Genomic DNA, 144,179 nt, shown 5'->3' on the forward strand with positions numbered 1-144,179 from the left:
CAACCCTGTACATACACATATGAACACACGAAAACCATTTTGTGCATGGAAATTAAAATACCATTGCTTGTATTAGTGAAATGCAGAAAACCTAAATTTTCAACAAAATTGAAATGGTTGAAGAAACTATAGTATATCAAACTTGATGGACTATGGGGCAACTGCTTAATTATTATTTTTGAAGAATTTGTAAGGGTGCCTGGGTGGCATAGTCGGTTAAGCGTCCGACTTCGGCTCAGGTCATGATCTCACGGTTCATGGGTTAGAGCCCTGCATCGGGCTCTGTGCTGACAGCCAGCTCAGAGCCTGGAGCCTGCTTCAGATTCTGTATCTCCCTCTCTCTCTGATCCTCCCCTGCTCACGCTGTCTCTCTCTCTCTCTCTCAGAAATAAATAAAACATTAACAAAATTTAAAAAAATTGTAACCATATGCATTGACTTTTTTTGCCACAAGAAGGAAAAAAACATTATGTCTACACTCTGATTATAACTATAAAAAATGGTATTTTGCATGTCGACAAAGACTTCAAAGGAACATAGAAAAGTTAAAGTTTTTTTTTCCATCTTGTGTATCAGTTAACAGTATTTGTGTAATTAAAAACAAAAATTAGAGATGCCTGAATGGCTCAGTTGGTTAAGCGTCCAAGTTCGGCTCAGGTCATGATCTCATGGTCTGTGAGTTCAAGCCCCATGATGGGCTCCGTGCTGACTGCTCAGAGCCTGGAGCCGGCTTCAGATTCTGTGTCTCTCTTTCTCTCTCTGCCTCCCCCCCACTTGTACTTACAGGCACTCTCTCTCTCTCAAAAATAAAAATAAACTTAAAAAAATAAGAAACTAACAAAAAATAAAATGGGTGCGCTGTGGATGTATAGTAAAACCAGGACCGTGTGGTGTCATACATGAGCTCTGATTTTGCACAGATAAAGTTCAGAAGAATGAGTCAGTGATATTCCAATTCCCTGTGGGTCAAAATCCATTCTTACATCACCTCAAAACAATACACACATGCTTTACACTCCATGTATCTATCAGGACATGAAGTCTCCAGACATCATATCTTTAAATCATTGGATCCCTAAGAGATACTAAAATTGCATAAAAGGGGAAAATATCACACAGTGGGAAAAATGACCATTTTTGTAAGTCTTTATTTTTTTAGTTGCTCCTCCCATAGTAATGCACTGAAAGGCATAACAGTTTATATTGTACAAAGCATTTGAAGAAAGTACCTCAACTTGCCGATTATTTCAAAATGAGATTACAAACAAACAAACAAACAAAAAAACCCCAAATCTGGTTCTTCAATAAAGGGCAAAATAACTGAATACAGTCTGTTATTTACTTCTCTCTTTTTAACATAAGGTCTGGAACACTTCATTTTACAAATAGGATTAACATGAACATAACATCGCACAAGCTTGCAGACGACCAGCATAAAATATGGGGTACAGTTTTTAATCAGAAGAATCATGCTTTCATGAAAGAAATTATAATCATTTATACAATTGAATCGATTTCAGTATTACAAAAACTAAGTTGCCTCTATTCGTATTTAGCTCATTAAGAAGGAAAACAAAACAACAACAAAAAAGGAATGTTAAGAAAAGCCAAACACCATTTGGCACTCCCATACACAGGTAGAGTCACCTTGGTCCTTGAAATTCAGAAAGGGGTGTGCCTCAGACATCAGAAAGTAGTGGCTGACCAGAACAGTGCTCTTGTAATCAACAAACAATAGTTTGCCAACAAATAAATACAGGATACACACAACACACAAAAAATTAAACATTAAAAAACAGTGACATGATTGTCTAAAATTAAGATGTTATTACAAGGATTTGGCAAACATTTTATTAGTATAGTGGTACAGCGGTACTGGTGATGAACAGGTTACTTCACTGACTTAACCTCTTTGAGTGCTGAACATCCATAGTTTACAATATACACATACCCTTTTTCCCTAGTTTTAAACAATGTACTTAAGAAGGCAAAAGTTAATGGGGAACAAGGACTCCCTGTTATCAGTTTCTATAATAATCAAGTGTGCATTTTATCCAACTACTTCTGTCTTCGAAGGGTTAAATTACATAAAACTTTAACAAAGAAAAAAGAATTAAATCTGTAATTAAAAGCAACTGTTCTCAATCATGTGTCAGGTGATCTTGTACAAAAAAGAATTCCGTTTCTATGGAGTGTTCATTCGTGTCAATGCCGCCATCCCCACGGCCCTCGCGCCCACCCACAGCCCGGGGCAGGGCAGACGGAGATGCCTTCTGCCCAGCCAGTTGCTCATTCTCACTGTATCACGTTAAGTCGCATTGACCTTCCAGAAGTCAGCAGCTGCCTTTGCTGTGCAAAACAAAATATCGAGAATAAATAGTTTCTTTTTTTTTCTTTCTTTCTTTTCCTTTCTTTCTTTTTCTTTCTTTCTTTTTTTAAGCATTCAGTTTAAGGTCACCAGACTTTAAATGAGTGACCCTTCAGGTTTCTAAGGCATTCTGCTCAGCAGTCTTTTTAATAGTCCTAGTTGAAAGAGCCATGCTACTGTTGGACTTGGTCCCACTCTGGTCGACCTTGGTAATGTCATACGTGGCTTATGGACTGGATGGCACTGGATTCCGCCGCAGCCCTTGCCATACTGTGCCACACGGTGGAAGAACTATGGGATGTAGAATGGAGGGACTCCTTGTCGGACAATGACAACATCATGGCATACGCCTGGGGTGAAAAGGAGAGACTCAGTAAGTGGCATTGGAAAACATTGCTTTTAGTTTGAAGGATATTGCTGGTGAGTGTTAGCGGAAGAAGGGACCCGGAGTAGGAGCGCCCCTCATGGTGTGTTTGGAAAAGTGTGGGGCATTTTGTTTTTGTGATGACGTGGTGTTACTGCTGGCCTTCAGTGCCCAAGGGCCACAGAAATACCTGCTCTCTAGGACAAAAAAAGTGAATCATCCTACCGAACATGTCAACAACGCCTCCACTGAGAAACATGAGTCATCCCCCTGGCCAACCATAACTACGGTATCATCCACTGTTCAATGCACCAAAAATGTCACTGTCTGCTTATGACTGAAACCGCAAATATGAGCAGGATATAGACCTGCCTTGACAGCACTGGGGTCTAGCAGAGGACACAGTCCCACCAGCTCTTGTACTTTATAACTGAGAGCACTGAAGGTGACATGACTTTCCCAGAGTCACTCAACTGGACAGTGGAGGAGGTATAAGTACAATGGATTTCTGCCTAAATTTTAATCCAGTCCTTCATCCAGCTTCCCTCCGTGTTTGAAATATTCGAAGTTGACACCCAAAGACCTTGAGAGCTCAGGGGGGTCAAGTCAGCCCTACCCACTAAAACGGACACGAGACCCAACAGCATTCTAACCAACTTGTAATCCAGGGTCTATCAAGCCGAAGGTGAGTGGCGGTGCTCTGGGAAGAAGTGCTCTTTCTTCCCCATTATCATGTCAGTTCTAAATAACTGTTCAGAGAATCCCCCATTTGCTGCCAAGTAAAATATTCAAATGAAATGTTTGGTCTTGACTTGTGAGTGAACTTTTCACTGTTGATTTGCTATTGTTGGTCTCATCCATTGCTAAACTTGCTTGTCAAAATGCTGCTGAAGTGGAATCATTAAAGTCCTGCCAAAGACATTCCACTGTCTGTAAACAAAGACAAAATGCCTCTGTTGTTAAGCAGAATTTCATCTCTGAGAGTCATGCTGAGACATGAGGCCAGTCTGCGGTTTCTTCCGTAATCATGGCATTCAGTTAGAAAATCTGCCCTTGTAGGCCAACTCTCATTTGCTGGGTCATTGCTCTAAATGTACACATTTGACTTTTATGTATGCAATTTGCCTTCTGGACCCCTACAAAATCCCAACAGGCATATAACAAACATTTCTTAAGCATCTTCTCTATGCCAGGCACTGTGCTAGGTCCTGGGGAATAAATGATAAATCAATCAAGGATACAGTCCTTGTCCTTTGAAGTATTTCAAATATGAGTGAAGCGAGCATTGACCTTTATTTTTATTATGTACCCACTCGCAGAGATCAACACAAAGATTCTGAAATGGCTTTAACAAAACCATGGGGGAAATGAAGGGGAACATAGAGAAAATTTTGGACTTCTGGCTTCTAACCCGCTTCTCTTCAAACAGCTGTGTGACCTTGGGTAAGTTGCTTAGCCTTTCAAGGTCACTTTCCTCATATCAAATGGGAATAATAATAACAAAAACTTGCCTCCAGGGGCTGCGAGGAAATTACAAGCACTAAGGAACAAAGAGTGCCTGACATAAATAGTACCTATTATTGTGAAATTAATTTTGAGGATAGGGTTTTTCAAAGAGGATTCTATGCAGAATGCAGCCACTGTTGAATCGATCAACTCTCTTGGATTCAATCACTATAAAAATCACATAGTAAATATATGAGTGTGTTGAGTAAGTCGACTGTCTCTATTCAGATTCTAGAAAATAATAAATATAGAATACTGCCTTTCACATAGCATATAGATTAAATATTGCCTTTTGGTAATCAAAGGAAATAAACATTTTCGTGCACAAAAATCAGTGCCCTGCACATAATTGTTAGTTAATAACAACAGAAATAATGTCAGTTTGCAAAAGGGCCTGACCAGTTTTAAACTGATATATATGACATGATCAAGTAATACAAAAAATATGAGTTAGGATTGCAAACGCTAGTATTTCTTGTGATGGTAATTGTTAGTCCAGCTGGGCAGGGACTTTATGTCAAAATGCTGGTACCGAAATATATCACCTTTTTTATCTCTAGATTCTCTGACCCTTCTGCCTTCAATCACTTCTGACCGTTTCAGGAATTTGTAGGTATTGTGTCTTATAATTATACGTATTTTTGGTGAAATAATTAAAATAAATTAACAAAAAAAAAGAAAGCATGGATCCCCCAGTATCCCTCTGATCAATTAGGAAGGAAGAATGGGATATCAAGTGTAAAAAAAAAATACTAGCTACCTCTAATGGTTATCTCTAGGTAAACATTAGATGTCTACTATGGCTAGTTTACTTTTAATGTTATAAATTTAAAAAATAGTTCAATCTCCATTTAATCATACAGCAGGAAGAGATCTTAGATACCTCCTCTGTTCATCCACTTTACAATAAGGAAGTGGTTGGTACCTAGGGTCATGAAGTGATGTTCTCAAGTTCACATAGCCAGCACCTCCAGTGCTGAGGTGGGGTGCCTTTACTTCAATTCAAAAGGAACATTGATCTTAGATTTTTACTAAATTGACTATTATTTAAAAATGTATATCATCCCCCAGCACAACGTTTTTCCCAACCTTAGTTGAGATATGACCACATTTGCTGCTCAAACATCTGAGCCAAATACGAAATCATTTCCAAATGTACAAGCCAATACAGTCATATGGTTTGATATGTCAGGCCACCTCCAAAATGGGCTCAAGATCAAACAACTGGGCCAAGGTAACCAACAAATATGGTAGGAACAGGAAGTTTCTTTTCTTTCGTCTTTCTTTTTTAGTTAGCCTAAATGAAATGAACAAAATGGTTGAGTGTGGATGTCGGGCAGAAAATACGAACTTCCTTTGTTTTGTGATAAATAATGAAGGCTATTTTAATTGGTATTTATGGATCTTTAAGTGGATTTATTTTAGGTAAGACAGGACTGAGAGAATGCTGTAGAGCTCAATGAACTGGGGCACCATTCATTCATTCATGCAATAAAAATCAATAGATTTTATTTCCAGATCTGCCCGTAAGTTGCGGCAGACTTTTGGCAACTCATTTCATCTCTGATCTTACTCCTAAATGCTAGAATTAGATGACTTGTTAATCAACTACACATAGTCAGGGACCAAAAAAAAAGAAAAAAAAAGAAGGCAGGATTCACTTTCCAGAAGTCTGAATTTATAATTAGGTTGACAAAAATTACAGATTCAAGTCAATTAGAAAACAATTCTGAGGAAACATTTAAACAGGTGCAAACATTACGGCCTCCCTATACGGAAGTAAGGGAATTGCAAAGTAAAGGAAAAATCACTGTAGGATAAGATCTGTCACAGAAGTTTCTGTGTAGAGTGTAGCCATGTTAATTGGTTAACCATTTTGGATTTGGTCATTGAGTAAAGATGTGAACATTTTGAGTAAAGCATCTGAACCTGTTCAGATTCTAGAATATGGCAAAGAGAGAGGCTTGCTGCCTTTTCGCATCAAAGGCCCAATGTCACCATGATGCTTTACTGCAGGAAAATATGTACCTGTGATTTGGACTTTCTGTGTAACGGCTGTTTAAGTTCCTCCGGCACATGGGAAGCACTAAAAGAAGACAGCTCAGCTTCAGTATATTGATTATCTTCCATTTTCCTCATTTTGAGGCTATCTGTGAAGTGCCTTATATGATCTAGAGCAGAAAGTCCAGTTTTATATTCTTCCTCTTTATACCTAAAATGAACCAATGGGAAAGCACAGAGCGTTTTTTTTTTTCTTTTTCACTTTGTTATCCAACCAAATCACTTTTCATCTGAATCTATACAGCTGTCAAACTTTCATATTATATTTGCGGTATAAAGAAGCATGCATCCATTATCAGGTTCTTCAAAGTGTTGACAAATATTGTATCTTAAAAACATAGTTGTTTAAAGTTTTTTCATAACTAAAGCAAGTGTGTATAAGAGGTAAAGAGTTAAAGTCAGTGATGTGGAATCAGCAGGGCAGTGGAGACACAATTTATAGGCTTATAATTTCCACTTAAAATAAAGCCAGTTATGATAATATTTAGTCAGCACTCACTAGCCACACGAAAATATAATATTCCTATAAATTGAACTCTTTGCTTATTTTTTCCCTTTAAAAACCTATTTGTATAGATCACATATATATCAAATTAAGTGAAATTTATCTCAATAATATTTGACTCATGACACACCGGGTTTTTGAATGAATTAGATTATGTTGACATTTCTATTTTACTGTGAGTTTTACAGGTAGGGTCTAAAAAAATGACTGGGTACTCATCTAATTTTCACTTATACTTCTATGTCAGGTTACTCAGAATCCCCCAAACACCAATGTATCTGTAGTCTTGTGGATTATGTTGATGGCTACCTTATTTTCATCTATTCAAAATGAATCCACCAAACATGCCTTGCTAACTGAGCTTTCTTCTTATGAGTCATGACTCATAGACTGCGAGCACCTGAAATGTTGTCCTGATGGAAAAACAAAGCAGAAGGAATGCAACCATCTATGCATCTGCTCTTGCTTCTTTACTAACATCAGCCCATGCGCTCACCTCACTGGGGACGTTTTGCAACTCATCTCCAGGGCACTGGCTTCTTCATACTCATCCTCAGGGTTTCCTTCATGTAAATTGCTTGTCACAGGTTCTTTTCCTGTTTTTCCAGTAATATCGTTGTCTTCATCGTCCTCATCTAACAACACCTCATCTTCTACTTCTTCGTCATCCAGTAAATCTGAATTCTGACTGGTCACCAAAGCTTTCTCGTCCTTAAAATGACTGCCGTTCATTCTTTCAAAAGCATAAAATAAGTAACAGTTTCAATCATTGGTTTCATTTTTAAATGCACAGTTAGTTTTCTTATCATGTCTTCCTAACAGTTTAGATTCCCAACACTTCTACAGGAAACTTTTATTGTTTCGGCTTCATGGCAACCATGGAAAAATAATGTAGTTCACAAATGAGAAAATGAAGAAAAAAAAATAATTGGGTGATTATTCAGGGGATAAAGGAGCTTCTGGCAGAGCTGGAAAAATAATTTCAGATTCCTAGTCCTTATCAGACTGTTTTTGATAAATGATATTGTTATATATAATATAAAAAGCATACCAATGTTTTTTCTACATAATGTTACCTAATTAACATAGAAGTACCCACCAATGAAAATAATAGGTTTCTGGAAAATTCAGGTCTCTGAACAATAATGACCAAAGCTTCAGCACGCATGCCTAAAGTGGATCTAAGTGTTCAAAGAAAATGCTAAGATAGCTTCCAGGGACCAACTGGTATTTGTTATTTCTAAGTGACATTTGTGGTATATGCCACTCGGACATCCTGCTCAAACTTGGAAATGATTGAAAGCTCACTTATTTGTACTGTTTTCAAATTATCCTTGACGGTCTGAATGGAAAAAGTTCCTTGTTTCCCAGAAGAACATTGGGGTGGGAAACTATCTTAAAAAGTAATTATGCAAATATCTTTTGAAGCTTACTTAGTATGCATGTCTAATATGATACGAAAGAATAATTTATCTTTTAAAAGTCATTTGTAGTACTTTGTGATTGCAAGGATGGTATTCTATGATTCAAAAGTTGAATTATAAAAAGGAGTTTAATTACATAGAAGTCCCGATTTACATTTGAGAGAATTTATAAAACAAAGACAAACTTCTTGGGCTTTAAAATAAACATAAAAATATATAAATTGAATTTAAGTTTTACTTAAACATATTATTTAAACGTCAAAATTAAGGGCACCTGGGTGGCTCAGTCAGTTAAGCAACCAACTTCGGATAGGGTCATGATCTCACGGTTTTTGAGTTTGAGCCTCACGTTGGGTGCTGTGCTGATGGCTCAGAGCCTGGAGCCTGCTTCAGATTCTGTGCCTCCCTTCACTGCTCCCTTCTCTGCCCCTTCACAACTCATGTTCTGTCTCCCTCTCTCTCTCTCAAAAATAAACATTAAAAAAATAAAAATAAAAGTCAAAATTAACTTAGTTTCAAGTTGATTACAAATGATTTAAACTAGAGAATTTCTCTTCCTAACCTCCTCTTTTTGAAGATATATGACGAGAGAAGTTAAAGCACTTCCCCAAATTCAGAAAGTTTGTTGAAATTTAAGTTATTGCTACAGAAATGTACGATTTTTACAACTTAATGGAACAATTTTTCAGATCATGGGAGATTAAGTATCAGCAATGTACCCCCTCACATTCTCATATAACAAATAGGAGTATAATTTAATATTCAGATTTTCCAGAGTAAATAAATAAACAAAACAATGTTGGGTGTGGCAGATGTACATAGTGAAAATCTTAAAAACAGTCATATTACCATTGTTAACCTTTTTATACAGCCAATCTCTTAACCTCTTTTATCAAAGAATGATGAAAACATGGTTTGCACAGACATAAATTATTAGTTTCCAGACACACTGCCAACTCGCTAGCTTGAATGGATTGAAACTGTTATTTTTTAAAAATGAAAGAAAAAGTAAAAGAACCAAAGAATGTATGGATGAAAACCAAAAGTAACAAAGCCAACATGATTAAAAAAAACCTATTTGTTAATTATGCTTTCAAATGTGGCAATTTATGGGGGATAAATGATTCATCAAAAGTAGCCCTGAAACGAGTTGAGGGGGGTTAAATGACTCAATCTTCTTACTTTTGTGCTGTTTGGACATGTTGAAACCAGATGTCGCTTCTCTATGCAGGCTCACAAATTTCTAAGTAAGGGCTAGAAAGTCTGAAAGGGCATCTCAGAACCCAAATGGTGGTTTTTGTTCAACATTTCTTATCTGTATCATGTAAAGTTCATTATCAAAATGTAATTTGGAGACTCTCTTACCTACTTGTTCTTACTACTTTGTGTTTCTGATCATCTGCCTCCTCTCCCTCCTTCCCTTCTCTCTTTCTCACACTGTCTCCGTTTCTCTTTTACACACTCACACACACACACACACACACACATACACACACACGGGCAAGCAGAGGGAAAGATACATCCAACTGCACAGTCATAGCTCTTATCAGACTTCTTAGAAGCTGGGAAGAGTCATGTAACAGCAGATCTTCTCTCCTTTGTCCATTAAATATGCTTTAAATAAGGTGAAGAATACAATTGGCCACATAATTTTGTTATCATGGGAAATGATGTTTCTCTGAAGCCTGCCTTAATGTAAAAACTATCTGAAATAATTATTTGACTTTTAACTGAATCAAAAAATAGAGGGCACTAACAATGATACTTGTATGATGAAAAGTAGGAGAGCTTTCATTAACTAATATCATGTGACATTAAAATTGACTATGCAACATCCTAATCTAATAGGCTACTGGATAGTTATGCTTAGAAAAATCTAGTTCTTAATATCAGATATTTAATTTTAACTTACAGATAAGAAATCTGTAACTAAAGTTAACTAAATCCTGTAGTTTCGGTAAAATAATGTCTCATTAACATCACATAAAATGTAAACATTAGATAAATATTAATTATAATTATCAGCATTAAAAGATTTTCTTTTTGAATTAGGCCATACACGCTTGATATTGATGATAACAAGAGGTAGCCAGGGAGCCAGATCACTGAAAACAAGGGTGATCATACCCAGTGAAACAAACATGCTGAAATTAAATGAATATTCACCTGAGATATAGGCAGTGAGAGAGTCTTATCAAGAAGTCTCAACTTCTTTTTTGTAAAAGCTCTTTCTATTATATTCAACGGGTGTCTTATATATAGATATGTACCTATATATACACACAAATGTATATATATACAGCTACGTATATATGTACACATACAGATAGATATACTCACGTTATCTATAATATACATATGATAGATAATAGTAGCCACTACTGAATCAACTGAATCCCTGTGGCAGCCTTCCCTTCTGCTTGGCAAGTTTTGATAATACATTCTAATTAGTTATCAAGAGAAGCAGGGCAGAATAGTGGTAAAAGCATGGGCTCTGGAACCAGACAGCCCAGGCTGAATCCCATTTATTAATTACGTACGTGGCAAGTGATCTAACCTTCACCATCTCCATTCCTTCACTGGTAAAATTACATAGTAATAGTTGCTACCTCATCGGGTTATTATGATAATTAAATTCATACATGTAAAGTGCTTAAAGGAACATTTAGTTTTTAGTCTACACCAAATAAATGCCAGCCATCGGTGGTGCTCACAAAAGTGAGCACAGCAAATCTATTTGGAACATACTGATTTCAGAAACTATAGAGTTTAAAAAGGAAAAGCCCCACTTTACCTCTCCTCTGTGTTCCTGGGAGACTGGCTGCTGTGGTTGCTATTCCCAATGAAATTGCGAATTTCTGTGAAGTAAGCATCTTCTTTGTCATCGAGAATCGCGCCTGTACTTTCCAGTTCAGAATGAGGCGATGATGTGGCCGTACCTGAGGGGAGAGAGCCTTTGGTCAAAAAGACTACTGTCAACATGGCAACTTATTTTGAACCTTGTTCCTTCTTCATTTGATCAGTGTTTCCTAAAATAGGTACTTTTGAATATTAATAATGGTAACATTAGGAGGCCAAAGTCTTCCCCAATTACCACATACATGGCCATGAAAGCCCCTTGGGGAATATTTTGAACCACTGAAACCATGAGGTATAGTCTCCCAAAGATGCTTCTCCCACAGTTTCTTCTCCCCCCCTCACCTCCCCCCCACCCGTGACATGAGAACATTGACGTTCAATTAGTGAGGAAACAGGGTGAGGCAAGTTATAAAGAGGACTTAAAAGGATTCTGCCCAAAGAAACCATATACTCAGTCCTGGTTGCAATCAATATGTATTTCTTGCTCCTGTGTTAAAGTGTGTTACCAAATAAAGACTGAAAACATACTAAAAACTCTATATTCTGATTTAATGGATGAAGTAGTGAGTTGACTCGACACAGCAGCCCAGAGACTGAGATGATAGAGCATTAAGGGGCCAATATGGGATCTGCTGATTGTAGGATGACCTTCAGTTTCCTTATCTGTAAAATTAGAATCAGAATACCTTATCAAAGGATGAGCGTAAGGTTTTTATAAACTCACATATTTATAAACTCCTTATATGTGGTCAAATTTATACCAACATTTGCTTCATGCTGTTTATCTTTCCAAGATATCTATAATCTAATAGTTCATCATAATAGTCTACACGTTCACAATAAGAGGTGAGACTGTCTCTCAGCTGAATAAAGTTACAATCTGGGCCAACAAATAAATATTGAACTTGGACCTGTTACACTGTTAACTCATTTAGTTATTTTCTAAAATACTTTTGATTAGAAAATTATGGGAGTATGCTGGAAAGGTGCACGTGGTTGGAAAGTGTAACCGGTTTTCTACACTGAATTAGACTTTTGTCTCTAAAATCGGGTATCTTTAGACCACAGTCATTTGACTTTTGGCTTAGAGGGAAGCAAACACTATATAGTTCTATGGAGTAGCCACCAAAGATTGTAAGCAATGTGCTTGTACAGGGAAGGAAGGATTAATCATAAAACCATTTTCTTAAGTAAGGATTACTACTTTGAACAACTTCAATTTTTTTTCTGTTTTTAAAATCTCTTTTCCTGAGCCCCATGCCTGCTCCTTCCCTTGCCCCCAAGTCATTTTCTTGATTCTCTAGAAACACATTTTGGCTCCAAACACATACGCCAGTTAGCAAATATTAATTGATGACTTATTATGTAACTTTAGAAGCCAAAGAAAGGCAAGAACAACTATCATTTCCTCTGCTAACTATGTGCTGGCAAGTCTGAGGTAAGGGAAGGCTAATTCTTTGATACTTTTAACTTAATTCTACCTCAGAATTTGTAACTCCGAACACACACCACTATCATATGCTATGGGTTACTCTGATCATGTTAACAATCTTTTATCATTAATCTCTAAAAAGTGACTCTAGGGATGTTTTCTGAACTGTAGACCTTCTGCAAAAGCAAGTACCGTTCCTAAATTAAGATTCAGAGCATGGTATTCTGGGCTGCCACTTTGGAAATCCTGCCATGCCTCGAGGCCACAATCTATACAACAGGTGGAAAATTTTGCTCCCTGCAATTTAGGAAATCTCAATTCATCCATTTCCTATGACATTGGGCAATTGTCCCCTTTGTTTGCGATTACCAACTAAGATGAATCCAGAATAAAAAACCAAACAAGGTCCCGAGTTGCAGATTATTCAACAATCACATCATTCACATTATTCTATAATCTCAAGGGAAACCATGTTGCAAATTTTAGGATCTGGTTCTGGTGTCACAGTGGAAGGAGAGAAGAAAGATCACGATTATCTCTCTTTTTTTGAAGTTCAGTGGGCATACAATATTGTTCACAAATATCTTTTAAAATGAGGAAAGGAAGCCATCCTCTCCTCATAACACAATTGATTACCTACCCGACATGTTACCATTCTCATGTTTCTTCAGGTGTCTGTCTAAATTGGTTTGTTGACCAAAACACCTATCACATAAGTGACACTTAAAGGGCTTCTCCTTATTGTGGATGTTACGAACATGCCTTTGCAAGTTGGAAGAGATGCTAAATGATCTGTCACAGTATTTGCATCTGAAAAATAAACACAAAAAGATATTTGCAAGTAAATCGAAAGATTTTTCTCAAGGCTAGAAAGCCAGATATCCAGAGTTATCACCCATAAAACATTTTAGAGAAAAGGCACAGGCAAGAATTCTATTCACGCAGTCGAGATTTCAACTCCCATAGATGTTGATTCCTTTAAAGATTTTCACGGCTTTATAAAAAACCATAAACATCATAATAAAATATTGGTTATTTGGTTGCTCCAAAATTGCTTAGGGTCATCAGCTTTCATATTTTAGGTAAACCTCAGAAAATTAAGGACATTAAGAAACAGTAGCATTGTTTTATCTTCTGCTTACAACAATACAAATAAATCCTTTCTAAATAAACATAAAACAAATTCACATATTCTTCAAATAAAGTTAAAAAAGCCTTCTTAAATTCAAAGTTGCAGGATCTAATTAAATAGTTTCCTAGCAAATTCACTTCTTAAATGGATAATCCTCAAGGAATTTCCATTGTCTTCTCAAAAAGAGCAGTGACCATTCCAAAGTTTTAAAACTGAGGCAATGTGAATAGTTTGTTTTGAGACTAAAGATAACTAATTTTCATAATCTGCAGCAATTATAAACCCACAGAGCCTTTACTCTAATAGACTTCAATTTGTTAAAAAAAGAAAAAAAGAAAGAAAAGAAAAGAAAAGTGGCACTAAATTCTCCTTTTGGAATAAAACAAAGATCTTCATTAATCTCCGTTCTTCCTATTGCCCCCAATTTTCCATTTCTAGTTGTCTGAAAGAGTTCGTGGCATTTACGAACCAGGTCAGTTTTCCAAGAAAGCACTTATTATTGGTTGGCTAATTGTTTCTGCCTTCCACGTGATTAAAAAAGAATCATAAATTATTTTGAAGTTCTCCTTTAATCTAAATAAAAATGTAATGCCTCCCGCTCCCCACCCCCAGCTCCCTAGCTCTTATGGATAAAAGAAGAAAAGCACCAATTTATGGGGTAGTCTTTTTTTGGCATTTTAAAGTAAATATTGCAGGATTTGTTTGTGTGGGGTTTTTGTACGTGTGTTGCTTGGGGGGACAAATTAGCTTTCTCCAGATGATTTTTAAGTGAAAATGTCTAACTCAGCAGCCAGAAAATCTTTAACTTATTCTTCCATATGCGAAGGGGCCTTGTCTTCCCACTACTGAATGTAGACTCGGTGGTTAGAGTGTGCTACATCAGAAATCACCCCATTCGACTCGAAGTGTTTGGGTTTCCTCGGCTGTGTCTATGGGATGCCAGAAGTCTAGTTAGTTCAGTGGGGAAAATAAATCTGTTAAACTAGTTACTTTGGCATAGTATCAATAAACCAACTCAAGGACTGATTTAATTTTTCCCCCTTAAACGCCCTGGCATGATGAGGCTCCCCAACTTTCTTCACTTATAATATTAATTTAAAAGTGTGTGAAACCCCACATTCAGTGTAGTTGTAGTATTTTAGTCTCTGCTTTTGAAAAAAAAAATATATATGAGTCATGGGCTTTTCTGTAATAATTCTGTTAACTCCCAAAGCCCACTACAATGAGAATAATGATACAATAAGCACAATTGTATTGTACCAAGCAGAAAGCATCACTGGTGAAAACTTATATTCCCATCAAACGCTCTAAATTTTTTTCACTCAAAACATTTTCTACATACATCATGAGTTGGAGAGATTTTTGTCTTTGACATGCTTCCAACTTTCTGCTCGTATGCAAAGGGGCTTTTCCAAATCTAATACACATCACCCACTCTATTATAAATAAAATCGACCAATAAGAAAATTGTACACAGTGATCATCTGTTCCTTTGTATCTTTCCTCTGTGAATGTCCTAGCCAAAAGTTTGAGTGCTCCTGAATAAAAAAAATCACTCCATTCTGTTCCAATAAATTCATAGGTGGTTAAGAGTCTAAGTTTCAAAAACTCCTAAAATGAATACGGAACACAATCACAGATGATATACGACTAAGGATTTGGATGTAAACACGGGTATCATGGGAGCCTTTGAGATCATGGTGTAAGATAAAAACTCTGACACGGGAGCTCCAAGACCGGGTTTTAATTCTGGATCTTTTGCCACCAGACTTTACAGAAGCCAATTAACATCTGTGCATCTGAATTTCTTCCCTTGCGGAACAGAGGAGCTAGACGAATTATTGTTTATGATCTCCAGCTATGCCAAAATTCTTGCTTGTGTGTGTTTTTTTAATATGCATACAATAATAGCACCATTTATGGAGTAGAATAAAAGCACCAATTCAGGTACAAAGAAAGTAAAATGAGCATGATATAGTTGTATACCAGATCGTTGGCCCTAACAAAATGTAAGTGTTGAAATCTTTCTTCCACTTAAGCAGAATTCCTGGAGTCTGAAAAATGTTCTCAAAAAGAGAGATCATCTGACACCTGCAATTTTTCCATCTCTCTGAGACTTATTATATTAAGTCATTCTACCACATATAAAATAGAAATATCATATAAATCCATTCTATCACATATAAAGTAGAAATATCATTTGCCATTAGTAATTTACAAAACATGTAGGAAAGCAAAGAATTTAAGAAAACACGTTGTTATTTTCTGAATTTAAGTCTCTCTAGTTTTCTCTTAAAATTTCAATTCTCTTCAAATTAGCATTCACTGGTCTGATCTTTGCTTATTCTTATATGTAAAAAAGTCTTTAGGGGCACCTGGGTGGCTCAGTCGGTTAAGCATCCAACTCCAGCTCAGGTCATGACCTCACAGTTCATGTGTCTGAGCCCCTCATCAGGCTCTATGCTGACAGCTTGGAGCCTGAAGCCTGCTTCAGATCCTATGTCTTCCATTCTCTCTGCCCCTCCCCAGCTCATGCGCGCTCTCTCTCTCTCTCTCTCTCAAAAATGAATAAACACTTAAAAATCTTTTAAAAAGCCTTTGAAACCTGAGAAATTATTTATTTTAATGTGAAAAGTGAGCATGCAGACAAAAATAATTTCACACATATGCAATGCATAGAATTTCAAAGCAGAGTGAAATTACAATAGGATTTAAATAACATTTATTCTTAAAAAAAATATTTATGAGCACCTAACACTATGTGCATTGCACATACAACAATGTAGACTATATTGTAAAACTGAAGACAATGTTGACGATTTCCATTCTTTGGTAAATAATAATATTATTCCCTTGTGTCACATGTCTGATCTTGACATTCAGCAGAATAAGCTAAGAGGTAGTTTAGAAGTTGTTGGTAGAATTGCCCCTCTTCCTACGATATATTCTATTTGATCTTTTCTGCTCCTAGTTCCACATCTTATTCTTCCTTTCCAGGTTTAAAGTTTATTCCTTAAACCTCCTAATGGGACCTGGGGACACTGACTTAACTGTACTGGGGAAACAAAGTTATACATGGCTTGTCAACTCAGAGCAGAGACTTAAGGCTTAAGAAAGGAAAGCTGCAATGTTATGATTATTGTCAGTTAATATAGCACTAATTGTTGAGCAGAGAGAGCACTAAAATGAATTTTTAAATAATTTTTAAAATGGCTAACATTTCTAAAATGCTTATTCTGTCCAAGTTACTGCTAGATCTTTTCATGTTTTTTTATTTTTGAGACAGAGAGAGAGAAAGAGAGAGACAGCCTGAGTAGGGAAGGGTCAGAGGGAGAGGGAAATACAGAATGCGAAGCAGGCTCCAGGCTCTGAGCTAGCCGTCAGCACAGAGCCCGACACGGGCCTCAAACCCACGAACCATGAGATCATGACCTGGGCCAAAGTTGGACGCTTAGCCAACCAACTGAGCCACCCAGCGCCCCTAGATCTTGTAAACTGAGATGTCAGAAGCCTTGATTTAAAACATTAGGATTCTGCCAATTTTTATCCTAGCCACTAGTCAATTCTTCTTTGACTCAAAATTAAAAGGGCATACATTCAGACATGCAAAAAAAATAGCTTCCTTTAAAAGCTGTGGCAATGAATCCACTGTAAGCGCTATAATATGTACCAAGATATTTAGTTAAAATCATTGTCAAACCTGTAAGGCTGCTCTCCTGTGTGGGTTCTCAGGTGCCGTGTTAAGTTCGCAGACCTTGGAAAAATCTTGCCACAGTATCTGTTATGAAACATGTTTATAAGAGAAAGTCAGCACAATCGACTTTATTTCACTCAAGCTGCATAGAAGCCAGATGTGTATTCCTGATTTAATTAATCTTGCATGGGAATCACATGTCTTTGGTATTTAAAATTTGCAACAAAGCCATTCTACAGATATAAATAACTCCACAAATAACGGCTGCGTTATGAGATCTGGTTGAATTTGCTCATGCATAAGCAAGCAGTTTATGAAAATAGACCTTAGTTTTGATGACCCCCATACGCCTCTTTTATTAACTCTGTATCTTTATAGTCACAAAACTGAACCAGACAAGGGGATAAAAAAAAATGACAAGAGTCTGTGATTCTGGGTTGATGTAAACAGATTTCAAATGTTTCAACTCATTTTACATGTTAGCCACAGTGACAACTCTGTACATTGAGTGGTATCAGATCAGACAAGATTCTAAGACCTCATCCATCAAGGTATGTTCCTATAAAAGCTTTTCTGGAAAGAAAGTGACACATTTCCCAAAGAGCAGATACATTGATATGCCTGAGTCAGATGGCACAAATTTCTGAAGACAATTCAGAAATTATATGCACAATTTATTAAAGAAAAAACAAGCTTTACTGTAATACTGATGGGTAACAAGAAACTTATTAACTAGCTTTCTTCACTTATCGACCTTATTCGTCCTTTGTTAATGGCCTTATTCTTCAATGCCAGAACAATTAATAAATGTATGCTTGAAGACAGTAGTATTATACCTTTGGATGAAAATAATTAACTGTGAAAGAAAATTCATAAACATCAAAGTGAAACAAGTATTTGGACTGTTTCCAACCTCATTTATCACAACCAAATGGCCTGTGTTAAAATTCTCATTTAATAATAATTTTTTAAAACTACTAGTTTTATATCTCCCTAACTAAAGAGTACTTTGAAGTGCTTGAGATCTATCATGGTCACTCTTAATCATCCAATCACGAATAATTCACCAACCGAATGGCCAGGTCTTTCGTAATCAGAGAGGAGTGGAAAGCCAGCCACAGCTGTCTTAACAGTTACCTGCATGTATAGCGTTCTTTTCCTTTCCGCAGGAGGTTCTCCGGCAGGGCATTGGGAGGCGCTCTGAAATTGAACATGGAGGGAACTGACTGCAGAAGTTCACTGGCCTCCGGTTTCAGGGCACTGAAGCTCTCGAGCTTCTCTGCCATGTTTTCAATAGCTGACATCTGCAAGGCAAGAGCACAGGACCATGAAGGACTAGTCTGACATCTTTTCTTCTGTAATCATCTCTAGCAAACCAAGAAATCATTAATAAAAGGGAAGCATCAAATCTGCTGAAGGCAGTAGACTGTAGAAAAAGGTTGTAGTGGCCCAATATTAGACAAGCAACAAGACGACTCGTGGATTTAGGAAGTAACAAAGGTAGAATCATGCTTATACAATGCTCGATGAACTTTCTCGTAAGACCCTGGTTGGGTCATTTTATACCCATTTGATATGCAACTGAGCAACAAAATACGTGAGCTATAATAAAGCCAACTTAGATGTTTATTAAGTTAAGAGACAGCATTGGAATTATGTTGTGGACATCAACAGTAAGCTGGAAATTATAGGGAAAGGCCCTGCACATCTTGCCTAGGTAATAAAAACCATAGGAAGTATGGCATCCCATGAAGAGAATGCACAGCATGAAAAACATCAAGCGTTCCAAAGTTACAGTTTAAGCCAAATGGATGTACTGCAGAAAGAAAGAAAGAAATGTGTAAGAGGTGTTTTGCCTAAACCATTAACTTAATATCTGGATACACTAGATTTTTAAGTGTGATCATATACAAAGAATTTTGACGAAATATTAATTTGTTCCAGATTAAGACTGAGTGGAAATGACAGTTCATGATATATCATCATAACTTCATGTCATATAACTAGGCCTGGGTTATCAGGGCATATTATTTCTCACTCCTAGAGAAATAATCTGGGAGAACTACGCTGCCTAATTCTTCCCTTCAAGCAACTTAACTTATTTGGCTTATGATCTTCAAGTTTTTGTCCACTTGCCTACATATTTGACAGTCACAATCAGAGGGCGGCATTTACTTTGAAAGGTAGCTTGATCCTTACGATCCTCAGTTAGAAGGCCTCGCCCCTTTCCTTCAACTCTCCCAAAATGTTAAGTTTCCTTAGGGCTCATATTTTATTTGGAAGCTGCTTACTACTGAATTTTTAAGTAGAAAAGCAAACTCTCAGACCATCCTGTTAAATCAACTCACCCATTATTTATTTGGTTCTCAGGCACTATGCCACCGGAGAGCTCAGAAAGCTGTTAAAAAGGTGTTTGCACTCTATATGCACTCTGTGTGTTTCTCAAAGAGCTGGGGTGTTAGACCAGGAGACTCCACACAAGGATAAAAATGGCAACAACTGCACATTCCAACAACCGTTCAACCCAAGAGGATGATTCTTTTCCTGATGAAATGGCAGGACAGAATTGAAGGCCTAATTTACAAGCTCAGGTGACAAAGAAAAGGTAACACTTCCTACTCAAAAGGAAAATCAGCAGAATATAGGTTCCATGGTTGAAATACCATGGACTCCTTACAGAGAAGCAACATCTTAACAGAATGGCCTGACCATGATTCTCTTCTTACGAAGAATATAGTGCACACTTGATTCTTCAAATGACTATTCATGTTGTAGTTAGCTCTCTTTTTTCTTTTATCCTGGAGTCTGCCCTCTCATTTCATGCCCAGACTCCTAATGCTAGCTACAAATTGCAACGTACAGGGCACCACTGCCAATTTGCCAAATGTCTTTCATCAAACATAGTACAAAAAAAATCTCAGAGGAAAGTCAAGATACATTTACTTGTCAGACGACAAATGTGAACGCATTGGGAGGCGGTAGGGGCTATAAGCTCAGGGGTTTGATTCATAATCACTCAGCTGCTAAAACATTCTCCACAGATGCAAGTGGACAGCACATTTGTCACTATGAAGGATTTTGACACATACTGATCACAGGGCAGAGATATGGAATTGATGCCGTTGCTCAGAGAGGTTGGCAGCAGCCCTGTCCCTACAGAATACGGTCATTATCCTCCTCCAGCCAGGGCGTTAGCATTTTCATCTCGCTCCGGGTTTTACTTCTTAAAAGTCAATCTAGAAATATTTTATGATACTAATTTATTTGCATTTATTCCTTCTAATTGTTTCATGCAGAAAATCATTTTGATATTCCACCCTCCGTGCAATAAATTGTTTGAGCGAAGAATGACCTCTGGCCTTTAAGCTGATTAGCAGAAACAAGCAAGGGTAAGGGGTCCTGATCACATATATTTATTGGGAAGAATAGTAAGTGTCTGGGTGATGGTTATTAATGTCTTAGTTATGTACACTTAATATCGGAGTAAAGTTTCATTATCTAGTGGTTTGAAATCATTGGAGTGTCTGCCCTGCTGACACACTCAGATTCCTGTGGCGATATATCTTATAGAAACAGTTTTCCTTTTATATGGAAAATAGCTTACTCATGACGATTATTCTCGGCTTTCGTCTCTAGCACATATAAACTGCAAGTCCTTCAAGTTATTTAAGAGCAATTGGCTCTTGAGAAATGTGTCTTGCTTTAGTAGCAGCAAATATCTCTTTTTGAAGAAAGAGATACACTCTGATTACATTACTTCAAATTATTTTGATTTGGGGGAAACTATCAAGAAACAAGAAAATACACTATGGGCTTGATGACTAAACACTGACATTCTTAGAGATAATAAGAGAAAGAGTAGGGGTGACCCGAACGCTTCTCTTAAAAGCCACCCCCACCTTTGGCTTCTGGTGTAAAATGAAAAGAAGATTAAACAGGAACGGGGAAAAGGGAGACAAGGAAGTTGGGAAGTCAACTGAGGGTACTTATTAACACCACACACACACACACACACACACCGCTTTCTGTCCAGCTAACAACCACTCCAACTAAAAGCCACCACTGAATCCTCCCTTTCGTCTTCATAAGATTTGTTCTCATGGCACTTGACATCAGTTGAAAAGAAGTTTCCCCATTAGGACAAACAGAAGTGACTTAGAAATCTGCCAGTTGGGTAGTTTAGCAATTCTGTGACCAACATCATGCTATCTATATTTTGGATTAAGGTGTTGGATTAAGATGAGCTTCATCTAGAATACAGGTCACAACTCTAACTTCCTCACTCTGTGAGCTGACTCATACTATGCTCCTTCTGAAATAACATGCATTTTACAGAAGAAGTAGTATGTTTTGACATTTATTTGAAAGTCTGGTTTGGTATTTTAGAAGTGAAGATGAATTGGGATAAATACAACAGAATCTAGCTACATTTATATTTCAGTTATGAACAATCCAATGAATAAGGCAACGTGTATTACTATAAAAGAGAAATTTGCTGAGAATGGGGAAAATAAAGGAGGAAAAGTTAGATCATATATTTTAGAAATGCATTGCCCTGTGTCCTATTAATGTCATAGGCTAATCTCTGATCAGTAAATGACAGGGCTTTTTTTTCCTATGGAACAGTAATTTGTATTTATATATATAATAGTTGTTGATGGTATCTGCAGCCAGATGTCTGGAAGAGGAAGTCACTGTACCCCCTTTCAGTCCCCAAGAGGCTATTAACTTTATACTGACGCAAACTAATATTTAGACACAATTCCCTAGATCCTACCAAAAAATGTAGCTATCTCTCTAGTCAAATAAAGTTAGTATTTTTAAAAACATTTCAGCAGGCAAGATATCATCAGCTGGGTCCTAAGCACTTAGCCTAACATTATCTGGCAGCCAATAATTGATGACATAAAGAAGTTTCTCATTAAAACCATTAAAGTGACAACCTGATTATAGGAAATGATATGTCCAATGGCACCATGAATTATGTGACTTAATGTTTTACAAATTAGATTACACATGCCTTTATCATAAAACAACTAACTTTTCATAAATAACTTATGATGGGAATGTTTGTAGATTTGGGAGTTTTCTATATTTATTCACTTGATAATCTTCAGAAATCTCAAAATCGTGGCCATTTGGGGGAGACCTAAGTATTCATATTTTACAGTTATCTCATTCTATGTATCACAGTCAGCAGTCATGATTATGAAACCCCTTAGAATTTGTTTACCACTAAAAATGATATACTTTAATATTTTAGTAGTTCCTACTAATATCTATGTTTTAAAATATGAGTATAAATCGTAACTCTGAAAACCCTATAATTCAGGGAGTGGATGTGTTTCCAAGGCACGGCATTAAAACAGGAAAGGGGTCTAACTTAAAATCTGGATTGGCTTTCTATGGTTAGTAGAACCATTGGGTATTTATGTAGGAGACAGCACCTTATGACTGAAGCAGCCAACAACATAGGTACTGTCAAGTAATATGCCACCTTAGAAAGGATGAGGACCCTGGAGCGCCTGGGTGGCTCCGCCCATTAAGCGTCTGACTTAGGCTCAGATCATAATCCTGTGGTTTGTGAGTTCAAGCCTCACCGTGCATCGGGCTCTGTGCTGACAGCTCAGAGCCTGGAGCTTACTTCAGATTCTGTGTCTCCCTCTCTCTCTGCCCTTCCCCACTTGCACTCTGTCTCATTCTCTCTCTCTCTCTCTCTCGCTCTCAAAAATAAATAAACATTAAAAAATTAAACAGGCAAACAAAGAAGGAAGGAAGGAAGGAAGGAAGGAAGGAAGGAAGAAGAAGAAGAAGAAGAAGAAGAAGAAGAAGAAGAAGAAGAAGAAGAAGGAGAGAAAGAAAGAAAGAAAGAAAGAAAGAAAGAAAGAAAGAAAGAGAAAGAAAGAAAGAAAGGATGAGGACCCTGAGGCATGATACTCAGGATGGACCTCTGCTAGGAAAAGCAGAAGGGGAACACTGGAAATATAAGCCATGGTAATCAAAGGCCAAGCCCACCAACTGCACAACTTTGTCTAAGAAAGTCTCAGTCTCTCTCTCTGTCCCACTGCTTCCCTCCCCGTCCTTCTTTCTCTCTTCTTTTATGCTTTTGAAATAAATGAACTTAATCCTTAAACATCTATCAAAATGAGAAAAATCACAATTCATCACATATTGCACAGAAGAAATAAAATGGAGGAATTTCTGGTAAAGAGAATCTAAAGTCAGGCAGAGAAAATAGGTAAGTGCTAAAGTGCCCTTGAAATAATTGATATATAACAACTATATGGTGACCGAAAAAACTGACCTGTATTCCAAGATTTTACCCATGTCTCAGAATCAGAATAACTTTGAGTAAAGGAGAGAATGAAGACAAAGAAGTCTATATAACTAGAGGAAATTTTGTAATATATGTTATTTATATGTATTTCCATTGACCCAAGGTTTATTTTTTTTTTTTTTTTTTACGAGTGAAAAGTAAATAAGCAGTATTCTTTGTATCTTGAACAAAAAAGAAAGCTATTACCTAGCATCACTACCTGACAACTGACTGTATCTGGAAATAAGAACAAATTTGAGGAAGGGAGACCCAAGGCTAAAAGATCATTTCCTAGTTAGATATGGATTTCTAAACATATAGTCTTATTACTCCAAATTGCCAGAACCAAGTTCTGCCCTGGGATATATGAATGTGAATTCCAATGTCAGCCTGCGTCTACATGTAAGTCCAGGCTTTAACCTTTTGAAGGCTTTATCAAAAGCATCTTTAACATGCTGATACAGGCTCCCCAAAATAATGGTTGTTTCCACTTAGTGACCCATTTCGAAGGCTCTTTTAACAACATGCTCCCAAGTGCCGAGAAAGAGTTCTACATCAAGGTATAATTACATGGAATGGGTCATATTTATAAAATAAACTTCTTTCTGTAAACAATTTATAGCACACTAAATGCCCAATTAAAACAGAAAGTATTCTGCAGCTTGTCGAAGCTGGAAAACTATCTGCCGAAGCCGTATCATTTAATGGAAAGTGGCTCAGAATTCTTTATCGTCTCTACAGCATTTTATAATATAAGTTGTTTTCCTTTTAACGCTACATTATTTGAGTCAAAAACATAAGTAGGAAACTTACCCAAGTTCTCTGATCAGGCAGTTGGAACTGGGAGCAAAATTGAAACAAAAACAAAAAATTACTTCTGTATCAGTATCTTTATTGCAATCTATCCTTTGAGAAATTAACATTTATTCGGACTTTGTAATTTTTGCTTATCATGTAACTGTACCTTCAGTAAAGGCTTTGGAAATGAAACTTAAATGTTTTTATAACACTGCTGGATTTCCTCTGTTTACCTAAATTAAATTTTAGAATCAAGGTTATAAAGCAGAATGTTCTTTTTTCCAAGAAAACTAAACACTACCTACTACCAAATCTTAAATACCAAAGTAGATACTTCCTTCCTACTTGTTTTTACCCACTGTAAAGCCAGATTCTTAAACTTTAATAAATAAAACTTAAGCAATTTCCTGCAAAACTCTAGTCTCTTGCATTTTAATAATGTTAATAACAAAGAAAATAAGATATTTACTCAAATGTGAATCATTGAGTAACAACAAGGTAATGTGCTGGGAAAGGCACTGCTTGACTTTCATAAGCTTGGGACTCAGACCATTAGCAGTCACAACACATAAGGATATTAATTAAAAGAACTAGAAAGGTATAGTTAGCTATGTCAACTTATGACAAGAATCACTTGGGAAAACTTCAGTGAGCTGGGGGCTCTTCCAGGAAACACAGGTGTTATATCCTTAAAGTCATCATTTTGCTTGGTTAAAGGGGCTATACCTTGCTTATATTATAAGTTATAGCATCTTTAATAAGGAAGATACGTCGCTTTTTAAGGATAAAAGACTTATTGCAGAGCAACTCTAACAACAAGAAACACTTTGTCAAAAGCAAATAGAAGATGAAGGGCAAAAGACTTAAGTAATTTTCACATCAATGTATAAAAGATAACTTGGAAAAAGATTAACTTTTTCCCAGTTGTATGGGATACAGTAACAGGATAGTCAGACACTTTAAAAAGAAGAGAATAAAAATGAATGAATAAAGGACAGAAACAGAAGTAAAACAGAGTCTCTGTTGCAGATGTATAAAAAACCAAACATCTGGAAATAAAATGTATTAATAATCAAATATATCTTTAAAGTACAAGCAAATCAAGGAATAATAGCCAGTTTTACAATAACACAATTACCAAATGATTTCTATGGCAGTTCGAAAAAGCTAGCAATGTAAACGCAAAGTACCTAAAACGCAAAGTACCCAATGAAATGGACTTTCCAGGTATCACGCAATAATCCCATTCCCTCCATTTCACCTACTTGTGGCTTCATCTTTTTCAAAATTATAACCTAGACTAAGAGTGCACAATTTTCAACCACACTTCTAGGAAGAACGTCTATAGTAAGTATTTCTACCTTACATTTAACTAACGTATTTATAAGAGAAAGATAGAAATCTAAATAGTCCTCTAGTGGCCTGACACAGCAACCATACTTCCTAGAAACTGTAATGAGTGAGGAATTTAGACCCTGAAAATGAAAAGAAAAAACCCAGCAATTATCTTTTAATTTTGGTGTATGTTTTCTTATATATTACAGACATTTTTGACAAGATTTTTAAAAATACACATTATTATTCCAAGGCAGTGAGATGACCTAATAATCTTTTAATAGAATTCAACAAAATATCAATATCAAATCAATATACCTATTGAAGTGTTCTCCTTTCACTGATTAGAATTGTGCCCTGAAGAGGGGCATGCTGGGTAGAATACAAAGACATAAAAAAATTATAAAATCAGGCTTTCCCAGAGAATACCACTACCAAGAATTTATGTATCTATTTCTATGTTTTCCCTAAAGCATTAAGAGTCTGTGTTCCCCTGAGGCACCTAGGTGGGTCAGATGGTTCAACGTCTGACTTTGGCTCAGGTCATGATCTCATGGCGCATGACTTCAAGCCCACATCGGGCTCTGCTTACAGTGTGGAGCCTGCTCGGAATTCTCTCTCTCTCCCTCTCTTTCTGCTCCTCCCTTACTCATGCTTTCTTTCTCAAAATAAATAACTAAATTTAAAGAAGAAGAATACGTGGTTCCCTTTATTATATTATGATTACTATTATTATAACGTTGACAAATACATAAGCCAACCATTATTCTCACTTGGAAGACAAACATACAGAAGCCCCAGAGGGACCACGGGATTTTCTCCAGTGTACTTTAAATGGAAAATGAAGTAATGAATGGTCTTACCCGAGCATTTATTTAGCTATAAAATCAGGGCAAACCCTGGGAGCAGAGACAAGGCCTTCCATTTTGGTCTCCTGCTGTGTGCCACCCTTACTGCCGCCCAATGAGGCAGCACCAAGAACACAGTGAGCGTCTTTCCAAGCACTTGTAGATACATCCGTAGCCCCCTTCCCCCCAAGAGAGTGGGCTCAGGGGATGGCAGGAGGTCATTTTACCAGCATTCCTTTACATCCGAAGTGGAATACCTGTGCATTCACTAACAGTGAGGGCTCTTCCTCATTTCAGTCTTTCCGCTTAGCAGGCACAACGCGTACCATGCTATGTCCGTGAACACTGACCCGTCCAGCCACCCGGGAAAAGCTGGTAAGGTGTGCCCATGACTCTTGAGCGAGAGGCTCAGAGAGATGAACTGCACTGGTCCAAACCTGAGCGTTTCGGCGAACAAGCGGTCACAGAGCAGTCATTTTTGGCCCCAGATCCCGGCAGGTTGTCTTTGTTCTGTTTGTTTATGGGAAAGGAGAACTTGAGGCTAGGAGGGAATTGATAGAGTACTCGAAAGAACAGAAGAATTCTGCTGACACCTCAGGACATTTGAGGCAGATTTTCGGAAAGAGCAGACTATTTGGTCTGAAGGCTTGATGGAAATAGGGCGACCCAAGCTTCTCCCAGGTGACAGTCTTTATCCCACCTGCATCCCAGTGATAATACAGCCATTACACATGAAAACAGCTACGATGGTTATAAAAATAACAAAATATTTCTGCAGTAGTTGGCAAGTAGTGTCTGCTCCAAGAACGCTGACTTGTCACCCTACCGTCCTGGCCTCATCTCAAAAGCCCCTGCAGACAATCCGCCAGCCAACAACTATGGCATTAACATTGGTGCAGCAAGGACTTCCAAGATCCTGCTCTAGAATGCAGGAGTCCATTCCGATTGGCCAGTACTCATGACATACGAGGTGTTAAATATGTTGATTATCACTCTTGGGTCCTGTTCTAACAGCAGCGATAGGCAGCCGCTTCCACCAAGACTTGACATTCTGGAAACACACACGGCTAACGTGCTCCTACAGGCATGTTCGTGAGGCTCTGAGGGAATGACTGCTGTTCTCCAAGCACTGCACATACACCTCATCTTTTGTGATCCCTCATTCGCTTTGGAAATAATCAAAGATAGCACATTTTCTTATGTGATTAAAAATATGTACATACTGCAACACTTGTATGCACATGTGGAATTATTGGTAGGCGAAACTGCCCATCTTCTGAACTAGTAAGTTTACTTTGGCTAGCTAAAAATCTGAATTTCAGAGAGAATAGGGACTTTACACGCAACTCCCTCATCTTACAGATAAGGAACTAAGAGCCAGATAGACTGAGTCACTCAAGGACCCTGAATCCCATCTTTTTTCCCTCCATTTTACCATGTACCCATAGCACTTAATTTTAAAGTGACTGGTTACTAAATTTTAAATGTAATTAGAATATGAAAACAATTGGATTCTTATAACTAAATGTATATAATTATATCCCTATGAGCATTTAGTTATAATCAGAAAGCTATCAAAAAGATACACTTTTTGTACAATATTTGACACAAAATGCATGTGATGTTCAGCTTTCTTAGACCATGAGGCCCAAAAGTGTAATTTAAAGCAACTTAAATGTAAACTATAAGTACCTAATAAACATTTACTATTTTATAACTCTTTTCTTTCCCATAAAATAATTAAAAAATAATATCATTCCTTAGCCTTTCTATATAAAATGAAAAGTGACTGGAATATTTCTAACCCTTTTAATACTAAATCGTGCATTTGCTAACTTTGAAATAAAATTTTTGAACAATGATAGATTTCTCCAGCTAACGAGAAGATGGTACTTCAGCTCTCATACTCTGTTGTTCAGGACACTGAGAATGTACTTGAAAAATTGAGGAAGAGGTAGCAGAAGGGGGAATAGATAGAGGGGGCAGGGAGAGTCACATTTCAAGATAATTTAATTACCTCATAACTTTCTATAAGACAGTGGCATAAAATTCGACCAGTTTTAATAGAGGAACACAATTTTTAGTTTGACTATGTTGAAACCCAATAAATTAGTTCACTGATTTTAAGCATTTTCATAAATTTTGTTTACCATCTACAAAGACCAGAGCATATAACCTTTAAAATTAGAATTAAGGAAAACAGGGGCACCTGGGTGGCTCAGTCAGTTAAGTGTCCGACTTTGGCTCAGGTCGTGATCTCATAGTTTGTGGGTTCGAACCCCGCGTTGGGCTCTGTGCTGACAGCTAGCTCAGAGCCTGGCGCCTGCTTCAGATTCTGTATCTCCCTCTCTCTCTCTGACCCTCCCCTGCTCATGCTGTCTCTCTCTCTCTCTCAGAAATAAATAAAAAACATTAAAAAAAAAAAAAAAGAAATAAGGAAAACAAAATATCAGGTAAAAAAAACCCATACATTTAAGAAGTTTGTATATTTGTTCTTTCAATACAATTCTCCACATTTTGATTGATATGTAAACCAGTTTTAAAAAATAACCACATACGTAAGGACATGAACCAATTAGATGGCACGACTGTGTAGTCTCCTTGTTATGAGAAACTATATATTTTGATAAATGGACACAGCTCCATTCAGCAAATAGCTCTGTGTATTGTGGTAAATTCTTGTGCAATTACAGAACTTCGCTGGAATGCCCAGTGGTCTCTAGATAAATTCCTTCACCCTCTATGGTAACAACTTGTCAGGTAGACTCATTTCCTGTTTTTTATCTAAGCACTAAAGGAACTTCAAGGACCTTCATGAGTTTGGGACGAGTCACAGTCTGACCCATCTCTCATTATCAGTGATTTTTAACACAAAAAACCACTTCCATATTTATTTTCCTAACTGAATTTAGTTCACTCCAAAATACACTTTGGATCAATAAGTAGTTAGCAGGAGATGATAATTTAACACCCCAAAACATGTTATTTTTCCACATATATTAATTTCTTTTTCTTTAAAGAGTTTGGGTTTTCATTCTGCTAGAATTTCCTGTGTTCTTCCACACCAGCGTCATAGGAAATCCTAATGTTCTCAAGATTTCTTTCATTTCATTGCACCTGCTTTTCAGGATCAACAAGTTAGTTTACAAGCCTGAAGTCTCAAATTCAAAATACTTACTTGTGGGTGAAATAAGAATCCTGGAGAAGGTCTCAAGTATTTCTCTTTTAAAGCTTCAAGTGGGTCAGTTAGTTTTCTTTTCTCTACTCTGAAAGGTTAAAATTAGTTTTTGGAGATGAATCAGTCTCAAATATCAATCGCTACATAATTACTGGCATTTAAAACAGCTAACGATAAAACAAATGGAAGGTTTCTGGGAAGCACACTAATAAAAATATAAAGACATCTATTCAGTTCTTGAAGAATACTCACGGCACTGCTAGGCGCTCATAGAAAGAAGGTCCTATTCATAATGGTAAAATCCTATTGGGTCACTAGTAATAATAATAATGAGGAAATATAAAAACTTTAGAGTCATGAAACCAGAGGCTTGGTTACAGATTTGTACATTTCCACTTCAAACGTAGACAAGAAGGCTTGGTGAATTTGAAATCACGAGGACAGAGCTCATTCTGAAAATTGACGTCATTTTCTGCCAAGAAAGTGTTCCCTTATATATTCATTATATTTCCCCCGTACTTGCCAATGAGAGCAGGAGAGTTTCTAAGCATCCTATGCACCCTGCTCCCCCTTCTGTGAGGTCCCTCTTCTGGATGCCACTGCTGATAAACAGGGCAGGCAAAAGGGGGTAATGGGAAAAAGGAGGACCTTTCTGAAGATAGAGACATATAAACTTATCTGCATATACCTTCTGCCTTCAAAATGTTTGTTATTCTATTTTCTATTAAGTGTACAGGAAACGACATCATGGATTAAATTAATTTCTTTTACCAACTGTTGATAAATTTCTTTTAAGAACCGTTGAATAAGTACGCTTCTATAATAGAATCAAAATTAATAAAAACAGCTACCACTTCTCAAAAAGTTCATATATGCTATGTTTTACATACATTGTTTCACTTATTGAAGCAAGTCCTCTTACACCCATTTTATGAATTAAAAAAAAAAAACAAGTTTGAGACACGGGAAAACTGAGATTTCAATTCAGGTCTTCCACTAAAACTGGTGTTTTGGTATTTCATGACTTCAGTAAAATGACAGGCCTAGGCCCTTTATTCAGATTGAAACACCAGAGAGAAGACTGAGTTCCATAAGCAAGGGGTAGAGGGGAAGGTTAGGATGTGATGGAGAAGAGCGTGATGGGTATGTGGAGGAATCAGAAACCCATTGCCACTGGGAGGGTCTGAGGAAAAAAAAAAAAAAGTCCGAGGGATTATCTTCACAAAGGGCTGAGATGTATCACTGATTTGGAAATACAACCTCGCTGGCAATGTGTAACACACAATCTACACACCAAATATGGAAATTCTGTTTTCCCTTCTTTTACCTCTCTTATTGAGACTGCCGTAGGAATTAAGATACAATAATTGGGAAGAAGTGCACAGGCATGGTATTGATGGCTCAGAGATATCTTTGCATGGTCCTTTCTAATCCCCTTCAAGTGGGAGGTAGCCCTCAAACACACAGCAGTGTTTCTTGGTTAATGTATTAGAGATAACACAAGTAGAAAAGGAGTTTGTGGTGAAAAGAGTTTGTGGCTCTAATACCTATTAAGTAATAGGAACTCAATGAGTATTGTTGAATGAAAGAGTAGCATAAACTTGTTCATAAAAGACAGTCAAGCAAAAATATGAAAATAGTCTAGTCTTAAACAAGTCCAATGAGCAATTATCCATGCCTTCCATTAATTCTTGACAATGTTCAAGACTTGAGTTAGAAAGTAAATGTGAAAATGCTTGGTAATATTTAAAATACACAATAAGCATAATTACTATTATTCATACTTTTAAAGAAAGCTGGTATTTAGAAAATAAATCATTCTGAATGTCAAATGAGCATTACAGAATACTGCCTATGAGGCTTTTTATTAAGCATATATGTTTCCCCCCCACCCAAGAATTTTTGGAGGCACCAAAGAAACCTGGATAATGAAGGTATTAAACAGTGACCTGTTTTCAAAACCAACCATTCACATTATATACAAAACGTTTTTGTGATTAATATTTCATTTACTTTGGCTTCCTAGGAGATTTATTTAGAAACGGAATATGTGCAGTGCTTATTAAGGATGTGTTGGTAGGTTAACAAAGAGAAAACTCATGCTGTTCTGTGTCCTGACCCACTTGAGTACCCACACATATTTGCGTTAATCCTTCAGGAGCCTCATTCTTCTGCCACTTGACAACTTGCTTTAAATATGGCTTTCCCATATTTTCCGCTTAAAAATGTGTTTAAAAATACATTTATTGTCAGGGGAAAGAACTCTGTGGGCCTAATCCAAAACCCCAAATTCAGAGACATCCAAAAATAAGCCCAAACATAATGAGTTGACCGTCTGAATAAAAAATGAACTCACTAGATCAAACAACTTTACTCTCTGCCTTATAATAATAACAAAACTGGTTTGGTAAAAGCCAAGGCTTTCGACTGTAAACCCTGCCCTTCGTACACACGTCGTCTGCATTTAATCGTCTCCTATCCACCCTTACCTGTAAATAGGGTCCATAAAGAAAGGAGTGGGTCTAGCGTGCTGCAAGGAACCGTCTGATGCTGGTCTTGGTTCAATGTTGCTTCCTTTCTTTTCCCCAAACACGTGGTTTTTACGAGGCTCGGTCAGTTTTGTCCCACTGGCTCTACTCCTACTGCCCATACTTAGATCCAGGGGCTGGTCTTGGCTTGTGGCGGGTGTTGCTGGAGGCTTGGAGGGGACTGGAGTCAAGGGCTTCTCGTCCTTTCGCTTCGTGGTGAGATCAAAGGGAGACTCAGAGCTTCCCTTCTGCAGTTTCTTTACTTCACTTGGTGATTGGGGTTCCATTTTCAAAGGTAACGATCTCAAGTCTCTATCAGGAAATGGGTACATTGATTGAGAGAATGCTGGAAAAAACGGGAGGGGAAACACGGAAGGGTAAGGTAAAGCTCCAACTTTTTTGTCTTGCAGCCCCACCAGTCCTGTTGAACCAAAGTATTTTTCAGCAATAGAAGCAATAGCCTTTATAGAATCATTCACAGCTCCTGACACCGCAGTTTGCTCCTCTAAAGATGGTGAGAAAATGGAATGATTGCTGTATTCTTTCTTATTATGTATTGAAGCCAGATTCTGAAGAGGGCTTACTTTGTCTTTGAACATTTTACCATTTTCTTTAAATTTCTCTTTATCACTTTCAATGTCACTTTCCAGATCAGAGCCCGAGGTTGTTTCCAGGTCACTGCCACTTGGCGTACTGACATCATCAAGGTCACTACTCTCTGACTGGTCACTGATTTTCTCAAGGGGCCTCTCTCCAGAGGACCTCTCGGGCTGGAGCTCCACTGGCTTATTGTCCCCTACAGGTGGGTGTTTAGATAGTGCCTTCAAAATATCCTGTGTAGCTGGCAGTATCTGAGGATGTGTCATGAGGGGACTTTGACTTTTGTTTGTCTGTTCAGTACTTGATAGTCCTTTAACAGGAGAACTAGCAGGTATCAAAGGAGGCCTATGGTACAAGCCGGAAGGAAACAGACCAGGGAAGCTAAAAGAAAATCCAGGAGCTGTTGGAAAGGTAAGACCAGCGGGATGCCTATTGGCACCAAAATAGTCAGCAAGGCCCGGGTTGGCATGACTCATATTAACCATGGACGTTTTATCCATAGCTGGGGTTCCAGGAAGTGAAATGCCTTGGCCAAAAAATCCACCTGCCGCAAAATGGTTCTTGCCCTCACAAAACCTCCTGTGTTTATTTAAGGAAGACGTAGTGCTGAACATTTGTCCACAGTCTTTGCACTTGATTTGGGTTCTGCAATCAGCATGCATGCGCTTATGACGACAAAGGTTTGAAAACTGAGTATAGGATTTATGGCAGACCTCACCTGTGTGCAAACAACAAAAGAGAATCTCAGGCTTTATGGCAATTGCTTCTGAATTTAGCAAGTATCACAACTGGTTTACCCGAAATGTCAATTAGGAAGCCAGGAAAAGTTGTTGGAGGTACCAATCTGAGTATTCCCAACACAGAAAACCCCATTTCACTAGATTCCAAAGCAAGGCATCCAACCTGACAAATGTCTTGAAGCAGCACAAATATTTCATATATAAATATATATAAATATTTTGTCATCCCCATTGCATGGTATTTTTTCCATCATATTTGTGTATTTAAATGTTTATAGCAAAGTCCAATTCCAGCATGCATTGACTTCCCGCCCATTGCTACCCTCACAGAATCTTACAAATGAAAATCCTAAGACGTACTAAACATTGAACATAACAGGTACCCCTTTAGAGTTTTAGACCGCTTAAAGAGTTCTAAGTCATAGGCACCGAGACAACATAAAACAGCCTTTCTCTTGACCAGAAACTTTACCTTCATCCCCTCTCCCCCTGGGGAAAAAGCCTGTGACTGCCCTACCATTATTTAATTTGTATTATATCATACGCTCTCATCATTCACACATCAAAGCCACACAACAATGCACATTGTGTATTCTGAGACATTTTTAACAATCATTTTCATGATTTGAGAAAGACTGACATAATTTACAATGGCTCTATTTTAAGCCTGCAAAGGAAGCTAAATTGAATGTGGTCCATCCTGCATTGCTGGTTCCCATGAACTATGATCACGTCCTCTGACTTCCCCTCACACCAGTGGTTGTGCTAACCTTCCTGCATTTATGAAACCCCCGTCCTTGGGAAATACGTCCACTTGTTGTCGTATCTTCGCCGGTTATCTCAGGGCTTGACTTCTATGTGAGTTAGCCAACTATGGTAAGCAGGGAGAGCTTTCTGAGGCTCTCATCCAGAAAGGACACGGCAGGGTGCGGCTGCGAAACAAACCTCTTCGTGGAGAATTTGCCAGAAAAGTAGAACATCTTCCTCCTCACAGATGAGAGAACATATCTAAGTGTATTTTAAGACCAAACTTCGTGTAACCTTTAAAACCTCCTTTGCTGGGTAAGAATTCCCCTCACTTGCCAGTCCAGCAGCATGACAGTATTCATTTCCTAAGCACCACATTTTTTTATCTGACTTTAGTAGAGGTGAAAGCACTTTACGTGTAAACTTACTTTAACCATCCCGTGCACGTTTAATACACGCAGAAACATGATATGCCTTGTTGGCAATTACCGAAACAGATTTATATAAGAAATTAAATTGAAGACAAAATGCGACATTTATGGCTTTCATGCAATGGCTGCCTTTAAGCGCAGAGTGGTTGAGCTCCTAAGTTAAAGCAGTAATATTTGAGAGAAAAAAGAAACTCAAAGGAGATTTTATAGGTGTTCAATCATGCAAAACTCACCCAAAAGTTGGATTATCCCACACACTACCAAACAGGAAGTACCAAGTGATTCCATAATATTTCTTTTACTACTAATGATTAAAATGCATTGCTACATATATCATTGCGCTTAATAACAGCAAAGAAGCTTTCAACTGTGGGATGATTCATGACATTATAGAAGCTGTAACATGCATTTTAATGGGAAGAGAAGATGTGAGTGATTTCAAATTATTCTCCTGGAATATATTGACCAGAGTCTGCTTTAAAAGTATATCCTAGTTAACCATATACAATAAATACACATGCTATTTAAATTCTTTGATACCCTAATTAAAACCACATGATGTAGAGGGTAGGAACACGAGGCTTTCGTGGGTCATACTAATTCAGCTATGAGCAATAACAAGAAATAGTAAATAAAATGTCGTTGGAATCATAAAAGTGCACTCATCAAGAAAGTAACACCTCTCCTCGTGGGCATTAAGAGGCATTGAGAAAACGTCTTGATGGGTATTCAACCAGGGCATAAACTTTTGAAAGGCTTGCAAATTTTTGGCAAAGAAATGTTGCTCTCTACGTTTCTGTCTTATGGCTGGATGGATCTAAGAAAATCAAGAGCTTCTCTATATCGGAGTAACAGAAGGCGCATTCGACTTCCCTGGTTGCACCCTCTGTCACACAGATGAGCGATGTCTGTGTCAGGTCTCAAGAACAGGGAATCTGGGATGTTTCCTTAGGCAGAGGCTTTGTTTTTCTCACTTGAATGTCTGGCCTGGCCCACCACTACCCACCAGGCCTCCAGGTAAACGGCTCAATTGATGTTGAAGTCTATACTCTACTGTAATTTTCTCAGTAATAAGGAATTAGCCAGCAGTTAACAATGCATTTTTCTACTTATTAAACAAATTAAGAGGTATTTTGAATATGTTCAGCCTATTAGAGCATGTGGTTTCTATTTGGGAAGGCTGGAGGTTTCTGCAAAGGCAGTGAGTAATTACCTTAGCACTGGTGACTTTGGGCTCAAGCTTGGCGGTACACTGTAATAAGAGACAGTTGCCATAAACACACCAGTGGGGGTAAATCGTGGTGTGTGGCCTACTGGTGAGAAACAGATATCAACTCTAGGTGAACCCCCTCCACTCCCAATCTCCACACCAACTCTCCTCTTTTGTTCTGAAATTACATGGCTATTATTCATAATTACCCCACGGTTCTCTGTCAGATTTTACATTTGAAGAATTCCATCTGCTATTTAAATTTACCAATAATTACCGAAAATCCATTTGTGGCAAATAGTTGTGCAAGCTGATTGGAAAGGGACACCCTATAGTGCTTTAAAATGAAACACTTGACTTCAACACAATTAAAATTCCAGATCCCAGAACCTTCGATAATAGGAATCTATATTTTTCTGACTTTCAGCTTAAATAATAGAGACAGCATTAAATGGGTGATCAGAATTTGTTCGATCTATTTTTCCCCCACCAAAATACAATAAGTGTATCAAAATTTGTTTCTGAGGAATCAGAAATACACAAATTATTTATGCCTGTAACATTTCAAAGTACATTTTTAAGGGCATCACAACCTAGAGTCCGAAAGGCCTTTATGAGACAAGAAGTCTAAAATTTCTATTGTATACTTTATTTCCTGTGATGTCTAACAGAGCCCCTCGAAGGGAGGCTAGATCACCCTTTTGTTTATCAGCTGGTCATCTTCACTCCACCCAGGGTACAGAAGAACACAGGAGCAAAACAAGACTCTAGTTTAAGCTGGAAAGGGAAAGAAAAGCTCTCATGTTGCTTGGAAGCACAAAAGAGGGCTGTGTCGAGGTAAAAAGGAGGAGAGTCAGTCTCTGGCATCTACATGTTGGCACTAAATTTTTTTTTCCCCAATCAGGTCCCGTAGTAGTGCCTCAATAACCTACTACAAACTATTGAGTATTTCTCAGAAAAAAAATATTTTGTAAGTCTTCCCAAGTCAGAGGTTTTGCCAACTACTGAGTGTGCCTCAATCAGTTCTATGCTCATCTGGATCCAAATCAGTCTTAAAGTTTGTAGTGCAACTCAGTGAGTCCCTATGTTTATATGCCCAGCTGAGCAATGGATTCATTTGAAGTCTAGAGTTGTTTCTCAGATGGGCTGAAAACAACTGATTTTCCTTATGAAATATTTCAGCACAATACAGGGAGCAGGAGTGGGTGGACAGAAGCAGCAGCAAATGAGCACTGAGGTTTACTTTATGTGGAGTGTGTTACTAAAGTGCTCTGTACAAGTACCTTCTAGGTAGGTGGTCAGATTGGATGTCTTCTGAACACACACTGCCAGTAAATTTGCTTTAGTGCAGTGGGTTGTAGAAGCAGCATGTCCACCATCAAAGTGAAAACGTTCTGCTTTCCAAGTAACTGAGAACTACCAACCCACAGTGGGCAATTGGTAACAATGTATAGATTAAGGGGAGTCCTATTTCACCTTCCCACTCCTCACACGTGCGTGCGCACGTGCACACACACACACACACACACACACACACACAGTCATAGCCTATTTGCCAAGTGGGGCTTTTCCAGCCTTTCTCATCCAGAACAGGTTTGTATCACTTCATCTTATTTAGTGGCATCTGCCATTTGCTGCTTTATGAATCCATGACCATTTTCAGTGTGACAAATCTGGTTGTCTCTATTAAACCCTACAACCTGGGGAGGCTTCCCTCTCATTATTTAATGATTTCTCTTTCCTCTAGTTGTTATTGATTTCATCTAAAAGAAAACACCCCAGGAATTATAGACAAAATACCATGGATCTGGGTGTAAAAGACGTCCTTGTAACAGAAAAATTGCCCAACTGGATTGGACCATAAATAGCTAATGCAGAGACCCTTCTATGGCCACGCGGCCACTCTCCTGATCACAGTGCCTTTCAGGTGAGAGACAGATGCAGGAAGGAGGGCTGGAGTGTTAAAAACTTACAGATAAAGGGCTTCACACTGCTGTGGATGTGCTTGTGTTGTTTGAGGCCCGACGAAGTGGCAAACGTTTTGCCACACTCCGGGCATGCATGTGCCCGGGCACCAACATGCTGAGAGCGAATGTGCCGCTGGAGGTTGCTAGGGTCCGTGAAAACCTGCTAGGAAATGAGTACTGATTAATCAAGAAACTTAATTCAAGGACACAATAAAGAAGACCAGGAATGACTCAAGAAGGAATGTTGTTTATTTTGGTTTTGTTTATTTGTTTTCCCCATAGACCAAAGAAAGTCATATTTCTGCAGTCAAATGCTCTACCACTGAGCTATACCCCCACGCAGAAAGTCATATTTCTTAAGCATGAGCTCCTCTAGGATAGAGACTGTAGATTATTCAGCTCTACATCCTTAGCAGGAAATGTCCATCGGTATCAGTTGAATGAAATAATTGATGGCATGATAGACCACATTCAAGATTCTTTTGATCCCATTTAGAGTGATCAGAGTTGAATAATAAAGTGCCAGCCAAGACATTATTAAAAATGGTGTGCTATTTCCATCCTTTAAACCAAGACACACTATGTATAAAATTGGGGGAATTTTTCTAAAGTGTCTCAAATCCATTCAAGGAGTTCGCCCAGGGATTCATGCTAACACTGCTGCAGCAAGTTACCATTAAGCTAAAACCATTCTTTTAAACATTGTACTAAAAAAAGAAAAGAAGAAAGAAAAGAGAAGGAAAGAAAAGAAAAGAAGAAAGGGAAGAGAAGGAAAGAAAAGAAGAAAGAAAAGAGAAGAAAAAAGAAGAGGAGAAAAGAAAAACAGTCACCCACACTTCTGGGACCAAAACATCTCTAAAGATAATTTCAAATATCACAGTTTCCACTGGCATGAAGAAAGATATTCAAATGCTATAAAAAGGTTTTGGAAATAGAAATCAACTTCAATGACATCAGGACATCTTTTAGTTAACTGAGAGCCCTGGAAATTAAATGATGTGAACTACTCTTTTCATGTTTCAGAGTCATGGTCAAGGTGGAGTGCTTTCATTGCACCCTTATGCTGCTCGGCAGTGGCCACTAAGGCCCTATGCTCTTAATTAGAACCAAGTCATGATTTATGGTGGGGACTTGGGTGGAAAAATCTGCAAATGTAGGAGTCTCCTATTCTTTCTGAATAGGCATTCAGAAATTTTATGTGACTTCCTCACAAATTGCTATTAAAAGAAATCAGTAATGTGCATTGGATACAATTTTCATTCTCCATAAGGCTATAAAACAACCCCACACTGGCAAGCCAGTAGCGGAACCAGGAATTTACCAAGGATGTCTGACACCTAGTTCTGGAACTCACCATTAAGCCTCACTTCCTCTCTTACAAAAATAAAAGGGTACCCACTAAGTGTTTTTATACACTGTACTAATGCCTTTTAGCATACAACACTCAGTCTACTTTTCTCAAGATATTTATAGTTTCCCCTCTCAAGGCTTGTTTTTATATATCATAGCAAGTGATGGATTAAGAGAGAGCAGGATGACAGAGAGAGGCCAAGTAGTCTACAAATTCACTGTACCTTGGCACAGTTTTCACATTCATAGTGCTTTCCACTGTCATGTGACATCTGGTGGCGAATTAAATTGGACTTCCAGTTAAATGCCTTGGGACACTGATCACACTTGTATTCCCTCTCTTCAGTATGTGACAACATGTGTTTCTCCAGGCTGTTAAGAGAACAATTGATTCAATAAGACATGGTGACAAAGAACACACTCATAAACAGAATGTCATTTTATTACTAATCCAACTGCCAATTAAAGAAATGAGAAGGAAAGGGAGTTGAGGTGAGAAGGACCAAAGAGAAAAAACAGGCTTGCGACAAATGAAAAAAAAAAAAAAAACACTTATTCTTCCTAGACTGTGTCTCTCACTAACACAGAGAAGTACCCTTATTGTTTGAAAATAAATCTGATACAGCTATGAGAGATTAGTTGCCAAGTTAGAGGCATGATAAACGACTAGCTAATTGCCCAGTTCTGGATTCACCCCACCATCCTAAGGGCAACACATAGTGCTAACACCCACTTAATTCGAACACAAGCACTGAAATTGAAGGTCTTCAAAAACGGTTACAAACATGCAGGCAGGTGTCCTTTCTAATGTATATAACCTCTAGATTCAGAAAGGTAATTTTTTTTCTATCCATATCGCCATATGGAAAAGTGAGCTGTAACCTAACTATTCAACAAGCAACTTCCCAATATAACACTGGGGTGGATGGATGAATGGATGGTCCTGCAGATAAGCTGATGAATGGATATTAGAGGGGAAAGAAAAGTGTGTAATAGTGTAAGTGGATGCACTATCAGAGCCCTTCAAAAGTAAAACAGAAGTTTCTCACATGGATAATTTCTCTGTTTTAAAGCTTAGAATACTTTTACTTCTCAAATAGTTCCCTCTCTTTTCTAAAACTTGTATATGAAATCTGTATGAATTTAGTGAAAAGCAAATATTATAGATAATGGATTGCTGTGATATTCAGATATTTAAATATATTTGTTAATTAAATATGCACAGATAACACACGAGGATACTACCCCTAAATACAGTAACCAGAGCTCCTTGGAGAAATAGCCTGTTTCAAATTTGAAGCCCACAAGATGGGCCTTGAACGTCATTATGGCAAAAAGCAAGAAAGTTCTAGAGCATGTCAAAAGAATTAAGGTACCAAACTAAAAAAACACCTACTGACCAAAGATGAGGAAATTTAAGCATCAATAAAAATAACAATCTCATCTTTTAACAAAAACTATATTCAAAATCACACAAACAAAAGCCTACTGGTCACCCTTGGAAGATTCTGAGAAGCCAAATCATTACTCTGAAAATGAGTAAGTAAAGAGAAAAACTCACCCACATTCCTGCCCTTCCTATATGAACTGTACTTCAGGGTGAGCAAATAAACAATGAGGGCAAGTTTCTCTGCGTAGAATTGACAGAGATAATAAATAATGAAAGAATGGTAAAAGTATAAAACATTCATTTTACAGCAAATAAACACTTAATAAATGTAGGCAATCCTGAAATAAATCTTGTGCCTTCTAAAGGAAGTAAACCATAGCATCAGTGAGGTATTATTCTTAAAACAATGAACCTAAATTTGATCAAGGCTTGGGATGTAACTGAGTTTACAGGAAGTAGAGAAGACGGAGAAAGATGTTAACACCAAGGGGACATGATCAGTAGACTCCAGACTGGAGGAAATGCTACAGGAAAAAGCACTTAGCTTCTTCTATAAATACATTTTAATGAGGGAAGGAGGGAGGAAGGGAGGGAGAGAAAGAAAAAGACAGACTTTGACTGGAGGAAGTTATAAATTAAAAGAGACACAAGAGAGGTGGCTGAGTGGCTCAGTCAGTTAAGCATCTGACTTTGGCTAGGACATGATCTCACGGTTCTTGAGTTCAAGCCCTGCACTGGGCTCTCAACTGACAGCTCAGAGCCTGGAGCCTGCTTCAGATTCTGGGTCTCCCTCCCTCCCTCTCTGCCCCTTCTCAACTCACACTCTGTCTCTCTTTCTCTCAAAAATAATAAATAAACATTAAAAGTTTTTTAATGAAAAAATTTAAAAGAGACAGAAGAGACATGCCAACCAATTGGCAGATCTTATTATGATCGTAATTCAAACAAAAAACTAAAAATAACGAGATAATGGAGGGGGGAACTGAGCACTGACTTTATATTTGGTAGTATTTAGGAATCATTATTTTTAAAGTGTGGTGTAGAAACTTGTGTTTTAAAGAGTCCTTTTTTTCTACAGATACATACTGAGGTATTTATGAATAAAATGACATAATGTCCAGGATTTGTTTCAATACTCCAAACAAGTATAGCTGAGACAAGACTGGCCTTGTATGATAATTACTGAAACTGAGCATGTGGGGGTTTATTACACCATCCTCCCTAGTTCTGTATATTTTGAAACTTTACATAGTAAAAAGATATTTTTAAAAATAAAAAATCCTACCAAGCACGCAAGCACTCTTTCTTTGCCATGTTTTATTTTTCTGTGAGATAAATACTCTAAAGTTGAGTATCAGTAAGACCCCTGTGCACCTAGAATATACCCCGTAGTTGGTTAGACTGTGTGCATGGCACGGTGCGTGACAAAAAGAAGTGTCCTTTCTCATATCTTGATAAATTAGAAATGTCTTTCCCATTTGTTTTCTCTTCTGCAGCTTCCTCTCTACAGCTCTATTCGTATTGGCACATGAACTTATTTTTCCTTCCCCATGAGTCAGTCAACTTTGTAATGCTATTCTGTTTGAGCACAAATGGTGATATCTCTGTGAACAAAAGGTGCCAGTAGAGTACAGGTGTGTGAGTCACAAGAACAGCCCTACCTTTATCCACGATATGTAATCCTCTGTTTGTTACACAAGTTGAAATGTTATTAAGAGAGTTAAGAGGGAGATATCATCAGCTGCACTTATTATTAACCTGAGTCAGGGACATCTTCCAAAATCATGGCACAAATTCATATACTTGCTGTCAGCCTCAGCAACCCCAGAAGGCATGCCATTTGATGACATGTATTCCAATATGTATGTCAAATCATAAACTCTGAAATCTAATGGGAGAGATAGGCCAGTACATTGAGTCTTATTCGTGTGCCCTTACTCCAAGGATATGATCGGGCTTCCAGAGAACAGTACATGGCATATGAGGAGAGAAAGATCTAGCAGCACAAGGAGAACTCTTCTTTCTTTCTTTCTTTCTTTCTTTCTTTCTTTCTTTCTTTCTTTCTTTCTTTCTTTCTTTCTTTCTTTCTTTCTTTCTTTCTTTCTGTCTCTTTCTCTCTCTCTCTCTCTCTCTCTCTCTCTTTCTCCCTCCCTCCCTCCCTTCCTTCCTTCTAATCTAGAATAAAATCCATATTGTTCCATGGAATTATCAGCTATCAGCTAATCAATGATAAAGAATCAAAAGGCAACTGGTTCTTATAAAACCAAATGTGTGTTTCTTTCACTGGATGCCAAACACAGGAGGCATCCAGTCAGCCATTAATGAGGCTTCACTCTTCATAGAACTTCATCCTATTTTGTAGAGCCTTGCCTAGCTTTCCAGGGTCTTTTCAATTTTTGCATATTCACCTTTGTTCCTTGCTCTTTGTTGTTTGTTCTTTTTTGGGAGGCAGGGGGTATTTTTCTCAACATTTGATAGAAAAGATACAGAACAATTATCATGTCAAAAAAGGATTTCTCATTTGTTTAAAGTGTAAAGCAACAACATAGGATCCAATAAAGGGGAAAATATTCAGGGAATGTAAGTTCTGCACATGACTAAATTATATAACCAAAAACACCACTCACATGGTTGACCTCAGGCTGCATGGTGACATTCTATATTCATCTGGCTGAGTTACCAAAAAGTAAGTTCTTAGGGTTCATCCAATACCAGATAAATAGGTTTCCTTATTGTTTCCCACCGAATGCTTGACTGAAGGAACCAAACTGACAGTTGGGTTTGGCATGAAGTAGAGTTGACTCAGCCTCAATCCCAGAGCCAGTAAGAATAAGAGTCTCTCTCTACCTAGGTGTCACCATACACTTCTAGTGGGAGGTAGGAATTACATTTTAGTGTCTAATCCGCCGTTTTTTGTTTTATAATGCTGTCCATTATTTTGATAGCAAAATTGAAAGAAATAATACAGAATCTCTGGCATCAGAGATACTGCTTTACAGTAATAAATACTTTCCTTACCCACAGGTATTTATTAGTCTCATTCTATTTTTTAATTTGGGCACAATTACATTTATGAGACATGCTCTGACTTTTTTTTATTACAAATTTAGGTTTTAGCAAACATTTATAACAAATTGATTCTCTATGTGGATTTATATTAAATGGTAAAGATGAGTTTGAAGGGTACTGGGCAAGCCCTTCTTTTCCCACAATGTTTTCTCTCTAAAAGCTAAATCAGGCCGGAATTTTCAAGCCTAGACGTTTATTCTTTTGACTCAGTCTCCTCAAGGAATGGGTTATCCTTGATGCTGACTGAAGTTATTTATCCATTAAAATCAATGACTACAATATGAAATCTTTTCCTGTAAGAAGTCTAGACAGAGAAGAGGATGCAGGACCATCAATGGAGGTGAAAAGGAGAGAGAAGAAGGGGAGACACTGAGGAAAGAAAGGGAACAACATGATAAAGTGAAATAGATGAAGTATCCAAGGTCAACCATGAGTAGTAATTCACACTCTTAAGGCCAGTTGATACACTACCATAGCCATTTAAATACACGGTTATGTTCATTTGAGGTTCTGATTATAAATTCCAAGGATCATTTCTGGACTTAAAAGCAAAGAAATAAATACAATTGTTAAAACTGTTTGTGGGCCAAGGCAAAAATCGTTAGGTAGAAGCAAACAGAAAACGTATTAGCTGCTTCTGTATCTCTGATCAGAAAAACTATTTTGAAACATAATAATCAATGTAGTTCTCAAAGGGTAGGCTCCAGGTTTGCTGTTTTCTTTAATAGAAGTAAAAAAAAAGTTCTTGAATGAAGTTCAAAAGCCTATAAAAAGTTATTATATTGCTGATACATGATTTTCACTTTGTTAAAAATAAGTATTAAAGAATAATTTCATTTAGATTATGTTTATTTTTTGCCTTTTGGGAAATAAAGCATTTGCTTCATTGGGCATGATTTTGTTATTCTTTTATATATGTGCAGCTTAGATAGTTGAAATTAAATCCATGGGTTACAGTGATCTATCAAAAGGTCATCGATCTTTCAGTAAGTGTATACCAGAACCAATCTTTTTTTTTTTTTTTAATCAACTAGGTGTTTCTGGAACCAGCTTTACTCTTTGACAAATGATTAGTTTAAATGGCATCAGTGTCATTCTAGCGTTCTTGATCCTTCCTCTAAGTCATAGTTTGTGCTGTAACATTACGCTTTCTTTCAGTTGCCGATAATACTGCTTAAATATAAACATACTATTTTCCATCTAGCATCAAAATAACTAATTCCAACTTGCTTGTGAACATTTTACAGATAAGAGTTTCCAGGGAAAACTGATTTATGAGCATGTCACTGACACACTTGTCAGGTTCATCACAGTTCCAAATTTCCCATCTGAATACATTCTGAAAACTCAGCAGAACTGCATTTTATTGGCAGAGGAAATAAACATGTCTCATAGTGCAACATGCCATTTCTAACCTTTGCAAATCAGGGAACACTTGGTCACATTCCTTACACTCCTGGATTGAGTGTATCTCTCGGAGATCGTTCTCACTTTCGAGCTTTTGTTGGAAGTCCTCTTCCACCATTGAAAATGCTGAGTGAGGGGTGCTGCAGGGGAACTTCTGGTGATCTGCTAGTTCCGCCTTGGACTCAAAGAGCTGGTCACAGTCTTCACAGCGATACTGCCGCTCTTCTGCGAAAATAATTCAGATGTTACCAGGACTGGGCGATCAGAAGTGTCACCACAAACCGGCAGTTTTAATTGAGTTATGAAAGACGTAATAGAAATCATTTAGTTGTTATTTCCACCACTTCAATTTTAATATGAATTAAAAGGAATACATATACAGGACAGAGCCTGGCACAATAGCATGCTGGCTGCGGCTACAGTACAGCCTTCTTACCAGATAAAACCTTATGGCTTAAACCCTTCTGGGGTTTGATATTCACATGACATTAAAAGTAATAATGACTCCTTACTGCGCACAATCTAGTCCCTCAACCCTGTTCACAGATTATTGATATTTCTCAAAACCCGATCATGAGAAATTATATGACACATTTTTAATTCCAACTTCAGATGAAGCTATTCAAGCTAAGAGAAGTTCAGAAACCAGTCAGGGACTAGAGAGCCAAGTGGTTGTGCCAGGATTTGAACCCATCTCTGTCTCATACACTTCTCACTGTGCCATGTTACCTGGAGGGCACGTGGGACACAGAGTCCCTCTCTGAGTCATGCTTACACCTGATTAGTATCAGTAAACTTGGATGTTTCATTACATTCATCATTACCACATAATGGGACATGGGATGTTTTTAGTACCCTTCTAGGCTAATTTATGTTACCTTAGGGTCAGCACTAATTGGCAGGGCCTTGTTAAACAGCCAACATATCATGAATTTGCCCTTTGAATCGGTAAGATAAATAAATGGTAACAGTGGCGACTAGAGATAAAAAGGTTATAAGGTGTCAGGCAGTGATGGTATTACACCTATTCTCTCCATCTGAAGAGCTTTTTGCCTGCTCATGAGGCCATACTATGCACAGATCACACACACACACAAACACACACACATACACACAATCACAGAAGGCTTGAAAACAACTCAGAATGCTGAAAAGACACCCCGAGCAGCATGATACACAATCCCTGTTTTATAGACCTACAGCCAGGACCCAGCTTTTCATTGACTGAATGTTTTTGAGGGAATATTTTAGTCACCAACAAATGTTAGGCATTTTGCTAGGGAAAGACTATATAAGAAACTCAAGGGGATACACATGTGAACAAATAGAAGGTGATATACTTTATGGCAGATACATGCGTAAGGCCTAAAGGAGCTCAGAGGAACATGTCTAATCCATCTAATCTGAAGGAGAAAGGCTCAGAAAAGGCTTTGTAATGAGCAAGCATCAGGCAGGGATGAGGGAGGATGTTCCAGGCAGTGGGAACAGCGTGGACCAATGATAAAGGCCAGGAAGAGCATGGCAGCTTGTGGAAAAGCAAAACTGTAGTAAAATAGGGCAGGTTGATAGGGTGCACATAGGGGACCAAAAGGAAGTGAAGTCGGAGAAGGTAGCATGTCCCTCAGGGATTTGGGGGATCCATGCTGAGAAAGGAACTGAAAGCCACTGAAAGTCACAAACCCTAAACATGGTGTGAGAGGCGAAAGAGAGGTCAAAACAGACACCACTCCTCTAATCCACTTAACAAAACTGGTTTCACTTCAACGAGACCAGTAACAGGGGGGCCAGAACAGTAAAGAAAGCAGCATGTTGATGTAATAGACTGTGTCAACTTTGGACCATAGAGGGTTAAGGAAGAAGGGGGCATTCTAAAATAAATCACCTCAGCTCTAAAAACAGATTTCTCGATGACATTAATCAGGTAATGGGGCCTTTTCCTAGAATCTGTTATACTATTCACAATATTTAAGATCTACATTTAGGATCTCACCAGCAGCCTGAACACAAACAGAATCTCCAAGCCACAGAATGGATGGGAAGGCCTAGGTTTTACAGACAGTAAGACCTCGGTTTGAAAGCCGACTCTCCCTCTTTCTAGTCATGTGGTCTTGGCCAACTTACCTAGCCTTAGGTAGCCTCAGTTTCTCTATCTGTATAACACAAATGACTCCTCTCTTACAGGATTGATCTATGTATATGACTAAATGAGGTAATAAATGGAGAGCATATAATATCTGGTATATAGTGTGTGTGTGTGTGTGTGTGTGTGTGTGTGTATGACACAATGAAAACAAAAAGCATCTGACGAGTTCAAGGGTGTTGTAAAGGAAGATAATCTATGAATGGTAGCCCTAAAAGAATAGTCATTTTTACTTAGGCTTTTTAGAATAGTAAGCTAATCACTCATACTTCTACAAATAATTGTTGGAAAACCTTTTTAGGTCTAACATTCCCCAGGGAAGGTTGCTTTGCACTAGAGAAAGTTCAGATTACGTTTCATATCCTATGCCTTCATGCCTCAGCTGTCCCAGACCCCATTGGGTAAGACTCCCTATTCAGGCGTAAGCTCTACCAGGTTGGTTGAGAACACCGGGTTTCTATGAAGAAAACAATTTCCAGAAGGTTCTCAAAAATATAACTGGTATAATCTACAAAGAGACAGAATGCAGCTCAGCCAAAGGAAAAAAATGTTCAAGTAAAGAGCTAGCCAAAACCGGTAGCTTCCTTCGCAAGAGCTACAGAGCGCAGAGGCTGAAGTTTTCCCGTCTGGAAGGCCAAAGGGATGGGAGGTGGCTCTGTCTCCACCTGTCAGCTAAGCTGGAGTGAGTAACCCTTCCCAGTGGCCCTTCCAACTCTAAAACATTCTAAAGACACCACTAGATTATGTTGAACTAAATCATGTTATATTAGGAGAAAGAAATAGGAAAGAGAAAGAAAAAAGTACTAAATTCTCATCCCAATGGTAGCACTTCAATACGGGTAGAATTTTCACTTGATCTGTCCTGTACACACATAACTAATAATTCTAATTCATTTGATTTAGAATAGGCCTCTGGCAAATACAAATTTCTCTGGCTGTAAAATTCCCTCATGTGTATTTTTCTCCCAAACCCCTTCCCCCAGCCCTCTCCCGTATTGACACACCAGCGAGGATTTTACTCAAATAGACATACTTTTCCCAGGAATAGAACATTAGACGGGAAGAAACATCCACTACACTTACGAAAGCCCAAACTGAGCTCCCTGAAATGACTTTTGTATAGGGAAAGGATTCTCACCATAGGCTAAGGTATCGACAAAAACGTTTAACAGTATGATATCTCAGTTGAAACACTCAGAATTCTTTTGGTCTCCACTTGAGGCAAGACCTCTACTTACTTGAACTTCACAGTAATATTAGCCAGACGTCGAGCCCAGGAAAGAACCACTCACAAGAGAAGGAGTTTTGTGAAAAGTGACATTGAAGAGCCAGGAAAACTGACAAATACCAAGTGTGATGGACCCATGGGGGATGGTCCATCACAGCAGCTGAATGAGGGCAAGGAGGATGGGGTGTGAACAGTACTAACCATGGATATCCGGAGCCATAGTTTCATGGGGATAGTCTTCACTCTTCATGAACAGCAGGAGCTCCTCTCCTGGTGCAATGTCTGTGACTACTCTATAAAATATCTTCAAGACACCAGAAAGGGTGGGGCGGGAAGAGAGAAAGAAGTGAATATTAAGAAAGGGCAAGCTATGCACTAATATCTGTACATTTTCTCAGAGCATAACAAAAATATTTCTTATTATTTTTGTCTAAAGAAGTGTGACTTCCTGTTTTAGGTCCTGGAAGTTAGCCTTCTGATGACCAATGGAAAGCTGCGATTCTCATGCCAGGTCACAAATGTTTCCCAAATCCTACCTCACCTATCAAGTTGTCTTAAGGCAAGGCTTAACATGTCGCATACACCTTTGTGTCATGGTTAGCAAAGAACTTTCCCTTCTCTGAACCACACACGTCCTCCCTCAGCATGTTCTCCAAAGCAGCACCTTCCCAACAAGGTGTTTTTAAGGGAATAAGTTGGAAGGACATGACATAAAGAACTGGTCTGTAGAGCACATCGTCAAAGGAGATTATTTTGTTTTTAAAAAACTTGATCCCTCTCTCACCAATCATCAGTACTCCCAGGTCCAGGCCTTGACCTCATGCCTCAGCTCCTGATTCCCACTCTCTGACTCATTCACCAGGGTGGTAGGGGGTGGTGCTTATTCCCCTGCTTTCTAGCAAAATTCTGAGGAGGAAAAAAGTCAAATAAATCTGTTAATGACTGCCTAAACTGCTGGAGGGCAAGTGTGGACCTATAATCTCCTAGAACTGCCTACTTTCCCCCCAACACCTTGGCCAGCTACACTGTGTGAACTTAGGCAAGCCATCGTCCAACTTACTTGTCCGGGCTCCAGGGTTTTTTCATTTAAATGCATTTAATTCACAAAAAAATACAAATATCTAATTCGTTACCTTATGCACCTGAAACTAAAGCAATGTTATATGACAATTACATCTCAATAAAAAAAAAATCACTTAATCATGAAACTGTTTAAGGTGCTTATTCATTTTATCACAAAAATGTTCTTAGTTTTTAAATTTTATTCTAAGATTATATGTTACATAACAATTCCATGACCAGGTAGAGGTTGTGGAAGAAAGAATGCGGTTACACAATTAACTGGTGAAAGTGAGACCAGTAACAGACACACACACACACACACACACACACACACACACACTACCAAAAGCAGCAACAAAGACAGTAAATAAACGATGGATTTGATTCTGCTCAGTCTCAATCCAATGGGGAGAAAACTCACATCACACAAATTACTAAGAACTATGAGAATATATTTTTAGAGGGCATTGCTTTAACTCTGCTGGTTTCTTACAGGATATTTGATATTTCAAACTGAGAAAAATTGAGTAGGTTAATATCTTATAAGATCAACAGAAATGTGCATAACTTTAATTGTATTTATCTATTTGTTTATCTTCTGAAAAGCAGAGGATATCAAATGTAAGCATGTGCCTCTTTATTCCAGTAGGTGGCTCTAAAGTCCAATTGTTTACTTTTTTCTATAAAAACATCACAGTAGAAAATTGTGCTAACTTCAAAAAATAACTCAATGAGCAGTGTTTTCTGTTTAGTTTCTTTCCTGTCAAAATAAAAGCATTCTTTTTCATTCAACAGTAATTTAACCAGGTGAAGTGGGTTTACGGAAAATAATTCCAAACATAAAATGTTCTAGAATATGACCTAAGATTCTTTATATCCACCCACAGATAGACTCGAGGCTATCTTAAGAAAATTATTCCATGCTATGTGCTATTTCTACAAAAACGAGTGAATTTTCAGTTTGTATCTTATTAACCCTAACCCTCACACTTCCCTGTTTCTGGCAGTACATTGAGAGGAACAGCCCTATTCAAAAAGTTATCAGATTGAAAAAAAAGTGATTGTGCATTTGCTTTGTTCCCCCTCAACCTTCCAGTTAAATGCTTATAAGTACCCTATTTCATTCTGGAGTTCTATTTCCCCTTAGAAAACAATGGACTTCTCTCAACAGTTTGAATCACCTCTTTTTTTGGCATCTCTCAAAGGTTTAACTTATTAGCTTCCTTTCCAACAACATGTTGACATTTGAATTGTGACATATTAGAACTTTTCGGTGGCTTCTCGGAAATAGTGAGGTTAAAGAGACAAAACCCTGCAAGACCGTAAAGCAGTGCAATTGTCTCTGTTGGGGATCGCTGCTTCGTTAGACATACATGGCAGGTCATTTTAAGAAAGTATCGTGATATCACCATTTCTTTGCAGTCCACTATTAATCATGTCTCGTTTAATTCCATTTTAGACTTACTCAATCCAATGTGAGCAGTCCAAGAAACAAAAGAAAATGATAGGTACATTGTAACTATATTTTATAGAGACAATTCTCTTCGCAGCGACATAGATCACTACTGTAATTTCCCTTTAAGTGTCCAGATTGTCATGTGAAGAATATTGAGTGCATAAAAAATAAAAGACACAGAAGAGTGTTGATGTTGGCTTTATTTACTGGAGGTAAAAGGTGACATTCCAGGCCATGAAAGGCAAGGCAAAGCAGAGTGGGTTTTAACTTCAGGGTGTTCTTTTCGATTTTAAGTGAATTTTTATGGTGCTCATGAAACTGAGGTTTGAAAAGAACTGGCAAGCGCCAGACGTAATGAGGGCAGATTCTGGGCACGCTTCCTCACATAGCAGTAAGAATGTGCCTCAAAGTCCCATCTACCACACCCTTACAATTCTAGTGCTTTCTTTCAAGGTGCTGCTACCACTTGCGATCCTCTTTATATCTCATCTCTCCGGATCTTAGATTGGGCAAAATTCTGTTTTTCCACCTATGATTACAATGGCCCCCATATCTAAGTTGAATACTCAAATCCAGAGCTGTCGACATCTAAAGTTAATTTATGTTCTAGCAATAATAATACACAGGCAGGCCTTTGAGAGAGGAGAGGAGTGGTTTAAACAAAAACATAGTGACAATTTGTTGCCTCCAAACAATTGTGTTGAGGAATGATGGAACGGAATCTTGGAGGAATCAAGCGTTTCGGAAATAAGATATCACATCTACACTTTTATGTTATAAAACAGGTCTTTCAGCAAATAAGATACAATAAATAACAGAAGTGACTTATGTAGCTTTTTTCCCACAGGTTTGTATATTAAGTATTCTTGGCCATGCTCCTAAAAAATAGAACCGTAACGTCTTTAAACCCAGTATATTCTCAAAATCTCGGCTCTATGGCAGTCCTATGAATTATACGTTATCTGAGTTACGTACCAGAAGCAGAGATCCTACCAATATAACCTCTCTGGTTTTTGTGTTGGAGAAAAATGGAAGGGAATCAATTACTCTGTTAAATTCCATAAAAGAAAAGATCTCTTCTCCCATCAGGGGGTTCTATGGAAAAAGTTATCTGGATCCAAAATAAAAATGTTCTGATCTGGGATTTTGTGATGAATTCAACTCAAGTACATAAAGAGGGACCCCAAAGACTCAAACACTTGAGAAAGTTCAAATTGATACAAAAGGGTTGTTGATTTATTATTTTGTTGTGTTCTCAAAATGGTTTATTACAGGGAAAAAAAACTCAGTTCTTCACAATATAAGTTGAAAGATAAGAGGAACAGGACCTTAGAGTATATGAAAATAGGAATATATAAAAATTCCATTCTTTTAAAAGTCATGATAAATATTTTTAAAATGTGTTAACTCCTCCAGAATTTTCTGTTTGGTAGCTAATACCAAATTCCAGAAACACAACATGTTATGACCATGACCTAAGTGTCCATACATTTGACACGTTTTAAAGTTAAGGTGTTTTTTCCATTTTATCATATAAAAACTTTAAGTTTCTCAATATCTTTGTGGGCTCTCTTTATATTTCCAAAGCTATATTTCCATCTTTTTAAGTCTGGATAAATATCTAGATCTCTGGATGCCTGAATTTATAAGAAGGAATATTTATAGTTAATATTTAGTAGATCATTTTGTACATTTTTTATTTTTTAAATTCGCTTAAATAGCATAGTAGTGAAATTTCTGAACATGTTTTTTTAATGCTAAGTCTTTCAAGTATTTGAAAATAAAACTTGAAATGCCCCAAATTGTTCACTTTTACTAGTGGTAAAATTCACAATTTAAGGCATACATGTAATACTACACATATATATAGGAATTACTCTAAACATAACTATTATACTTGATGTATTTTAATCAAACCTTGAAACAAATTCCAAATGCCAAAAGAATATCCATTTACTTAATGTTCAGAAGGCTAAGCTAGAGACAAAAGGCCATGATGATTGGATTTGATTTAACAAATTTTAGATTTCCAAAAGTATATTTTCATACAATGTTATATGTAAGTATATATGTGCCCAAGCACATATATTTTATATGTGATGTGTAAATGTGGCACAGTATACACCTTGGGGAAATTTTTAATTTGCATAAAATACAAATAATCTCATATTTTATGTATTAATATAAATAAATGTTTAACAGAATATGCTTAATTCGAATTATATATCATATAAGTGATATGTAATTATGTAGTATATTTTATATAGTACATTTTTTACAATGTACTACTCTACATACATACATAACACACGTACATACTCTACATACATACATAACATACGTTATGTAGAGTTATATATTATTTATAGTTGGAATTGGAATTCATCATATTTTGTTAAACATTTATCTTGTTATGTTATTTCAGTCCAAAAGCACAAGCACTAAAAGAGTATGGACGCTTATAGGCATTCCATTAGAAAAGTTAATAGACTATAAAAGACTTTAGACGAATTCTGTTTTATACTGTCAAGGCCTGTGTTCAACCTAATCCTCCATCAAATAGACAATGCTACTATTTGTATTTATAAATGGTAATAATATGGGTCCTTGTTTATTATCCTATAAAATAGAAAAATCTAGAATCTGTCAGACCAGACTTACAGTCTAGTTTGCTATGCTTGGATCAATTTAAAGTATTGTGCTTGTACTATTGAGACAGAAGAGAAATTCAGTGCATAGCGGGGGAAACAAAAAAAAAAAAAAAGAAAACACATCATTTACTTTTAAAAAGATGAACAAGGCCTCATTGTTATGAATCCCCGTTTATTTTTCCTGGTCAAGCACTGAAGTTTTATTTATGCTTAATAGACTGCATTTGGCATGTCTAAAAATGACACAAGTGTGAATTATGAATGACCTTCAACCTATTCAGGAAGTTGTAATAATTGAAATAATAGAGAAATATACTCCCTGCAGAATCTGTACTGAGAGACAACTTTTTCAGACTATTGCTGTCCTTCTTGCTTTGAAGTTGACAGTTGATTTCTTCCTCTTTCAGCTACCCAAATTCACCCTGACTGCTTTATTTTCTATAGCTTCATGCAATTCAGCAGTCAGAAGACTAGGAAAGGCTGAATAGAACTTTAACATTTGGAAGGTAGGTGGGAGGGGAGGAGGTGACAGTTTGCATATCTGAACAAAGTCAACATTAGATATGAACACATCTGTCAGCCTTGGTGCTGCAGAGAGTTCACATCAGGTCCACAAAGACAATGTGTGCATATGAGCTGGCTTTTGAAAACATAGTCTGGACGCCTGATCAACCCACAGCAGTGTGGGAAACTTTAATGTTCAAGAGGACAGGAGTAATGTCAAGTTTTTAGCCTCTAGAAGAAGGACTCTTATCATACTTTCTCGGCCATATTGGTAAGAGATACAAGAAGTGTCTTCAGGAGACCTAGAGATTGATGACAGAATGGAAAGATATTTGTCCAACAGAACAGATGCTTTATCATGGCCAAGTTCTACCAAAGCAAACCACCCATAGTTTCCTTCATTTCTCCAAAGAGGTGGCATATTTGTCTTTAGGATGCCAGTCTAAAGACTAAAAAGTATTTTGAGAAATAAAAGGTACTTTTATTGTACTTCATTGTTAACAACATGAAGAGAAAGCCAGGTATAACTTATCGGAATGACACATAACAGAGAACTGACCGTTGCTTTTAGTTTGTATACATAGATCAAATGATAAAGATCCACCTGCTATTATACCTGAAGCCCACAGTGTTCCCAGCCTGGAAGTCTTATAAATTTCAATTAAATGGCCTCTAAGGATCACTCTACAGACTCCACAAGAAATAGCCACTAGCCACGTGTCTTTAATGTGGCCATTTCATCTGATTCTATGAAAACTGGTCATTCTGCATGGTTTCAGAATGCCTGGGAAGAGTTCCATCATTACATGATGAGGAAGCTAAAGATCATCTTTGGGTTTTTTACCAGGCTGGAGGCTTTTCTCGTGTTCTTGACCAACATGTTTTCCTCCTTGATGGATTGTAATGCATTCTGATGACTATCTTTTTGGCACCGTTCCAGAAAGAGCGGAGTCTCCTATGGATGTGATGCTTTGAGATCCTCCTGAATGAAAGGTTTCCTATGCATGCAAACACTAATTACTCAAAATGTGTGCAGAATACTTCAGGTCATCCACTTACTGAACTTCTGTGATTTGTTAATCTTCATAAAATTCCTAGTCTGCGTGGCGTTATGGCTGTCTTGTGTCCTGAGTATCATTACACAAGGGAAACTTTTTCTGGGTGGAGGGAGGGCAGTGCTGTTTGTTTTATCATGTGAATATCAAATGGCAAACTATGTCTGAGACAGTTTCATCTTCGGATGAAGGAAGTAACTTATCAGCCAGACAACATCCCCCCGCCCAGAGTCAGCTTAGGCACCGTTCACAAGGCCAGTCTCTGGGTATTGCCAGCTGGCATTCATCTTAAAACAGCAGAGCATAACTTTGGTATAAAAGTGGAACTTGACTTAAAAGGAAAGTGAAGAAAATGCCCAAAGCCAATAATAATTTTAACATCAAAAGAAGTCATAGAAAATGTGGACAGAAATCCTTGTAAAGGAAGAGCAAATTAACAAATTACCTGACAGTTGACGCAAACAGTTTTAAAAAGTGGGAAGAGGTGAACAAATTACATTTTGCTTTTTACATAGCTGGTCTTCCCTGCTTTTTTGGTACAAATTACATTAATTGAATAATTCAGGAAAACGTTTTTTTCTCAGTAAAAAGCCAAAGAAAATAACTTGATAATTGAGCCCATAATAAGCTTGCAGTAATAGTACTGGTCTAGTGTCACAGCCATCTGATAGAAGCATTGACGTGGACCTAAGGAGAGAGGGAAAGTGGGTGTGCCAATCCAGCCATGATCGTCCTGGAAGCAGTTAAAACTTTATAAGGTAAAGCACAAACGAGAACAATGCCTGTTCCAACTGAAAACACTGTAGAATCTTGCTGCCGTTCATTAACCACAAGAGAGCTGGCAGAATCCCCTAAGTGAATGCTGACCTTGATTTCTCTGAGGGGCCCTCATTCTTCTATATCTTATTTCTTCAAAATATACATCAGGCATTGGATAATCTCTTATTGACACATTTCTTTTTATTCAAAGTGAACAGCAGACTTCTCTTATTCTACTTACTAAATACCAGCTGTCAAGGGCCTGTTTAAAAATGAAAGGACTTATCACCTTGTGTAAATGACAAGATTAATAATGTCCTGGGTTTCTGAGAACTTTATTCCAGTTATAGACCATGTTAAGGGCAGGCCAGGAGTTTGAATGAAACCCGTGTTCCTTTCTATGATCAGAATACACACATACATATAAAATGTTACCCCAAAGCACACACCCAGCTCATTCTAATTATCATGAGTGGAAAGCCAAGTCTTGAGTCTAAAAAGTCAGCTTACATGACTTGTGCCTTCATGACCTGTCTGATTACAACTAATATAGTTTCACCATAAAGGAGTAGAGGAAAACCTGTGTCCAAAGAGCTACTGCATAAGTGCCTCAAATTTATGAACATATCATAGATGAGAACTGGCCTTGTTTGAGGTGGATAGGGGTCTATGAGTCATCTTGTCTTTGATCAAGGTAAAGGTATAGAAATGTGGAGGTTTGAGGAAACTTATCAAAGGATGGAGGGAAAGGCAGAAGTGGGCTGAGACCAAATCTAAAGCAGTGTGCTAGCTCCACCCAGCAGAATGGTCTGTAAAGATATCTACAAGACATCAAAGGAAAGGACATCAAAATATCCAGAATAAAAAAGAAAGAAAACCTTAGCAAACCAACTAGATGTTTGCCTCCTTAACATTAGACACATGGGTGATTCTAGATGTAAAAGAAACTCAAAGTAATTAACTGTGTTCATGCTTCCTCTACGTATTTGGCCCTCCTGAGGATCTATTCTGGAAATAGCTGTCATTATCCAACTCTCTGCTTCTGATCCTACCCTGCTCTACCTCACAGTGCCAGCTCTTGCTCCTGAAAACAACCAGGGACAATTTCAGACTGGCAAAATGTAAAAATATTGAAGCATTGTCTGTCTCAATAAAAGCATCTAGCTAAATGTGGTCCCACAGCAGTGTGGCTATGTAACATTGTACACAAACTTTAAGGACTATAGGGAAAATAATTAGGACTTCAAGGATAAAAAACCTTGGATATTATAATAGATTTTCTATTTTATGACCTGAATGTGTTTGGAGCTTAACTGACTAGTGTCTTTAGTGTGGCCTTCTTCTATAAAGATAAATTACTATAGTTAATGTAATATTTTCAGGGAGCTGGTAAAGGATATCAGCCAGAAGCTGTAGCTACTTAGCAATTATGATTTAAGCACTCATACCAGTATTTTCATAACTCCTATCTCCAAAAACAGCACTGCAATAATTTTGAAAACATGAAGAGACATCTAAAAACAATAAGCTCGAGTCTTTCTAGGAAGCATTAAGAAAGAAAACTGTCACAAAGCTGACTCTGGCCTGGAAAAAAAAAAACAAACAACAACCCTGAAATAAAATAATTCACAGAAATCTACTCGAAAATTTAAATTCAGGAAAATCCCCTCAAATAAAATGCTTGTATACAGGTATTAGAAAAATGTTAATTGAATGGCCTTTGTTTTTATGAGATGAACCAGATTACACCCCTTTCCAACTTTGCTTGAAAATCAAAACCCATGCTGTTTCTAAGTACTTCTTCACCACCAAACAAATCAAATATGGGTTTTATCCAGTACACACGTTCTACCATCTCACTATCATCAACTGTATTATCATCTTAGCAAGAACATTCACTTTTATATCACTCCTCCACATCATTATAAAACTGATCCAAATTGACTAAGCTTGATCTTTAATGTCAGAATTTCTAAAAATATCTACCTTTGCAAAAATAAACTATAACTCATACACCTTTGTTTTGTCCTGGGCCATCTTTTCCCTTCCTTATTAGATACCATAATTATTCCCATGACTAGGCTATAGTGGAAAGATCCATCTGACATTCTTCCTATTTAGACTCCTGAACTTATACCTGTCATGGTATTAAAATTCATTTAAAAAATTTGAGTTCTATCTCAGAATTGGAGCGAAGAGAAATATTTTTTTTTATAATTTCTTGAGAGTGTTTCATTTACTTTTGCGTCGTGCAGGTGAGTTGATGTTGCTTGTGTTTAATAATTACCCCTGATCCAGTGTCTCTCTTTATGGACCTTAAATATATCTCACACAATGGGAGTGTTCCTTATGTGATGAGTTGACTTGCTTACCACTTGGCAGCTCTTACTCCTCATGGAAAAGAGAGCGAAAAAATAGACCTACAGAATCTCTTTAGTCAGCTCTTTTTTTCACTGTACCTAGTCCAGCATTCACATTTCAAAGCTGTCCGAAATCGCAGTCTTAATTAACTTTTAGAACTATGCATACAAGCTTATAAGATGAATACGTTTATAACTTATGCATACATTATTTGAGTATCTATTCTCTTTTGTCTTGTCAACTGGGCTAAGCAGGATTGTATGCCTATACTGCCTATCACACAAATCTGACTTTTACCTCTGGCTTTCCTGTCTCCTTGTTTATGGGTGAACTTACTTGACCATGTAATGTCAATTTCACAATGATGTTATTTGATATGCAGTCTGTTACCATCTTAGATTTCTGCCAGCATAACACACATATTTAAAATGAATGCTTACAGAAATAATAGGTATGTGTCTAATATTGACCTTTTATGTTTTTCCTGATTAACTATTTTCCTTGATTCTTCCATTAAAATAAGTAAACATGCTATTCATTATGGTATGAAACCAGCATATTTTCTTTGGAAAGCAATCTATTTTACAACATGTACCTCAAAGGTAACTGTGTTAAAATATAAATGCCTACCCTAATCAGCAAGCTAATTCACAGTCAGCAATAGGAAAACAGTTTCGCTTTTTTAATGTAATTAAGATTCCCAATGATGAGTGCATTTACTATAAAATAGTAGACACATAAATGTTAAATGAAAAAAATGTAGTGGCCACGAGTCCCATTCTTACACCATTCTTTCACTGATCCTACAACAGTTTGATCTGCCCAGGGAGATAGCTCCTATTGTCAGGAAATATGGATAGCAAATAATTATTATGATATAATTACATTATTTCATCTTACAGCTCCCTTTTGAGGTCCATCAGCTCCTTTCTTTTAAGAAACATAGCCTGAAAAAAGCATTCATTTATAGAACATCTATGTGTTTCCCACATCTACAAATAGCATGTGCTCAAAAAGTGCTGTTGTTGATGTGACAGTGACTCATATGACAAACTTGGGATATTTTCTGCCCCCAATCAATAGCTAATTTAATGATGTTTTCCTTTGTCAATAATGCTTCTTGTTTTCTTACAGCAAAAACAAAAAAAAAAAGCCCAATTGACTGGTTTATTATTTTTGAAATCTGTTGAAGATTTTTAAATGATTCCCATTTAAACCTAATTTTACAATTTACTACCTAATAGAGTTTAGTCAGTAAAAATTATCTGGTAGCTGGTAAAATGCCAAAGCATAATCTCATAATGATGATTGAAACAGAGTCTTAGACCATATGATGCTAGCATTACTTAACAGCTTTCAACTGGAAACATCTAATTTAAACTTTTCCTTTTCTTGGTGGTGATTTTCACAATAAATTTGCCAAACAACTATTTTAATATGGTCTTTGAAACATATATAATTTAGGCAACCATTGGGTTAAAAGAAATAAATGATGGGTGACATAATTAAAATCCTAAACCAGCAGTTTTTATAAAACAAAAAATTAACAGGCTAAACCTCTTGTTGTTTTAGGTATTGTCATACTAAGTTACAAGATTCATAACCTAACTTTATTGAGTGCAAAATATGCTTCATGATATTTCCATGATCTTATTTCATAGCTATTGTTATTACAGTTCACCTCACTACATGGGCCTCCATAAAGCAATTTCCAGCAGTGATATTTTTCTAGTTTTCACATATACAAAAAACTATTTTGATTAATCTAAAAGTGTTACTCCTTTATAATCAGGCAAGTCAATATAAAATGCATAGTGAGATGAGTCCACATATAGGTCATCCATATATATCTACCTACTACTTCAAGTAAGATATATATGATATTTCAAGTGTATCACTTCCAATTTCTGCACAAATTCATAAAGTGTTCTTGAGTATCGCAATACTTTCTATGAATGTTTCCTTATTATGGTGGTAAAGAAACAAAGGTAAAGAATATCTAGCAATAAATAGTGCTCAGTGTTTAAATCATCCAATCACACTCGGAAAACTAAAACATTTATGAAGTTTACTGTTACAAAGTGAGTAAAGCACCCAAAAAAGTAGCACTGAAAGAAAACAGTGCTGCAAATAACTTTATTCTGCATCTTACTTATATTTGTGCATTACCTTTCACCCTATCAACAAACAGGCCACAAGGGTCTCCTGTAGCTCACTGTTATTTTTATTCTTCAGGCTTCACTGATACTTTAGTGCTTTCAAAGAAAAGACAAGAAAATCTTTACAACGTACCTGGTCATTTATCTGGCATGCAACGAGGTTGTGCTGATCATAACAGCCAGCGAACCTGATGTACTTGAGCCAGCTTCCTACATCTGGTTGACTAGCATCTACGCAGAACTTCACATTGCAAAACTCATCTAAAATCTGGAAGGAAGAAGATGAGAACAATCAGTTTCCACATCAGTTCATTCATTAGAATAGTTAATTGCTTGAAAATATTTCACTCGTGTGTAGTCCTCCTTTAGATCCTTTTTAAAAAAGTCAGACAGTATGCATATTAATAAAGGAGGTATGATAATAAATTATCTTAGAAGCGGCAATGTACTGTTTTTTAAAGGAAAAAAGCGGTTGTAAATTATTGCAAAAACTGATCAATTGATTTCAAAAAAATCCTTGTTTTCCTTGTTATGCATGAATGAGTGCTATTGACTTAGTCCTATTCAATGTGATTTTTCTAAAAAGTAATATTGAATAGCACATACTAACATAGTATTTCTAAACTAAGTAGTCAATGTTTTAGGTTCAGATTGTCTTCCCATGAAAGTGTATACTTTCACATTTTTGTCCTTTAAACTAATTCAATTAAAAAACTTTAAATACTATTAAATTTCTTTTCACTCTCTATTTCACTACCATGAAACAATTAAATCACACCCTTAATTGAAAAAGATAAGAAGATTTGTCCAGTAGATATTTCTGACAAAACTTAAGAAAAACAAATGAAAACAAACGATTGATACACACTCATGCAAAATATGGCAACCTAATGTTTTAGTTAACACATGCCAATGCATGTTTCAATTTTATGTTTAGTAAGCAAAATAACAAAACTGGCTTGTGGACAAGTAAAATATATATCATAATACTGTAATAAATTGCCATCATTAAATATGCTTGTGTATTGGTATTTTTCATGAGATTTTTACATTTGGCCTATCCTGAATATTAATCATTACTTAGGACACCTATTAAACAAAAATTGAAATGGGAAACGTCCATTTTGAGGTTTTGCATACTTAAACAAAGCTTTTCCGATTCACTGGCGGCAATAATGTTTTAAACATCAATATTAAAAGCTGGAGAGTCTCTACCTAATACCAAGTGACTAGAAAAGCTGGTAATGTTAATGTCAATCAGTTAATGCAAACTTGAGGAAGTTTCCTATCACAGACTAAGTAAGACACTCTAGAATGAAAAATCATTAAATAACTCCCAGAGAACCTTGCTGTATCCACACCTATCTAAAAGTAAAAACTAAACTCTTGGGTATATAGACCAAGAGCAATCTTGCATAGAATTCAGGTAATCACCTAGTTGCAGATTCAACTCATTAACTCACCACAAACTTCAAGAAGAAGCCCAGGGCTCTGAGAGCTCTAGTCAACAGGCATTATGAATAAGTCTTTGGCCATGAGGCAATTAAAGGGCAATAAGTAGTCCCACAATTTAAAAAAGAAAAATCAAAACAGAAGATAGGGATAGTAATTGCTACACACACATACAGACACACACACACACATGTCTTTTTCAAGACACCTCTTCACACTCACAACAGCAAGTCTACACTAAATACCCTCTCTAGTGAGAAAGACAGATGTTAACAATTTCTTATTTTTAAAATTACAAACTTTAACTTGTTTTCTTCAACTCTCAATGCTGATTAACTCAAATGGCAACTTGAGATACCCCTCCCAGATGTCTACGAGGAGCATAAATAACAATAGCAATACACATTTTAAAATAGTAAAAAGTTGGGATTTTTGTTTTGTTAGTTTTTTTGGCTTGTTTGGTTTCTGGTATTTGTTTTCTTGACCAGCAAAAACAAAAAGGCAGTTCGACTGACACACGAGAGAAATATTTAGTGAAGGAAATAGGGTGAAGTCAGTGAAATGCAACACCAGTTTCATTTCACATTTGCAGAAATAGGTGGAAAACTTGTTAATTTCAAAGTCAAGCATCATCTATCCCCTTAGCTTTCCAGCATTCCCTTTTGCTGGGGGGGGGGGGGGGGCGGGGGGGGGGGCAGGGAGTTAAGTATTGCATATACTGCACATAAAAATTCTAGGTGTAATTTTATTCCGTGTTAACATTATTGCCATTGCCACTGTCAACAGTGAAATTAATTTAAAAACAGGTTCATTTCCAAAGAATGTCTTTTTACATATATGTTACATGATTATTCAAATATTTCACCAACATATTAACTTTCTTACTCGGAATATTCTTGCCCCAAGACAAAAACTGAACTTTCTCCAGAAACGTTTCCCCGGTGGGTGAATTATTCACTTTTGATTTGCTAGCAGAAGTGCATTTGTCTCCCAAATGTCTTAATCGTCTCAGAAATCTCGAATAAAATAAAGTAACAACACATCTTCTGTCATTTCATCTAACACACTCCTGTGTTTTTAAAAGCTGTCAAGTTCCAAAGATAGCTTAAAAAAAAAAAAGAAGAAGAATTCCCTTTAGGTGGACTTTAGAGAAAGGCCCTTTCAAAAACCAACAGCAATAGGAAAGAAAAAAAAAATCCCTACATTCTAGCCAAAGGGTCCGAATGTGACTCTCTTGCGAAGCAGCACACGATGTTGGACAGCAAAGCTGTTACTTGGCAAGGTGGAACTCAGCCGAAAGCGGCTCCAAAGTCGCGTGGCCGGTGCCAGGAATTCAGATTTTGGCAACCCCACCTTCTGCGTCCCTGATACCGACGGACAGACACACGGAGGGAGGGGAAGTAGGAGACGAGCGGGAGGAAAAAAGGCCGACAGCCGGCAAAGAGACCCACCGAAGGCCGGACGACCCACCCCGGAGACGCATCCAGACCGCACCGTCAGGAGGAACAAGGAAATCGCCAGTCCCAGCGACGTAGATAAGCAGCAAGGCTCCGCGAGACTGCGGGCAAGTAGGAAAAGAAGGCTGGGGTGGGGGTGGGGGGTGGGGGTGCCCCGGAGAAGAGGTGCCAAGGCAGGAAAGTGTCCGAAGTTACAAACTATGCACATCGCCAAGACTTTTTTTTTTAAAGTGAGTTCTCTTACCTTAAGATTTCTATGGCCTCAACTCAGCAATAAAAGGCAATCACAGAAGAATTAAAACAAAATAATAATCAGCAGCCCCCAGCTTTCCTGCACGAAAATCCTTTCAAACGATCCCGAACCACATTTCGGGATATTTAAAAAAAAAAAAAAAAAAAAAAAGGAAAAAAAGAAAAGAAAGAAAAAGGAAAAAAAAAGAAAGCCTCGCGTCTCGATTTCCGAATAGGTCTCTGATAACTTTGTCCGTCTCTAGGATCTGCTCGCCAGGACCACGCGTTTCAGATTTATTGTCCGCCAACAGTGTATTTTTAAGACCAGAAATGAAGTCTCCTTTCGTCTGGGTGACCCGGGTTTGGTGTGTTTGGGCTTTTTTTTTCCCCCTTCCTAAATGAGCTCGGAGCTATTCCTTCTGGTTCACATCACCTCCCTCTTTTCTCACTTTCTCTTGCTCTTATCAGCCCGATGTGTAATGAAAGTTATCTGAAACCCACTAAAACTTCTTCCACTTCTTTCTCTCAGTTCCAAGGGGGGGGAAAACAGGCAGGAGGGGGAGAGTTTGAAAAGGTGGGGGGCCTGGGGAGGAGAGGGGAGCTCTAGCCCCCTTTCAGATCCTCCGCAGCGCCTTCCCCAGTCCTAGACCCTCACGGGATCGTCCCCTTTCGCAACTCCAAGCGCAGCCGCCGGGTTTCTATTTCATGAACTGTCTCTTTAAAGAAGATCTGCTCGGCCATCCAGAAAGAACCCGGGGAGAGGGAGAAAGGGAGCTATCTCCCGCCGCCCAGAGTGTCGGAAGCCAGACGGGGCTCCTCTTTCAGTAAATTTTTAAAGTGACAGCAGCCTCCTCTGGCGGGAGAGGTCACAAAAAGGTCGCCAAGACCCAAGTCCTATAGGGACAGACTGATTATGGATACACCATCCCCCTTAAGCATGTAGATTTCTCCGGGTAAACAACCAATGGGGAGATCTCGCCGGGCAGGATTTCTTTCCCTAGGGAAATGTCCTCTGTTTAGGTGTCCTGAAAGCACAAGTGTAAGTGTGTGTGTGTGTGTGTGTGTGTGTGTGTGTGTGTGTGTGTTGGAGATGGGGGATGGGAGTGATCCGGTGGAGAAGTGGAGAAGTGCTTGGGGTGGGGGTGGGGGGGTGAGGGTGTGTGCACCAAGCCTGGGGGTGGGGCGCTGGAGGGGGCTAGAATGAGACCGGGGTTTAGGGTGAAGAGACGCTGGCTCATGCTAAACCTAGTAATTAGTTTAGAAATTCTCAGAAAACAGCAGCCTAACAGTGAAAGTTGACATGTCCATTTCCAGTTTTCTGCTAAGCATCTTTTTAAATGATTATTATTGAAATTCACACGGTTCCCTTTATTATTATAGCTGGGTCAGCTGAAGAGCATGCTTTTTCAAATCATATTTGTCTTAAAAAAGTAATTTAAAAATCTAAAACATTTTTTGCCCATAATCTGCCCAAATAGCGTATTAAGGTCTTGGAGAGATTGACAATTGTCTGGTGAGTTTTTGCCATATTCTGTAACGCGTTCATTAAAACACCATGAACGGCCAAAAGTGGAATTAAGCAGTTTGACAACTCAGGTTATTTTTAAAGTTTTAACATTATAAATACTGCTTTGGGGGATCAGTACTGTACCGTGATTAATAACTTTCTAATATAAATGGTCACTTTTTATCAAAACATTTCAGAAACAGCACTGGAAGAAAGAATATAGGAATGCGTGACAAAATAAAAGAGTCTACGGATTTACCTAGAGCCAACCTTTGAAAACTTAGTAAAACCCACCGGTTAAATGGAAATAAAGTATTTTTTTATCACAAAATTCCATTCATAAAAACAAATGAACAACTCCAACTTCTCAACTCAACAATGGAAAGTTAAGCAAAGTAAGCCAGTCGAGGGACCCTTGCGGGGGAGGGGTGGAGAGAAAGGCTGTGGAAAGTGCGCTTATGTTAAACTTTATCAGCGAACGGGGCAACGCCAAGTCCCCTTTTTGTTTTCTCCAAGTGCAAATAGACGTGTAAATCTAGTAGATGTATATTTCCCCAAAATGCTGATTTAAAAAACAAAAATAGTAACAAAGGGGAGGGATGTGGGGGAGAGAAAATGACAAGAGGTGGTGACTAATTCGTTTCGGTGGCCTGTTATCTGTGACATTGAACTGTTATTTCAGATAATGGCCATTGTTTGAGGAAAAATCGCACAGCAGTGGTAGGTAGAACAGGAAAAATCCTTTGTAAATAACCTAAAACCCGGTCAGATATTCCCATAGAGTTCGGCGCTTGAGAACCTTTAAGAGCCCCCGGTTTGCTGCCATTGATTTCCTGCCCTTCCTCAACTTGCCCATTGTCGGAGCCCTTTTTTTTTTTTTTTTTTAATTTAGCCATAAATTGGACCGGCTCGAGCTATGAGCTGTTCTATTTTCTTCCTGTCAGGATGAGGGATTTGTTTTATGATGCATTGTGTATTAAATACAAGTAATCTGGGGAACCGATTGCTTCAGACAGTGCGGCCTGATCAGGGGGTCTGAGAGCTGAGCGCCCCAATCCCCCGCCCCAGCCCCGCGGCCCCCGCCACCTTGCCCTTTACAAAGCGGCTCTGAAAAGGAGGAAACGTCGGTGGGTAAACAAAAGGTCGGGTAGAATCAGTGGCAGGTTCTGGCTAAATTAGGATTTCGTGGAAAGGGCCTCGGAGTTTTTTCCCTTATATTGGGTTCGGGTGGGGGAGGCGGGGCGACTTTCAAGGGTCTGGGTACTTGCAGGTGCGGCAGGAGGCCGGTAGATGGCGTTGCGCCCCGAATTAAGGCGCTGCGGCGCGGCTGCGGCTTCAACCACCCAGGTGAACCCCTGCCGCCCGCCGGGCGCCAGCCTCCGGCTTTGCCCGGAGCCCCGCGCGCCGGCCCGCGCTCCCCGAGCTTCTGGCCGAGTGCACCCTGCAGGCAAGAACCGCGGACACCGGCCTGAGCTAGGACTAGTTCCACGGAGGAAATCCTCTTCTCCAAACAGAGCCAAAAGTGTTAACGCCTTCTCTCTGGAACCTTGGAAGATTTATCTAGAGAGATGGGGGATTATTTAGCCTCATCATTATTTTATCAATATCATCATCATCAGTCTTGCTGTCTACTGAATTACTAGTGAGAAAGACTAAAGGAAATCATCAGAAGGAGCCGGGCGAACACGAAATAGCAATCTCTCCTCCCTCGCTCTCGCTCCCCCCACCCTTCGCTCCCGCGTCCGGCTCTCTCCCTCCCTCGCACCCCGCCCCCTCTCTTTTTTGATTATATAATAACTTCGCGGAAAGACAGAGTCACCCCACTTTTTTCCCCCCCGACGACGCAGCTTGACGTTTAAAAGTAGGGTCTTGAAATCCCAGAGTAGTTCGATGGGCCTTGTTTCTCATGAAAGGAGCTCCTTGCTATTTCAATACTAATCCTTGAGGAGAAGACCCTGACCCACCTCCTCCCATCAGAAGTGAAACGGAAGAGGAGACCGAGCACTGGAGAAAAAAGGTTGTTGCACGGGGCTTGTTTTTCCCCTCTGGTTAACTTGCTTTCCCTCAGGAGGTTTCTAAAACAATAAATAAATACAAGGAGCCAAATACCACCACCAATTCCCTTTATTCCTTGGGATTTCGGATGAAATCTGTTTACAGTAGTTCCCAGTTACAAATTAATCTGCAAAAGCCGCTGTCTGCTCAGCAGTAATCAGTAACATGCCTGTTCTGCAGTGTTTAGCGCTGCCCTTGAAATGGGCTATTAAAAATAATGGTTTTACTATAATCTCAAACCAACTTTAATTTGCAAACATGTATCAGGACAAATGGTCTAAATATGAAGGGGATGGAATGGAAGAACATACTATAACAAATGTATAGCTCTGGAGAAAGCAGAAGATAGAGTGATTCATCGCCACTGTTTAAAAAGAGAATTCTACTTTAAAAACATTTTTTCCAGAAGGAATTGTTTTTTTTTCTGTCCCATTCGGTTAATTGTTGTTTACCAGGAAAAAGGCATTGGAAAATATGAGGTTTGAGTGTGAGCTGATAGATTTTCTGGGAGCCGTAAAGATCCCCCTTTGGCTGATGGCAGGGCTGGGGTGGGAGAGGTTAATGTGTTTTCTTCCTGGTTTGAAAAGGGCATAAACCCTCCTCAGGCCCCTTCCTTCCTCCCCCATCTGTGTGGATTGCAGAATCTTTAAAAGGCTCAAAGATTTCCAATAAGGCCACTGGCTCTGCCTTCATTGTGTAACTGTTTATTTAAAATAAGTCAATATATTAGTTAAAGCAGTAAGAAGTTAGTGCTTCAGTATTCAAGTGATTCCCACAAGACTGTAAGCTGATGCCTCTTTTAAGCCTTCAACTTCATGGTTGTCCCAGAAGTAAAAGTTCTGCTAATGGAGACCCTATGGGCATGGTACATTCCAGCACATCATTAAAGGAAAGAAAAGCAGTCCAGCCAAAGCCAGATGAAATGACTGCACTGTCCACTTTTAATAGGCTTCCTGTGGACAAACAGCCCTGTAACACTCTGCAGAGGACAATATTTAAAAACAAGACAACTTGCTGGCAGTTTTCAATACCATAAAGTTAATAAAGTATGTTCCCATTCACCCTGACATTATGTTTTTAGTTTATAGAGGAAGGCACTTTATAACCTCAGCCTAAGTAGACTTCCCTTAATTCCACAGCTTTGGGTTTCTTGAGGTGGCTAAATATACACTGAACTTCAAGCCTGACATTTTTGTTTTAATGCTCTTTTTTGTAGCTTTTCAAGAACATACAAGTGCATTTTTACATTTCTCAAGTGCAGTTTCATTCATGGAGATCCTGTTAAATCTTGTTTCATACAGTTCATGTCAAGAAGCATGAAATAATCTGAGAAATTGACATTTGGCTGAACAATAACCACTTGCTAATTAAATTAGCTTCATGTATAGATATTGACGTGTGTTTAAAAAGAAAATCGATGCTTCCTTTTCCGCATAAGAATAGGATTTTGTCAAATCTAACTTAACTGAGACTAAGCTAAAAAAAAAACATGTATGTAGGTATGTCTTTAGGACTCAGGAGACTCCCCACTGATTTTCATATAAATATTTTTCCCAATACAGAAGCTCCAATTTGTCTCTCCTTTTTATTTCCCTCCAAATTCTTGACCACCTACAAGTTCTTCTCCCAAATCCTTTTACTGAAAGAGTAAGCCTTGTAGCGAAGCACAGCATCTAGCCAGAGAAACTAGGTCAGAAAGCCATGGAATCAAAGGAATATTTTGTTTAATTTTAGTTTATATGTTTGAATCAAGGGCGTATTTCACAAGATGGTCCCCTTAAATTTGAAGGTGAATTCTGTGGTGCTAGGTAGGTAGAGGCAAACAAAAACGGTCCAGCACAGTAAGTTTACAAACAAAAAGGGCTCTGAATGTCTATGTCACCCACATACATCATCGCTCCTCAGGAGAGATATTTCTTGTCTCTCTCGATGGACTTTGTCTGTTTTGCTTTGTTTTGTTTTAATCTGAGGATGTGGGGGGGGGGGGCGTAAAAAAAAGAAAAAAGGAAATTAAACGTAAAAAAAATGTAAATAAAAAATTTCCCTTGGTCTGGAAATGGGCCCTACTGAAAGCATGTTAATCCCCACCTCAGTAATTTGGTTCTCCAGGAGAAGACAGAAGCCCTGCTGCTGTGCCCTGCACTTCATAAATCACATCTTTATGTGGACAAGGTCAGGGCACCTAACAGCTCAGACATGGGCCTTTGCAGTGGCTCGAGGATTCAGGCATGTTTACTCTCCCGCTCGGCTCTCCGAGGAGTAGTCCAGCACGCTTCTAATTACTTTTGATTATTTTCATTTGCTGGGGTCAGTCTGGCTTGCCAGGACCGCTGGAGGGTTGATTTCCTACAAATCTTGATGTCTTTGTCGGACGGCACTGTGTGCGTTCAGAATTAGCACCCCGTTATTGTCCCTACAGCATGGGATCCCTCATAAGAGATATTGTGATATAAAAGTTTCCCCAGTGAACCATTACCTACTTCCAATTTTATTAATTAACTTCAGAAGCATAATCACCTAGCTGATCTCTTAAAAAATGCAGATGGCTCTCTTACCATTTGAGTATTTTATTGTGTATTCGGCCAGGAGGAAAGTGAATTTCTTTTCTTTCTTTCTTTCTTTCTTTCTTTTTTTTTTTTTTTTTGCTTTACTTTAAATATATTTAGTAATGACTAGCAGCTCTTTGGAAACTAAGATGAAATACTTTGCTGAGACAACAGCTCTAGTGAATAAATTATTATACTCAAAGATTTATTTCCTAAACTCCAATTAAGACTGCCATATTTAAAATATTTTTTGTTGGGTATTTTGATGTATTTCAGCCCTAAGCTCTTAGGCTGAGTGGTTATTTTGTGGTGAAAGCACAACAACAACAACAAATTCATACAGAGTTTAAATGAAAACACTGTTTTAAAATAAAAACTTTAATAAAATATAGTAAAATTTTGGTAGAGAAAAAGAGATGAAATACCATTATTCTTCTCTTCCTTATCCACCCAAAGTAGAAATGTTTAATGCTCTGACATGTATGCATTAAAGGATGCATTAAAAAAAACTGAACAAATAAATATTCACAAACACTGAAAAATAAATAATTACAAAAAATGTATAACATATCCATCTGGCTGTTCAGACAATGTACATCTTTGAGTCATTCAGCAAAAATCACTTTTATCTTTTTATTTTTTAGATGAAAACTTGGATCATGATTACAATTAGTCTCAAAAAGCCCAAATCCCTCATTCTTCCTAACTTTAGATCAAAAAATGAAGGTACTAAACACTTTTAGAATTAACCTCAATTCTGTTAGAAATTACTTGTTAATTATTTTCTTAACTTTAATTAATTCAATCTTTCAAGAGACTCTTCAGCACATTATGCAATAACTTGAGGGTCAGTCTCTTATCTGAGGCTACAAAAACACCATTGTTTTAGTGGTTGTAGCCTCATAATTTTGTGGGGGAAGAGAGTTGGAATACCTTTCTGTACTTCTGTCTCCACTCCTAGCTATGTGCCTTTGGGTAAGTCACTTAACCTTTGAGTTGGTTTCCATGAACGTTTCGTCACCTAAAAGGAGTGTTGGGAAAATAATATGAGTGTGAATTGCTCTGAGTTCATGGGAACAGGCCAAAACACTATAAGCTTGGTGTTGGTATAATGGGTTAGAACAGACTTACATATACACACAACGAGGAAGATAGTCTAGTGTATGTTTTGAGGAATGGCAAAATAGAAGTAGTTTTCTATCCTCTTTCTTCCATTCCAATGCCAGTTGCCCTAATCCTTACCCTGACCTATGGAAGAAAAGAATTTTAAGAAAAATGTTTTTGCTCTCTCAAGCTGTGCTACCCCCGAAGATGTCTGTCTCTGTCTGGCTTGCTGCTGAGTTTGTTCTGTCCTACCCACTGTGTTCTCTGCCAATCAGTAAGAGGGAGAGCTCTGGGGCAGAGGTAAAATGCCATTGAGGTTAAGATCCCAAAAAACCAGGCTAGGAAGCCATACACACACACATACACACCCATACACACACATCTGGACTAGTTTTAGGTCAATATTTATTACCAAGCCCAGGAAACTTATTCTCTACCATGTCCTCTGGTGGACTTGAAGTTCCAGAAGAGCAGGGATTGGGTATATCTTATTTGCTTCTACTGCCTAGAGCCTAATACAACACCAGTCATATAGAGGTATTCAGTAAATGTTTGCTGAAAAAATGTATAAGAATCTTCCTTGATTTTCGTTCTGGCCCTTGGACATCTGGCTTAGATGCCTGTTACCTCTTGTCTGAATTATTGCAATGATCTCTTAACAGATCTGACCACAGCTTACCTGCCCACAAGTTTATGCCCAATACTGTTCATCTTCCCAAGAATCTGCTGTTAATCACTCCCCTGCTCAAAATTCCTCAATGGGTTTTAGTTGTCTAATGATTCAGTATAAACTCATTCCATTTTTTGAAAATTAAATGATGTATGTAAATCACTCAGAATCACGCATTATGCATAGCATATGGTTGATAAAAACAGCTATTTTTATTATTGTTCCTCAGCCACTTTGCCTTGATTATCTTGGATGAAATCTTATCTACCCTTCAAAGACCCCCATTTTTATGCCCACTGACTCCTCAGCCTATAATCTATTATCGTTCCTCAGCCTATAATCCATTTTGCCTTGATTATCTTGGATGAAATCTTATCTACCTTTCAAAGACCACCATTTTTATGCCCACTGATTCCTACCAACCAAGTCTGACCTTTATTCACCATTCAACCCAAATCATCTATGCTTCTCTCCTGGTTTATAGCCAGGTCTACCTTGCTTTACAGTAGTATCTATAATGCTCTTCACTGTTCATTATTAAAATCATCAAAAATCCTCCTTAAGGGTCATTAAGGGTAATCATATCTTAAGATTCTTAAAGATGGGATCAAGTTTTATTCATACTGACATCTTCAGCCCCTCTTTTCATAATGGGCTAAAACTACCTTTGAACTTTCCTTGTAAGAGTAAGTTAATTAGGCCTAGATGTATGAGGAATTGCTATAACAGCCAAAAAAACTGGACTATTTAACATTGTTCCCCCATGGGAATCAACTGATGCCCTGATAAGTCTCTTTGAAGGAATTTAGAGATAGAAATGCCTACCATTGCGAATGCCCAGAAGCAGCATGTTACCTGTTCCCCATCACTCGTATTTCTGTTTCTGTTCTGTCTGCCCTTTACTTGAGTGCCAACCCTGGACAACATCTTGGACTCTTTCCTTTCCTCTATCCCCAGTAAACAGTCATTGACTTGGTCAGCCTGTTAAATTGTTTCTACAGAGTCTGAATCTTCCACTGGCACTGGCCTAATGGAGGCCCTTGTCATATTAGGTCTGAATTTTGCTTTATCTTTAGACCAAAAATTAGCCTTCCTGAAATAACAAAGTTATAACAATGTTTTGTTTTGCCTAAAAAATAAAGAAAAGGTAAAAAACAGAAAAAAACACACTAATAAAGATTCTGATGGATCTGATGGGCTAGAAAATACAGCCCGTAATTCTAAATGCAAGCTCTTCTCTAATTTGATGTCAAATTTATCTTAGTAGGACCATATCCTGATTCTTCCATCTATACACATCCTTAGCTCTGGTTAGTAACTAGGGATGTGAGCAGAGGTTCTGGGTCCTTAAACTGTGTTCATGTGGGCCCTTCACATTTTCTTGATAGTCACAGCATTCAGGAGACGAAGTGATAAAAATACTAGTACTATTTGTCAAGCTCATACACAGACATCCAGGCACCCTTACAGTACTCATTATTAAAATCATTCATGAGTCAGTCATCATATTTAGGGTCGTTTGGAATATGGTATCCGCCAATTTACCTATAGGCTGTTTAATGGCAGAAACACCCTTCATGCGAGCATTTTCTAATCAGGGACTCGTTAACAGGTCTTCCCTGCAAATATGTTCTGTGGTTAAATAAAGTAATAACTCCCTCTTGGATCTTCACAGTGAACATCAACATGGTAAATGCTCTAAGACTCTAAAAGTTTAAGAAGTACTGCAGTAAAGAAAACTTTTGTCTTGTTTAATGGGGCATCAACAAAAATATTTAAACATGAACAAAAGTCCCTTGCCCTTTCCACTGGGAACCTAAGGGAAACGATTTTGGAAATAAAGCTTTATGTGACTTTGCATCCATTTCAGTAAAGCATATAAATAGTCTTCTAAATATCTTTCTATCAGTTGACTTTTTTTTACCTCTTGATCAAAAATGTTACTACCAAATAGTAATAGATGAATAGAGACAAAATCAAGCCTTGACTTTTCATTTAAATCAAAAGCATTTAGAAGGTCTACCAAGCTCACAAGAAAAGAAGGTTATCAGCAAACTCTACCCAATTGATCCTCACCCTGTGAACTGCTGTAACTGTATTTGAGTGTATGGTACGAGAACCTTCCAAAGGAATGCCTCTAATCTCATTTCAAAATCAACCCACACTTTCCTATCCTCTTCTGTTACAGGCTCTCCGAAAGCATAGATTTTACCATGGGCTTATTTACACACAGTGTTTTTCATTATTTAGACTTTTCTTAATAAGATTTGGCATTATCTAGATCTGCATTTCCCCAGGAGAGAAAAACAAGCAGTGAGTCAATCTCAGACTAAGGATGCCTGAATTAAACATTAAAGAATTTGATTTTTTTTTCTCCAGGTTTTGATATTAGATTCATGTGGTGTGCCAGCCAATGGCTGCCTAACCACTGAACTACATGGACATTAAATCAGATGACATACAAAATCACAGGAATTTGATCTTTAGATAAACCACAAACCTTGATGAACTACTATTGTTCCAGATGAATTAACTCATCATCCTGCAGAACAGAACATTTCACAGGGGTGACCAAACAATCTTCTCTGTAAAGAACACTAATGACTGTGATTAATTTGTAATCTATTGAAAGTGCTTGCTTCTCACTAAAGAGGCACACACTAAATAAAGGGGGAGGGGTGGTGAGGCAGTTCTGGCCCTAGAATTATCGCTCCACTCCAAGGCTCTGAGAGTAGGTGCTGGTTATCATGTGTCTGTTACAGAATTATTAAAAAACAATCAATATGTTAAGTTCTTATCAATGATTTAGTGAAACATTTATCTTTTCTCTATGTTGGAAATCCTAAAATTCCATTTTTGTATATCAATGAGCATAGCCAGACACTTAAAACAGTAGAAAAGAAATTTTAAACCCTACAGAGCCAGGAAAGTGTGTTAGGCTTATAATCCATTGAATGGGTGTCACATATTTTGATACATATCTAAGGTAAAATGTCAAAATATTCCAATGGGTGGTTAAAGTACCAATAAAATCTCAGTATCATCGTGAATATATGGACATTTATTTCATCCATGGTTTCAAAAATATCTTTTTATAAATTTTGTTGAGTCAATTCTTCCGCCTCAAATAAAATCCTAATATAGCCTGTCTATAAACTCCAGAATTAAATACTGGTTCACTTCCAAGATGCAGATTCTCAAAGGTATTTGTGCTTTGGTGTGTGGTTCTTGGCTGGAAAACAAATCCAGGCTTGCTAATGCAGTGCCCTACAACTAGAATGGAGAATGCCAGAAAGGATGTGAATGGAAATACCTAAAGAGGAAAGAAAAATATGCACCCTGATTCACACATAATTTATATTCCCCTATGATCTGTACTATAAATTTACAAATAACTCCATGGAACACATGGAGAAAACTGAAATTATGAGCCTAGGAAGGTAAGATGTAAATGACCACAATTTTAAATTTTAAACTCATGCTTTTGTGTGATATCACACTGCATCTTACACACTTTTACATTTTTCCTCCTCACTGCCACTCTTACAAGTAGCCAGCAAAGTTAATACATTCTCAAAACAATGTTTGGGTGAATCAAGTTTAAATGATTCACTAAGTACTTTACCTATGCAGTGTGTTTGTTCATATCAATTTTGTGGCTTTTGTTGTTTCTACAATAAGTCTCATAATAAATGTGTACCATTTGCCATGTATATCTCCTTGGTAATCAATTCTAAAATATTTCAAGAAAATCATTTAATGTCTTTATAAAATATATTTTGCTAATTTTTAATCTTGGACAGTACAGTGACATTGTTATATATACATACTCAAATTACTGATGTTCAGCTATTGGGGAGGAAGAGGAGAGAGAGAAGAAGGGGAGATTGAGAGAAAGAGACAGTGAGAGAGACAGAGAGGGAATAAATGATCCTTTACCCAGAAAATAGAACAGGGGGGCACATGAGTCATCTGTTCCCTGGGTAGGAATCAGGGATCAAATGCCTTTTGTTATGAGTATCTTGTTGTGTTGAGTGTGTAACTCTCAGACTTAGAGATATGTATTTTTCATACCACACGGCATCTGAATGCAAATACTATACATCCTTTTCTCTGATGCTCAACCAAAGCCAAGGTAACTGGTATCAATACTGGGAGTTTAAGGGGTGAGCAAGGGAAATTTGGATTACACTTGACTTCTTTTTTTTAATTTTTTTAATGTTTTTTTTTTCTTTTTTATTTGTGAGAGAGAGAGACAGAGTGAACAGGGGAGGGTCAGAGAGAGAGGGAGACACAGAATCTGAAACAGGCTCCAGGCTCTGAGCTAGCTGTCAGCACAGAGCCCGATGCAGGGCTCGAACCCATGAACTGTGAGATCATGACCTGAGCCTAAGTCGGATGCTTACCCAACTGAGCCACCCAGGTGCCCCTACACTTGACTTCTAAATACTTGCTCGCCGCAGAATCAAAGCCCTCAATAAATTGTAAACTGACTGAATTTGGGTTAGGTTTTGAAAAGTATTTCATAGCAATGACAAAGTAAATAATCAAGACAAATAATTAATGTATCCTCTACCCATACTATTTGTGGAGGGCAAAGCAACACGTCTTTTCTAACTCTTCTCTGTCCCTCCAAATTTTGCTTAATGTTGTCCACCTGAACAGTGGTTCCTGCATGACTCACGTGACCCAGCTGTCAAATCTCTCACACCCAGGCTGTGGTGGCAATAGTCTGTTTTCACAAACAGCCTGCCTCTTGTAGTCTTTAGTAGGGAAGGTGATGGACTGAATGTGGTAAGCTGCCATATGAAGTAAGATCTTCTTCCCCAGGCTCAGTAGATCACAGGTTTCCTCCCTGCAACTATGAAATCAATCAGGCTCATGAGATATCAGCCTTCTGCCCAGTTTCTGGCTAAGCTAGATGTTGATGCTGGAGACCTTGATGGAGACTGTGTCTAGTTCTGTGATACTGAGAGAGTTGCTTAAACTTCTTGATGCTGTCTTTAAAATTATGGTGATGAAACCTGTATCATAGGTTATCAGAATTAAACTGAAGATAATGTATATAAAGGACTTAGTATAGGAGTGCCCGGGTGGCTCAGTCAGTTGAGTGTCCAACTTTGGCTCAGGTCATGATCTCATGGTTTGTGACTTCAAGCCCCGCATCAGGCTCTGTGCTGACAGTGTGGAGCCTGGAACCTGCTTCAGATTCTGTGTTTCCTTCTCTTTTTGCCCCTCCCCCTCTTGTGTGTTCTCTCTCCCAAAAATAAATAAACATTAAAAAAAAATTAAGGAACTTAGTATAATGCCTGGTACATAGCAGAGATTCATAAAGAGGAAAAAATAGGGTAGTGATTAAAAGCACAGAATCTAGAGTATGACAGTCTGGATTTAAGTCACAGCTTCACTGTATGCTAGGCAAGTGATGTGCACCAAGTTACCTTGGTAACTTTTCATATCACCTCAGTGTCCTGATCTATAAATGAAGATAATGATAATATCTCATAGGGCTGTTGAGAGGATCAAATAAAATAATCCCTGCGTAGCATTTAGGTCAGTTACTTGCACATAAGCATCTAATAAACATTAGCTATCATTACAAGGAGTTCTAACTCTAAAAAATAGTTGTTACCTTCTACATAAATGCGCTCTATGGCTTGTTTTTCTCATAGACTTCCTTACATTAGAAGATGAACACATTTTTTTTCTCCTAATTTATTTGTTGTCCCTCAGGCAACAGGTTGTTTTTGAAAAATAGAAATGGAAACAGAGCTCCAAATAAGAATAACCCAAAGAAGCGATACAAATGCAAATGCATGATGGCCTCTAACAGTTATGCTAGAGATCCCAATGTAAGTGAGGAGAAATCTTTTTTAAGATAGGAATTTCTTGGAGATAGGTAAAAGAAAGCACATGAAGAGAAACAGGAGTCTTTATGATTTTACTGGAAGCGATACATGTTTTTAAGATAAAGCTTGAACAGAAATTTAGTTTGAAGTACAGGTTAGTCATTATATGAAGTATGCCATTAAAAGATGCAGTTGTTCAAAATGTGAGGGTGGGGGTGGGGGTGGGGAATGGGACATGAAACATTCAAGGGAAAGGAAAGAAGATACACAGAGCAGGAAGTTGGTATGAATCCAGAGGATCACAGTAGAGTTCAGTTTGAGGTGTGTAAATTTGGTCTGTTGGCCGGGTACACATAGGTGAGTGAGTGGCCATCAGAAGTAGATTTCCAAAGCTGGTCAAATATTCAGGTGACTGTAGCCACCATTTTAACTGTAACTTAACGAGACCCTGGGCCAGAACCGCCCAGATAGCTAAGTGGCTCCTGATTTCCTAAACCATGGAAACTGAAATTAATGAATGTTTATTGTTGTCTTTAGACACCAAGTTTAGGGGTAATTTATGTCGCAGCAACAGGTACCAAATACCCCAGCCAAAGTCAGTGGCCTTACTTCGTCAGATCCTCAGGGAGTTGAGGCCCGTTAAAGAGCACTCCCTCCCCCGTGTTTAGCTGCAGTCTGCTGTAGCTCCAAAGGGGCACTTTCACACTCTCATCTGACAAATACTTGCCTCCATTTCTGCTCATGAACTGTTGCTCAGTATAGTCATTAAGACATCCCAGGAGCCATAAAGTTGCGATGCATTAGCGACAAAGGCTTGATAAGGCCAAATTATGGAATGCTTTCCATAAACTATTAGAACTTGGGCTACACTGGGTTGAAAATAGGAAAAGGCAGTCATTACAAGTTTCATAGTGGTGACATTATGACAACAAGATTTCCAGAAGATTCGCTTCCTGGTTCCAGAGCCAATCACATAGTTGATCATGGTTTGGGGGCATGTACCCAAGGAAGGTTCGTTACTTTGCAAATTCAGACTGATTTTTGTTATTGTTTATAAAATGACTAGGTTGCTGATCTTTGGACAAAGCAGTGCCTTGCTAAACTGCTTGCCAGAAATTAGCCCAGTTCCAGTCCGAAGCTTTAAGAAAGACAATACAACCTTATCGGTGCCAAATGCATCAGTGAAAAATAATACTAGCAATTTATTTCTTTTCCATTCCACTCCTGCCATGGACTATGACCTTGCCCCTTGCCTGTCATAGTAAGACCACTCTTAGGAGTCCTAGCGACTTCTGATAAAGTGGCTGTTGGCCGCCATTCCCACAGGCTCCCAGAGAGATCGCCAGGTTGGCCTAAGTACCAATCAAACCATATCAGATGTGACATAGAGCATAGTAGGGATAACACATTATTCTTTACAAGGGATATCCCTTCCTCTTAGGTTTGGTTTTTTTTTTGTTTTTTGTTTTTTGTTTTTTTATTTCTAGGAGAGAGAGAGACAGCGTGAGCAGGGGAGGGTCAGAGAGAGAGGGAGTCACAGACTGAAACAGGCTCCAGGCTCTGAGCTGGCAGTCAGCACAGAGCCCAACGCGGGGCTCGAACCCACGAACCGCGAGATCATGACCTAAGGAAAGTTGGACGCTTAACTGACTAAGCCACCCAGGCGCTCCTCCCTTCCTCTTAGGTTAATGAAGTTCCCTGATGATACAAAACCATGAAAGGGCATGACCAGTAAAATTACCACCACAATAAAACCGAGCAAAAGGAGATGCAGACAGTAGACAACGTGCCCGAGGTCCCAACACAAGTAAGTGCTGGGCCTGAGGCTGGAAGACAGAGTTTTTGATTCTTAGGGAATGCTTTCTCCACAGCACCTGTGGTTCCCCACCAATCCCGACAAAGAGGCTGGATTGATATTTAATTTTTTTTCTTTTACAGAAAATCTGTTAATTTTAATTAAATATTTTCTTTGAAGTCTTTTGAATTAAACAAAAATAATACATGCTGTTTTCCTAACCAAACAACACAACACAAAGGTGTTTCACCATTCAGAGGTAGTCAATATTCGGTCCAGTGTGTTTTTCTTGTGGCATTCTTTACTCACACCAAACAAAGAAATATATGTGTGTGTGTTCTGTTTTTGCCAAAATAGAGTTATACTATACATATTATTCTAGAGCTTCCTTTTTTGAATGTGAGAATATATCCAAGACAGCCTACAAGTTCGAATGTCTATGCCTGATTTGAAATTCTTTTTCTAATTTCCGTATGCATCCATACAATCACATGTATACACACGTCCACACGCACATTTGGCACAGACTCTTGGGTTTCGGAACAACTCTGGAATATTTCCTCAATCACACACCACTCTCCAATGCCTTGGCTCTTGATTCACAGGTTGTAAATGACCAAACTAACTAGGATGCAGGATAAGGTTTAGAAGACAGAGCGAATAAAAAGCTAATATAAACCATCGTCCCCGCTGTTACGGCCCATACAATCTATTTAGACTAAGCTACTTGAAAGAACCAGCAAATAGCACAAGACCGTTAAGTCATTAAGTACTAAATTATGTGGCTCAAATGATAAGTGCTGCAGAGCTTCAGACAGGAAGGAGATGTGTGAGGGCTGGCATGCCAGGAGGAGCTTTATAGGAGAGGTGAGACGTGCACTCTTTCAGAGGCTGGGCAAAGGCAGAAAAGAATATTTTACTGTTGCTGAACTTAGGCTAAATGTATTTTCAATGTTTGCTTAATTGCTTTGATAAAATTCAGCCTCCTATTTTCTTCAGGTGTATAAAATCATCCTCATCCCTGTTTGTTCTAAAAACATGGATTATAGTAGCTTAGGCGTGTGTATATTCATGTGTGTGTTCTAAACAAAGAGATGAATTTTCCTGATGGATTCTAACAGATCAGACAGATTTATACTCTATGCTGGGTGAATCTGTTAACATAAATCAAAGGAACAGTGAAAAATAATTGTTCTGGTAAAATCTAAAAGTAATAGATAAGCTCATGAAATTTCTAGAGTAATTTTTTATTAACCTAAGAATAACTGATAACATACTCAAGGTATATATCCAGGCGTAATGCATTGTAGATAAACTAGAAGCATTTTATTTCAGAGAATGGGTCTTTCCATTTTCAACAACCAAAGGCATAATCTCTGCCATAGTCAACCCATGTACAATAGCAATAATAATAATAACAAAAATCACAAAACACTTCTACATTGTAAGCATAATGCCTAAATACATATGCTCCACTGCTGTTTTATATGTGTGTGTGTGTGTGTATGTGTGTGTGTGTGTTGTAATCACTTAAAAATCAACCCATGATTTTCACTGTTTTGTAAATTGGTTGGTTTTGATTGGAAATGTAGGCAAAAGATATCCATTATATATTTTGTTTCTAAAATTCATCAGTCTTGTTAGCTTTACTCATTCATTTATTCATTCATTCTTGAAAGAAATCAGACATGGTTCTTGCCAAATTCTCATCTGTGAAAACCCTAATGGCAACAATGTGGCAAATGAATTGGGGTGGAGCAAGTGGATACTGGGTGACCAATTAGCAAGCTAGTGAAGTAATGGAAACAAGAGATGATGATAAGATGGTAACATATAAAATCATAATGCAATCATTTATGAAGTGCCTCCTCTATGTCAAGTACTTATTATGCATCATTTCACTTAATAATTCACTAACAGGCTATGAGTGATTATTACCCTTGTTTTACAGATGACAAAACTGAATTCAACAAGGCTGAGTAAATAACCTGCCCTAGAGTCACACAACTGTTAAGTATTAAAGATGGGATTCAAACCTTGATCAACGTGACTGTATATTCTGCCATAATCCTTTACCAAGGCTGCACTAGCTCAGACATAAAGACCAGAAAGAATGGCCTCCTACTTTGCCAAAGATGTCATCCATCTGATACTGGGGGTTGGCATTCAGGGTCACTCTGAGCCAACCACTGACTGACAGGGAGCCTAAGGGATGCTAACCTTGGTGTAGCAATTCATGTTAGATAAAGGAAGGAAGAACACACAAGGGGCATTTTCAAGACCAATTTAGGGGGGCATTTCCTGAAGCATCAGTGAATCTATATGGCATATTAGTAATTAATACAGTCATTTTGTGAATGTGAGCACAGAGGCCAGAGAAGCAACACGATGCCCCCAAGGCTCAATCATAATCAGAGTGGGAACAGTTTGTACCAAAGCTTGGTTTATGGCATCGTCTCATTTTTTCAATTAGTGTCTCGTTGATGAATGCATTTAAATTGCAGTCTGTTAGGAAAACACACATGAAAAAGAAATTCAGCACTCAAGACAGGGAAGAGAAGCACGTCTTGGAAGTAAAATTTTAATCTACTAAGGTTCTCAAGTGTCACCTTACAAAAAGTATTACCTATCCTCATCTCACATTCTTCACTTAGATTTGTGGAGAAACATAAAGGTAAAAATAAAAGAAGACGAAACAAGTTCTTATTTTTCTGTCCACAAACATAAATCTGAAAAAACAATGAAATGTGATGTTTACCATTATGTCATTAAACCATAATTACGTCTCATGGCGCAAGGTAGGTCCTTTGGGGTTACTGGTGGCAGTTTCCTCCTAGACCCAGAATGCCTGCCCTTGCTGTTGGCTTCCTTATCTGATTATTTACACTGTTTGAAACTTCCTTGTGCTTTTATCACCAAAAACCACTGGTGGTCTGAATCCTGGGTGTAAGGCACTGACCCCATGTCATATTCCTTGTCTAAGCCACATTCCTAGTAGAGTTTCCTGACAAAAGTTTTGTCTACATAGTAGCCAACGTAAGTTTTGACAGCAAATAAGTTGGTTTATAGAAGCAAGTCTTCAAGTGGAAATCAGTTGTTCTGTTTCAAGATATCTTCTGAAACTGCTTAATAAGATTTTCTGGAAGATTTTGGTGAAGACACACACGCATGTATGTAACCGGAAAGCAGCTAAGATCTCACCTCTTCCTTTAGGTAATGGAAATAAAGTGTTTATTGCACCATTAGACAACACACTTCCAAACTGTGACTATCGTCCCTGAGCATGCATTCTAGTAAGAAGTAACATGAAAATGTGTTACGAAAACAAGGCGAAGTCGTAAAACTGATTAATTTCAGTAACAAAAGGAGATACAGTATAATCCAAATGTTGCAATTGCACCGGATGGTCAAGCCATCTAGAGCATAAGAGCAGTTTGTAATTAGACTATGTTTTTCATCACTAGGGAAAAAACTATGTGGTTTTAGATATCATGTTTAAAGCACCTAAAGAACCCAAAGTTGTCATGCTAAATACAAGAGATCTGAAGATCTGCTGTTACACATCCATTACATTTAGTGAGCTGTCCCACTGGCTTTTTTGAAGTGCTGTACACATGATCTTACAAGGCGAAACACTTTATGTACCATACGAAATTTGAGGCATAATGTTTAATGTTCACAAGATAAGTTAACAAAACTGTATGCTGGTGACTTTTTTATTTCCCTGTTTTATGTCCTTCAAATACTTTAAGGAAAAATAAACAAGAAGGTAGGAGAATAAAATGTGCCTTTTCCTTCTACCTTTTTCACTCTCTTACCCAAATTAAATTATAACTGCTGATTTGTACCCAAGGAAGAAATCATGTTAGAATATGCTGCGGTTTTTTTTTTTAATGTTTAGATAACAGCTTTCAAAACACAGCTAAGTAAAATGTGTTTTGAGATGGAAAACATTTGGTCTTTTTTTGCAGCTTTCAACAGCTTAAGCGAAGGGATTTTTAATGCTCCCAAACAGCTGGGCCATACTATGGATATCATGAATTTCACTCTCATTGAAAGATCCCATCTCCCACACTGCACGGAGAGGGTCCCATTTTTTCCTCCCCTTCTTGCCCCTTGTTCATCTTGATAGCTTCCCATTAATATCACAGCTTTCTCTAGGTCATGTGTACAACAATGATTGCTAGAAGAACTTACCCTGAACAAAACATACAATTTTTCTTAAAAATTGTTTATCTTTTCTATTTATTATGTGGTGGCTATAAAAAACTACAGGTTAATGTACATTAGAATAATGCTAACAGCAGGGTGACAGAGAGGGGAAGATTGTGCTCTTATTTTCAGTAGCTGTTTTAATGGTGCTACTGAACATTCCACTACACAGGATCTGAACTGCCCACATTTTTATCACTCTCTCAACATCGCTCCAAATGTAATGTGCAAGAGGAGTTTTTGCAGAACAACTAAATGTTTAACAATTATTTTCAAATCCCCTCCCAGGTAAAGAGTTGTGCACAAATGTGTCTAGGAGTCAGTACTTATTATCCGGCTATAATAAGTAAGGTAATAAAGACACCATGGATGGCAATCACACATAATGTCAAGTCAACATGACCAAATGTAACAAATGTAAGAAAAAGCCAATGTTGTAAAATAATTACTTAATGCAAATGTCCTGAAGTGAGGTATATCCTACATTTAACAAGAGGTTTACTATTTTATTTCTGAGAGAGTAAAAACAATAGTTCCTAAGTTTGCATACACTAAACATGAAATCCATGCAAATAAACTATGTTTGTAAATGTACATAAATTATGTGAATTGCTGGGCAAGAAACAGTCAAAATGTCATTGTCTACTTTTACAGTCTATTATTTATTGTTTGTTTTCTTACATGTTTTACTTTTCATCAATTTGTCTCTTAACTTAGAGGATGAATTGGATGGAAATGTATCTGCAGCAGCAAATTCAACTCCTTCAGTCCTACGGCAAGCCTTTGAGCTTTCTAGCCTTTCCTGGGGACAAGCCATTCCTAGGTGCTAAGGATGGACAGTGAGTAGATGAAGAGGGCATTTCTCCATTTATATGACACATCCGATTGGCCAGGGAACTCAAGCTCCAGCTGGAGTAGAAGAAGATACTGTGGTGTTTATTATCTACTGTGAAATTATTATTTACTGTTAACTAATTTTAACTGCCTTCAAAAATCCTCTATGTGTGCTTTTCACCATGGGTAATCTCTATCCTACAACCCCTCCTCCAGAAAAAGTTATTTTGTTCTTGGATAATTGAAAATTCACTCTATATGTGTACATAATCTATGCTTCCATGAAGACGTGCAAGCCTAAGGCAGGAAAATGGTTCTGTATGCATGTATATGCACATGTGACTTCAAAATTGTCTTTATTTATTTATTACTTTTTAAATGTTTATTTTTGAGAGAAAGAGAGAGCATATGCAAGGGAGGGGCAGAGAGAGAGGGAGACAGAGGATCTAAAGCAGGCTCTGCACTGACAGCAGAGAGCCCAACATGCGGCTTGAGCTCACAAACCATGAGATCATGACCTAAGCCAGCTTAACCAACTGAGCCACCCAGGCACCCCCAAAATTGTTTTTAATAAAACACACTTTTTATTAAAATAATAATGTCTAAATGGATTGTAAGTACTGGCCCTTTCAGTTTCCATACTTCAATTAACAGAATTTTTACTCCCCCAGCTACTGACTCTGATCCTCTAGGAGAATATGCCTTTAAAATATTCTCTGTGAAATGAAATAAATAAAATAAATGCAATAAATAAAAATCCCTGAGAAATGAAAGAGAATAGCTGCCTGTCACATGAAGACATGGATAGGGCAGGGAGTTGGGGGGGGGGGGGATTATAATTCTATTGTTAAATAATCTGATCACTTTTAGTAGAATTTTTGAAACCACTTTTAGACTTTATAATGAGTTTTTGTTGGAAATGCTTTAGATTCCAGAGCTAATGCTGATAATTTTCTACCTTTTGGCATCATCTCTTTTCTTCCCATGCTGCTTTAAATTAAACTACTTGGTTCTTTATTAAATTATGGTATTATTTTATTTTGGTTTGTCTGAGAGATATTAGGTTAAAGAATTGTAGCTGTGAAATTGGTGAATGCTGCCAGGTTGTAGATTAAAATCCTGCTAGGTCAGATTTGTTAACATCAATTACATCATAATTGGTTAGGGGCAAACCAAAAAGATTCTAAATTCATCTCCTATGTCAGCTTAAAAGTCCATGTCGACCCTATATCTAATCTTCTTTTCTGTATCAAAACTGTCTTGGATATCTCATTAGTCCACTTTGTTAGATTCTTGGTGCTTAAAGCTTATAATCAGGCTGGGCTATAAATGATCAAATAATACATTGGTTTTCTTTGTTTCTTTTTTCTTTCTTTCTTTCTTTCTTTCTTTCTTTCTTTCTTTCTTTCTTTCTTTCTTTCTTCCTCCCTCCCTCTCTCCCTTTCTTTCTTTCTTTCTTAATTTAAATTTTAGTGCATTAACATACCATGCAGTATTGATTTCAGGAGTAGAATTCAGTGATTCATCCCTTACATACAACACCCAGTGCTCATCACAAGTCCCCTCCTAATGCCCATCACCCATCTAGCCCCTCTCCTACCCACCTCCATGGAAGAATGAAATTAGACCACTTTCTTACACCATACACAAAGATAAATTCAAAATGGATGAAAGACCTACATGTGAGACAGGAAACCATCAAAATCCTAGAGGAGAAATTGGGCAACAACCTCTCTGACATTGGTTTTCATTGAGAGGACTCTTCACACTGAAACCAGACAAATGGCAAGTCACATGGAAAAGTTAAAATATGAAGAAAAAATTCAAATTCCCGCACAAGGACATAACTTCTTTAACATATATAAAAATTTAAAGAATATAGTAAAAGCAAAATATTTGTGATTTAGAATAGTATAAAATTCATCTGTGCTAAATGTACGCATAGTTTTAATAAAAAGTTGCCATGTGGGTAAAAATAAATTGTATTTGCTCAAATTTTGGTTTCTACCTTTGAAAGGTTATAGACAATATATCCCCTTCCTCTGGCACAAGTTTACTCCCTAACTATAGACTAAATTAAATTAACAATGTGCTGTAGCTGATGAAAATAGTTATCAAGAAGAATTTGTTTTCTGTATTATTTAATGTAGGGGCAAAAAAATCACACATGATATTTACAAGAAATATAGTACTTAATATCTTATCCTGGGTCACAGGTGAAATCTTTCCCTGACTCAGACATATAAGTAGAAGAAAGACCTTACACTATGATAAGAAAATCAACATATGGAGTTACCAAAAATAGGTTAAATTAATCTCATTAATTTGGACTGAAATAATCAAGATGCTATAAAAATTACTCATAAATGGAAATGATGGTAATTATACTTTCAAGTGTGTTCTGCTATGTTCTTTTCAAACATTCCAGAACCCAAGTGGCATACTTTCTCTCATATGATTAAATGTTTGCTCTGACCTCAGAGTGTTAATACAAATAAAAATATTGACATTTTTTTCACACTTATTCAATATCCACTAAAAAGAAACCTAAAGTATTATTCAAAACTCAGTACCTCTTATACTTTAAAAAAAAAAAAAAGAAAGAAAGAAAAAAGGAACCTTTAAAATAGATTTTTAAATGTAAAGTAATATGTCCCAGATCACGAGAGGCAGAAGTAGTCTTTAGTTTCTCTGAACTATTCCAACTTCCTGCTTAGCCACCTTATCAGAAGTTTATCTTAATAAACAGAGAGGGGCAGAACGACACTCTGTTGTGTTTAATTCTATACGAGGCCAGTTCCACTTTTTTTTCATGGGAAAAAAGAAAATGTCAGCCAGCCAAAATACAAAGGCCAAGATGATATCTTACTACTTGCCCAATGAAGTAATATTTTAGGAAAATTATATTTAGCCATCTATATATTTCATACCGGAAATGAAATCCCTAGACTATCACAAACTATTTCGTCCACATGCCTAGTATTGCAAACCCTCTTATGATCGAGTCATTTCTATTTTTACCTCTGTTGATTTAGATACCTATTTTAATCATTAAAGTTGTCTGTCCGACTCAGACTTTAAGAGTCAACATCAAGCCTCTCTGTTCTCTCAGAAACAACCTCCAAATTATAGTTTCCCAGGGTACCTAATTCTAACAGGTCAAACGAAGGCACAATTCAAAGGTATATATACAACAGGCGGTGCCAAAAATGTGAACTTGGCCAGTTTTTTTTTTTCCCATTCAGCACAGAGCCAAAGCTATGATAATTTCTTTACTCTGAATTTATGAGCCAGCTTCCCTAATTCTAGAAACATTCCACACGCTTCACAGGGAATTTACCCCATAATTTACCTAGGATTGGAAGACTCAGTGTCTCCTCAAACAAAAGTAGCAGCTGGGGATGTTTTTCCTTTCATTTTATTGAAGAGGAGAACACTGTTAAACTTGGCAACTTCATAAGAAAAATCAAACTAACTGCATTAAGCCATTTTTAATAAACTTACAGGTGCTTTGGAGATTTATCCATAATGTCCTTTCCAATGTGTCTTGTAGGCTTTTGATTCTCCATTCTGAGATTGCAAATTCTAAACCCAAAGCGCAGTATTTCATTTGTAAATTACAGAACAGTCTTTCACACATACAGGATAAAATGCCAAAATGGATATTCTGCTTTCCATGTTGTTAAATTAATAAGAAAATTTCAAAATGTACAGACGAAATTTGTTTCTATTTTTATATCACTGTGTGCTCACAAATGCCTTGCATTATTTTAAGAATGTTGTCTCCTTTGAGTATCTAAGCATAATTAATTTTAAACATGCCAATTTTCTAACAGAAAATACTTTTTTAATTATTATTATTTTATGTTTTTTTTAGCAAAAAAGAAGCAATAGAGAAGGTTCAGAGAAAGAAGACGTCACAAATAAAATGGCACCATACTTTCTATTAGAAACATTTGCTGAGATGATATGAATGAATTAAACTACTTTGATTCTTATGAAGAAATCTATTAACAACCAATAATAATTAAGGTCGATTGTTTAGTTTTCCTTCATCCTAAATTCCCTATAAGGCTTTGTTCTTCTTGGAGACAAGACCTTTGTTGTTTTTATATCTCTTCTAATGCCTAGTCCAGTGGTTTGTACAAAGTATGTACCAATCAATACATGTTGGATAAAATGAAGTTTGAAATATTGTTTTATAACAGTTATTAAACTCTTTAACATTTTATATCATGGCCATTGCAGTCCTTTAAAAAGAGAAGTGTAAAAATGATGCTGAAATGTATTTAGAAATTGATCCAGAAGAAAATGAAAATAATTTTAAGTGAAATAAATGATTATTGGAATAAATAATTCAATAGTCATTCGCCAAACACTTACTCTATGTTACTCCGAGGTGGAGTAAGGAAATGGTGAATATGTATAATAACAGGGATAAGAAGTTATTCCTCAGCTATTGTAAAATGGTTTCCATTGTAACAGGGAAACTTGCCCGAAAGAAGTACTAGAGAAAACTATTAAGATATAGATGGAGCAGTGGGGCAGGGGAATTATTGGCCTTAGTTTTCTGAAGGGAAGTCAGAGTACTGACTCCAGCAAAATAGAAAGTCCCCAAGAGAATAAATTAATACAAAAGGAACACACCAGGTCATTTAAGAATGAGCAATAGGAAACTAAACCAACATTCAATGGGCTCCATCCAAAGTAGAGAACAAGACAGAGGAAATTCATATGAAATCCTATATGAAATCTAACAGGCAAAACTGACAAAGAAAAGATTGAGGAATGAGAAACAAGAATTGTCTTTTTGTTCCAGGTGCCACATATTTTTACTAAGAGAAATATATGCAAAAAAAAAATGTTTTTAAAGTCTGCCTTTGGTCTGATCTGACACAGACATGCTGTTCATGTTTAAGAACTGGGATGGCAGTACCTCGCATCAAATATTGTAACCCTGTCACCTCCCAAGAACTGGGTTTAAGTTTTTTAGTTGCTTGTACAGATTTTCATCTATTAGTTGTCTTGTACGATTATCTATTATTATCATCTATTTATTAAAGATAATGCTTCCCAATATTCTACAAAATCTTGACAAATATCAATTTATTTTCTTTCTTTCCATTGGATCGTATAGGATTTTACTTTATCGGCTCCTGTAGATACCCTTACAGGTATAACTAAAGGCCTAAGCGTCTAGAAATTATCCCCCAAATACACTTAATCTCAGAAGAAATAAATTGTAATTGGAAATTTCTTTCCATGGATGGAAAATGGAACAGAAAAGAGATTATATAAAAATGGTGATTGACATTTTAATGATTGAAATGTTATGAATTTGAAGACTTTGATTACTAAAGACCAGGAGGAAAGTAATACACCTGATGAAGATTTGGGGTCCATGGGCTGAAGGAATATACTATGCTGCATCACGTTTGGATTCCTAACTTGGTATTGTGAAGGCCCAATGGGTCAGGAGGTTGAGGACATAATAGTGTATTGTCCAAGCTCTAAGGTCACCAGCTGCTAACCTTGGCAAGTCACTCAGCCTCACTGTGCACTGGCTTCTTCACTTGGAGGAAGGAGAGACATCTACGATCTCAGTGCTTCTCTTACTGGATTCATGTGAAAGTAAAGTGATAGGAGATATCAGAGCACATAATAAACTCAAAGCACTATGTAATTGTCAGTTAAATGATTTATTATAATGGTTTTGTTTACACGTCAGTGTTGTCTCCCTACAGTTTACCCTAAGGAGAGGACATATTGTTTCTATTTTCATTTTGACCCCCATTCATAGTATACCTATTTCTAGCATTAGCAAGCACAGTAAGAAGTGATCATAGGAATAAACACAAAATACAGGTGAAAATTACAACATTTGACACTAGTAACCACCTCCTCCTTGAAATGGCCTACCACTTTGGCATTCATGACTCACTCTTGCCTGGCTCACCTTCAACACCTCTGGATTCTTTCTCAGGATCCTCCACGGGGTCATTTTTTCCCCTTGCTGAGTAAACGCTGGGTTTCTCCCCGGGTTTTGTCTTCAGCCTGTTTTCCGTTAACATACCTACTAGGGTCTCTTCCAACCATTCGCAAAGCTTTTCTCGTCCCTCCCTCCCTATGCTGGTAACTTCCTGAAAAGAATGTCTATCCACAGTAATGGCTATCCCCTCTGAACTCCAGACTGGTATACCCACTTGTCCCAGAAGCATCTTCAATTCGGTCTGGCCAATTCTCAAAACACTTTGTGTTCACTCTCTTTCTCTGGCCTGCACGATCTTAGACTTAGACCTCTCTCATGTCAATCCAGCCAATCCCCAAACCTTACAAACTGTATTTCCTAAATATTTTTCATAGCAGTTGCTTCTCACTGTTGCTTATCTTCTCCATCTTTAATCATCACACTCAACTCCTTGCATCCAGACTAGTCCACATTAGATCCATTCTGACTAATGCAGCCAATGATTTAGTTTGTATACAGATCAAATCATGTTAATATGCTGCTTAAAGTCTTTCAGTGACTGTCCATTACTGACAGCCTGGAAGCCAAGGAACTTAATGTGACATGCAGAATGCTCCGTGAGGCCTCCACTAATCTCACACTGACATCTTCTTACTCCACTCATCATGTTTTGCAGTCCATAGGCACAAACCACATTGTAAGTTCTTATACTCCCCCTCCTGGTTCAGGTTCTAAGGTTTTGCTTTGCCAAATCCCTTTTTCTCAGAATATACTTTGAACCCATTATTTACCGTGCTAACTCATATGCATCATTCTAAAGACTTCATGTGCAATAAACCCCAAAAGGCCCAGTGGTGGGTATTTTTTTATGCTTCCACCGCCCCACAGGCAAACAATTATGTTCGTTTTCTTAAAAATATCTGTCTTTACAGTTACTACTCAAACTCAAATATTTCCAAAACTGGATCATATTAGATGTTTAATTAAACTAAAAGTAAATCTCAATTGAACAAATTGGGATTGGTCCTTTAAGTGTTTCCTTCCAGCATTATTATATGTTACTAGTGCATGGAACAGGAGTCAAAATTATAAAGGTTCCATTTTTTATGTTTATTTATTTTTGAGAGAGAGAGACAGAGTGTGACCAGGGAAGGGGCAAAAAGAGAGAGCGAGGGAGACGCAGAATCAAAGCAGGATCCAGGCTCTGAGTTGTCAGCACAGAACCCAATGTGAGGCTCAAACTCACAGACCGTCAGATCATGACCTGAGCCGACGTTGGACACCCAAATGACTGAGCCACCCAAGTGTATCTAAAGGTGTCCTTTTTGTTGCTCTGGACTACTGTAAAGGACAGGTAGGTAAAAAAAAAAAAAAAAAGTAATAATTATAAAAATGCAATGCAAGAAGAAGCCTTAATAAAGACATCTTTTTATAAAGAAAAATCTAAACAATAATTTTATGCCTGAAGTATCAGTTATATCAACAATGCTTCAATTACGGACAATTTTTTAAAGACATATGTTAAAGACATATTTAAAGACATAAAGATTAATGACAGGGATTTTTTTTTTCTAAGCCATGGCTTCTTGGACCATCTAAGGAAAGAGATTCTATAAAATGGTATCCAACTGAAGGTACATTTGGAGAAAACAATTTATCAGCACAAGACAGGGTCATTCCTTTCTTATCTTCCCTTCTGAACCTGGCACATAGTATTTTAAAATTAAACAGAAGAATATGCTGCTTCCCAGGGGTTTATGCAACCATCTGGCACATTACTCAGATGACCACTGTTGACAATTACTTAAGGAATCAAGCACAAATTTATTCACAGAAACCAGGCATGAAGACAAAATTGCTTAAACTCATGTTTTTAAAAGCAGACTCTATGCTTCTGGTAGCTACTGATGGGCTTTCCTATCACCTTAATCAGTGGGTAAGTATTCACCTGCTTTGGTGTAAAGAGTAGATACTAGAGTCTGGAATTGGACAGACCTGTGTCTCAGTCCTGACTCTGTTTCTTTTTATTGCTTCCTCTATTATCTTCAAAAGTTATTTAACCCTTGCAAGCCTTTTCTCTCATCTACACCAAGGAATAACAATACAAGTCAGAACTTAGAACGTACCAGACATCTTCTGGATGGCTTTGCGTTTATTATCTCATGTAACTCTCCCAATGATCCTAAGAAATAGATACTATTATTTCCAGTTTACAGTTGAGGATACAAAGGGGTCCCAGTGGCAGATTTGAGTGGTATGTCCTTAAAGTTCTGGGCTGTAGTTCTATCTTCTCCTGTTTTTCTATACTCATTTCACAATGTTTGTATAAAGATCAACTATTTTAGTAGGAGTAAAATGTTTGTGATGGATAGAGACTCAATAAATGATTCCTTCTAACTCTTTTAGAGATTCTTCTCTATCTTGTATGTCAGCCCCTCCCCCAAAAAGCTAAGCATGGCTTTAAACCATAGGAACTAAACACCGTCAAATGAGTAAAGGTAACTGACAAAGACTTGTGAAGAGCCCAGAAGCCACAGAGCCAAGTTGGACTTTTATGACGTCTTTAAGTCTAATTTCTACTAATTTGGTTCTGTTTTATTTCTTCGGCGTATATTAAGAGGCTCTAACCTAGCAGGGAAGTCTCCATCTGGACAGGATATTTAATGTGAGACATGAAATATAAGAATGAAATAGCCATGTGCGATAGAAAAACAGTCTGAGAGAATAGCTTTTATGGTTATTTGTTCCATTTCTGGCTTCCTGACTAGTTTATAAACTTCAGGATCATACACACCATTTCTATTTTACCCCCTGACAAAGCCCTTAGCAATCAATATGGTGCTTAACACAGTCAGCATTTAAGAAATAATGAATAGATACGGGCATCTGGATGGCTCAGTCAGTTAAGCATCCAACTCTTGACTTTGGCTCAAGTCATGACCTCATCGTTCATGAGATTGAGCCCTGCATCAGGCTCTGCACTGACAGTGTGGAGCCTGCTTGGGATTGTCTCTCTCCCTCTCTCTCTGCCCCTTTCTCACTTGCTTGCACAGGCACTATTCCCTCTCTCTCACAACTAAATAAACGTTTAAAAAAATAATGAATGGATAAATGAATGAATGAATGAATGTATACAATGTGTGAGAGCCTAGGGGCAAGTTTAAGAAATAGAGATGGCTAAAAAATGGAAAGAAGTTGTAGGCTGAAGATTTTGCAGGAGCAGATGATGCAGGGCCTCTTAAGTGATAATATATAAATGTTGAACTTCATCATGAACACAATGGGAAACCATTGAAGGGTTTTTGATAGGGGAGAGACATAATCAGATTTGGATTTTTTAAAATATTACTTGTGAAATTGGTGATGTGCCTTAACCCCCAAAGAAAGCAAAGTCAAGGTAACCCCATCAGGAAGGACCTGGGTCCCTCAGAGTCCCTTCTACTATGTTTCAGAGTGTTCTACAGGCATAATTTGGAAGCGTGAGGCATAGATGGGGAACAGTGTACGGCTACCAAAGAAATAGAATATTCTGGCCCTGTGTTTATTGAAATCAATGGGTGTTCATCAGCTAAGATGTTTTCACTAAGCGCCTGTAACTTTAAAGCAATAGAGCCCATGTGCTAGATTCTGCTATGTCTGATACTTCAAAATGAATTTTTAAAACATATTCAGGGATGCCTGGGTGGCTCAGTCAGCTAAGCATCTGACTTTGGCTCAGGTCATGATCTCAGGGTTTGCGAGTTCGAGTCCCACATCAGGCTCTGTGCTGCTGACAGTTCAGAGCCTGGAGCCTGATTCAGATTCTGTGTCTCCCCCTCTCTCTGCCCCTCCCCTGCTCACACTCTGCTTCTCTCTCTCTCTCTCTCTCAAAACTAAATAAACATAAAAAAATTAAAAATCAAATCCAGGAGCGCCTGGGTGGCTTAGTCGGTTAAGCGTCTGACTTTCGCTTAGGTCATGATCTCGCGGTTCGTGGGTTCGAGCCCCGCATCGGGCTCTGTGCTGATTGCCAGCTCAGAGCCTGGAGCCTGTTTCAGTCTGTGACTCCCTCTCTCTCTGACCCTCCCCTGCTCACGCTCTCTCTCTCTCTCTCCTAGAAATAAATAAAAAACAAAAAAAAATTAAAAATTAAAAATCAAATCCAACCAAGGAAAATAAAGAAATAAAGAAAAATATTAAAACATATTCAGTTCTTTCTGTCCATATTCCTTAATTTCTAGGTAGTGATAAATCCTAGGACATGTTATACTAGATATTCCGTGCCAATGCTTTATTGTTTTTCTCATAACTCGTAAGACTTTAAATCTCCTTGGAAACAATCACTGAACTGTCCCTTTTGTGCGGTTGCTCACCTTTAGTAACACTGAACACCTCTCACTGCACAAAGTTTCATGGGACATTCAGATTAGGCACTATTAATCATGAAATTACAGTTTGTTAAACATCATGAAAAGTTTAGTTTGGGATACATTATACTCATACTATTTATTTAGCAGAGTAATAAAACATAAAAATTAACGAAAACAAAAGGGTGATTAAAATCTCTTTGACGTGCTCTTGAAAGGCAAAAAAAAAAAAAAAAAGAGTTTTTAATAAGAGAAATGCACTTAAAAAAATACCTAAGCCTATTCAGAGGCTTTCTTTCCCCTATATACAGGTCTATTTTGTCACCATGCCTTTCTTTGCAATTTATGTTTAAACACATTTTAGACACCACAAGCAGGCCTCTACTCCATGAAATAAACTGTGAGATATTAATGCAAAAGCTATTGTGCTGAGAGCTTGGAAACCCTACACTTCCACTCTCAATGTCAGCGTGTTAAAAGAGATTTTAGTAATGGCAGAGCTAGTCAACAGGGAATAATTAAACTCAACTTGTCTGAGATTTGCTGTGATGTGTGGAATGATAGTTTCCAAACCAGCTGCTACAGAAAGTTTGCCTAAGAAGAGAGTGCAGCCGACCAGGGGCTACAGTTGGGAAGAAATACAATGAAAAAGCTCCTTGACCTCTGAAACAATGGGTAGGGCTTACTTGAATAATAAAAATCAAGAGAAAGTCAACAATTAAACAAAGCCCTAACAATAAGGCCATCTTGGTAGCATGCCACGGACAGTTTTTAAAAGGAGGGAATTACTTGAGAGTAAACTGCCAAGTATCTATGCTTGGCACCTTTTAACAGCTAACGAAGGTGTAGACTGTGACCAACAAATCCCTTCAGTAGGCCCTCGGTTCCTTTTCCTCAAAAACTTCTCCACATTCAACTCATTAAAAGATCATATTATATTTCCTTTAGCGGAGCAGTTGGCCTCTCTTTTTTTTTTTTTTTTTTTTAATATTTTTATTTATTTCTAGGAGAGAGAGAGAGACAGCGTGAACAGGGGAGGGTCAGAGAGAGAGGGAGTCACAGACTGAAACAGGCTCCAGGCTCTGAGCTGGCAGTCAGCACATAGCCCGACGCGGGGCTCGAACCCACGAACCGCGAGATCATGACCTAAGCGAAAGTCGGACGCTTAACCGACTAAGCCACCCAGGCGCCCCTGGCCTCTCTTTTTTTAAGCTGTCAGCCAAGCAGCCACCAGCCCTGGCGGACAGCATGGTGCCTCTCAGGTCCGGCCCCCGACCCCATCTCTACTAGCCCTGCAGGCCAGCCCAAAGCACCGTGAGTCCTTTCCTGTGCCACTAAGTCGTAGGTAATGGCTATAAATCCACAACGCAGATGATGAAGAAAGACAATCTGTGAACCAGTATGTTGTTTTATGTTAGGAATGCCTTTTTAATTTTACTAGTTTTTCCATTGTCTGGCATTTATAATACGGTCAGAAAGTAAAAAAAGGCAATTATTTACCTCTCTTTCCTATCTACAGTACTTTAAACCTCAGGTCTAATATGATTTCCATTTATAAAAATATTTGTATAGCCATTTACAGGGCTTTATGAAGCTAAGGCATGCCAAAGTAGTTCACATTTTCAATTTATTGTGGCTAGACTTTGTTGGCACTAAATGAAAAAGTTTTACTATCTAATTTTAATGTCAGTTTTAATATATGTACACATACACACAAAGAGACATGTACGTACACACTAAATGTGGTGTGCAAGTGTCTTTAGGTGTGTCTGGTGATTTCGATGTGGACTGGCTAATAAAACTCACCAAGATCGATTTATAATATGCCTGATGAGAAATCATTTCCTACTACTTAAATGTGTCCTATTAAAATGCCCTTCCCTTCCTTGATCACCTCCTCACACATTTCAAACTTGAAATGGACTTTTTTTTTTTTTTAATTTCTGAGAGAGAGAGACAGCGTAAACAGGGGAGGGTCAGAGAGAGAGAGAGAGAGAGACAGAATCTGAAGTAGCCTCCAGGATCTGAGCTGGCTGTCAGCACAGAGCCCGATGAGGGGCTCAAACCCACAAACCGTGAGATCATGACCTGAGCCAAAGTCAGACACTCAATTGATGGAGCCACTCAGGAGCCCCTGAAATGGACTTTTAAAAATTATGGGTATTTGAGTCATGTGGGACAAGAGATGAGAGAATTTTAATTTTGTTTCTAAGTATTAGAGCCTCTTCACTTTCTTTCCTTCTCCTTTGTCTTGACAGACTTTTACTTTCCTATTGTACATCTGAAGAAGTGAAAGCATTTTTGGAGACTCTCCAGCATTTTCTCTACATACACATAACAGTTTATGTATCAAAAGTCCTAAATTCGAGATTTCAAAAACTTAATTCAATACATATTTATTAAGCAGCTAGTATGTTATCAGCACTTTTAAGTAGATTTGAAGTCACAAAAAAGGCAAACAACTTCAAATTATTTAGAAAGTTGAACTGAAAACGATAATAGTCAGGGCACCTGGGTGGCTCAGCTGGTTAAGCATCTGACTTCAGCTAAGGTCAGGTCATTATCTCACAGTTTGTGACTTCGAGCCCCACGTCAGGCTCTGTGCCGACAGTTCGGAGCCTGAGTCTGCTTCATGTTCTGTGTCTCCCTCTCTCTCTCTGCCTCTCCCTTGCTCACGCTCTTTCTCTCTCTCAAAAATAAACATTAAAAATAGTAATAGTCAAAATAATAGCTACTAACATTGATGAGCCCTTACCTACTGTGTGCTATGCTTGTGCTGAGAATGTTTACATAAAACTGCTCCTATAATCCTCACAAGTAAGCTGTGAGGCACATCCTGTTACTACCGCCATTCTATATTTAAAGTAATGAAAATAAAGATGTGTCTGGTAACTTGTTCAAATCATACGGGCTTCTGATTTGAATCCCTCACCACTCAAATTTGCGGTCTACCTATAGACCCATCTAGGCCTATGCTGTCCAATATGATGGCCACTAGCCACATGTGGCTATGTACACTTAAACATAAGTTAATTAAAATGAAAGATTCCGTTCCTCAGTCATGCTGACCATCTAGCTGAATAGCCACATGTGGTTAGTGCCAACTATATTGAACAATGCAGATTTAGAGCCTTTCTATATTTGTAGAGAATCCTGTTGGTCAATGCTGACTAAAAACATCAGCAGTGGGAAAAAAGAGACCCCACACACCAAGTTTGAGTGACACAATTTATCTGTTCTTCCATATAGCCTAAGATGAGGATTCGAGACATACCGTCAGCATATGTGCCACAGAAACCGTTTTAGTAGCATTGTTACCCACAGGGCCTGGATAGGTGTTTAAACTGTACTGGATCTGCATCTGTCAAAAATGAAACCAAATGATATGAAGCAACCAGGCATAGTGAGGAAAAGCATGATTATGGAGCCAGGTGACCTGGGTTCAAACTTCAGTTCCAACTCCCTGCCTCCATGACCTTGGCACATTAATTAAGCTACTGAAGTCTCAGCTTTCTCATCGGCAATGGGACTCATAATGTGTCCTCTGCGGAGTCTCAGGAGAATTAAATGAGACACAGGTAGAGCTCCCGCTCAGAGGAGGCCCTTAGCAACCTACCTATACATATTTGGAGATAAGAAATGCAAATCAGAGCTAAACAACAAAGTGAAGAATGGGAGGAAGAGGGATCACTTAGGCAGGTGCTAGAGCTGTTTGCACGGAGTCAAAACATTTACAGAGCTGATATGCTTGCGATTAATTACTGCAGAAGGTACCTAGCTGAAAGGCATTTGGCAGGTGCAATATAAAACAGAGCTGCCAAGGCTAACAGCTATTATTAAATGTCTGCATGCTTTAACAGCCACGCTCAGCACTTTCTGTTCACCTTTATTTCAAGGACCATCACCGCACGTGTCTTCACTGTGCTTCACTTCAGAGAAATAAGCAGGTTCTCAGGCTTCACTCCAAAGTTTCTAAACCGGAAGACTTGAGGCTAAGTACAGAAATCTGCATTTTTAAAACAGTATCCCAGTTTTTGATACATGTGGCCCACCACACTTTGACAAATATTTGACATCCAACTTGTTTAGCCCTGTGAAGCAAGCTGTGAGTGAACATCTGCTGGAAGCTATCGGACAACTTCAGTTACGTGAGACCCGGGCGAGAACTCAAAGTGTAGGAAAATTGCCTTTAATTTGGACGGCACAGAGGTTAAGCCCATGTTCCAGAGTTTATACACTTTTCTTAAGAAAGAGTCATTCAGTGCCAATTTACTTTGATTTAGGACAAGAATCCAATAAGATTGGCTATCTAGTTTCCTAGAATAATGATTTTAGAAAAGTTTTCCATCCTTTATGGTAACATTATGGAAGCCACTGGGCTCAAAGAGGTGACCTTTAGACATCTAGAGAATTTGTTTCTCTGGAATTCTGACTTCCCTGATTTGCATTAATGAAGAAGGTGTGACCTGAATATCTGTGAGTATTCCGAGATTAGATCCAAGAGGTACTTGGCTAAACAGAGCTTGCTGAGATGGAGCAGTGAGTGGAATAGAGGTCAGGCTTTGGATTCAGACAGACTTGAGTTCGGACCCAGGCTCCACAACTTCCCAGCTACAAGACCTTGTGCAAGTGAGTTCACCTCTCTGAGCCTTGCCATACCCACTCTAAGGTGAAGGCAGTAATAGTACTTGTCTCACTACCTCTCATGAGCTTATGCGTGTAACGTGGAGAGCACAGTGTTTGGCATGCTTAACGACAAGTCACTGTTGCTGCTGCCACTCCAGCTACGTGATGTCGATGGAGAGGACTGGTAAAACCAAGTAGCTTATCTGCTTTCCAGAGGATAAATACATGATGCAAAGAAATGGACAAAAAAAATCTCATTGCCATAGTTAGGATTTCTAAAGAAAATGAACATGCTTTTCAGTCTCCGATCATTCTCCATTGAAATATATTCTCTTATCCCATCAATTCAGCAATGAATCGTGGTAGATTTTACTCGAATTCATACCATGCTATTAGGGGTATCTCTGTTAGACACCTCTCTCCCTGACCCTAGGCTTCTTTTCTCTCTATTCTGCACTTGACTTTGAGATCAATGACCTTAATCACCTAAATTCCACTCTTGATATTTCCCTCTTTTGCTCAAAACTGTCCTTCAGCTTTGCCATTGTAGCAACAGCAGTGGGAGGAGGAGCAAGAAGCCAGAGCTCACTTTAACAGAGGAGCACTTCTTGCATCATAGATGCTGGGGTACCAATATATAATTAAGACTCATTCTCTGCCATCCAGGAGGCCACAGGGGAACCAATCTAAAAGAGGAGGCAACTGATGTGTTAAGGACTGTAGAAGAGATTATGACTACACAGACTACTCTCTCAGGGACAGCTGAGAGCAAGATTTGAGTTGAATCATCGGAAATTTACCAGATAGAAGAGGTGAAGAAAATGGAGAACCAACACGGAGGACTTCCAAGAGGGAAAATCAGCATAAACAAAGACACAGAGTGGTACCAGACCACAGTCTTTAGGAGAGGTTTGGGTGAATGATGATTAGGGTGGAGGGTAAAGGGACAGAAGAGATGTTGCTAAAGAAGCTTGGAACCAAATCACTAAGGGCCATGTTTATCAGGCTACAGAGTTCAATTTTCCAAAGTTTTCAGCAGCAGAACACTTCCCGCCCCCCCCCCCAAGCAAAATCTTACATAAAACCACAAATATCAAACAAAGTGTTGCTTTGTCGAGGAAGACGTGGAGAGATAGGAAACATGACTCACTCAGCTTTCCCCTCCCCTAGAGCTACTCTGGAAAGCATCTTTAAGGGGTCTTGCGACTCAAAAGAACATAGTCAAAAACTACTGCTGTGGACAATAGGGAGAAAAGTAATGCCTTCTGAAAATAAAGATTATCTCAGGGTTGACGTTAGAAAAAAAAAATGGTCCTGAATGGAAGGGAGAGCACACTTACATGCAGTCTTGGCAATAGGTGGTGAAGCTCTGAATCAAAGGAAAAGCAGTATGATTTGAGAGAATCAAGCAGAATCAAGGAATACCTCTCAAGTAGGATATTAAATTTGGCAAATCAGTGGACATGAGTGATGAGAAAAGGAATGCAAGCGGTCAAGGTAAGCTTTCAAGTTCTCACTTGAGGAGAAAGGTAAAAGATGAAGCCATTAACTACAAATGGGAAATAACGGAGGAAGAAGTATGGATTTCACTTCACTTGAAGTGGGGTAAGATATTCAGGAACAGATGTTCAGCAAGAGGGTGGGATTGTAGTTTCCAAGCCTAAGGTCACTATTTGGGAGTCCTTAATGGATAAAAAGATGATATCTTCAGGTGGATATCACCTGAGGAGACCAAGACTACAGGAAGAAAGAAGGCTGATGTCTGGATCCTGGGAAACACCAACACTTGAGGTCTGTGAAGAGAGATAAGAGGAGACAGAGAGGGACCTAGAAGCAAGTGGTGGTTCCGAAGCCAGAGAAGGAATGGAAGGAGAAAATTGTCCTGAGGACTTTATAGTGGGCCAAAGACTAAAAAGCCCACTGGATTTGGCAGTTAAAAATCACTACTACCTCTTCTAGTGTTGTGGGCAAAATAGAGCTCGTAGTTAAGATGAAGGCTGAATGGAAATTGAGAAGATAGAGACAGATGGTGAAGACTATTTGCCCATGGGGAAAAGGGATGCAGAAAAGTATGATCTACAGATATGCTACTCATCTTTCAAAACCTTCCTTGCCACCTTCTTTGCTTACCACAGCCCACAACGACCTCTTCCCACTTTGAACCACAAGAGAAGTTCATAATCCGTATCCTTTCAGGGAAGATTTATCATTTTATCATTCACTACCCTAGATTATTCTATCATCATTAAAGAGCATTACCTTGTAATCTTCATAGCTCCTAATAGTGTCTTACAAGCATGTAATGCCTACCGAATTCAATTTGTCTTTAAAGGGAATTCATCTCAGTATTTCTCAGGTATGCTCCCTGCCCTCCCACATGCAGCTGAACTTCTGTCACGCACAGACTGCGCCATGCTTTCTCTTGCCTCTGGGCTGATAGCTGAACCTTCTTTTCTGCTACCATATAACTCCCTCACATTGGAATAAAGTTAATCATTCTTCAGATGTTGGTTTAGACACATTCCCTAAAGGAAACCTTCTCTGATTCTCTCTAGACTTGGTTGTTTATCCCTCCCAAGCATCACACATAGCTAAGATCCTATACCTCCGTCATGACCGTCAGCACTGCACCAGTTCAGTTAACTGTACCCCTCATTAAACCTCCTGAAGGTGGGGAAAGAGCCTCACTTAGTAAGTGGTTTATTTCCAATACCTAGCTTAGGGAGGTAGAAACTGGCTGAGAATACAGATTCAAGTATTTGAGGAAGAAGAGAGGAGAGGGGAGAAAAATGAATGAAGGAAAGAGAAATGAAAGGAAAAGAAAGAGAAAATGAAAGGGAAGAGAAGGTTGGAAAAGGGAGGGGGGCAGGGACAGGGAGGAGAGGGGAGGGACGGAAGTTTGGAAGGGGAGGGGAGAAGAAATTATTTGGGTACTAACCTCAGGACTGCCAGTAACTAGTGTGTAACCTTGGTCATATATTTTGGTTTGTTAACCTATAAAGCCATGATATTCTTTTAAATTTCTTCGAGAATACTTTCCATCCCACAATGGGATTCAAAAAAAAAATCTAACATTTATTTACATGGTTCAGATTCCTGGATAGTATTTACATGGTCTAGACTCCTATGGTGAATGACTGCATATCTATATATGGTGGCTCACAATAACTTTTAGGCCTGTCTAAAGTAATATTAACTGCTAAACTCTTCTCCTCAAAAGGTGTCTATGCTAGAAGTCTGGATGAATTTACTCTTACTAGCTAAGTGACCTTTAGCAAGTCACATAGTCTTCCTCTGATTCAGGTCCTCTACCCAGGGGAAGAAAATGGCAAGTGAGGACTAAATGAGAGAGGTAAGAAGAATGACTTATGAGCTGCCATTTGCTTACATAAGTTAGTCATCAGATATTATTTGTGGATGGCCAGCTTTTAGTTTGGAGTTTCATTTACAGAATAGCTACCTTGATTTAAGGAAAGTCACCACTTGACACATTAGTCACTGCTAGTGCAGTTCCGATCAATATTCAGTGTGTAGTTATGTGAACAATTTAATAAAAACTTAGAGGTTTAAACTTATTCCCAAGCAGTAAGAAGGTAATTTATTTACTGTTAGGTATTGAAAGTCTGACTGCACAATGCCTTTCATGGGAACCCAGCACACACCGTGACACTTGTCATAGTCTTTGGTAGGGACTGGTACTTGGAAAATCAGAGTAGAAGTTTCCAATCCAAGAGGGTGCCTTCTCACCCTTCAAAGAAGTAACAGATTTTTAAGAGTCTCTTCCTGGCTACCATCAACCTCTCGCCTTCCTGACAGAGTTTCAATTTAACCAAACCTTACTGTAACAAATGACCATGCACCATACTGTTTCTCATTCTTTACCAAGGAGTTAAGTTTCACTTAGCAGAACATTCATCAATGAGTAAGAAAATGTACACAAATACAAATAAAAATGGAAAAGCCGACACCTTACAGTTTTTTGCCTTATGTAAGCTAAATTTTCTTCCACTGGAAACAGAACTACTTGTGCAGGTGGTTGCTAAATGCTACCAGCTGCTCTGTGGCAATATAGGTTTGAAACAGAACCCTGGAAAGAAGGATGGGGAGGGGGAAAATAAAGAAATGGGTGTGGAATAAGGCTCTATATTGAACTAATTCCCTGGGTAATACAGGAGAGGGGAGAGCAACTTCAGTCGTAAACAGTAAGCAGAATTTCCATTCAGCCGGCCTGCAATAAATTTATTTTTCCAAGAAAATGAAATGGAACAAGAGAACAGACATACCTGCTTTATGTTAAAGAAAACCATGTATGAACCTAATACAGGAAGAAGTTGTTTAAGACTGTACATCCTTGAGAAAATATTACCTCCATAATAGTGCCAGGGTCTCTGTTAACTCAGGTTATCAGCTACATAAATTAGACGCACACTGGGGCAGTCTCACTTGTATAGCAGTCTGCAGTGCTCACATAATGTGTACTTTGCTCCATCATTTGCTTCCTTTGTCCTCCTCTCTACTTGCTAGGTTATTTTTTTTAAGCCTTGCACAAATACCCTGTTAACTATCATATTATTCATATTGTACCAGTAGAAGGAATTGCTGAGGAAACAGCAGATCCACTTAGATTCCAGGAATGAAATTAACAATGCCAGTACAGGAATTAGAAGAGAATTTCATATGCAGTGTTATAAGGAATGCAGTTCTCGGGGCGCCTGGGTGGCTCAGTCAGGTAAGCCTCCAACTTTGGCTCAGGTCATGATCTCACAGCTTATGGGTTCCAGCCCCGCGTAGGTCTCTGTGCTGACAGCTCAGAGCCTGGAGCCTGCTTCAGATTCTGTGTGTGTGTGTGTCTCTCTCTCTTTCTCTCCACCCCTCCCCCACTCGCACTCTGTCTCTCTGTCTCTCAAAAAATAAATAAGCATTAAAAAATTTTTAAAAAAAAGGAATGCAGTTCTCTCCTGACACCAGAGAACCTTTCCTCTAAGCACGTTCTTGACGGTACAGAGAATATTACTCCAGCGATACTTAATGTCAGCTCATCTCCTCCCTGATGCAGAGAGCAAGAAACATGAGGAAGTGGGAAAAGAGAGGGGGGAAAGATGCATGAAAGAAAGACAAGGAAGGGGAGTGGAGACAATAAAAAGAAGAAAGAATGAGAGAAACGAAGAGATAAATAAGAAATTGTGTGTCTGGAAACAGAAGAGATGGAGATGGTAAAGGAGAGAGCAAGGTCAACTTGACATGGACATGCTCAGCTTTTGGGGCACCTGGGGGTGGCTCAGTCAGTTAAATGTCCGACTTCGGCTCAGGTCGTGACCTCACGGTTCACGGGTTTGGCCCTGCGTCGGGCTCTGTGCTGACAGCTCAGAGCCTAAGGCCTGTTTCGGATTCTGAGTCTCCCTCTCTCTCTGACCCTCCCCTGCTCATGCTGTCTCTCTCTCTCTCTCTCTCTCTCTCCCTCAGAAATAAGTAAAACACTAAAAATAAAATTTTAAAAAGACATGCAGCTTTTTAGATTGCTGAGTAATTTCACGTAACTCGAGAACTTTATCCATATACAGAATGATAACCATGCCGTTAAGCATGGTTCGCCCAGGAACGATTCTGAAGAGCCCCTGGAGGAGCGAAGGGTACCTGCTGTTATAAACATAGGGCTGCGCTACCATCCTCTTTGGGTCAGCCACTGCAGTGGCTGTCTTTGTGCTCACTGTAAACTCAGCATCTGACCAGAAGGAAGCCCCCGCTCCAATCTCATTTTACCAGCTTCGCATACTAATCCACAATGGCGTATAATATCCCCGCATATGGGTTTTTAGGTCATCAACGAGGCTGAATGAAGCCATTCTCTTGCTAAGTATGGAATTTAAGGACCAAACTGCTGCAAGTTGAGACATCTGTCACAGGCTATCAAAACATTATGTTAGAAAGGCTGTGATGAAGTTGAAGCACTGCCCATATTTCCCAAAGTAATGACACTTCATCTTAAAGGCCCACTCACTTATGTCACATTTGTATTTGCATCCTATAATGTGAATGTATTAGCTCCAAATTGTTTGGCAATAAATCATCATCAAAGAAATATGTTTATTTTTATTTTTAGTATTCATGACTTGCGTGATCCTAGAACAACATATATTTAGTACCTCAGAGCAATGAATCCATAACTTCGAGAGAAATGGCTTTATAGATCATTAAGGCCTATGTTGCTTTAACAGTTAATCACATTTTCACTAATAATATGACATAAGTCCTTTACCTAAAGAGTGAAAAATGAATGACTCTTTTGCTTGCACTCAAAAGTCCTCTACTTGACCTTTACCAGGGGCAGAGGGAAATCCAGTATAATCACTGAAAGCTTTTGCTACAGCAGGTATCAATACTTTCATTTAGCCAACAGACTTAGCCTTTGGTTAAGGCTCCTTGGGTCCCCAAACTACAGAGGGGAAAATCCTTCAGAACTCTGCTCTAACTTTGAACCTGGGGTCATGTGGTGATGTCCCAATGAGCCCTGCATCTTCTGGAGAATACCTCAGAAAGCTGGCCAACAAAGACAAATATTATGGCAACGAAAAATAAATCTGCCATTTTTAACCTTTTCAGGGAAAGTAATTCACTTATTGGCTTTAGTTAAAACGTCTTACCTTTCTTCCCCTTTTTGTTGTATCTGTGAGTAATTTCTCCAGTCACATTGTTTATAGGAAGTGAAGTTATTCGTAATCATGCCTTAAGAGTATGTACACAAACTGGACATCCTAAAAGACCACTATGTATTAAATTCCTGATTGTTTGACATAAATTCTCTCTCTCTCTTTCACTCCGACAGGAATCTTCTCATTTATTTACGAATAGGTTAAGACCTTCGCCTTGTTTCTAACTGTGCTCCTAAGTGCTAACATATATTAAGTAAATTTAGAGCCTCTTCTGCATAGGAGACAAATTAAATTGGTTAAACACAGAGAAAGACTGAATGTAACCCATCTCTTGTCATGTTTATCATATCTGAACTCATCTTATATGAATGTTCCAGGCTGGCCGTTGTAGCAGATGGGCTGCTTATGATAAACCATAACTACAGACACAGAATGTGATAATATAAATCATAAAGAAGATAAATAATGAAATTCTTTTAAAATAACTCTGGTTAAATATTTAGACAGTCAATTTTTAAGCTTACTCGCAACACAAAAATAGTATTCACGTATCTAGGCAAGGAAAGAATGGTACTCAACTGTAATATAAATATAATTCAAATCTAAACATTCAGGACTCAAGGTATTTTAGAAATCTGGATAAATGTGTAGGGTAGTAAACAATAAAGTAGGAGGCCTCTTCCAGAGGCGCTCAAAACAAGAAAAGGCACTTACAAATATCTCTTTATACAGACACCCCCCATTCCAAACCCCACTTCCTAACTCCAGAATTAAGTAAAGATCTATTTCTCAGGCTAAGGAAAACTCAGCATGACGCTGGATGGACAACTTCATGCCCATGACTCTGTTGTCAATTCCTATTAATTTGTGGCTTCCTGGTGCTTAGAATTTACAACATATTTTCCCATGAGCCTGATCATCTCAAGAACCTACATGTGAGTCAGCCAGTTTCCTGATTACACAGATGAAGGAAGTTCAGTCCAAAAATGCGTCTTGTTCAAGACCACAACACAACCTTGTTCAAGATTAATACGGGATGGAGTCAAGATTTAAACACTGTTTTTGCTCCTAAACAGGTGTCAATTCTCTTAATCATGGTACCTCGACCAGTTTATAAAGAAGATTAGGATTTTATCTTGGGAAAATTTGGAGGAGATTTTATGGTGCATATAAGTAGCATAGGCCCTCAGCCCACAGATTGAAGATGGCTAGTAATAAAGAAGCAAGAAAGCAAAGCCAGTCCAGTCATTGGGAAGTGGGCCCTGGAACCAGTCATGTTGTTTATCAATAAAAACTCACCTTTCTAGGGGCTGTATTTACTCTCAAGCTTTCAGCATGTATGGAACTGGCTGATTTTATAAATATGCAGTATGATTTGATGCACTGTTTCAGCCACCGGTAATAGTAGGCCCTGTGTCCATCTGGGGGACTGACTCCTTACCCATCTCTACTGAGATTCCTGCTAGGTGGATGCGTTCCATCTAAAGACACACTTAAGAGAGTTTTAAAAATTATTTTCTATAAAACAGCATTGTCGGGGCGCCTGGGTGGCTCAGTCGGTGGAGCGCCTGACTTCAGCTCCGGTCATGATCTCACGGTTTGTGAGTTTGAGCCCACGTTGGGCTCTCTTGCTATCAGCCTGTCAGTGCAGAGCCCACTTCAGATCATCTGTCCCCCTCTCTCTGTCCTTCCCTTGCTTGTGCTTTTTCTCTCAAAAATAAGTAAACATTATAAGAAATTTTTTTTTAAAAAACCAGCATTCTCCCCCTACCCTCCTTTTTCTTGTTTCCTTGCATTCCTTATTTTTGCTTGAGCTCCTACTGTAGGTAAGCTGGAAGACCAAAACCAAACAAGCCACAGGTCTGGATTTTATGGAGCTTCCAAGCTTCAGGTAGACACAGACACGAGAGCAAGCACGGGCAGGTTTGTGGGGGAGCACGTGAGAAGAGTACCTGCCTGTAGGAAGGATGGGACAAGAAGGCTAAGGGCCCTGGGCACTTATCTAAGACTTCCAGGGTGAGGGCAGGTCTGAAACCCAAACAACAGTAGAAGAGCCCCCTAAAATGGAGAAGGGTAGTCTCCAGTGTTAAAGTCTAGAGGTAAGATGGGGAATAACATGTTGGGGTAGTTTCCTTTGTTTTGGTTTGGTTTTGATGTGGTGAAAAGGAGGTAGGGAGACAGTGAGAGGGAAGAAGAAAGATGGAGAGAAGAGAGAAAAATATCCTTGTCATGTAGTGAGCAAAGGAGAGACGTGAGTAAAAGCATCAAAATCTGATTTGGTGAGATTTTGCACACTGCAAACACGTTGGGCTGCTTAAGAAAATCGGGGGGTGGGGGTGGGAAATGCATGCGTGTCAGAATTAAAGACAAAGGGTGTAAAATAAGTCGCTAACTGCCATTTCAATGACATCAACTAGTTTTCATCTCTGGTTCTGATTCTGTCTGGCCTTAGAATAAAAAGGTTTCACAGAGTGGACTCTTTAGGAACCTAAAAATGAACAACTGTGGGCATAAATTTTGAGATCCTAGCCAGAGGTTTATTGCAGGCCTGAAATGAAGTCTCGCTTTTTTCACTGAGAACCCAAACTCTAGTGTTTGTTTGTTTGTTTGTTTGTTTACATGTTTCTGGTTGAAGATTTTTTTCTAGAAATATTGGAGTAACAGAGCCCTGACCTTTGGTAATAATATTATAAAATAGGTTTAATAAATCAAGACAGTAAGACAAGTCTATGTATAGATATAAAATATATTCATATATAATTTATATATATACATAATTGTTCTCTCAGATTTCTTACCATTTTCGAAAACCTCAAATAATTTTTCACCAAGTTTTAAAAATCTATACTCCCATGCCTTCCATGCGATGAAAACCATGACCAACATGCTGTTCTAATATCCTCTAGTTAGTCCAGTTGAGATGTTATAAAAGAATGTGGACAAGAGTAGGCAAAAATATGTGCATGGACATTCCTTTTCATTTTTAAATTGCCAACTGCCAACCAGTATCTTGCCATCATTGCTTTGAACTATGTAGGATTCATCAAGAGAGTTTAGTTAAATTAGTCCAGCTCACCAAAATTAATGAATGACCAAATTGTCTACTCCATTTGGCAGTGCTCTGATACTTTTAGATAGTGTGAATGTCAATTTTGCAATTACTATGCAATTTACCAAACCCACCTAAAAATCCACCCTGAATAACTGTTACCTACACTGTTACACAACTATGGAATATGACATTATGTAATCATCCAAGATGTAAAGGTAATATCTTGTTGATTCATTTTACTGATTGGAGTCTGTTGGATATTTGAGCTCAAGGACATGCAAAGAGGGATAATTAATAGCCCAATGGCATCCCGGAAATTGCCCTGTTCGGTTCAGACATTTTTTTATCAGTGATTTGGATGCGGGCGGAGGAGATGATAACAAAGTGACATAAACCTCAGGGCAAGAGTAGGCTTGAGGTTAAAGTAGAAGGATCAGGAAATAAGAGAACCTAGATGTTAGATTATCTTACTAGGTCAGAGCTATTATGTCTGAATATGTTTTTTTAGTTTTATAGACATGAATATCCTGCACTTATGTCTAAGAAATTAACTGCCTAAATACTGAATGGAGAAAAATTTGACTTAATAATAACTCACATGACACAGACATAGGGATTTTAGTTGACTGCAATTTCTACAGCTCAAGCTGTGATATGATCACCCATAAAACTGCTACAATCCAAGAGTATTCTTAGCCATATCATGACTGTAACAAGGGAAAAACAGACTTGTTTTGTTTTGTTTGTTTTTTGTTTTGTTGTGTTGTGTTGTGTTGTGTTGTGTTGTGTTGTGTTTTTGCTCTGTGTCTCCTGGACAATCTCTGGCATTAACAACAATTCTCAAATGGGCAAAGTGATTAAATCAAGGACTGAGGAGTTCAGTTCTTTGTGTTGCTGCCTTTGGATCATCCCTTTCTGCTCTTTGGATTATTCCCTTTAACTTAAAATAAATAAATATCGTATCCTAAAACACCTTGTAGAATAAAGAATTATCCATCTAAAAATATTTACAAGCACAAAAGAGGCCTTCAGTTATTACACAAACATACGTGAAAAAGGAAAACAGATCAATGTAAGACCCTTCAATATTTTCACAGAAAAACATCTGAAGAGAGAAATATTAAATAATAAAATATTTAATGTACTTTCCAAGGATAGCAGGGCAGAAAAGCTAAGGCTTATCTTAAATTTTTAAGATAATTAAATTATGGGTGAATGTTAATCACCCATTTCAAAAAGATTTTAGAAATCTAGACCCATTGTTATAGTTTAGACACCAAAAGCTAAATTGCATTTGTGTTTATGTACAAATAAAAAGAAATCAGTACCAGTTGAAATTGATCTAATCCATTGACAATCCTTTTATTAAATCATTTTCCTTTTTTTATCTGACTATCTGACTTTGCACTCTGAAAACACATAATAAAGGACACAAAACTTTTCTTAAAAATACTAATACTATATTGACTAGTAATTGTCATAATTTTATATAAAACTGACTGTGTATTTTATTGTATAGTTACTCACACATCCCAAAGATAGTGAGAATGTAGATTATAAAATGTAGATGAGTAAGCAAGATTTGGGAAAGTGAAATTTCCTGATAAATAACCAAGGAGATCTCTTCTCTGCTCTACGAAGCCAATTCTTCAATCATGCCTCTTTATAAACATCTCAATAAATAACAATAGTGTGAATATGTATGTATATAGTTTTGGTTTTTTTTTTCTTCTGAACAGCACATCTCAGGAATCACTGCGGCTACTCTTCTGGGAAGCTCTATTTGTGTATTTCTCACGCAGACACTATGAAGAGACTGGGCCGTTGGGTGCTACTCCTGAGGCCACAAAGACTCCCCATGCCTAGCTGAGGCAGAAATATTCCACTCCCAGTTGCAGTCATTCTGCCTCAGAATTAAATATAGCATCGGCCAATGTAATATCAGACTGAATTGCTCAAGTTGCATTGGCCATTAAAAACCCACTCATTACTTACTTACATTCTGGGTGCAAGTACAGTGCTATCATTTGAGAAAGCAAATAAGCAGTTAGCCATGACCCAGAAAGAACACAGTCCACAAAAGAGGTAGAAGGGTGCAGTGGGAGTGTCCAGAATTGGACCCTTGTCCCATCCCAGCCACATACAGCCATATCATTCTAGCAAGATATGGAACCCCTTTCAACCTCAATTTCCTCATGTATTTAATTGGAATTCTTATAACTCCCCTGTTCGCATCAACTTTTTGTGAACATCAAATTGGATAACGCATGTGAAATCACTCGCATAAACTTTTCAACATCCATACTTTGTTGGAGCTAATCTCTGATCACACCTCTGCGCTGACACTGTTCCATTGTGATTAAACAAGACTCTGCATATCCTGAGTGGAAATGAACCCTACTGTCTGTTCAGGTAGGTCTGGCCAGCAGCGCCTTTTCCTGGCAGGGCCAGTGACCACCACAGGTAGAATCCAAACCTGACTGTTGAGGACTGTGGAATACAGCTAAACACAAAAACCTGAAGCATAAGCTTGTGTTTGTAACTTCTGTAGTCTATTCTTAGAATCAACTGACTTTATAGAAGCTTAAGAAAGAGCCTATGACTTTATAAGGAAAAAAGATATAAACACAAAAAGAGCACAGCTATGTGACAGATAGTTTTTGACCAAGCCCACAATCGTTTCTCATCAGGCACTAAAATAACTTCTGTTAATGCCAATTAAGTCCTTGCACAGGCCTCTGTCACTTTCCTACCCTCTGCTTAAAAGAAATCAATTGTCTGAGTTCAGCTGAGAAATAACCATCATAATAGATGTTTTTGCTCCTGCCTTTACTTTTCTCTGATAGCCCTTAAGGTGGTCAGAGGTAAAAGCTAAAGATGCATTGTAGCCTAAGGGATGATTGAATGAAAAAAAATGGGGGATGGGAACAGAACCTACTCGGATAGACCAATTTCCCACCACTGCGAGCCAGAGCAATTGATTGATGAATCCTCGCTCTGTCAAGAGGCAGCCTTCAGATTTGATCACATAAATACTCATTCAACTCAAATTCTGCTTGACAAGCCTCAGACAGCTTTGTTCTGTCACAGATATCATTGGAACGAAAATGCTCCATTAATCATCCTTAATTAACTTTACCATAGTCTGCTGAAACCAATATGCTCTCTGGCTAAGCCTCCTACTTAGCCAGGATTCTGCAGGTCTCAAATAGAAGAACAGAGTTGCTCAAGTTCCTTCCCTCTATTGCTATTCACTAACTATAGGGATTCAGCCTGAGTGGCATTCACAGGAAGTCACGCCCATTGATTATATGAGATAGCTTATCAGTGAGTACATTCTTCGGTAAAGGAAACATAATTTTAAATATGACTGACTTGCATGAGATGGCGTTTTATATCTATACCTCACTTGATGCTCATAAGTTCTAATGTTTCCTTCCCAATTCTCAGGTATCCTAGGTCCTAAGCTATCATTTTCTAAGTAAGGGGAAAGAAAAATTGAAAAACAACAACAATAATTAAGCCTTAGTTTGAAAATTAGAGTTGTTAAAGACACAAAATGATTTGTGACAAACACATAAACACACACAGCTCACATTTTAGAATGCCTCATGACTTTCATAAAGCTTGAAATTGAGATGTGGACTTGTTTTGATTGTTGCTTAGTACACACATTAACCTTTTTTCTTATTTTGGAATTACTTATTGGGAAGTTTTGATAAGAAGGATCATAAGTCAGTGGGAAGAAGGCCAAAAACACAAAAATGAGAAGTGATCACACCCTAAATAAAAATAAAGGGCAATGTGTGAGCTGTAAGAAATGAAGAGAGTCCCCAGTATATCACAGTTTACTTCACATGGTGTCTGCTCATCCACAGACTTCATAGGCTTCCAGACAGATTTCCTTTGGATCTTAGCGTGTTCATGTGAAGACAAAATTATTCCAATGATAATGTTAGTGACCACTTCAGACTGTGTGCTCTGAAAGCCAGTTGATCCATGTTAGAGTTGCAAGAAACTGGAATTTATAACTCAAAATTCTCTAGGCATCTAGGTGCTTTGGAGACTTAGCTACAAAGAGAGAAATGAACTTGCAGAGTGATGTAGGTGTGCACACTCATTTTAACCGTGCAAACTAAGAATATTATTTAGGTTTGTCCAGTGATGAGGTCAATAGAGACTAAGGGGTAAAGAATTCTAAAAATGACTGTCCTTGATAAAAACCCCGATTTGGCATTGTGCCATTGCAGACTTTATATTTTGGCCCCCACCCCAAGAGGTAGCAATGTAGTACTATGACATGCATGTGATTTATCAATGATCTTTCTGTGGCATTTCTTATGAACTATTGTTTTCTAATAAGAGTAAAAACTCCATGGTAAAGCACATCTCTGTGGATAACAGGATTTGTTAAAACAAATACCAAATCATGTCCTCTTTGCTCAAAATGGTACAAAGAACATGTTATCATGGAAATCCTAACACATAGACTTCATTCACCAACATTAAAGTGGATTTGAGAAAAATACGTGAATGCTAAAAAAACAAGGCTTGATTTTAAAATATGTAAACTCTTTATGACTTATGACAATAAAAGATGATGGCAAGTTGCTGAGACCAATCCAAAACAACAGCTGCCTTCTTTGTTACACAGGCTCAATGTTTTATATTTACTTATTACAAAATAGGGTTTTACTTTGGAGGGAAATATACATCTTAAGTCAAAATTTTATATCAAACTGTCCCTTCACTTTGCTCTCCCTTTGCCTCAAGGGGATAAAAAAAAAGTCTGAAATGAAAATAAGTGAACAAAATCCTCCTTGTTATGCTTTTTTATTTTAAATTCTGGTTACCATTCTCGTAAGTTATTCTTTGCTCTCCTGTTTACCTACTTCCTCCCTCTTTTTGGACGCCATAACTTCTTCTATGGCTTACACATGAATGTCTCATTGCAAAATCTTGATTTCTCTTCCCATTGTGCCATTCCAAGCATCTCCTCCTTTATCTAATTTCTTCCCTTCCCATGGACCCTTTCCTCTGCAGACCTTCCTTACTCGCTATTCATTTCTTTTTTGCTCTTTCCAGTCAAACTCTACTTCTGGCCATTCTTCCTTCTAAAGTGTTTAGGTTCTGATGCCTATTTGCCAATCACTGTACTGGGCAGTGGGAACAGAACACCATCCACAACACGCCTGGAGGGTGGAGGGGGTAGATGTTGAACACTGGATCTCAACACAATGTGATAAAGATCTGATAGAAATTTAGTGTGTTACAGTAACAAATAATTGGAACATAATTTAGAATGCAAAGAGCAGTCGGGAAAGCCATTTCTGTGAATTAATAATTAATTGGGAACTCAACCAACAAATACGAGTTTTCTAGACAAGGAAGAAGAAACCAGAGGTGGAATGTATAAAAGCCTAGATGGGGTTCATTTATTCATTTGTTCACTAAATACAAGTTGATTGTCCTGTGTGCCTGTCTTTTATGTATCTTCTATGTCACCTGTAGTGGCCTTTCATTTGTTGATTTAAAACTGTGTGATCTTGGAGCATACTTTTTTTTTTTTAATGTTTTATTTATTTCTAGGAGAGAGAGAGAGAGAGACAGCACGAGCAGGGGAGGGTCAGAGAGAGAGGGAGTCACAGACTGAAACAGGCTCCAGGCTCTGAGCTGGCAGTCAGCACAGAGCGCGACGCGGGGCTCGAACCCACGAACCGCGAGATCATGACCTACGCGAAAGTCGGACGCTCAACTGACTAAGCCACCCAGGCGCCCCTGGAGCATACTTTTTAAACTCCGCAAAATATATCTGAGCGAGAAATAATTTTAAAAATAATGAAGAACAACATGAAAACCATATTATAAGTTACTGTTTATTTAGAGCCTGCTTTGGGGGTCCTTCTCTTCCTTCCTTTCTGTCTCTATCCAAGCAACAGCCAAGTGTATTCATGGTTGAATGAAGGTCTTCCTTCTTCACACTGCAATGGTGATTGGTAGAAAAGGGAAAATAATGGGAGGAAAAGGGAAGAAAGAAACGGCATTCTTTCTAGCAGCAAAGCATTGTGATGCAATGTAGAAAGTCCATTCTAAAACTCTATGAGTCTAACATACACAACAACAGAACTGCCCCATCTCTGGGTCTTATTAAAACATGGAAGGGGAACAATCAATGATCTTCTCAACACAACTCCTAGGGAATCTTGCCAAACTGTGCCAAAGGGATTTGATTAGGGGTTAATTCTTTGAAAAAAATATATAAAATATATATACATATAATATATCTATCTATATATATATATATATGTCAGCTGGTAAACTGTAAAAAAAAAGTATGCTCTAAGTATCTCGGGAAAAGTTGTTGACAGCATTCATTTACGGACAATACAACTTCATTTATGTTATTCAAGATATATAATATCAAGCTATATTAAAAAGATCTCTATTTTAAATAACGAAATGAGTTAAGTAGATTCACATGTATGGAATGGCAGTCAGAGAGGACCATGAATGTCCTTCTTCATTTCAAAGGTCAAAGACAGCATTAATTATTTTTAACTAATGTCTATTTAACCACATGCAAACTTAAATCAGTTTGGGTCTGACCGATTCAAAGCCATTCTTTGGTTCCCTGCTCTGCTGCAATAATTGACTAGGTTAGACCTTGCAAAGGTCAAAAGAATGGACTCAGTTCATATTATTTTGGCTAATAACATAGTTCTTAAATCAAAATTTGAGAATTGATCTTTCAAAGTCACTTTTCCTCTCTATATTCATATGTAATTTCAAATTAAATGATAGATGTAACCAAACCTCACTTTTTATTTAATTACTTTTTAGTAACGGAAGACACAGTGGGAGGGTTTTTTAACAAGATCTAGGTCCGTCTTAAAAAAAAAATTCAAAAGGGAATTAAGAAAACCATGGGAAACTCGGCACTTAGTGAAGTTCTAATGAATGCAATTGGATGTGGGCAATCTGAAGGAAAAAATTTAGGCAGACATAATGCCAAGCAAGAGAGAAAATGAAAACGATCTTAGGTGAAGTTCAGGCAAAATGTAGAGCACAGTAGAGTCAGGTATTTTGGCAGTTAGGTTTAACAGGACTTCAAATACCGCACTAAGCATTAACGTTGTAGCTTCAGCGTAAGGTCTTCCTTCGATCTTCTGGCAGCATCGGCCCAGACCGGCACCTCTTGTTGACATCATGGTTTCATACTCGCTTTTCCTTCCCTCTCCAGGAATGGCCTGCCCACTCTGCTGTGCCGGGCTTGCCATAGACCGGGACATGGAATCTCCCCCCTACCCAAAGCTTTTCAAATGGGACATGGAATCTCCCCCCTACCCAAAGCTTTTCCTGACTAATGGGCAGTCAAATAGCAATGTCTCCTCAAGACTCCCTTATCTCACCTGGCAACCCCCACAACTTGCTTCACTGTCATCACTCCACAATATACATTTACCCCTTGGCCTGGAGATAGTGCAATCTTTATTGAATATGTACATCTGCTCAATGTTTATTCAGTTGCATGTACATCTTTCAAATGTATTCTGTGACAGTTTTATCTCTCACACCTTAGATGACAGAGAACATATTTACTTAATGCACTTTGCATTGTGCCAAGCACGTCACCAGGTGTTGATACTATTCAATAAGTGCATTTGATTGTGATATATTCAAATGTCATTCTAGACACATAGGACTTGTGCGTGTGTGTATGTGTAGACAAAACAAAATTCAGAAAGAGAAAATCTCTCCCAAAAGGAAATTCAATTCCTGATTTAGTTATTTTCGTATTGTATCCCAATGCCATATTAACAGAGACAAAATGAAATAGAGAGTTATATTATCATTCATTGTCGGTAGGCTCAGGTCTTTTTATCTGAACTAAATGATTCCTTTTTCATGAACTATTACAAGCCCTTTGCCCCCTCCTCCACCCCCAAGCTATAGTAATATAGATCGGGCACATTTTAAAAAGGAAGAGTTTTCAAATCAAGGTTTATATAAAGTTTAGAGATGCTTGCAAAACCTAGTTGTAGATTTCCATAAAAAATATATTTTATGGTGAATTATTCACCAATCATTCAATCTATAAAGCATGCTGACTATATTTAAACCTGGATAAGGTCAAATTTTTCCCCATGTCAAAATGCCAGCTTGGCTAAATAATCTTACATTTCTAACCATGCTTAAAGAAAAACAAAATTTATGTATGGGATGAGAAAGACATTCATAGATAATTTTTCTGGCTTCCACACCAAGCACATTCATATTTCTCTCCTAAATCTGAAACCAAATGTTTGGTTTCCTAATATTTTTCCTGTCTACTGGATTTTTCTTTCCTTCGTCTATGTGGTCACTTACAGCCTGGCCCTTGTGTATTCTCCCAAGAAAGAATTGTTTATTTATATTAGCAGTCCTTTCTGGGGCTCCCTGTAGACTCCGTTTCACTGGCATGTGGAGTTACGACGTTTTTATTGTTGACAAGTGGTAGGTAGGATCCAAGCTTTTGTGGTTAAATTGTTTATTGATAATTACCTGTTAATTACCCCACCGCCTAACTCCTGTAATTTACTATAATCATTACTTTCCTTTTTCTTGAAAGCCATGAGCACAAAAACCAAGACGTGAGGACAAAAAATATACTTCCTTACCACCTTAAAACAAAAAGTTGGTTCTTTAATTAAAACCATTTAGAGTCAGAACATTTCCTCATTGTATAATATTTGGATTTGGAAAGGCAAACCAGTGTTATTAATGTAATTATAACTATGCCTAGTAATTGATTTATAACTGGTAAAAATAATTTTGGGTGGCAATCATTACATTAGGTGTCACATAGTATTGAGTCATTAGTGTTTTATTTTACTATAGAATGTTTTCCTTCCTAGAGTTGGCCAGAAAATCTTTGCTAAGTTAAAGGCTTGAAACAAAACAGACTGAACTCCACATTACTTATTAAGGTTTGAAGCTTTTTTATTTCAAGTTTCTAGCATCAAAAGCTTTATTCCAATGCAATTATATAACGCCCTGAATTCCCAGAGATATTCATAGAGAGGCCCTTACACTTTCTACAGAGTTATCATTGCTATGGTAGAGTACCCCCCAACCAGCCATGGTGGGGGAACATATCTATGTCCAGGGAGACAGTGTACAATGGACCTCTTCAATTTGCACATTTCAAGAATCTCCCCCTAATCCTTGCCCTCCAAAGTTCCTTCAGTATGAAGATCATCTGGTAAAACATATTCTAACTAATATTTAGAGTTACAAGTTAAGTCAAACTTTGACTCCAAATTAGCTCTGCCAAGCAAACAGATGGATTCATTAGGCATATATTCTGAAATGTGATAGATAAAGGGCTGCAAAGAATGATCAAATAAAATTCTAAACTAGCAAACAAAAAGTCTTGGAATAAACACAGCCATCATCCTACCATTTCTCCCCAACTTCCTGCCATTCCATACCTTTTCACTATTTTTCTAGGCATCTTCATGTTATATTGAAGATATGCATGAGCAAAGTGAACTCGTGAACTTTGCTGTAGCCATTAATTAAACCAAATTTAAGAACTGTCTGTGCTTTATATCATCTACTCCACCTCAACAGGAAACAACAAAGAGAGGAACAGCAAAAAGTCTTGATGTGCATTATGCCAATCAATCTACACACATCTTCCGTAGGACTCCCTATGCTAAATGCAGCTCTTTAAAAAAAAAAAAAGAAAGAAAGAAAGAAACAGGTCATTTTAAAACCACAGTGGAAAGAACATGGCATTTAGAGTTCAAATAGCTGGATTGGAGTATAGGTTTGACACTTACTAGCTATATAAACATGCACAAATCACTTAACCTCACTGAACTTCTTTTCATCATTTAAAAAATTGGGATAAAAAAATAATGTTGATCCAACTCATTTCTTGAAGTTCTTCTACTGATGGTAATGATGTAATGATATAATAATGCACACGAACACACTTTATCAACTGCAAAGCATGGTATGATTATAATAATCATTATTAATCATGAAAATAATAAACACTCTTAAAAAAAACCCTTTACTGGCATAGAGAATAAATAGGAGGTCAGCCTTATTTAAAAATCTAAGTAAGAGTGTCAATACACACACATTATAGCATTTCAAGAACTATTTTTCCCGGGGAGAGATTAAAGGCAAGAGAGGAAATGGAACAGCTTCAGCTGCTGTCATTGCATTCTTAGTATTTTGCTTGGGAGAATGAGCCCTGTCAAATGGAAAGGCTGAAATGAATACATTTCTCAGCTGCTTAGCAGATATGTTTTCCAATATAAGCTAAACATTTCAACCGACCTCGTTTCCATGTGAATATTTGCACTCCGAAATAGATGATGGGAACGTTAAAGGCAATGGGTTGATCTTGGCTTTGGAATTATATGGGCTAGGTGTAAATTTATTCTTAATCTTCAGCCATTATGTTTTAACATTCCTAGCTGAAATTTGATTGAGCTATCAAATGGTTCAAAGGCCAGTTCATGCCACAACTCAAGAACCACCGCTGGGAGAAGGTGGAAACCCCAAACCACAACCAAGTCCATCCATAGGGTTTTTCCCCATGAAGGTTACCACAACATACTTAGCATTGTTACAGACAAATTGTTACCATTACCAAGCCAAACAATTGTGTTTTTATGTTTTTAAATAGTTTTGGTAGCTCTTTAGAAACTTTACAGCTGGAGAGGAACTACATCTTGATGGAGCTACGTTAATAGAACTTTGCTCTGTGCCACTTTTTCATTTGTTTCCTGACCTAAACAATGGTCCCAATTGCCAGCTGCACATCAGTTGCTCATAGACCTGGTCTGGCTCTATGATTCAGCCAAGCTCCGTACAATCGTCCCAGCTCCCCACAGTTTATCATCATTGTTTTGTATAATTGGAAACCGAATTATTTATATGCCACTGCTTACTCTGCAAGCAAATTTACAAGGCAACTGTCTCTCTTAATCTGGAACAGACCTAATGTAAACAGTAATGCAAAAGAGTATTCAGATTTATTATGTCGCTTCCTTAAAGATCAATATTTAAAATGAATACATATTGTGGTAATTTAAACATGCAACATATCATGGAGCTATCTGCAGTAGAAATTTACAACGGCCTAAGACATTTTTATACTCTATTCCTACTTTCTAAAAATACCTTTTTTTTTTCCAAATAGTAAGAAAGAAAAAAGAGTTACAAGTTCCATGTTAATTAGCCTCATTTATAAATGTTCATCTAAACCTGTAACCTCAACAGACAATATATTAAGCTATTAAAAGGAGAATTAAGGTTACACTGAGTGGGACCCAGACAAGAAAACGAAGCTAAGTCCACCCTATGCAGTATGCGATATATAGTTCAGAGCAGACAATAGTAAGGAATTCTGCAAAACCGAGCCCCAACCTGCTGCTCTTAGAGCAGCTATTTTAGTTTTACTCGGCAGGTCCTAGATTCTGTGGGTTTAAATCACTCCCTGTCTTTATTTAGACCTCATCTTGAAACTTTGAAATAGTATTCCTTTGACAAGAATCTGAGGTCCTTCAGACCTCGCATCACGCCAAGCTGCCGGGCTGAGACCTTACATGCCAAGTCCTAGCCTACGATGAATTTTTATAAGTGAGTTATAAACCCCTCAAAAACAGGGCTTATAATGGAAATGCTGACAGACTCTTAACTATCGAGTTTCTAGTGGGTTCCTGTTTAATACACTGTATTTCTTCCCCTTGAAGATATTAATTTACTTTTTGAAATGTTCATTGCTAAGATTAAGCATAGGTTTTTGAAATGTGCTCATAAGCAATTTATGCATGCGTAGAAATGTACTCTTCTCCAGATGTACAGAATACTAATTTGAAAATGATTTATAAGCCACACCGTACTGTACATTCCATTCCCTCCTGAAAAGTTAAGACAAGGTTTTCCTCTGACATAACACCAGCATCCTCTATACATTGTAAACACAGCATATTAGCGATGGTTGCATAAATCCTTGAGATGTCAACTCTAGGATGGGTCAGAATAGAAAGGTAAGCTTCCAGGGCCAGTGAAATAAGGAGGAAAAATTGGAAGGTTCAGGAAAAGAAAAGTCAATTAAGCACATGCTTAAATCGCAGCTTCCCATCTTAAGGGAGTACTTTTGTGTTTTGTCCAAATTAGTCTCCTAAAATCTTAGAATGTTAGAATCAAAAGAATTTTAGAAATCATTTACCCCAGATGTTACAAACTGGTGGCCTCAGGGCCAAATTAAGCCCCACGATATGAATAAGGCACATAAAAAAGTTGGCATCTAATGATGTCAATAATAAGTAATTGGAAAATTTCATCCCAAAGGGGAGAAATTCTACTTCTCTTTAAAAATGGAAATATTTGGCAAACCCTTAACTTGCATTCTCGGATAGAAACAAGTGGCCAGGGCTGAGCAAAGGCACGCCCTTTTAGAACTGGAAGGAGTCCTTTTCTGGGCCAGGGTCCGTTCTTTCGGTTTTACATATTCATGTTACCTTCCTAGCCCCTGGCATGTTTATGTTTGTGAATCCTGTCTGGAACTTATCTTGCCCAGGACTCTATGCTTGTTCATGGTAGGCCCGAGACGAAGAGTAAGGTCAAATCTTATACATTTCCCTCTTGGCACTATCAACACACTATCTTCCAACACAGTGTCCTTACTTGGTTAAGAGAAAAGTGACTCGAGGGCAAAATAAATGAAAATCTCTCAAAATAAATCAGGGTCATCGGTAACTATGGCTTTATTTACCTCTTTACCATTTGACTTAAAGAGTACCTCATTCTAGACTTCAGTGACTCTTCAGAGGTACAAGAGAAACTCTATTATTTTAAAGGTTGTGGTGTCTTAAAACTTGCAGAACCTTTTCGCACCCACAACACTGGTTCTCAAACTTGAGCTTCACCTAAGAATCACCTATACAGTGCTTACAGTAATTAAGCCTGGGCCCCACAAGAGATTTATTAAATCAGAATTTCTAAATGTGATACCCAGGCATAATACAGGAGAAAAAAAAAATGCCCTACATGATTCTAGAGAATAGGTAGGGTTAACAAACACTGGTCCAAAAGGCAATTGATGACTGTATTGTATTCAAATGGAAACACGAAAGACATTTTTTGGTTTTGAAAAGGATGTGTAATAGAAAATGGCTTTAAAAGCAGTTTTGCACTTTTCTAGATACACAAAATGATGGTGACCTCTCGCCTAAACAAAATAGTTATAAGATTACCCATAGCTACTCAATTCATGGGAATGGTCTTTCATTATTGAGGAAGAAAGGTCTTCCTAAAATAGCTGGGAAATAAACAGTGAGCATATAAATGATGGGGCAGTCAGCGGGGAAAGGTACAATATCTCTGAAGGACGACACAAGATGTATAGGAGTTCCAGGTTAAGAATAGTCCTCAATGTTTCCTGGAAAGGAGTTCCACATCCTCAGGAAGAAGCGACTATCTCAGAATATCCCATTTAGATACACAGAAGACGGAAGTCACATTTACAGTAACAGTTGAGCTTAAGCAGAGAATAAACTGTAATTAATATCTGGTAAAATCAGAAAAGCACCAATTACTCACAGAGGAAACTATAAAAAAATATAGATACTATGGAAAAAGAAAGACTTTTAATAGGGTAACAGGGCCTTTTATTAACTTTCAGAATCCTGGTTGCACAAGTTCTGAAAACCTCCTTAAGAAAAAAACACACACACACAAAAACCAAAAACCCTCCGCTGATGTGTGTGTGTGTGTGTGTGTGTGTTTTGCATATGGATATCCATTTTATATGCAGGAGAGGATCGATATCAATTTTGAAGAAGAGAATATTTTCTAGTATGGATGTTAATTATTTTTCTGAATGTTCTATTTCAAAAGTTTGAAAAATCACAAACTTCACAGATGGTTTAGGTAATGCCTAATTGCTTGTCTTCTTGTTATGATCCATCAAATGCTGCCTTGTCATTAAAAAGGCTATATATAGTTCAGAATTCAGAGCTGGTGTACTTCTTTTAACCAATATCTGCAGTCCTTTAGAAATTCAGAAGCAGTCTTCCTGATTCCTTCACTGCCCCCCTTCCCCTGCCCATGCTGGCAATTCTATGTGATAACAGAAGTAATAACATACAGACTTTCCATTCTCATATGTGAGCCCCTCTAACAAGCCACACACAGCACTAGGAAGTTTTTATATGTTATCTTTAAACTTTATAACAAGATAGAAAGGTAATTATTACTTTACTTCTTACAGATAAGGAAATTAAAACCTAGTGAGAATGAGGAACTTGCCCAATCTCACATGGCTGGCTGATAGCAAGTCTGAGATTCATGCCCAGTTCTATTACAAAGTGCCTGGATCCTTCTGTTTTAATAGATTCTTCTAGGTACTATTCATATACAGGATATAATTTTTTAAGCAAAAGAGTTGAGTAGTGCAGCTTGTATAGAAAGCCTCCCTACAGTTATCTATCTATAAAACAAAAGTTCTTGATAGCCTCTATTGTTGATTTAAGAAGTCACTTATCAGAAAAGATACAATGGAATTTGCATCATAGATGATGTCAAGTCAATAGCATTGCTACAGAGGTTCTAAGCTAATGATGTCAGCACTTAGGAACATATCTGGATACATTTTATTTAAATTATGTCATATGTTAAAATAAGAATCAAAATAGCCATGTAAAGGTGAAATGACATTACTGTTAAGGAGTCTATGGAAAGCAATCTATACAATACACAATAGTTATCAGTAACTGAGTGACACATTGACAGACATGAAACAGTAAAAACGAGTTCTCAAAGTAATCAAGAAGGAGAATATCTTACAAATGTGATAGGAAAATGACTTAAGGCTAAAGAAACTAATCAGGAGAAATAGTGATCTTACTTTCTCTCAATCAGTTAATCAATCAATTTTATTGAGATATAATTCATTCATTTTAAAGGAGTAGGTCACTAACCTCTGACAAATGCACATAGCCACATGATCACCACCCCGAACAAGAGAGAACAGTCCCATCTCCCTGCAGAGCTTGCCCGTGTCCCTTTTCGGTCAATTTCCCCTTCTCCACAACCCACCCCGGGCAATTATTGGCCTGCATAGATTAGCTTTTCTATACTAATCAGTATAGGTTCATTTCCTTGTTCTAGAATTTCATACCAATGTAATCAGAGAGTCTATACCCTTTTGTGTGCAGTTTCTTTTGCTCAACACAAGGTCTGAGATATTCATCCATTGCTTGGCATATATGAGTAGCTCATTCCTATGCTGCTGAGTAGTATTCCAATGTAGAAAACACCAAATTTGTCTAATCATTCAACAATTAATGGATATTTAGGTAGTTTCCAGTTTCTTGATACTACGATTAAACAGTACAGTACACGAGTGTGTGTGTGTCTTATTGTTGATCCTGTCTGTTCATTTTTCTTGGGGACATATCTAAAAGTGAATTGCTAGACTGTATGGTAAGAAACGTGTAAACTGTTTCTCCAAGTGGAAGCACTATTTTACACACCCACCATGATCTCTCTCTTTTGAGATGTATTTTTATACTTTCATGGGCGTAAATGTTACCCCTTGGGGCTTGGGACATGAACTCAGTGATCACATTGAGATTGGCCAAAAACCAAAATCACAAAGAAACACTCAAATAAAAACTCTCCTACCGATCAACTGTACCAATCACTTGGTTAGTGCATCTGCTTGTCTTCTCTTGTCTCTGCCTGGTGGGAGAGGTAGAGGTCTCCTCCATGCTTCTGTATTCTTGTGAAATTAACCAATCATTGCTCACTTCTCTGATTCCGTCTTCCTCTGCAGCACCACTAGCCACTGCCTCTATCTTAAAATATGTTCTTCCACAGACCTGCAGGTCTCAGCGCTCCTGATTGCTATTTTACAGGGAGCTTCTACTCCATCTTTTACTACTTTGATGGTTATAGTGTATTTGAGTTTAGGGTTAAGCCCTCGTCCTTTCCCCACACTCTCTTCTTTTTTGTTTTGTTTTGTTTTAAGCTTATTTGTTTCTTTTGAGGAGAGTAAGAGTGTGTGCAACAGTGGGAAAGGGGCAGAGGGAAACACAGAGACAGAATCCCAAGCAGGCTCTGCCCTGTCAGCTCAGAGCCAAATGCCAGCTTGAACCCACGAACTGAACCCATGAAATCATGACCTGAGGTGAAATCAAGAGTCGAAGGCTTAACTGACTGAGGCACCCAGGAGCCCCTCTACACCCTCGTCTTAAGAGGCTCCACCCAGTTCCAGGACTTTAAAGACCATCCATGCTCATGACTTTCAAATGCAAACCTTCAGTCTTAACTCGCTTTTGAGTTTCAGATCTTTATATCCAGTTGCCCCCTTGACATCTCCATCTAACAGGCTCTACCTGTCATCCATTTCCTCAGTCAAACACAAAGGAGCTATATTCAAGTTCTCTTTTTGTATCTGCATCCAATGTATTAGAAAAGCTTTTAGGGTGTGCTTTCTTTCAAACATATCCAGAAACTGTCTGTATTTCTCTCTCTCTCCCTCTCTCTATACTTCCACCACACTCCTCAAAGCTACCACCCTTAATGTAGCAGTCTGCACACTAACCTCCCTACAACTGTTACTTCTAACAGCAACTAGTGACACAAATCAGATCATGTCATGCCCCTATTAAAACACTGATGGGTTTCTACTGCATCTAGAATAAAACCCAGGAGCCCGGGTGGCTCAGTTGGTTAAGTGTCCAACTTTGGCTCAGGTCATGATCTCAGGGTTCGTGCGTTCAAGCCCCGTGTTGGGCTCTGTGCTGACAGCTCAGAGCCTGGAGCCTGCTTCAGATCCTATGTCTCCCTTTCTCTCTGCCTCTCCCCCATTAGTGCTCTGTATCTCTCTGACTTTCAGAAATGAATAAAGACATTTAAAAAAATTAGAGTAAAATCCAAAACCTTCATGCCATGACCTATACAGTCCTGCCATATTCACATGGCTATAGCATAGGGGTTACAGTCAACTATTTCAGTGAATAAAAGGGACCGGGTGAAAATCATGTGTCTAACTGCTTGTAAGGTGATAAACTTAACAAGTAACCACTTACACTATCTTTTCAAACAGTGCGAAGACATTACAATGCAAGTAACCCAAACACTTTGGCTACCTCCGCTTTGCTACCTCTACCCTACGGGTTCTAGTTTCCACTTAGCCCATTGCCCTCAATTGTTCTCCACCCCACTTGCTTACTTTGCTCCTGGCCTTACTAATGTTATGCAAATAGGGCAAGCTTGCTCTTGCCTCAGGGCTTTTGCCCCTGCTATTGTCTCTGCCTGGAATGCTTTCCAGCCTGGTTTTCACATCAGCAACAACTCCTTCTTTCCCTTCTTTCGTCCACACCTCACCCAAATAGCCCATCTTCAGGGAAACTTCCTTCGCCTCCTCCTTGAAGTCCCTTCTCATCACAACACTCACTCGCAGGCACCGTTTTGTCTCTTTCTTTGCACTTTTTACTACTTGCAATTTGCTTATTTATTTCCTAACAGAACTTCTGTCCTTACCACGGGAATGGAAGCTCCATGAGAACGAAGATACTGTCTATCTGCTTGATACTGGACCTGTAGCCTGTGATCATCTTGTAACTGCTCAAAATGTATCTGTTTAATTAATGGGTCTCCATAGTAATGGAAATATGAAAAGTAGAGCTAGGTCTAGTTCCAAACATGTAGCATTTTGGCAGATCAAAATTAAACAGGAAGCAAAAAAATTAGAAAGGGATATATGAAGAGCTAGGTTAACGTTTTATGTTTTAACCTTTTAAACATTTCCTTTACCTCCTCTTGAAAAAAATGTTTGTCCCATGTGAACTAATCATTTTTGCTCCATTTCAATAATACTGCCTCAACTTTCACCATACTGAGATGGTGACATGGGGGTCCATTTTCAAATAGGGACACACTTGGATAACTCCAAACCAATGAGCCTGAACCTCTTTTAAAGATCTTCGGAGAAGAAAATGCCATAGAATTTTTTGGTGTTTTAGGTTTTTCTTTTTCAATAAAGTTCTCTCTTAAAGTAAAAACAGAAACAAAAACAAAAAAACAAACTTGTGTTTTTGAACTCTTTAAAGACTATCACAACCTAGTGAATTTTTTTTTGCCAATAATACAAGATTAAATCGATTTGTTTGTCTAGAGAAAATGAAGTTTTTATTTGAAAGAGGGTCCTAAAACTGAACCAGAAGTTTCCGTTTATTTTACCAACTGGGACCCCGACTTCAGCAGTAAACACTTCCTGCTCCCATGGCTGAAGGGCTATATATTATCTGAAATAATTTCTTTAGTCTGTGACTGGAGGAAGAAAAGTGACTTGCCCTTATTTATCTTTTTTAGGGGCTACATGGATTTTAGTGTCCTTGAAAACAAGTGATTGAGAACAAAGAATTAGCAATAATACACATCTGTATGATTCCATTCATCTAAAGATCTCAAAGCATTTTTGAGTGTCTACACTGCTCCCATCTTTCAATTGCTAAAGCATTTTGGTTGAAGGCAGGCAATACAGCTATATTTGTTCCCCTTTGCGGCTTTGTACAAACCAACATTTAAAAAAAAAAAAAAAAGGTAACATGTATGGATGTCAGTGGGATTCAGTAGGGCCTCACTCAGCTGGCAGCTAACAGCCAAAACTTAAACTTGCACCCAGGCAATTCCCAGTATGTATGGTCAAATTTAAATTAATTATAGTATAATCAGGTCTTTAAGATTAAATAATGGAAAAGACATATTTTAAGGGACACACTGATGTTTGCAAACGAGAATAATGCAGACCTGCAATAGTACATTTATTCTTAAAAAAAAAAAAACTGATGCAAAGAAACTTCATTTTGATTAAAAATAAACTCTTAACTATCTTTTCAGTTATAGCTTTCAGAAGCTCTTGGTTACATTTTAATGAGGGGAAAAGGTATTTTGTTTGTTCAGTTTTAGCTCTCTCTTTAGCCTTTATTGTAAGGGATCGAATACCTTAATACCAATGCATGTTATAAAGTAAGGAATTCAAAATGAGTCGTAAAAAATGTTTGGAGGATGATTCTCAAAACCTTTTTCTCTACCTGGATTTACTGATAAATATATTTTCTTGGATTAGAGATGGCAACACAATGATTATTATTTTATATTACAACCTTCTACCGTTAGAATAAACCAGTCTGAAAGTTTACAAAGGGAAAATATGCATTAATACCTAAAGCATATATTATATATATTACAAATCTAGGTAGAATTCCGTCTGCAAGAATCAGAGCACATGAAGGTTCAGAAAACCAAATGCCCAGGCTTCTCTTACAGAAGTTTGAAAATAGGAGCGCAGTTTTTCAGGAAGCCAGGATCACTTACTAAAAGTAGCCATGTTTGTTTAAGTTCGGCTTATATCCCACACAACTTAATTATTCCTTACACAATATTTTGTGGATTAACGTCTTCCATAAACAAAGAACAAAAAAACTAATGTGAAAGGAGACTTATGAAGTATTTTCCGGGAGACCCGCTGTCCACCCCTCCCTTTTCCTTTTTTGAAAACAGCAGACTTTCTTCTAAAAGAAGCAATTTTACATGGTGTGTAAAACCGACCTTGGACAAAAAATGGAACACAAAGATTAATCACTTATGGTGAATTTAAACATGAATCAGTGGAAATTCTCCTCTTCTGAAATCCTCCATTTCTTTTAAAACATTCTGGTAATAAATTGCTGTGAGTTTTTTGCCATATCCTATGTCCTTACTCACTTGGAACTATTGATGCTTGGCACCCATTCAACGATGGTTACATACACTTGTGAAAACAGGAGCTGGTTCAGTTTCCCTTTCAGAGTCATTTAGTGAAGTTATGCTCATTGATTTTTACTCTCATTATTAAAATTCCTCATTAAACCTGCCTGAAAACTGAGTGTGAGTCCTTTTACCTGATGTGGCAAAATTCACCCTCACCCCTCCCCGGGACCATTTTATTACAAAAGAACAATGGATTTCCTTGCTGGGTAAAGTCAGAGCAGTGTGACTAATGCACTTTCTATCCTACAGAAGGCCTAATATTGTTAATTTACAAAATCACTTCAAGGGAACCACTTTGAAGGCAAACTCGGGTCGTGCATATGGATCTCTCCAGAAATGATGTGTCAGTTCCAAGGCTGGCATTCCGCCTCAGCTGGCATCTCGCAGTTTTCGCTCTTCCAGGCAATTTGGCCCTTGATTTCAAACAAATGCATCCTGAAGGCCTAATGCCAGGAATAGTTTGATATGATTTATGCTTCGTATTTTCTCACAACCCAGAAAATTTTAGACCTAAAAGACATATTTTTTCATTATTTAGCATTTGCTGTGAGTCGTACGTAAGCCAAAGTTATTTTAGTGTCAACCTTAATTTTTCTGGACCTCTGAGTGAAGTCAACTCAACAGTGTTTCCACCTCTTGTTTGTTGCACAATAAGAAAGTTTGCTGGCTGCTACCATTGATCCCTAAGTTCTAAGTCTTTCTTTCCTGATGGTAGGATGGCAGAAATAACATTTGGTTGCCATCGTTTGATGTCAAAATGACCACTATTTTAACTTTTTTTCCCCAAAGAATTTACTGTTTCAATCAAATTCACAGCACTACTCTTACTTACTCAGAGCTTGTGGGTATGGAAAACCCAGGTAGATGAATTTCTTTGGAAAGTAAAAATCATCTCTTGGTATCCTCCCAACACTAAATAGAAATCAGTTGTGGTCTTTCTAGCGGTGCTTTGGTGTAGGTATACCTTCAAAGCAATAGCTGAAATGTCCCCAGGTCTCTTAAATGACATTTGGCCACTGGCCACCAGGTCACGAGTGGTCAAATGTGTGGTTTTCCACCACGATTTCTGCATTCATTTTTTTGTTACTGCTAAATTGAGGTGAAATCAATGCACTACTTATTTAAGCAAATCTTCCCTCTTAAAACAAACAAAAAATGCACATTAAGCCATCTCCATATCCACTGTTTGCATGGATTACTTAAAACTGCTTAAAATAGAATACATATTTTGCCCCACAATTTAAAAGTCATAAAAAGTCACCATTGGTTAATTGAGTCACTACTAGCCGCTGTACCATATAGAACAATTGGCAGAATGCCCTATTACCATACAGGAGGATGGATTATTCATAGGGAAGATAATGGGCACCCCAGATTTAGAGGATAAACTCACGACAGAACAATGTGGACTGTGATGCCACAGTAACCACTGACCACATGACTCTTTACTCATATTTATTTGATCTCCACAGATAAGATTTCTCACCTCTTGTCTGTGTGAGTGAACTATAGCTAGACCTGGATTTCTTTTCCTGGGGTGTCCCTCTGATTTTTGATCACATAGTTCTGTGGATGCAAGAAGGTATAAAGCAAAAACAGGAAAGACTTGGATATGGGGTTACATTATGGGTTTGTAATCAACTAGCACATTGTACTTGACCAGAACAATACTGGTCAAGTTCGGATAAAGTAGTAAAATCTTTAGCTTTTTAATAAATTGCCCACAATTAGTATAAACTCATTACCACTTACATGAACTACTTAAAACTAAATATAGGGCTCGTAATTTAAAACTTATAAAAATACCAACATCGAATTGTTTATCTCACTCACAAACATAATAGGCATTTTACAGCCTGACTCCGGCACTGACAGTTTCATTATACATCCAAAAGTCTGAATGTCTCTGATTAAATACTTCTTTTTTCTTTTAATAACCATCTAGTGAAGTTAATGCTTATGACAGTGATCATTTAACCACTATAAATCATGCCAGGCTAAAACTTTCACAATATAGCTTCTAGGTTGAGGACTTAGAAATTATATTTTAATGATGAATGAAAAGGAGTCTCACGAAACACTTAACGAAAATAAAGTGTTTTTAAAAAAATCTATAAATTCAGTCAAGTTCCAGAAAAATGATCCATTTAATCAAAGTTGTGTAACAGGTTGTGACATTCTGAAAACGGTATCATTTTAATATAAGAGGATAACATTTTCATCAGAGTAACCATCCAAGCAGTCTGTTATTTAACTTGTAGTGAATCTTTTCAATCTCTATGGAGAACGCTAAAATCAGGGGTACGCATGCCCTAAAAAACTTAGTGGCTCGCCAGTGTAATGGAAAGTTACTTTAGGCAAGGATCCCGACAATACCGCAACTCGGGTGGGAAGTTTACAAGGAAAAACAGGAAGTGATGCCAGGGATCACTAAAGGACACTTCCCTTTTGATTGGAATGAGTTATTTTAATGGCCCAAGGAGTGCGATGCAGCCAGGGGGGGCCAGGGGGAGGCAGAGTGTCTCTCAGATAAGTGGTCTCCCACTCTGACTTCAAAACCTGTGAAATACCAGGTTAGAGTAGGAAAACTTCCCATTTGGTGCTCAAATACTCCCGGATGAGGTCGGTATCACCGTTCTTTGATTTCATCCTTCTGTGCCAGGTATGCAAAAGAGCCCTGCTACTTCTTGCCCGACTTCATTCTGGGAATTTACATTTTTTCCCTTTAGTTACGTTTACAATTTTATTTTGGCCGAGAATGTGGCACTGTATTGATTTTAAATTTATTATCACAGTGGGTTCGGATGGGATTGCAAATCCAGCCGTGAACACTCTTCTCACTCTTTCCTCACCACCCACCCACCCAGCCACACACACGTAGCTGCACGTGGATGTGCTTTTCTCCAGTATCCCAAGCTCTGTCAAGTTCTTGCATATGTTGTAGTTCACTGCCAGGTCTGTAGTTCACTGTACCTCCCAGTGTCGCCGCTGTGGTCTTTTTTTGCAGCAACTATAAAATTCAGCCCATTATCCTCACTTGCTATAAAAACAAAAACTCAAGGTCCACAGGATCAAAGGGGTCACTTGAAAATAATTTTGTAAGCAGAGATACCGAATTTTCTATTGTTTCATGCGTCCACATGAATATCAATATAGACTTGTATGTCAGTATCTTAAGATCATCTCCAGATTATAATGTAAATGTATAGCTAACTTTCTTCATTGAAAAAAATTAGGAGGCTTAATGGAGAATTAGAAAATAAAGCTCATTTGCTTCTTTTCTCAACCATCACCTGTTTAGTGAGACTTACTTACCTATAGTTTCTACTTGTCCCTCAGCTGCTAACACTTTATTTTCTTCTTCCTTGCTTTATTTTTTCTTCACAGCACTCCTTTTTATATAATAAGTTACATATTTTTTAAAACTTGTTTATTATCTATCCTTACTAATAGAGGGAAAAGTCTCAGAAGGCAGAAATATTGGCCTGCTTTGTTGACTAGTATATTTCCCGGGACTAGAATAGTACCTGGCTCATAGATGGAGCTCAAGAGATATTTGCTGAATGATTGGACAGATCAATGAACCTAATGCGAGAGATGAAGGAAAGAGTATAAAATAAGCTTAATGGTGTAGATTCTGGTTTTAAGCTGTTTGTCCAAATCCACTTTTGCCTTTTAGTAGTTGCATAAATTGGATCAAGCTATTTAATTCTCAACTTTTCTTCATCCGTAAAATGGGGAAATTCCAGGACTATCTCACAATATTGTGAGGAATAAACAAGATAATCAATCCCTGTATAGAATTTAGCACATTTTCTGAGACCGTGTTGCAATAAATGTATAATAAATGTATTGTAATTATTATTACTATCATTACTATCATCATAACTATCAACCTTGTCATAATTTTAGGAGGATAACATTAGATAACAGTCATGATCGGTTACCTAAAAATACTTCAGTAAATGGCATTTTAGAATAAATTTACAAATTGTTCCAGTTTCCCTTTACAGACTTTTGTCTGGCTACGCAATCAATGATCCAGCTATCCAAAGAGAATTGCTTCTTCCCTCCCCAACTTCTTTCTGTGCAAGGATCTGAATTATGGGCCCGGAAACTGTCCATTCATGGCCTTTGGCCATCTGGACCCATGGGCTTTCCTGGGGCTGAAAGAGATGTTTCAGGGAGGGTCAGCAGGCAGCTTCTGGAAGTCTCGTGGTCTGGTTTTGGGTGGTTTGGGCAGCAAGAAAAATCATTTAAATTTCTTGTTTTCATTTATTCTTTACCCGTATATTCATTGCACTCATTCATTTCTCCATTCCTTTGCTCTACATATCTTGACTCTTTACGAAGACATTACAAAGGGTGAGAAGCATCTGTGTCACAAGGCAGTTTGGCTCCAGTGAGAGGCAGACCAGAAGCCTGAGTAAAGTGCTTTGGTTGTTGTGGTTTTCTGACAATTCTAGTCTTGTCTTACAGTTTTCCCATAGATGTGCCATCCCAAATGGCAACACCTAGCCTAGCCACATGTCACTCTTTTAATTTACTAATTAATTAAATTTAAAAATTCATTTCCTCAGGCCACGATTTCTCAGAGCCCCAATTTAAGTGCCCAATAGCCACATGTGGCTAAAGACTGCATAACTGGACAGCCCGACAGAGAATCATCCCAGAAAGTTCTGTTGGTCAGTGCCGCTCCACAGAGTATGAGTTAGTGATCAATTTATAAGTAACAAAGAATTTTCTGGGGTCCATCATTACCCAATATTAGCTAGCGTATTAAAGCAAACGTAATTGAAATGGCAAGCAATAATCATTAGCAGAGATTCCAAATTAGTGTAAAGGTACCTATGGTTTTGAAATTAATTCCAAACATTGGCTGCCCTCAGCGCCTTGTTACAGCCTCTTATTCCTGCCATTAGACAACAGCGAACCCCACATATGGTGCCCTGACTGGTCACATGATTTTTTAATATCCACATGATGGCACTAAAATGGCCTATTAGATTTACAGTGTCATTAACCTTCCAAAATAAAATGAGAGTCTGCTCTGGCAGGGGGATAAAAAAAAGTGTGGCTGCTGTTGGGTTTTGGGTAACCAGTCTGTGAGGAAATGCTGACAGGGGTCAGTGTGACATCATCTTTCATCCGGCCCCAAAGCTGTCAGGTCCTCCCCAGATGTCTGAAACGCAGATATAAATTTTCATTATCCAGCAGCAAAGGGCCAGAGGTACACCAAATGAATTTTTTACCAATCAAATTATAGCTCGTTGCCAGATTAAGTGTAAACGCTAATTTTGTGAAGTTTTCTTCTGGTCATTTATCTACAACTCCACAAAGTAACCTTGCTGAAGCTGGAAAGATTTCTAAATCAAATTATTGTTTTTATAATCTTGTTGTGGACACCACAAAATTGAATAAAAAGAAATTCCATTAAGAATGAGTGGGGCCTTCTTCCATGGAACAATTAGATTTTTTTACATTTTTTTTTTTTAAGAAAATGCAAAGCCAGGGAATATTAAAGAATCAGAGAAGACAAGACTTCACCATTCCAGGCCTTGGTTTCTCCATCTATAAAATGGTGGGACTGGATTATGGTTATCACTGATTCTGTGGTCTAAGAATGACTATAAGGATCTATGCTTCTATACCTGAGAATTTCATATCCAAAGTCCTATATTTTTAATATGAAGTTTGGGGACAAAATATCTCCCAATTAAAAACATTGGGTAGATCACATAAATTCAGCTATGTATTTACTGCTTGGAAATGTATTTATTTTCCCTTAGAAACAACATGACAGATATCAGAATGATATCTGATGTGACAATGAAATACAGCTGTGCTATAACAGAACAAGTAATCTATTACTAGTAGTAACAATACTATAGTGTCCAACCACCTGATTCAACAAGAAGTATACTGGAAAAGACATTCATGTTTTACTCTGGACATCAGAAGCTGCATCTCTTCTGTTTAAGACTCTGTAGCCTTTCTCTCTTCCCTCAAAGTATAACCCACTTGGAGTGACTCCCAGGACTTCAGGTGGGGCCTCAGCAGGGAAGGGTCCAGCCAAGAGAAGCAAAAGAGCAAAATGGAGGGTGTGGTAGGGGAGGTAGGGAAGGGAAGTTCTAGGTGCGGGAAAGCAAACACTGAGGGAGACCCGGAACTCCCATCAGGTATAAAACCCAGATGCTCTTCTCAAGAAGGAGAGAAAATAGTGACTCTTACTTTTTCCTCTGAGCCTCGGGAATGCTGCCTTCGATTCCTGTGCCCTAGGGTTCTCGCCAATTATTCCTTTTCTCAAACACAGACACCTTGTAGAAGACAAAGGCCACATAGGTACCAGGACTACCAAGTCTTTGCCCCCAAGCATTGAAAGGTTATGTTTCAGAGATAAAAACTAAGTCATGCACACTGACTCTGAGCCTTCGCATCTAGGATGGGATGGGATGGGATTGCTGTGCTAAGAAGCATAGAGGTTAAGGGGGAGAATAATCTAAGAGACCATAAAGAATGTCAGCTCCCCCAAGGCACGTTTCCAAGTCTTCCTTGCCCTCCGCCCCTCACCACCGACAATATTGCTACCTATGTTTATGTTTTATTTTTTTAAATGTTTTATTTATTTCTAGGAGAGAGAGAGAGAGAGACAGCATGAGCAGGGGAGGGTCAGAGACAGAGAGGGAGTCACAGACTGAAACAGGCTCCAGGCTCCGAGCTGGCCGTCAGCACAGAGCCCGACACGGGGCCCGAACCCACGAACCGCGAGATCATGACCTAAGCGAAAGTCGGACGCTTAACCGACTAAGCCACCCAGGCGCCCCTATGTTTATGTTTTAGATTGGCAAACGATTGTCTGTGGGAGAACAAAGGCCCAGCCGCAATGAAGTGACTTATGTGAATAAGAGGTGAGTGGATGGAAATTCGAAGCAATGGCAAGAAGCCAGGTGTTCATCTAACACTGAAACCCCAAGTAAATTCGTTTATTACTTGGACAGCTTTGGGGGGGAGGGGGAGCCGTGACATCCTAGCTCTCTCCAGACCTTGCCCTAGTGCATTTAACAAGTCACTGTCATCCCCACACAGAAAAAGCATAGTAGTATCCTGAGTCAACCAGTGGTAGTTTTCAGTGGAAAGCCCTATACCTCAGCCATCATATTCCGACCTACCCCAACAAACCTCACAGTAAACACAGAGTAAAAACAGGCCACTGAGGATAGCATGAAGGGAGAGAAATAATGCCCCAACCCTTATAAATATTGAGATAACTCATTGTTTACAGCGTGACTTAATTTTAACATGGCTGGACTGAGTTTTAAATGTACGATATTTGTGATCCACCAGGGATTGAGAAGCAAGGCAATGGGGGCTACAGAAATCAAGAAACCTGAAAAGTCCCAGGGGCTGTAAGGCCATCCAGCACTTGGCTAACAGTGCAACAATCTGTTGAGTTGAGCATAAACGAAGGATACAAATTAGATTTCCCCTGAAAGCCACAAGATTAAACATTAAGGGGCAAGTTCTTGGCAAAATGTATGCGTGTATTTTCCAAAACCAAGTTTTATTAAAAAAAAAAAAAAAAGTTCACAAAGTCTGTTAAATACATTGGTCAAATTTTCACATACTTAAATGTGTGCTTAACACAGTAATTCAGGTAAATCAAGACAGAGATGATACTGACAAGTCTAATGAATTTGATTTGGAAGACTCTAAAGTGAGTTTTTAAGAGAAATGGTATTGTTCAGTGTCAGCGTGACTTTTAGTATGAAATCCACATTACTATACAATATTAAGAATATATAAACCATGGAGGATATTCTGTGTTCTAAATAGAAGTGGAGAGATATAGGAATTTAATTTTCAACATCCCATAATCTGTATGTTAATAGCTAATGTTAACTGAGGAAGGATTCTCCTGCCCCAGCTGCTCAGAAGAGTATGCCTGGACTTCACCATCTCCAAACCACTAAGGATGGAGCAGGTGAACCGGGTCAGTAAGTGTGAGAAGGACTGCTTGTGTTTCGGAAGCACCTAGGAGAGAAAAAACTCTGGGCTGTGGTCTTAGCTGTATCTTTTCCCAAATGTAAAAAACAAACAAACAAAAAGACCTGTACCCAAGGGTACCCTATTCCATTGGCTTGTCTTACAGATGCAGATGACATAGTAGGTGGCTTATCCTAAAACCATTGCTTGAAGGGCCACAGATTGGTAAAGGAAATTAGTAGCATACAATGGAAATGGTTCCATAAAGTATATTTGAGATAGAAAAGGGGAAATTTGCCAAAGGCACCTGATTTCAACATGTAATCTTCCATTGTCTCTTTTCACCTATTCATGAAATTAACCATTTCTGAGCACACATTCCATCATGCACTGCCCTAGATGGCCCATTATCTCCTTGTTCTCTTCAAGGTGTGTTTCCAGCAACCACCTCTGCTTTTTTAATCCAAGTGCAAGGAGGGTGAAATGAATATTATGGGTAACCATGAACCCATTAAGGGGATCACTACAGCTAATTTCACTTGGATAAAAAGGAATAAGGGATAAAAGCATAGCGTGGTTCTCTACCGGGCCCATAGTCCTTCAGGGTCATTCTTTTTCTAGAACTATTAAAGAGATGAATAAAGCAATTTGTGAAAAGTACACGTAAAATATTTTATCTATTTAAATGTCATGAGTTACATAGATTTTATTGCCTAAACCTTTGTAATTTCTTCATCCTGAGTCTGTGCCTGCAGCTAATACCAAGCATCTACTAATTGCCAAGAAGGTGCAGTGATTCTCCCCATTTTATACATGAGAGAATCAAGTAATAGAGAATTTAGGTAACTTGCCCAAGGTCAGAAAACTAGCACTGTAACATAGTGCTACATTTTTCCCCTTCAGCCATTTACCTACAGTGCAGATGTATTCTTTTTATTTAAAAAAAATTATATGCAATGATCAGTGATGATCAGTAAAGGGGAATCAGAATAGTTCTCCAGGGTTCACATTTAGAGATCTTACACAAAGTTCTTATTGACTGCAGGAGTTTAACTGACTTGTGCTGTACTCAGAACTGCCCTAAAAGCAGTTCTATTTTCCCCATTTACCAAAAAAAAACAAAAAACAAAAAAAACCCCAAAAAACTCCACTTTGTTTTATTGTATTCATGGCAATGAGCAAGAGAATGGATGAAGTCATTTGATTCTGAGAGAAGATGGTCAGAAACTATAAAAGGGAATGTCTACCCTACATGGGAGAGGGATCTAACCTTATCAGTCTTTAATCTCTTGACACTGTGACCATAGAGAAGTCACTTCCTGGACACTGCAGCTTCTTTTTTTGAAAAAGATTATTTGAACTATTTAGTAAAACTCACTATTTTATCTTATAAAACAGCCCAAGGTGATGGATTGCTGGGGGAAGGAGGAAGTCGGTTAAGACCATACATAGGACTAATATTAGCAATCATTTACTGATGGGAAAAAGGACTAGATAGTTTTTACAGAATGACATAAGTTTTTAAAAACTCTAGTGATTTGAAAAAGATTACAAGTTCTTTTTTTAATTCTTTTATTGTAAGATATACTCAGAGAGAAAGGAGACAGGACACATCAAAGTGGATTCCGAACTTGACAATTCTTTTAACAATTCTGTCCCATCCTGTTGCGATTTTGTGCGCAAAATTCCGTTTTGGTACAATATCCAATTTCTCCTAAACTAGGAATGTATTTACCAAGTGGGTAAATTTACCTATTGGGTAAATGTTTCTAACTGAGAAATTCTGTACAGTTTTTTTGCTTTTCTTTACCATAAGAACTAATAACTATTCGTGCAATTGGTTTTCTGGCTATGGGGACAGGATGTCATGAACAGGCTCTGACTCCAACCAGGATGATAAAGGAGACACTTGAGTGCTGGAAACCTGTAAGATCTACTCTCCTAGCAACCCAAGTGAAAGTTTTGCCATTTCTGACCGGCAGGCTAGATGCAGCCTTTCAGCAGGGAAGTGTGTTGTGGGGGCAGGGGAGAGATACCAGTGAAAAGAGTTATCAATATAGATGCAGCACCGTGCAAGACATGCGATAAAATAGCTTGTTTTGAAAAGGAAGCAAGATTAGACACATGCCAGTAGTTCACGATGAGGCACATTCAAGATATGTTTCCAGAAGTGGGAACCAGCATGCAGCAGGCAAGAGGGAAGGATTGCCAAATTTGGGACTGTGTCACTGTGAAAGTGAGCCTAAAACAAAGGGTGGGTTTGCCGCAGTGTCCCCAATGGGAACAATTGTTTCCTCATCTGAGATCCTTTCTCCCAGAACTCAAGAACAATTGAGACAAATGTATTCAAAGGTCAAGGGAACAGACAATGCTGGGAACACTAGCGAACGCAGCGACAAGCCCTTGTGCTTCCGTCACCACAGAGAAAATGGACAACAAGCAGAGGAGCCTGCAGCAAATCTGATTAGAACAATCTCGCAGCGTTCCTGAGCAACTTCTGTGGTTTCGACGGAGTTCCTCCTCTACTGTAGTCTGTGCCACAAATCTACCACAGATTTGGCTAAACAGATGATTTTCTTAAAAAGAATTATCTATGGTGGTTTAGCCATACTTCGGGTGATACTACAGTAGGAAGTCATAATGGAAATGCTAGCACGTGACTTGCGTCTCCTCACCCCAGTACAGTACCTGCTGCCACTTGAATTTGATCATTGAAAGTCATCCACTGTGCAGGGGGATGTTATGATCAAGGAATAAAAAGGAACTGAAAAGTAGCAGAGGGCAGATTACTGTGCTTTTATAAACTATAATTTATGCAGAGACCAGTTTTTCAAGAGGCTTGAAAAAAACGGGGGGGGGGGTTGTAAGACTATAGTAAACTTTTTCAAGAAAGCAGTATATTAAAAATAAAAACAGGATAAAAATAGAAGAGAAATTTATGAAGGAAATTCAGAGATGTGATTATAGCATCACACTAATGACATTACAATTAACCTCAAAGGCATTTCCATGCAAACTTCCCTTTCCAACATAAGTCACTCGAGCCAAGGAATAATCCTGTCAGACTGAAATACTGCATACTTGGTGTGAGTCTAAAAGTGTTTCGGCTTTCTTCATTTTGTTTTTATTGCCAAGTTGGACAGCATTAGACAGAGCTGTTCTGGAGTTAGAAGGATACAATAGTCTGTAGTTTTAAAAGTTTAAGGTTTTTTTTCTTTCTTTTTTTTTTATGCTCTTGACTCAAATGCACCTTTTAAATCCCAAAGTGGGCCACCCCTGAGGCTACACTGTGCACTCGTATTTTGGCTCACTGGGCGTGATAGCATTGGACATGGTGAAGATGCTAAATAACGCTTTTAAATAAAACACAAAACCACTTGATAAAATACATGCTGATTATATAGCCCTAGCTTTTCACACTCACATATATGTGAGTGTTAACTGCACTGGCTTGGAAATACTGGTTCTGGCTTCCTGGTCAATGGTCCGTTTACTTGTACTAAAATCTTCCAGAGGGGCTCCATAAAAGTCTGGTCTACTTGTTAAAGAAACTGCCAACCTTACCAGGCCCTTGGAAGGAGCTGACGAGCTTTCTTAGGCCCCTTGGGGATATAACATGCTAAACTAGGAAGTGCCATCCATGTGTGATGGCCGATCGGCGGACCACGCAAAACAGGCATGTGGAAAGGTGGTCAGCAGACACTAAAGACGCTACAAGGGCATCTTACCAAAATAGCTTTGTAAACAAAGTCTCAGAAGTCATGTTCTCTGTTGGTGATGGCACCTCCTGCTTGGTCTTCTGATCAGACTCTCCAATGACTGGGTGCCGGGTGGGGGAGTTAATTCCGGATCCACAGAGAAGCTGAGGATACTATTTCAGGTCAGTGGAGGTCACCACGCAGGGAGTTATGGGAAGGTCCTTAAAGGTGGAAGGGGCCCACTCAACTGACCAGGACCTGGGCTCTGGAGGTGGATTCCATCTCTCCCGCTGTCCCGTAGCTCCTGGTCCTCTCTTGCACGTCACTATTAAAAGCCGGGCCTCTCGGTGGTTTGGCTACTCTGATTATGCCGTGGAAGGAACACTCCTGAGTGTGAGATCTTCTGTATCTCAGAAGCCTCTCCAGCCAGGTATGGTTGTACTTTAAATCATACTAATATGAAACCTCTTTTCTAATCACTTATATGGATTCTCTGTTCCTTCGGCTATGAATTTTTTTCATGTCATAATCCTACATGGCTCAAAAACGTTTTTGAAACATGGAGCTGATTAAATACAACAAAAACTAAACAAAGAAAAGCCCAAATAGAAGAAGATTAAAAACTGCTAAAGAGCTCACCTTAATTACATTTTTGAGTTGTCTTCCTCTACTGCCCAGCATTTTCTGTCAAGGAAGAATTACTTCAGGGGCCTCTTTATAGGCTATACAAATGTTCTCTTTGCATTTACCTCTCATTTTACAGAAAATTTCTGCGGTGTCTGCAGGCAGCTACCTTTGCTCAGAAGCCACTAACTCATATACTCCCTTCATTTCCCTCTAGGCCAGACCTTTGTTACTTAAATCTGCCATCTTGGCCTTTCTCTGAATATTCTCTTTTTGTACCAAAAAGGAAGAAAAAAATTCTGTCTTGCGGGATCCCTTTATCAAGAATACCAGTTCTTCCTTTCTTAAGATACATGGGGTAGGAAGCATCTTGCCTCCTTGATGATATGACAACGAAGCAGTGATTGCATTTTACACAGAGAACCATTAGCTTTTCTTTGGGAAACCAGGTCAAAGGTTGCTTTCATGGGGGATGTTATAAATAGGCCAGTCTTCCTAAAGGAAGTTTGGATGGATTTCCAAGATGCCAATTCATTATTACTTAATTTCTTGTTAACATCTATTAAGTACCAGGCTCTAGATTAAGGTTTCTCCTTAGAACCCCAGCTCTCACATTTAGCTCTTTCCTGGAATGGTTAAATCCTGCTCAGAAAGGACTCACAGCAATCATGACAGACTGGGTTGGCCTCAAAGTTTTTGCTGAAAAGAGAGAGTGGGACTTTTACCTTTTAAAGTTCATAGTCTAACTTTTACCTTAGGCTGACTCGACTTTATTTCCTATTTGGTCATTGTAATGACCAGTCGTCAGCTCACTTTCACAGTGGACAAGGATAGTTTCAGCTGCTTACAGAATTATTTCTTCACATCTTCCCTCAAATAGGATCCTTAGTGACTTCTCCTGCCATGAGCGTGACTTTGCTCTTAGTGTTAAAATAATATAATAAATAATATAACCTATTTTAACTTGCTTTCGGAACTTCCACCTCTATAAAGTCATCATTCATAAACATTCTTTAAATATCCTTTTCCCCTTTATCCTTAATTCCATCATAAGAAGTATGTAGTCTACAAGATTCTCAAAATATTCTTGGCCAAAATGATATTTCTTATAATTCTGAATGTTGTTGCATCTATCATCTTGATATCTCAAACTTCTCACAGTTGTAGTCTTCTCTTATTTTTTCTTCTGTTGTGTCTATTGAATCAGGTTGAAAGCTTCTCAAAAGAAACACAATGCAGGCACACGTATATGTATGTTTTTCATTCCTTCATTTATTCACTTTTTTCATTCCTTCATTCACAAAACATTTATTGAGCACCTACTTGCACAGGGACCTGGTTAAGTACTAGAGATGAAGAAGTAAACAAGATGCTCAAGTTTCTGCCTTTCGGGAGCTTATATTCTGGGCAGGCAGGAGGGAAGGAACACACCATAACAAGGAAATACATAAATAAACTAACAAGATACTTAAGGCCTATGGTGAGTGCCATGAAGGAAATAAAACAAACCGGATGATGAGATTAGAAGAAACAGAAGTAGGAAACTTTAGACAGCTGTGGTCAGAGAAGTCTCTACTGAGGAAGTGATGTTTGAGCCAAGGCCTGAAGGATGGGAATGAGCATTCCATACAAAAAAGCTGGGGGAAGCACCCCAGAAAGAGAAATCTTTGAGTAGCAGAAAGGAAGCCAACATGGCTGAAGTACATGAAGTGAGTGAAGGTTAAAAGAAAAATCAATGATGGCCCCATGGTCAGGGTAGGAATTTGGATATTATTCCTTAGAGGAAGTTCCCAATAGTCTTTATTGGTTGTTTAATGACATAATCTTCAAATGTATGTATTTATTCTAAGTACTTGGTCAGTTTGGACAGTGTGCCAAAGTTCAGCAGTAGGGGTCTTTTCCCTTCCAAGCTGTTAATCCTGTGTCTTTTCAGCATTCAAATGTTTGACACTGGACGATGGCACTTGAAAGTCAGTCTTGCACAAGTTCTCAGCCGCCCAAGCCCACCGTGGATGGTGCCCTTGTGCATGGACATGACATTGCCCCCAACCTAAGGCGTCTAAGTTAAAATGACTGGCCAGTGTGGCTAGAGCTCATACAAGATTTCAACGCTTTTCCCCTTCTCTTGTCCAGCAAGAAGGAAGTCAGTTCCAAGGTTCTGAGAAGTTCTTATTTTTCTCTTGAATTTACCTTTTCGAGTTATTCCAAACTCTGGTGGGCTTTCTGAAAGACCATACCAAACATTGCCATTTTGAGGCCATTCTACAACACAAGTGAAAAACAACTTGGACATAGGAATCATGTCTTTTGAAATTTTCCAGTTCCACTACTGTAACCTATTATTTGCTGTCCTTCCAAGCATGATATAAGCAAACCACAACAAAAGCTTTTGTTAGGAGCCAACTTAATAGCTGAAAGGTTGATCTTTAAAAGAAAAAAAAAAAAAAAAGGAAAGCTTCAAAGAGCTTATGTATTGCAACTGGCATAAGAATCACAGCGAGCTGTGAATTTGTAGAAAGTAACATCAGACACATCAACAGAGAGTAAGACGTTTACAGGACAAAATGAGTCGCAGAGGGAGTATAAGGAACTATGGCCCCATTTTACATGTAAATCCAGTAACGATTCGAAAAACGTATTTTTTTTCAAATATATATATATATATATTGTTCTCAACTCTGTTCATGGTGTGGTTTGGAAATAAGGATTTTTAAAAATAAAATTCTTGAAAAGATTTTTTTTAACCACACTATTCAAAGCTTCAATGAATATTTGATTCAGGCCCTGAACACTGCATGTTGCCAGTTTTTCTCAGCTTAAACTCTAGTATGTCCCTGTGCCAAGCTGATTTTAACAACCTCTACCTTTCTAAGCAGCCCTTTCATGTAGATTTACTTGAAAATGGCATCTCAGCCTCTTGTCACCTCATGTTCTCTTCCAGACCATTCACCCAGGTCAGTTTCCTGGCAGGTCCTCAACAAGCAGTTGGGGGTTCTTCGTACACTGAGCTTGGAGTAATTATGCTCTGTAATTGTGGAGTCAGGGCCTGTCTCCCAGTCAAG

The 144,179-nt window shown here is 38.2% G+C and overlaps 1 protein-coding gene across 7 annotated transcripts; it reads right to left on the reverse strand.

Moving 5' to 3' along the window:
• Window positions 1-1,172: 1,172 nt before the first annotated feature.
• MECOM (MDS1 and EVI1 complex locus) lies at window positions 1,173-63,813 on the reverse strand. Of its 7 annotated transcripts, none has more exons than XM_039236553.1 (15): window positions 63,788-63,813; window positions 60,768-60,902; window positions 48,829-48,931; window positions 45,268-45,484; window positions 39,618-39,765; window positions 38,050-38,203; window positions 32,310-32,694; window positions 29,821-29,908; window positions 18,483-18,649; window positions 17,352-17,429; window positions 13,160-13,329; window positions 11,023-11,167; window positions 7,301-7,537; window positions 6,267-6,450; window positions 1,173-2,718 (listed from the first exon to the last, which is right to left on the reverse strand). In XM_039236553.1, the coding sequence occupies exons 3-15, from the start codon at window positions 48,875-48,877 to the stop codon at window positions 2,584-2,586; spliced, it is 2,157 nt and encodes a 718-aa protein (XP_039092484.1). In that variant the 5' UTR covers window positions 48,878-48,931; window positions 60,768-60,902; window positions 63,788-63,813; the 3' UTR covers window positions 1,173-2,583. The 7 variants fall into 7 exon arrangements, with proteins under 7 accessions (XP_039092484.1, XP_039092480.1, XP_039092479.1 ...); XM_039236549.1 differs by having other exon boundaries at window positions 32,310-33,666; XM_039236548.1 differs by having other exon boundaries at window positions 32,310-33,666; window positions 38,050-38,206.
• Window positions 63,814-144,179: the final 80,366 nt, after the last annotated feature.

This window comes from Hyaena hyaena, unplaced genomic scaffold, assembly GCF_003009895.1.
Source record: "Hyaena hyaena isolate Hyena2069 unplaced genomic scaffold, ASM300989v1 scaffold_112, whole genome shotgun sequence".
Lineage (NCBI taxonomy): Eukaryota > Metazoa > Chordata > Mammalia > Carnivora > Hyaenidae > Hyaena > Hyaena hyaena.

Excerpts from the sequence above, each read along its gene's own strand:
- MECOM (XM_039236548.1), bottom strand. The coding sequence starts at position 48,877 with ATGAAGAGTGAAGACTATCCCCATGAAACTATGGCTCCGGATATCCAT. Across the intron at positions 45,485-48,828 it reads TATGGCTCCGGATATCCATG|AAGAGCGGCAGTATCGCTGT; the intron begins GTTAGTACTGTT and ends TTATTTTCGCAG. Across the intron at positions 33,667-38,049 it reads CAGTGTGAAGCCCTTTATCT|GTGAGGTCTGCCATAAATCC; the intron begins GTAAGTTTTTAA and ends GTTTGCACACAG.